Source organism: Zalophus californianus, chromosome 1 (genome assembly GCF_009762305.2).
Source record: "Zalophus californianus isolate mZalCal1 chromosome 1, mZalCal1.pri.v2, whole genome shotgun sequence".
NCBI classification, from domain to species: Eukaryota; Metazoa; Chordata; class Mammalia; order Carnivora; family Otariidae; genus Zalophus; species Zalophus californianus.
Window position 1 is genome coordinate 57,116,682 of NC_045595.1, and position 144,179 is coordinate 57,260,860.

A 144,179-nucleotide genomic window follows, 5' to 3' on the forward strand; every position below is an offset into this window, starting at 1 on the left:
TTGTGAACACTTATTTTTTATTTTGTGTAATAGCCACACTAATGGATGTTGGGTGCTTTGGATTTGCATTTCCTCAGTGACTAATGACATTGAACATCTCTTTCATGTGCTTATTGGCCACCTGTTTATCTTTGGAGAAATGTCTATTCAAGTCCTTTGAACATTTTTGAATTGCATTGTTTGATATTAAGTTGTAGGATTTTTTTATATACTCTGCTATTAATCCCTTATCAGATATATGAATTACTAAAGTTTTTAATCAAGTCCAGCTTATCTATTTTGTTGTTGTCTGTGCCTTAGTGGTCCTATCCAAGAAATCATTGCCAAAGTCACTGCCTTGAAGTGTTCCCCCTATGTTTTCTTTTTTTAAATTTTATGTATTTATTTGACAGAGGGAGAGAGAGTGCATAAGCAGGGCAGAGGGAGAAGCAGACTCCCTTCCTGAGTGGGGAGCCTGACTCGGGGCTCAGTCTCAGGACCACAAGATCATGACCTGAGCTGAAGGCAGATGCCCAACTGATGGAACCACCCAGGCGCCCCTCTATGTTTTTCTCTAAGAGTTATACGGTTTTAGCTATCATTCTTTGCTCCATTTTGAGTTGTGTCTATAGTGTTAGGTAAGGGCCCAACTTCTTTCTTTTGCATGTGTACATCCAGTTTTCCCAGCATGATTTGTTGAAAAGACTGTCCTTTCCCCATTCAATGGTCTTGGCACCATTGTTGAAAATTAACCATATATGTAAGAGTTCTCTCTTTTTTCAACGCCCAACGTGGGGCTTGAACTCACAACCCTGAAATAAAGAGTTGTGTGCTTTACTGACAGCCACCAACCAACCCGAATAAGGGTTCATTTCTGGGCTCTCTATTCTCTTCCACTGGTCTATATGTCTGTTCCTGTGCTAGTACTACATGTTTTGATTAGTTTTTTTTCTTAAGAAGACAAATTTATTGACTATTCTGCAAAGGAGCAGCAGGTAGGACAGCAAAGGAGAGACTGCCTACACTAGTGTTTTCGCCTTTTTTTTAGGGAGGTGGGGGGAGGGCCAGAGGGAGGAGAGAGAGAATTTTAAGCAGGCTCCGTGCCCAGAGTGGAGCCCAACATGGGGCTGCCAACATGGGGCTGGATCTCACCATCCTGAGATCATGACCTGAGCCAAAATCAAAAGTCAGACGCTTAACCAACTGTGCCACCCAGGTGCCCTGATGGGTTTTTCTATTGCTGCAGAAAACATGAGTTTTTTTTTTTTTTAAAGATTTTATTTCACAGAGAGAGCGACCATCCCAAGATTTTGATAAAGACTGCATTGAAGGGCGCCTGGGTGGCTCAGTTAAGCGTCTGCCTTCAGCTCAGGTCATGATCCCAGGGTCCTGGGATCGAGCCCCGTGTCGGGCTCCCTGCTCCACGGGAGGCCGGCTTCTCCCTCTCCTGCTGTCCCTACCCCTGCTTGTGGTCTTTCACTCTCTGTCAAATAAAATCTTAAAAAAAAAAAAAAAAGACTGCATTGACTCCGTATAGTTTTGGGTAGCACTGTTACCTTAATATTAAGCCTTCCAATCCATGAAGATGGGATGTCTTTCCACTTATTTAGGTCTTCAAGTTCTATCAGCAACGTTCTGTACTTTTCAGTGTGTAAGTCTTACACCTACCAGGTTAAGTTTATTTCTTTTTTTTTAAATTTTATTTATTTATTTGAGAGAATGAGAGAGCAAGAGAGAGCATGGGGGGGGGGGTCAGAGGGAGCAGCAGACTCCCTGCTGAGCAGGGAGCCCAATGTGGGACTTGATCCTGGGACTCCAGGATCATGACCTGAGCCAAAGGCAGTCACCTAACCAACTAAGCCACCCAGGCACCCTATTTTTACTTTTTTAAAAGATTTTATTTGAAGCAAGAATGAACAGAGGGGAGGGGAAGAGGGAGAAGCAGGCTCTCCGCTGAGCAAGGAGCCCGACGTGGGACTCGATCTCAGGACCCTGGGATCATGACCTGAGCCAAAGGCGGATGCTTAGCCGACTGAGCCACCCAGGAGCCCTCTTTTGCAACTTTCAAATATGTAATACAGTATTATTAACTATAGTCATCATGCTGCACATCAGTTATTACATCATGGGCTTCTTTATAACTGGAAGTATGTACCTTCTGACCACCTTCACTCATTTCACCCAACCCCCACCCCCTGCCTCTGGCAACCACCAATCTGTTCTCTGTATATGAGTTTGTTTTTTTGTTTTTTAGATTCCACATATAGGTGAGATCATATGGTATTATGTCTTTGTCTGACTTATACTTAGCACAATGCCTTCAAGGTCTAGCTATGTTGTCACGAATGGCAAAATTTCCCTTTTATGGCTGTACACACACACACACACACACACACACACACACACACACACACACACACACACGAATGGCAAAATTTCCCTTTTATGGCTGTACACACACACACACACACACACACACACACACACACACACACACACACACACACACACACACACACACACACCACATCCTATCCATCGACAGACATGTAGGTTGCTTCCATGTCCTGACTATCCTATCATAAATAATGCTGCAGTGAACGCTGGGGTACATATGTCTTTTGACCTTGTATTTTCATTTCCTTTGGATAAATACCCAGAAGTGGGATTAACCCATTATCAGATAGATGATGTGTAAATATTTTCTCCATATTTAAATTCTTGAATATTTTTCAAATGCTTCTTCTACATCAATTGATGGGATCATGTTTTTTTCCCTTGATTCTAAGATTTTTATTTATCAGTGAGTGAGCGAGCACAAGCAGGGGGAGCAGCAGGCAGAGGGAGAAGCAGGCTCCCTGCTGAGCAAGGAGCCCAATGTGGGACTTGATCCCAGGATCCTGGGATCATGACCTGAGCTGAAGGCAGACACTTAACCGACTAAGCCACCCAGGCACCTCCATTTTCCCTCCATTCTATAAATATGGATTATATTGATAGATTTTCATGTTGAAGCATCCTTGCATTCTAGGAATAAACCCCACTTGGCCATGGTGTATAATCCTTTTAATAGGCTACAGCATTTTCCTAGCAGAGAATCAATGACCTAATAGCATTTTGGTACTCTTCAGGATAACCTGAATTAAAGTCAGAGTTGGAGGATCCTATCCCATGGCAAGGAATTGAAAAGACAGCAAGTTTCCTGGTCCTTCCACAACTCCTAGACAAAACAATTCCCAAACAGTCCTTTCTGGTGGAGGGAGCGGGGTACCGGGAAGACCAGAGAGAGCCAGGGTACTTTTTTCGAACTGACAGCCACGCTGGAATTAACAGATACAGATGCAAACCCAACTATCGAATTCACCACTCCAGTTCAGTAGGTCCTCCCAGGTGGCTTTTTCCTTCCTTAAAGCTCGAAATGTATTATGCCTTTACCCCTTCCCCTCCCTGGCCTAAAGAAGGGAGTAATAATTCACCCATGAACTAGACTAAAGCCCAAGTGCTAACAAAATTCCAGCACTTGCTCCCTTCATGTAATTCCAGCAAAATTCCATGTACCCCCGCAAAAGAGGGCATCTTCAGCCTCGCAGGCTGAATGGAGGCGGGGCTTCTGCCAGCTGAAGAGGAGCCAGGAAAGGGAAAGTGGAAGCACAGTGCTCCTCTACTCAAAGGAAAGAGGGAGGCACAGGGTGCACCATGCCAGCACTCAGGTTCTCTTCCAGACATCCGGCATCTCCCAACTGGCCAGGAAGCGAAGGATATGGAGGACTGGCAGTCAGAGAGGGATAGGCAGAGCAGTCTGGCCAGGGCCTCACCACAGCCATAAACCCTGATCTCCTGAAGCAGGTGTTGTCCACTCAATTCTCGGCCAGCACTTGCACAAGGCACTTTATGACCTATGAGCAAGGTAGGCAAGTTTTAAGTGAGGTGGGTCCTCAATTAATGATCATTATGAGGTATTCAGGAATGAGATCACAGCGTTGCATTTTCTTCCAATAGTTTTTAAAATTTATTTTTAGTGTGTTAATTTTAGTGTGCTGGCTTTGCAGGTGCCCTCAACAAATTCTTCTTTTTAAGTAATCTATACACACCCAACGTGGGGTCTGAACTCACGACACGACCCCAAGATCAAGAGTTAGATGCTCTACCAACTGAGCTAGCCAGGTGCCCCTTTCCAAGTTTTTTTTTTTTTTTTTTTAAGATTTTATTTTTTGACAGAGACACAGTGAGAGAGGGAACACAAGCAGGGGGAGTGGGAGAGGGAGAACCAGGCTTCCCGCTGAGCAGGGAGCCCGATGTGGGGCTTGATCCCAGGACCCTGGGATCATGACCTGAGCCGAAGGCAGACACTTAACGACTGAGCCACCCAGGCGCCCCTCTTTCCACGTTTCTAAGAACAGCTAGAAAACTGGATACTGTGTGGTATCTTCCAGTTTAAAAATATCGGTTGGATGTGTGTAGGGAAAGTGGGGTCAAAAATTAATGGGCAGGACTGCAACTTAGTGTGTGTGTGGGGGGGTACAGCTAGAACACACATTTGAGATCTCTTTTTTAAGCCTAAATCCTCTTCTGTCTCTTAGGAACCAACAACGGGCCTTACATGTAATTGTAACTCATAAAACACCTGGGGTAGTATTTTTCACCACTTCAACTCTGGCTGCACATTAGAATCACCTGAAAAGGGCACCTGGGTGGCTCAGTTGGCTAAGTGTCTGCCTTTGGCTCAGGTCATAAACCCAGGGTCCTGGGATAGAGCCCCCATATCAAGCTCCCTGCTCAGCGGGGAGTCTGCTTCTCCCTCACCCGCTGCCCCTTCCCCCAGCTTGTGCTGTCTTTCTCAAATAAATAAGATCTTGAAAAAAGAAAAAAAAATCACCTGGAGAGGTTTTAAAAAACTACCTTGGGGGTACCTGGGTGGCTCAGTTGGTTAAGTGTCTGCCTTTGGCTCAGGTCATGATCCCAGGGTCCTGGGATTGAGCCCCCACATTCGGCTCTCTCCTCAGCAGGGAGTCTGCTTCTCCCTCTCCCTCTGTGCTCGCTCTCTCATATAAATAAATATTAAAAAAAAAAAAAAAAGGCTACCTTGGGGGCACCTGCCTGGCTCAGTTGGTGGAGCACATGACTCAATCTCCAGGTTGTGAGTTTGGGCCCCACGTTGGGTGTAGAGATTACATGAACTCTGGGAAAAAAAAGAAAAAAAAAAAGGCTACCTGGGATACCCCAGCACTGTCAAGTTTAATAAATCAGGTGGGATCCAGGCCTCCAGCTGACTTTTTTTTTTTTTTTAAAGATTTTATTTATTTGACAGAGACAGCGAGAGAGGGAACACAAGCAGAGGGAGAGGGAGAAGCAGGCTTCTTGCCGAGCAGGGAGCCCGATGCGGGGCTCGATCCCAGGACCCTGGGATCATGACCTGAGCCGAAGGCAGACGCTTGACTGAGCCAAAGCAAAAGAGAGAGCACACACAAGTGAGGCGAATGACAGAGGGAGAGAATCTTGAAGCAGACAGACTTCTCGCTGAGCGCAGAGCCCGATGCAGGGCTCAATCTCAGGACCCTGAGACCATGACCTGAGCCAAAGGCAGCCGCTTAACCGACTGAGCCCCCCAGGCGTCCCTCTCAGCCAACTTTAGACAAGTTGTTTTCTCTTAACTGTTTTTTCTCTTTACAGAAGGTAGTTCACAGCTTACAAGGTTTTTTGTTTTGTTTTTGCCTTTAAGATTTTACTTATTTCTTTGAAAGAGAGAAAGCGAGAGAGATCACAGAGGGAGAGGGAGAAGCAGACTCACCGCTGAGAGGAGAGCCCAATGTGGGGCTTGATCCCAGGACTGAGATCATGACCTGAGCCGAAGGCAGACGCTCAACTGAGCCACCCAGGCACCTCCCTTACAAGATTTTTAAGGAAAGGGAAGGGGAAAGTTTTAAGCCAGGAAGGAGAAACCTGGCATGAAGCCAGCTTTAAGAAATAAAGATAAATGAAAAGTTAATGACAGACATAGGAGCTAATACGGAGACAGGATATGTTACCAGCTGAATTGTCTTCTCCCCAATTCATATGGGTCCCAGTACCTCAGAATGTGAAGACAAGTTCTTTAAAGAGGTAGCTGAATTAAAATGAGGTCATATGCGTGGGCCCTAACCCGTTATGACTGGTGTCCTCCTAAGAGATTAGGACACAGACACACTCAGAAGGAAGACCATGTGAAGAAAAAGGGAAAAGATGCCCACCTACAGGCCAATGAGAGGGGCCCCCAAATGGAGCCAATTCTGCTGACACCTTGAACTCGGAACTTCTATCCTCCAAAATGGTGAGAAAATGAAATTGTTAAGTCACCCAGTCTGTGGTATTTGTAACAGTGGTCCTAGTAAACTAATCACACAGGACATACCCAAGAGAAAAGCCAAAGAAAAAGAAAATGGGATCTGTGAGATGACAGTAATTTGGGACACAGGAAAAGGCCTCTAGGACTAGGGGCACATGGTCAGGTTCAGAGCTGGCTTCATGATCAAGTTCAAGGAGCAGCAGGTCAGATCATGATCTGTCAGGATGAAGGTAGGAGGATAAGGATCACCGTTAGTGTTAAGGTCAACTTTAAGGATAATTATCAATTCAGGGTCGCGTGGGTTAAAGTGGGTCTGTCAGTACAGTGGCAGGATCAGTATGAAGGCAATGTCATCTCAAGCTCAAGTTGAGAAAGGTTAAAATGAATGTCAATGTCAAAGTAAGAATCTAGGGCAGGGTCAAGGTCAGGTTCAAAAAGCAAGATACAGTCATGATGATGATCAGGGTCAGAACCAGAGTCAGATTCAAGGAAAAATTCAAATTCAAATTCACTTCAAGGTCATGGTGTCTCAAGGTAAAGGATGGTTGTTGGTGTCAGAAAGAGTTCTAAAGGGGCACCTGGCTGGCTCAGTCAGAAGAGCATGCGACTCTTAATCTTGGGGTTATGTGTTTGAGCCTCACGTTGGCTGTAGAGCTTACTTGTTAAAAAAAAAAAAAAGTCTTAAGAATTTAAGGTCAGTTTCAAGATCCAGTACAAATTTAGGATAAGATACAATCAGAGTACTGGTTTCTATCAGAATAAGGGTCAGGTCAAAGGTCTGAATATTCTGAAGGGCCATGATCAAAGTCATTTTAAGTTCAGGGCAGCTCAAAATCAGGACTATCATCAGTGACATGATGATGGATTCAAGGTCAAGTATAAATTTAGGACATGACACGGCCAGGACAATGATCAGGGTGTTTTAGATTTAGGCTCAAGGTCATGAAAAGCATCAGTGTATTTGGTTCAGTACCACAGGCAAGGTCAGTTTCAAGGACAAAACTGAGAACAAAATATGGTAAGGATGATGGTCAGGGTGAAAACAAGGGTTAGAATTAGGGCCTGGTTCAGGATCACTTTCAAATTTGAAGTCAAATTCATAGTCATTCCAAGTTCAAGAAGGGTTAATATCAGGATGATTGTTAGTGTACAAGGTTGAAGGTCAAGTTCAAGATCAAGCTGAGTGAGCTGTAGTCAGAACATCAGATCAAGGTCAGGTTCCAGGTCAACTTCAAAGTTAATCCAGGTCATTTCAAGGGGATCATTGTCAGGATCATTAGTGTATGGACAAGATTGAGGTCAAGAAGTTCTAGGTTAAAATCAGTGACTCAGTGTAAGACGGCAGGGTGATCAGTGTAAGACGACAGGGTGATCAGGGTCAGGATAAGGGTTAATTTTTCTTTTTTTTAAAGATTTTATTTGAGAGAGAGCGAGCTCAAGCAGGGGGAGCGGCAGAGGGAGAGGGAGAAGCATGCTCCCCGCTAAGCAAGGAGCCCAAGGCAGGACTCGATCCCAGGACCCTGGGATCATGACCTGAGATGAAGGCAGGTGCTTAACTGAGCCACCCTGGCGCCCCAAAGGTAAATTTCAAGGTCACTTCAAGATGATCAAATTTAGGGGCGCCTAGGTGGCTCAGTCGGTTAAGCATCTGCCTTTGGCTCAGGTCATGATCCCGGGGTCCTGGGATTGAGCCCCACATCGGGCTCCCTGCTCGGCGGGAAGCCTGCTTCTCCCTCTCCCACTCCCCCTGCTTGTGTTCCCTCTCTCGCTGTGTCTCTGTCAAATAAATAAATAAAATCTTTAAAAAAAAAAAAAAAAAGATCAAATTTAAGGGTAAGTTCAGCATTGATCTTGGCTAGTTAAGATTTTGAAGTTCAAGTTCATTCCAAGGTTGTGATGAATATTAATATGATATTTAGGGTCAAGTTCAGGTCAAGCTCAAAATGAGGGCAAGAGGAACATGATATCCGAAGGGTGAGAGACTGGATCAGGGTTAGGATCAAGGGCAGTTTCAAGGATAAAGTCAAGTCCAAGATTATTTTTTTTCTTTCTTTTTTTTTAAGATTTTATTTATTTGACAGAGAGAGAGAGACGGCGAGAGAGGGAACACAAGCAGGGGGAGTGGGAGAGGGAGAACCAGCCTTCCCGCTGAGCAGGGAGCCCGATGCAGGGCTCGATCCCAGGACCCTGGGATCATGACCTGAGCTGAAGGCAGACGCTTAACGACTGAGCCACCCAGGCGCCCCAAGTCCAAGATTATTTCATAGGCAGGGTGGGTCGGTCAAGGCTGGGTTCATGGAGAAGATCCAGTTTAGGAGCACCTGGGTTGCCTCAGTTGGGTAAGCGTCTGCCTTTGGCTCAGCTCATGATCTCAGGGTCCCGCGTTCAGCTCCCTTCTCAGTGGAAGCCTGCTTCCCCCTTTCCCTCTGCCGCTCCCCCTGCTTGTGCTCTCTCTCTCTCAGGCCTGCCACTCTGCCTGCTTTTGCTATTTATCTGTCGAATAAATAAATAAAATCTTTAAAAATATATATATATATTTTTTTAGATTTTGTTTGAGAGAGACAGACACACCGAGAGAGAACACAAGCCAGGTGAGTGGGAGAGGGAGAAGCAGGCTTCCTGCTGAGCACGGAGTCCGATGCAGGGCTCAATCCCAGGACCCTGGGATCATGACCTGAGCCAAAGGCAGACACTTAACCGACTGAGCCACCCAGGCGCCCCTCAAATAAAATCTTTCAAAATAAAATAAGGATCCAGTTTCAGGAAAAGTACAAGGTCAAATTACAATTAGGATGAGACATGGTCAGAATGAGTTTCAAGGTCTTTTCAAAGCAAGGAAGGGTCAAGGTCAATGTGAGGTACAGGAAGACTGTCAAGGTCACAATGAAGGTTAAGAGGTTCAATATCAAGGTCATGTTCATGTGCAAGGTCAGGCTGGGGGCAAAAATCACAGGTCTTTGGAGTGTGTCTGGCTTAGCATCAAGGCTTGGGTCAGGATTAGTGAAACAAGATGAACAAAACTCAGCAAAATACATTCACCTCAACAGCCAGCTCTGAGAGTTTGAGCAAATTAAGAGGAGTCTAATTAATGTAAGCATGCTCAGTCTCAATTATTTGATTTACAAAACTCCTAACTGCATGTTAGCATAAACCAAGATGGACAAGAAGTGTACTCCATACGTTCATCTCTCTGGCACATTATTTCTCTGAGGTAGAGTGCATTAGCATGAATCTAATTAGTGCTATTGAAAAGCATCATTTAGTTCAAACGAGCTCAGTCTCAGACATTCTTCCTAAAGCAAAACCTTAATTGCTGGCTAGAATTAACTAATGTGAAAAGGCATATTCTTAAGAAATGGGAGGAATTAGGATCGATATGATTAGGAGTTTGGATAAGAATTCCTGTTAGTGTAAGGCACCAGGGTGGCTCAGGTCATGATCTCCAGGTCTTGGGATCGAGCCCTTCATCAGGCTCCCTGCTCTGTGGGGAGCCCGCTTCTCCCTCTCCCTCTGCCTGCCGCTCCCCCGCTTGTGTGCTCACATGCTCTGTCAAATAAATAAAAAATAAAATCAGGGGCACCTGCCTGGGTGGCTCAGTCGGTTAAGCGTTTGCCTTTAGCTTAGGTCATGATCTCAGAGCCCTGTGATAGAGCCCCATGTCCAGCTCTCAGCTCAGCAGGGAGTCTGCTTCTTCCTCTCCCTCTGCTTCTCCCCCTGCTTGTGTTCTTTCTCTCAAATGAAAAAAAAAAAAAAAAAGAATTCCTATTATTGCAACAAACAGTCCCAGACTCCTTATAGATTGTTGGAGTAAACTGCAAGTAGGCACTGCAATACACATTCATACTGTGAGATAGCGAATTTGGATCAAACTAAGGCATACTATTTATTTATTTAAAATATTTTATTTGTCAGAAAGAGCACAAGCAGGGGGAGCGGCAGGCAGAGGGAGAAGCAGGCTCCCCGCCGAGCAGGGAGCCCGATGTGGGACTTGATCCCAGGACCCCGGGATCATGACCTGAGCTGAAGGCAGTTGCTTAACTGACTGAGCCACTCAGGCTTCCCTAAGGCATACTATTTAAACAAATTTATATTAGTGCAACAAATTCATTTCCATTCTTCTCAAAATTCTTGTTTGAGCAAACTGAGATGAATGGAAACACAGCAACACATGTTGGTCTCAATTCATTTTTTTTTAAAGATTTATTTATTTGGAAGAGAGCAAGAGTAAGAGTGCACAAGCGGGGGGCGGGGGGAGCAGCAGAGGGAGAGGGAGAAGCAGGCCTCCTATTGAGCACAGAGCCCAAAGCAGGGCTCAGTTCCAGGAACCAGAGATCATGACCTGAGCCAAAACCAAGAGTTGGACACTCAACCGACTGCACCACCCAGGCGCCTCTCAGCCATTACCTCTTACTGTAAGTGGTCATCTCAAAATGAAAGAGGTCAACGTCAGGATGGTTATCAGTTTTAGACTGATGGTTGTGATCAGAGGTCAAGGTCCATTTCCATGTCACATTTAAGGTTAGGACCAGAGAATATGATTGAGGAAGAGGAGGCTGGTTTGTAGAAGTGAGCATCACACAGATCCGTAAACTAGAGAAGATCTAGGCCATGAGGCACTAGCCATAGTGGAGCTGTAATTGTGAGCTTCTATTTTTTTTTTTTTTTTGAAGATTTATTTATTTATTTGAGAGAGCGAGCGGGGGAAGGGGCAGAGGGAGAGAATATCCAAGCTGACTCCTGCTGAGCGTACAGCCTGATGCGGGGCTCGATCTCACGGACCCATGAGACTGTGACCTGAGCCAAAACCAAAAGCTGGACATTTAACCCACTGAGCCCCCAGGTGCCCCAGTTGTGAGCTTCTGAAAATGCTATTTGTAACAAACAAACTGAGCCAAGAGCAGGCGCAGGGAAAGGAACCAATTGAGGAACCTGAGAAGTGGAAATGTAGAAAAGTGCAGCGAAGTAGAATCCAAGAGCTTAGTCAATGGGGGCATTTCTAGAAGCAAAACCTACACCAACCCTCTGATTGAAACACTACTATTCTATAAATTTGGTTCTAGGTGGCATATATTCAGTTCCAGCTGGTGACCTATAATATTGGAAAAAGGGCCCCCTGCTGCCACATCTTCTTCTCCTGTGAAAAATCAGAAATCCAGAAATATGATATCTAAGTATTAGCAACTACGCCAACTACAAAACAGAACAAAAGAGCACAAAGGCTAATTAGCTCACACCCGATAGGCTATGCCTGGTCTACAGGCACAAACAGTCTGTAGTTGCTCCTCTACAGGGACAATGTTTGCTCCATTCAGAGGCCCCACACCCCATCACTGATTAAAAAAACCAAAACCAAAAACTAGGGACAGGCACTGTAGGGCTGGACGTGACAAGGCCTTTCTGCCTCAAAGGCACCACATGTGCCCAGTTATGCAGGGCTCTTTGGCTTGATAAAGCATCGGATATGATTAGCTAACATGGTCTCTACTGAGCCAAGGGTCTAGAAGAAGGAAAAAAGACAGGGCAAAGGCAGATGATCTTTGTTCTTGTTACATTTTATTGGCATCACGTTCATCTCTTTACAGAAGAACTTGGCCCACACCCTAGAATGTAGACCTTTGGAAAAAGAGGAAGTGCTCCGTTAAGCAAGCTACAATGCAGGGGCAGATCCTAGGGAGGGGGCAGAACTGCCAGGGTTCCATACCAAAGAAACAGGTTAATGAATAGTGGGCAATACTGGGAGTTGGTGGGGAAAAGGAGAAAAAGGTTTGCTAACCTAAGGATACCACAACCCTGAAAGGAGTGCCTTCTAGAACAAAGGTAAAATCACTAGGACAGATCTGTTAGGATTTTCCTTTTCCTCTTATCAGTAGGATGCTGACCTAATAGGGGAGTTTTGAAGTGTGGAGCGGGGCAGGGGGGGAATGAGAATTTTAATTTCTGAAACAACGGCCATTTATCCATTGCACACGCCACTGTATTATGCAAATCAACCTTTTGGAAAATTTAGACACAGAAGGGAACTAGACAGTTTTCCCCCTGGAGAGATGAAAAGCTTTTTGGCTCTTAAGTCTTTGATAAAAGGCGTACATAATTCTTGTGTCTACTGTACAGAATACTGCCTCTAGCTGGATTTCTGAATTCTGAGTTGCTAACACTCTGCAATCCAGACAGGGTTCAACCCTCCATCTTACACGCCTGCATTACAGGACTTAAACACATAATCCAAGAATTTCTTACACTAATTTATACATTTTTAATTGGTTGCATATATTAACATGTACTATAAGATTCTTTTCTAAGAAGCATTACATAATAAATGGATACTGTAAAAAGATCTGATTAGTTAAAAGTAACAAGCATTAACAGATACATACAAAACTCAGCCTGATCAGACTGGGTGTGAGCCTGTAATGAAGCATGGGGCACCAGCCTTCCCAAGTGGTAGCCTTCACAGGAGGGAGGGGTGGGGGTAGGGGGTAAAAAGACCACAAGACCGTTAAAAAAATCAGGTAACTAATTAGACACAGATAAACTGTAAACAGTTCTCTCTCCCCAGTGGACAAAAAGAATAAGCTTCTGATGCTGACTCCACACCAGAACGATTTCTACAGCTTGCCTGTCGTGCTGTCGTACAAGGGCTGATGTGGTGGGTGGGTAGACCCCGATGCAGTCATCACAGGCCTGGGCTGGAGTCTGTCTGCTTGTATCAGGGGTGTGTGTGTGTGTGTGTGTGTGTGTGTGTGTGTCTGGAGTCTGCTTGTATCAGGGGTGTGTGTGTGTGTGTGTGTGTGTGTGTGTTTTAGGGTGAGTGTGTTGACGGGGGTTTCTTTTGGCAGCTGGATTCGAGAGATGACTTTATGTTTTGTTTGGAAGAGGAGAGGGGCTTGTGTTGGAAGGCCTAAGTGTGTTCTTTGTTTGTGAAGGACTCTGTGCTCTGCTCTCACTGCCCCTTCAGCAACTGCAGCTTTCCGCCGAGGCCTTGGCCCGGTCGTTCTTGTCCAGTTTGATGGGTTCGGGGAATTCATTGTACAGCTCCACCTCTGTTTCCTGGGCAGGGAGAGAGAAAGGTCTGTTACTCAGGGTATGGGGAACTTCCGAGCTCAGCAGTAGCCTCAGCGGTGCTCCTCCATGGCTCTCGGTGGGCAGGGGGCTGGGGTACAGATGCGGCAGGGAAGGGAGGGCTCTGGCAGAAGGTGCTCAACTCTCAAGGGCTGAGCCAGGGGCCGACAGGTTTTGTGACAACCCTGGGACAATGTGAAGAGAGAAACCAAGCAGGAAGAGCTGCAATCGATACTGAGTAGTCAGGACACAGCTGACTCATGCTCTCCATCATCATGATGGAGATCTGGTGGCTCGGGGACCACAGCCAGCTCACAAATGCTTTCTGCGTGCTCCGTATCATCTCATCGCCAATACTTTGGAAGTCAGACTTCAACATGGGCTGGATTTTGGCAGCTCTTAGCACCACTTCCACAAGGCAAGTGTGGGCTGGAGCATGAGTGCTCCCTGCCCTCTCAGTCCCAGAACATTACTCTAGTTCCCTATTTGCCATTCATTTTTCTGGACTGATGGTCCATTTTCTTTTTTTTCCCAAAGATTTAGGAGGGTTTTGCCTCTAAATGCTGCATACTTAGAAACCAGCTATGGATGAATTTTATCACCAACTGTGGTGAGAGGTCATAGGAGATGGACCATGGTCCGTTCAGTGTGACTTTTTGCTGAAGTAACATGTGTCTAGTGAGGAGCAGCTTTCCACTTCCTGGTACAGGAAAACAGTTTGTCACTTCATGTGACAGGCAGTGTTCTATAAAAATAAAAACCTCTAGGAATACACATTAAAAAAAAAAGCTTTACTGAGATATACCACAGAATGTACAATTCAGTGGTTTTTAGTGTATTCACAAAGTTGGGCAACCATCACCACTAATTCCACAAATTTTCTTCACCCCATAGAACCCCTGCACCCATTAGCAGTCATTCCCCAGCCCCACCAGACACCACCCCCAAGCCTTGGCAACCACTGACATCTACTTTCTGTCTTTACAGATTTGCCTATTTTGGATATTTCATTTGATGGGACATTTGTTTTTATTTCTGCTTTTTGGCTATTATGAGTAATGCTATTATGAATATTCATGTACAAGATTTTTGTGGACAGGTTTTTGTTTCTCCTGGCTAACACCTAAGAGTGGAATTGCTGGGTCATATAGTGATGCTTCATGTTTAACTTTTTGAGTAACTGCCAGACTGCTTTCCAAAGTGGGTGCACCATTTTACATTCCCACCAGCACCTAGGAATAGATTTAATATGGAAGGCAAAGGACGTGAAAAGTGATACAGTGTCACTGAAGGATAGCACACAAAACCTAAAATAATAGCTGTTATGGACTGAATGTCTGTGTCTCTCCAAAATTTCTACATCGAAATCCTAATCCCCAGTGTGCTAGTATTAGGATGAAGAAAGTAATGAAGGTGAAATGAGGTCATAAAAGGTGGGGCCCTGATCGGATAGGATCAGTGTGTCCTTGTAAGAAAAGACACCAGACAGTGGGGGTTCCCACCTGCATGCGCCTGCTGTGAGTACAGAGGAAAAGCCATGCACCCGAGGACAGGAGAAAGACGGCAGTCGGCACTCTGCCGACGGGGGAGGTGTGCTGGTGCCTTGATTATAAACCTCTGGCCTCCACGACCAAGAGACGATAAAAGCCTGCTATTTTGCCACCCAGTCTGCAGTATTTTGTAATGGTACCCAAAGCACACTAGTGAGAGCTCTAACACGCAATCCCAATTAGAATCTCAATAAGGTTTTGTATTTGGGAAGGGTGAGGAAGGCAAAAGGTGGAACTGGAATAAAATTCTCAGTCTAAATGGAAAATGCACCAAACAGCAAAAAACAAAACAAAACAAACAAACAAAAAAAACCCAACCCCCCCCCCCCCCAAAAACCCACAAAAAAGTCTTTTTGTCAGTCACTAGTCACTTGTCAGCAGAGGTCAGACTACAATATAAAGGCAGTCAAATCAAGATGGTCCAGGCAAGTAACATGCACGCTGCCAAATAGACTGGGAAGACCCAATTTTGGAAGACCAAAAATAGATCCCAATATACATGAACATTAAATACACAAAGGTAATGCTTCAGTCCACTGGGGAAAGTGGTTTATTTAACAATTTGCTGCTAATAATCGAAACAACTGGCTATCCCTCTAAAAGAAAAAAGGTGAGTCCCTATTTCCTGCCATAAGCCAAAATAAATTTCAATTGAATTAGACAACAAATAATCCAGACACAGGAAACCTAGACATTTAAAATGACACACCTAACAAAAATTACTTTTTTTGATGCCCCAGAAAGACAGCAGCGTTGGAAAAGTCGCTTGCCATACTGGTCAAGTTAATTCCGGTTCACAGAAGGCTCATGGGAAGTGGTGGGCGCCCAGGCCAGTGCCGCGTGCTGGCGGTGTGCAGCAGGGGGGGCCCGACGACTGGCGGCACGGCAGCAGGGCCCCATGCGGTGCTAGCCATTTGGTGCTGAGCAGGAAGAAAAGGACTGAAGTACGACTGCCTTTGAGGAAAGTGATCTGGCACCATCTTTTGAAAGCACAGGTACCTTCCAATCTAACAATCTTACTCCTGAGTGGCTAGCGTGTAGGAACAAAAAAACATTCTAATAAGGCTACAGGGACAGCAATATTCAGAGAGAAAAATTGTTGGTGATGCCAGTTAGCAGGGAGCTGGTGGAAACAACTCCCCAGACCTGTTTAGATTTGCATGCAAGTGTAGGAACACGAGGAAAAGCATCTTCGGTTACTGACCTAGGTGTGAAGGTGAGTTAAAGGAAGGGGGACTGGGGAAGGCAAAGGCCTGGGGCCTGCAGCCTGTTTATCAGTGTTGCTCAGTGGGGGCTCTCCTAGCATTTTGGATGGATTGATTTCTTTCATCACGGAACACTCAGTGCAGCCTCCAGCCCTTGGAACAACCCATTCCAGTCACTTCCCTGCCCACAGGTCCAGATGCCCTGTCCTGCTGAGAACTGGTACCTTCTATAAACCCAGTTTCCTGGAGCTGGCAGAACCTGCTTGCCCTTTACAGCCACCACATGCTTCCTCAAAATGTTCTCCACATATTCTGGTGTGCACCTCACCTGACACTTACCTGCTCCCCAAGTCTGACCATCACAGGTGACTGATGGTGCTTCACGATCTGTCCTAACTCACTAGCCCCCAAAGAGCTGCTGAATCAAAAGAGCCTTCAACTCCCTCATGCCAAGAAGAAGTAACGGTCTCTTTTTCTGGGAACAGTTGAGTTAACAACATAAATCAGAACGAACACCTCACTCAAGGAATACAATTCCCAGAACTTCTGGTTAAGCTTTCCTTCTGGTGATCTGGTGATCAAATATAACCAGTTATGAGAACGCCAAGAGTGAGCCCATCTCATTCCATCCTCACAACCACCCTCCAAATCAAGTATTATTTGACAGAGGAGGGTATGGAAGCTCAGAAATGATTTAAAAACAAACAACAACAAAAAAAACTAGGTCTAATGATGGGTAGCAGACCTGGGATTTGAATTCAAGTTTATCCCCTCCTTCAGTAGAAGGAGCCATCTGACCAAGGGCCTCTTAGTGGTCTCATCTCCTAACAGCATGCAAAGAGAGTAAGAACATACCCAAATAAGGGTGGCCTCAGCCTGTCTTCATTGCCCTTGCATTGTATAGGTTATTCACAAACAAGTGGAATTTCTGGAAGCTTTAGCAGAATGCCTCATTGCCTTCCCAGATAAACACATGGGTTCTGGCTACACAGAAAAAAGAGCTAAGAAAGATTAAGGACAAGAAAACCAGGCACGGGCTAGGTTGATGGTCAGCCACCAGAGGGAGCCAGACAGCTGCAAGAGACCCACCTGTTTAAGTGCATTCCGTGCAATTGTCTGGAACGCCTGCTCCACATTGATGGCCTCCTTGGCACTGGTCTCGAAGTAGGGAATGTTGTTTTTGCTGTAGCACCAGGCCTGTGCCCGCTTTGTGGCCACCTGGAAGAGGAAGAAGGGTGTACGTGTGCTCCTAACAGAGGCAGCTAGCACAAGTGAGGGAGCAGATCAGAGGGTGAGGGTGTGCACGGGTTTGAGGAAGGGGGCTGCACACCTGTCCGAGGTCACGCTGCCGGCTCTGTGTAATACAGCTAGGCCTCAAACCCAAGCGCATTCTACAATCCATAGTTTCTGACCCTTAGCTACACTTACAGGCAGACGATGAACGAGTAAGCAGCTAGCCCAGGAAGTACTGAATTGTTTCTCTTGGGACCTCAGAGGTCCCAGCCCAGGAAATGCCTGGCAGCTCCGTCTAAAGGTTTGCAGTCCCAGCCCTATTACTGCTAGTGTTACATCACCTGTACCACCGAATTCTGCAGCTCTCACCGACACCCCTGCCTCTCCTACCCTAATTCCTTCCCCACCCCTAGCCCACTTCCAGGCATGAGAGGACTGTCACCTAAGAAAGGGAGAAAAAGAGATCAATGGCCAGAAATAAACCAAGCTATAATTAAGAGTCTATGCTCCCAAGAGAAATGCTATTTCAAAGTAAACCAGAGCAATTTTATTCAAAAGCCCAAAGTGCAATCTTCTGCATGCATGGAGATCCAGGCAGGCCCCTGAGGTACAGGAGCACTCGAGAATGACAAAATCTAATTCTCTCCTTTCGAGTACAGAAGGAGAACTGAGGCTCAGAGGGCAAAGACAATGGCCCAAAGTGAGAGCCGGCTGGAGACAGCATGGGGATTTAAACCAGGTCTCGTGGGCCCTGGTCCTCAAAGGGTGCTAACCGGAAGGTAGTTCACATTCCCACAGGTACCTTTCTGGAGCCATTCTGGGCTCTGCATAGAACCCACCAAACCACAAGTCACCTTAGAAGCCAGTGTCTCTCATAGGAGAGGAAAACAGTAACGGGCCAAGTAGAAAGCCACCATTTCCCAAGCTTCTCCTGGGTGCCAGGGCTTTTGGGTACACTGTCATCTGATCCCAGAGTATTCTTGTTATGTAAGTCAAGATTCATACTCCAAGAAATACTCCCAAATTAAAAGTGCATGAGCCAGGCTTTAAATACTAGTCTGCCTTTAAATCCAAAAGACCAAAATGCAGACTGCAACCGGCCTCAAGTCAAATTATTTCATAGGGACCAAAATGATGGCCAGTATAGGTAACTCCACAAAATGGACTTGCTATTCTCTTGGCATAATTTCAAAGGTAATACCACTGCAGACTTTCACTGTCCCTGTTTTGCCACAGGGGAAGCAAAAATGGTATGCCTTTACTGGATTAGGAAGCAAGGCCCGATTCCAAGGACTGGGCAGGTAACTAGTTAGTTATGCCTCCCCTTTACCCCACTGTGGGGGCACACATACACAGAGATCTACTGGGGACTGGTCCTTAAGGCACATGGCTTTTTACCAATCAAAACCAAAAACAGGGGCACCTGGGTGGCTCAGTCGTTGAGTGCCTGCCTTGGGCTCAGGTCATGATCCCAGGGTCCTGGGATCCAGCCCTGTCTGCATCGGGATCCCTGCTTGGCAGAGAGCCTGCTTCTCCCTCTCCCATTCCCCCTGCTTGTGTTCCCTCTCTCACTGTCTCTCTCTCTGTCAAATAAATAAAATCTTAAAAAACACCCACTAAAACCAGTACCTGTCATCTGAAATTTAGCTGCCACTTTTAAAAGGCCCAGGAGCCACGACCTAAATGAGGGCAGGTTCATAAGCCTCCACATTTAGGATTCCCACTATCTTTAGCACTTACTTGTCTGTTTTCGAGGTCAATCTTGTTTCCCAACACAACGAAGGGGAAGTTTTCAGGATCCCGGGGACTGGCCTGGATGAGAAACTCATCTCTCCAGCTATCAAGGGTTTTGAATGTGTTGGGGGCAGTAACGTCAAATACCAGAACGCAGCAGTCTGCACCTCTGTAGAAGGCCACACCAAGTGACTGGAACCGTTCCTGGCCTGCTGTGTCCCAGATCTGCGAGAGACAAAACATTATTCCTTAGGGGGCACAGCACTAGGAGTGGGGGACGCCAGAGGAAACGAGCTGCACTATGGAGCCACTGAGAGAGAAGCGACTTCAGATTTCAGAATTCAGGAAGCAGTGCAGCACCAGAGTATCCCACACAGCCCTGACAGAGAGTATATGTGATTGCATGTTATGCGGAGGGCAGACACCGAGTCTGAAATCTGCTAGAAAATATTTTCATCTTGATCTGGGCGGTGGTTCCATGAATAGATATTTATGTAAAATTCATGATATAAACTTAAGATTTATGTACCCTGGGAACTTTCTGGGGGTGATGGAAATACAGGGACGCTAATTACACACTGAATTGTACACTTAAATCTACATATTGTGTTGTATATAAAGTTTACCTAAAAAAATCAGAATGTTTTCTTTATATTACGACTCAATTAAAAAAGAAAAAGCAAACAAAAACCCCTGAGAGAGAGAGAGAGATGAAGGGAAAGACAACAAGGACATACTTTAGAATAGAGGGGAAAGCCAGCTTTTAATCAAAAGAACACCAGGTACTACTGACTAGCTCAAAGAACTTCCTGTCGTTCATTGCCATGCTAGGTTGAGAGCAGGGGTGGATTTCCTTACTGCCCTAGATCCCTAACAAGGCCACTCTGGTCAGCCTGAGAGATGGTGAGTGTTCTGAGGAATGGTTCCACACCCCCCGGCAAGTCATCTGGTTTAAGACAGTGGGGGTCAGAAGCAGCATACCATTACTTCTAGCTGACATGGGCCTTTAACTGTTGGATTCACTGTTTGCAGGGAACCCACTTAACTTCAGAACAACATAAGAACTTGGACCAACCTTTATAACCCAAATAAATGGCAACTTTATGTCCAAATCACCAGCCAACTACCCCAAAGGCCCACAGTTTGAACCAAAATGCGAGTGTGGGTTGGGTCACTATAGTTTTATCTCCAGAACCAAATTTTGCAGAAGGATGGCTGAGCTCCTTTGTGAAGGCCTTCTCAGGCGGTCAGTCCTGCCTCCCTCCAAGTGATCCAGAACACTTGGGGAACCCGTCAAGTGTCCCTAGGCTATACACAGATTGAGCTCCCAGTTCAGGTAGGAAGAGCACCCTATAAGATGAGGTTATGATGTTTGATTAGAATAAACAGGCACAAGAGAAATAACACAGGACAGGGCAGTAATATGGGATTCACATTTCTTTAACACTACCAACGTAATCAAAGCTCATGATGTTCTATTAAATCCCCTAACACCTCCCAAAATATTCTCTGAAAGGAGTCCTAAAACCTGTGCAAATCCAGACAGTTGATTTATTCTTGGGGACTGGCTCAAATGACACTGCAGCAAACAGGAGCAGAGCCAGAACTTAAATATTGACTGGAGGGCTGGACACAGCGGCATTAGAACCCCCTAAAGAAGGTCCAATAAAGCAATATGACTACACAACTCTAAACGCTGGCCCACAGATTGGCCAAGAATAGCACAGGCCAACAGCATGCTGGAAGGGGGCTACTGTGGTTACCAATGTCAGGGCTGAGCAAAAGTGCGCATTTCAGCTTTCTGTCAATGAACAGTCCCCAAGAGCCTAAGTGTTACTCCTACGAGGAAGACAGTTCTGAGAAACCCGCCTCAGCCTTTTCTTCCAATGCGCATGACCCTCCATACCAGTACATGAAAACATGGCTGACAGGACTCCTGGCCACGACTGTGAGAGCAGAGAGCCCAACCTTGGCAGCCCACTCCATCCCCAGGAAACCCCAACCACTACATAACACTATCTATAAGCACTTCACTCTGGGAAGAATCTTTCTAAAATAGGACATGCCCTAGCAGCCATGGGAGGTGAGCCTGACTGTAGAGTAGAGGCAGGAGGCTGTCATGAATGTCTGTGTGTGGCACAGGAGTGCTCAGGCCACTGGTAAAAGAAGCAGCCACTCAAATAGAACCAGAAGGAAGTGACGATGACTTCGATATAAGGGTGAAGACACACTCAAAGGCAATTATTCTCCCTGCCTCTCATCAGGATGGGGAATTAAATGCAACCCCCACTACAACAAACAAAACACACACATGCAGACAAAATTCGATCTCCGGTGTCAGTGGATAACCAGTAGAAGGACTGCTGGTGACGTCTGCTCTTGTGCTTTTCTGGTTTCCCAATGCCCTACAGTGAATATGTATCTCTGAGTGAAAAAATGAACCCTTTCTCATAACAGGGAGACTGATCGATGGAGGGGGACGCAAGAGCCTGGTCATACAATAAGGAAAGTAGAAACAGACAATTATTTCTATAAAGAGAAAGTAGGAAAAAACCAGAACTTAAATCTAGGCTTGGACAAATTAAAAAAATTTTTTTTCCCATTAGAGAAGTAACACTGTTACTATGTAAACATTTGGGTAAGTAAAGCCAAAGCTAAAAAACCCCCTGGAACACTGGGCACCCTCCCACATGGAGAGCATCTTCATTAGCTCATTTTTTATTCTAGGTATCCAGGCTGTGGGGTTTTACGTAGCTGAAATCTCACACCACGCATCACGCCGCGCCCTCCCCATCACTCCTCTCTGCCCAAGTGACACATCACAGCACTCTCTGACAGGAGCTCCCACCTTTACTGCTGCCCAACAAACTCAGCGAACAATTTCACTCTTGTTTTTTAAAAACATACTGCTGTCAAATTTCCACAATTTTAAGGACCTCAGGAATGAATGTTACCTTACAGAGCCTCTTCTGTATTTCCGACTGCTTGTTTAGGACAGAATCCCAAGAGGAGAATTATGTAAGAACTCTATGACTCTTTTTTTTTTTTTAAAGATTTTATTTATTTGACAGAGAGAGACACAGCGAGAGAGGGAACACAAGCAGGGGAAGTGGGAGAGGGAGAAGCAGGCTTCCTGCTGAGCAGGGAGCTCGATGCGGGGCTCGATCCCAGGACTCTGGGATCATGACCTGAGCCAAAGGCAGATGCTTAACAGCTGAGCCACCCAGGCGCCCCTAAACTCTATGACTCCTGATGGAACCAAACGGGTACTTGGAAGTCAGATACACAGAAGGCAAAGTAAGGCATTAAGAAGTGAAGTTGAAAAACTGTGCAGCTGTTCTTTGCAACTTTAAAAAATTAATTTATCTTCACACCTAGAAACATAAAGTCCTACGACTGTGATCTTTTAAAATTTTTAATATTTTATAGCACACCCATATATCTATTTACCCATTCTCTAATGTGACAAATATTAACACTGCCACAGTAATGTCAGTTTTTCTTTTTTTAAAGAAACAGAGTTAACTCTTCCTCACAGGATTCCCTTTCCTTCCTCCTCAGATGTAAATGGGTCCTTAAGAGTTAACGGTCTACATAAATAGTATGATCCTGTACATCTTTTTGCAACTTGCTTTTTTTCTTTTCCAAAGGTTAACGGCTATATAGCATTCCACTACCTTAATATACATACTCTATTCCCTGGTCATCTCAGCAGCAAGGAGCATTCTTCCTACACTTCTCTTCCTATGCCCAGAGCTAAGTTTCTCTAGGCTCTCTTCCTAGACAGAGAATTGTGCATGCTCAACAATGGAGAGCAAAATGGTACTCTCTACTGAAAAGGGCTGCACTGATACACTCCCACCATCAACTTGAGAATATTCTACTCCCTATATTCCAGCCAAAGCTTGATTTTTGTCAGCCTTTTTTCCCCCCAAATCTGTACATTTATAGCAACATGCTTTATTAACTTTAAAGTAAAATGTAGGGCGCCTGGTGGCTCAGTTGGTTAAATGTCTGCCTTCAGCTCAGGTCATGACTCCGGGATTCTGGGATTGAGCCCAGAGCCAGGCTCCCTGCTCAGTGGGGAGTCTGCTTCTCCCTCTCCTCCTCTCTGCGACCCCACCCCCGCTTGTGTTCTCTCTCTCAACTAAAATCTTTAAAAAAAGATTATCTGTGTTATACATATATGTGTTATACATTTAAATCACTTTAAAGAACCCTATCTACATCAAGAGATATCTACATAAAATGAGGAATATATTAGAATTAAAAGGTTATCTGGGTTTGCATTTTTCTTAAAATGTACATAATTCTCACTTCCAACTCAATTTTAGGATGTCATGTCTGAATATTTACTTTCTACATGAGGGACTCTTTGCTTTTAAAATGTTGTGATATGATCACCTTTTAGTTCTACTGATGATAAATATATCTAAATAATTTCAAATGAGGGGCGCCTGGGTGGCTCAGTCGTTAAACGGCTGCCTTCGGCTCAGGTCATGACCCCAAGGTCCTGGGATCGAGCCCCGCATCGGGCTCCCTGCTCAGCAGGAAGCCTGCTTCTCCCTCTCCCACTCCCCCTGCTTGTGTTCCCTCTCTCGCTGTCTCTCTCTGTCAAATAAATAAAATCTTAAAAAAAAAAAAATTTCAAATGATACTTTATATTGAAATAGGACACTTCCCCCCCCCCCCATATCCATGATTTACTTACTTTATAACCAGAAGTTTGCTCCTCCTAATCCCCTTCACCTATTTCTCCCGTTTCCCACCCCCACCCCTCTGGCCACCACCAGTTTGTTCTCTGTACCGATGAGTCTGTTTTTGTGTTGTTTGTTCATTTGTTTTTTTAGATTCCACATATAAGAGAAACCATATGGTACTTGTCTCTGTCTGAATGATTTCACTGGGCATAATAGTCTCTAGGCCCATCCATGTTGTTGCAAACAGCAAGATCTCACTCTTTTTTATGGTGAGTACCAGATCTTTATCTGTTCACCTGTAGATGCTTCCATTTGAATTAAGACACTTACTGAATATTACTATTTTACTTCAAGTCTAATTTTAGTTCTAGAGAAGGTGGTTCTATCTCAAAGGCTTGGACAAGGTTTACTTTTTCTCTTAGTCCAGGAAGATCACTTAACAGCAAACACTTCAGTTTTCTTAAGTGATGCAGAGCAACGATGCCTCTGTCTGTGATACAACCACATGAAATTATTTCCAACATGCTTTTATGTAAATTTTTAAGTTTACAAAGTCTCTCCAAACAGTCAGGCTCAATATAATGACACTTGCATGACCTTGTTTTTCCAGCATGCTGTTAGCCCTCCATGTGACCAAATCCAATGCTCATGATTTAAGAGCAGTGGTATCAACTGCCTGAATTCTGTTTGTCTAGAGGGCCTGATGAGAGGTTATTATAGTCCTGCCAACTCTCCTGGCCCCGACAGCACACCACAGCCCCACAGCACAGTCACTTGGATGCCGCCAGTCAGGGCTGACATCCACTTTATTCAACCAGCCCCAGAAGTATCTGGAGTCACATGACTATGGGAGTTTCTTTAAGCCACCCAACTGCTGGGAAATTTTTCCAAAGAGCATCTTTTGATAGCATCGAGAGGGAGGGAGGGAGTAATCCCTGTGTCTACAGCAGTGTCACCCTGCCCCGTCACCTTTTTGAATTTGTAATTCCCTGAAATCAAGCCACTGGACATTAAAGGTTTCTTCTGATAGTTGCCTGTTGATGTCTTTTGTCCAGTTATCCACGGGGTTGTTGACTGCACACTATTATGCATTACCAACATTTTTTCTGGTCCGTGGTTTTTATTTGGGAATCTTGTTATTCAAATGTTTAATTTAATGTGGTCTACTATTGATCTTTAATCTTTTATGATTTGTGCTTTCTCTATTTTAAACACCTAAGGTAAAACAATTTATTTTAATCTGTAAAGCTTTCGTTTTGTACTTTTTTCATTCAGGTCTTGAACCCTCTGGTTATTCCCCACCCAAAATAGAAAACCATGGGCCCACTCCATTTACTGCGTAACTCCCCCTTTCCCTACTCTTTTGGAAGCTGCCTCTCTACTCAGTGTCCAGCTAGGTGTGCCCTGCTTGAGTGCCCTCTGTTCCCTTGATCCGCATGTCTCTGACAATATCACACTGTTTAAATTATCATGGCTTCATAGTAAGCTACCTTTAAATTTTTCTCGCATACTTGATTCCATCTAATGTTTAATACTGACGGATTTCTAGCTTCTTCCTGAGCAATATAAGGTATCCACAGCAACCACTAATCTTCCCTAACAGATTAAATTACATAGGTCTAATCCTGGTTTTCTGTGATAGTTTGGAAGTTACATACTCTTACTATTAGGGTCATAATTCTAACAATAAATATATGCATACAATTAAAGTTTATCTCAGTTTATCTTATCTCAGACCTTTCTAAGTGGAATCACTTTCCTTCTGCCTGAAGTACATCTTTTAGAATTTTCACCATGGAACCTAAGGATGTACGCTTTCATTCTTCCAGGATATTTTTAGCAGGGACAGAACACAGTGCTGAAGGTTTCTTTCAGAATATATTCCACCGCCTGTTGATTTCTACTGTTACTGTTGAGAGTCAACTGTCAGTATCATTCCTGTTCCTTTTTAAGGTCATCTTTTTCCTCCAGATGCTTTCGAGTTTGTCTTTTGTTTTTGCAATTTCAATATGGTATGTCGAGATTTCTTTTTTATTTATCCATCTTGGAATTTGGGCTTCCTGAATCTGTAGACTAGTGCCACATCAATCCTGGAAAATTCTCGACAAATACCATCTTTGAAGTCTGACCGATCTACTGAATCCTGTTTGTACCTCTCTTTCCTATCATTCTTCCTTTCAGTCCTCTTCTGGCATGTCCTATCTGCTGCTAAAAACATTCTTGGATTTCCACCTTTTGGTTATTATATTTCATTTTTAGAAATTCTATTAACCTACACCACCTGTTTAGTTCCTTCTCTCCAGATACATAAGAGTGCCTTATTTCTTTAAATATAAAAACCACTCTGAATGATCAGGGAGCTTTCCATTGGTTCCTGCCTTGTTTTCTTATTTGGATTATCTTATTGCACGCTGCTAAAAGCCCGTGAAAAATCTGAGGATTTCTCAAGATCTAGGATGATAATGCCTCTGTCCAGAGATCATGGTTTTCATTTACTTCTAGTCTTTCAAGCTGGCTGCAATAGCATGAGGGCCAGCCTTTTGTTTCAACCTTTCAGAACACGTTCTCTGCCCTGCTGTTTCCAGACTCCAGTGACCTGAGGTTCTCCAGCTGGTGTGCACTCCAGCAGTGCAGCCCTGCAGGATCCCAGCTTAGTAGGGTACATGGGGCTCTACGATAATAGTCCCACACCCAGAAGGAGCTGGGTTCTGACTTTGGAATCAGCCCGCACTGCTGTGAAAGCCATAGCCTGGCTCTATAGCTGTTTCTCCTGGTACAGGAAGCAGCTTTCAGTCTGGCTGGTGCCCATGTAAAATCTGCAGGTAGTACTTTACGCCAGCAGCCTGAAGGCATTCCATTCCCTTCTGCCTCCTGTTGTCCCCGAGAACTCCTCTGTTAACCTTTGTAAGTAATCTTTCTTTTCTCTCTAGTTGCTCTTATAATTTTGCTTTTGGTCTTCTGCAATTTTGAGTCTTCTGGGTAATTTGCTCAGTTTTCAAAGCTTACTGTTTCCTTTAGCTGTGTTTAATCTGCAGGTTAACTGTTCATCTGGTTTATTACAATGACCATGTTTTCACTTCTTCAAGTTCTAAGTTCTCCATATCCTCATTTTTTTATAGTATCCTTTCTCATTATGGTTTCGATTCCTTTTTAAAAAATCTCCAGTCATTGTGAACATTTTTTGTGGTACATTATTTCCTCATGTGGCTATGAGCTCATCTTCTGTCCTGAGGTTGCAAGTCTTCCTATAGAATGGTCCTATCTCTGCTTGTGTCGGGAACGACAGGGATTTATGGGTTTATGTCAACATTCCTGTCCCACGTCGAGTATAAGCTCAGAACGCAGACATGAGCATAGTGGGATTGAGAGTCTCCAACAAGAAAGCAAAGAGGCAAAGCCTCAAGCCTACTTCATACATGAGCTTTGCCACTTCCTTGGGCTGAGAGTATTTGGTCCTGTTTTCACATCTTTCCAAGGTCCTGGGTGAGTGTGAGACTGAGTGAGTGAGTGAGTGAGTGAGTGAGTGTGTGTGTGTGCGCGCGCGCGTGCATGCGCGCGTTTTCCCAAGGGGATTCTCAATTCTAGTTCCCCGACCTTTTGTAGTCACATCTCCTGCCCCTGGCGAGTGATGAAACTCTAGTCCTGGTTATAAACCTGCAAAGCACCATGGCAGAAGCCCCCGAGCTTATCACTAGCTTTTGGTTCCCTCTTCTTTCCTGTAACCTGGAAATTCCTTTTTCTCTCAAGCTTGGTTTATTAAAACTGTAGTCATATTTTGAACATCTCTATGTGTATGCTTGGGGGAGGTGGGAGGCGAAATCCATACTAACTCCATCTTGGACGTGTGAGTCAAGGAAGTGTCAGGAGTCCTTATCCTATGGGAGCATGTCACAGCTTGAGGTCCATGCGTGTAAAAATTTCTACCTGTAATACCTGGATCATTCAAACATTTCGGTGAGCCTGGTGTTTGCTAGGACTACAGTGGGATAAGAATTTTATTTGTCTCTAGAGGCCTAGTCTGCCAGGGACCTGGACCTCATTTAATACAGGAAGGAACAACTACTGTGGGGGTAGGAGTTTCAGAAGACAACATCTGGGCTAAAAGTTGGAGGCTTGGGGATGAAGACAAAGATAGGACAAAGGGGCTGGGATGGAAACAGAGAGGTGCAAGGACAGGTCTGGAAGAGCAGCACATGGTTCAGAAGGACTGGCAAAAGACAAAAAAGTGAAGAATAGTTTGTAACCAGAATGCAAAGGCTTTCAAAAGGTCCTATGAAGGAATGTGTATTTTAGCCTAATTGTTGCAAGGGAAAATCTTAAAAGATTAAGGTGATACACAAAAAAGCTAGGCTAGCTTAACAGAAACACAACTTTGGTGGCTATAGATAAGACAGATTAAAAGAAGCCAGAAAAATAGGGAAACTACATGAAAAGCTACTGTAAGAATCAAGGAGAAACCCAAAGACGTTTTGGCCTAAAATATTATGCAGGGATATTAAGAAAGGAATGAGTTAGATATTTTGGACACACAGCAAAACAGAGAGGCCTGTATGTTGTCAAATTCAACAAAAACAGTAACAAAAAAAACACCCCAAACCAAACCAACAACAAAAAAAAAGGAACTCCAATTAAATTTGAGCTTTGGGGGCGCCTGGGTGGCTCAGTTGGTTAAGCCACTGCCTTCGGCTCAGGTCATGATCCTGGAGTCCCGGGATCGAGTCCCGCATCGGGCTCCCTGCTCGGCAGGGAGTCTGCTTCTCCCTCTGACCCTCTCCCCTCTCATGTGCTCTCTCTCTTTCTTTCTCTCAAATAAATAAATAAAATCTTCAAAAAAAAAAAAATTTGAGCTTTGGAAAAACAATGAAAAATTTCTAGTATGTCTCATGCAATATCTGGGTCATACTTGATGTCCTGTATTTTATCTGGCAATCCTCCTACTTGTGGCCAATTATCCCTGAATATTGTAGTGGGAAATGAAGAACAGGGAGGGAAAATGCCTAGGCATGAACAAAAGGGTTCAGCCCGCTTGACTGGCAAAGCGGAGACACGTGCTTACCTGCATTGTAACTAGTCTGTCATCCACCATCACCTCCTTTGTCAGAAAGTCTGCTCCTATTGTAGCTTTGTACTGATTACTGAATTTCTTGTTCACATACTGGTTCATGAGTGATGTCTTACCAACTCTGAAATTGGAGAAAAACCACAAGTATAGGTCAACTAGGAAGGGATGGAAAACAGATTCTGATCCTTGCAGCTCTGAAGATACCTGCCTATCTTAAAGGAGAACAAGGAACTGTAATCACAACAGAGAGCCGTGCCAGCCAACTGCCCAATGTTACTCATTTGAGGTTGTATTTTCTCCTGGGATAAAAATACGGGGTACAGATATGGGACAGATGTTGAAAAGCTGCTTTTAAGTTTGTACAAGCAAGTCAGATGGTAGAACCTAGTATTATCTTTTTCCTTCCAGAAAGATGTAAGCAAATACTCTCCTTCTAAAAGGAGCTACAGCAATAAGATCACTCCACCATTCCAAAAATAATCTCTGCTGTCTTGGGTGTCTCTCCATTTAGGGGTTGCTATTCAGTCTAAGAAAGTAATGGCACAGGAGGAAGTCAATGGCTGCGAGCAGACATACACACCAGTCAGCCACCTGCTGCTTCAAAGTTTAAAATCTGAAGTGGAGAAAGCATCAATATTCCACCAAATCAGAATCTACTTCAGAGTAAGCTCCTCCAGAGATGTTTTCCAATCAGAAAATTCAGCAAGAGACAATGTGTGGAAATTTTTTGGTGATGAGATTAGCTGGGGCAGGCTGATAATAATACAAAAGGCTTCTTCAAAGTCAACGGGAATGCCTTCCTTTCCCACTGAGAAACAGACTCATTTTCATATGCAGAGGACCTGGTAGTACAGTTATGGCTTAAGGCAGTGTTCTCCAACCCAGGCCACCTGGGTTTTTCAGAGGAGAGGCCAGGAGATACTGTAATCAAATAAAGACTTGGTGATTCTTTCCAGGCAAGTTTGGGCCTAAAACAATACCTTTCAATCCTGACACTACACTAGAGTCACTAGGAGTAAGGGAGGGAAAGGGAGGGACAGAGACAGAGAGACAGAGAGATGTGTGTATTTAAGTACTGCTAACTAGGCCCAACCCGCTGGTATGGAAAAATGCTAACTTTTAAAAGGCTCCTCAGGGGGCGCCCGGGTGGCTCAGTCGTTAGGCGTCTGCCTTCGGCTCAGGTCATGATCCCAGGGTCCTGGGATGGAGCCCCGCATCGGGCTCCCTGCTCCGCAGGAAGCCTGCTTCTCCCTCTCCCACTCCCCCTGCTTGTCGTTCCTGTTCTCGCTATCTCTTTCAAATAAATAAAAATCTTTAAAAAAAAATATACATAGCTTCCAGCTGGTCTAAGGTTTCACAGGTCACTTCAGATGCTGAGTCTGAAAAGCCTCCCACAGAATCATAACAGCTACTAAAGAGCTGGTCACTTACTTAGTGGCAGATCTAGGATCAGAATCCAGGTCTCCAGTCCCAGGTTCTTTTGAATATAGACCGGAATCTGGCACAGTGGTGGGAGGATACCACACAGCACACCCCAAACCCACAATTGGTAGGCATGAGGTCAGTGGCAACAAATCTACATAAATAGAGCTCCCTTGTCTAACCAGTTGGGAAAAAAGGGATTCCATGAAACTATTATTGAGTTTAAATAGCTGCCCCTTCCCCCAAATCATGCCAAAGATCAGGGAACGAAGGGTTACAGAACAAGAGATCATTCAAATTTCTGCTGTGCCCGAAAGAGCAGGAGACCTAGGGCCCTACTGCCACTACTACTAGAGAAGGAACTGCCAAATGTCAGCATGGAGGGCACAGGCTTCAAGGAGGTCACGTTTAATCCAAGCCAACATGTTAGTTCAAATGGTGAGAACCACTTACCCAGAATCTCCCAGAATGATAACCTTCAGCAACACTTTCTTCCTAGAGGTCATCCTTCAAACTAAAAGGAAAAAGAAGAAAGCACTGTGAGTGTGACAGAAATACCAAGGCTAACCACATCCCCCAGTGTAAACATCGAAACAGCCCCAGGAGCACTGAGTCTTGGGCCTTCCTGTTGGCTATTTCCCTGCCATCCAGGGGGACTGGACAGAGAGCAGTATCAGTCATTAGAACTCTGGGCCCAAGCTGGGCAAAATAGTGAGTCAGGCTCATCCTGCCCCTCAGAGTAGTCTAAAAGAACGGATTCTCCCTCTTGGATGTTGGATCAGTGTCGATTAATGCTCCAACTTCCTCAACAGCTCAGTCCTGCTTCCTTCAAGTCTCTGCTCACATTGCACTTCCTCAGAGAGGTGATCATTTTATCTAAAGTAGCACACCCTCTCTCCACCTGCTCTATCCCTTTACATTGCCTTAGTTTTCTTCAGAGCACTTAACCACTACTTGGCATCTGAATCTATTACATTTGTCAGTCTTTTCCCTTTTCTTTTCTTAACCTCCACCCAGACAGTTTTATTCCCCACTACATCTCTAGTGCCAAGTAGAGAATTATTATCAAATATTGGGGTAGTGTGAGAATACTTGACCTATAGCTCTTGGAATCACCCTTTTCTAGAAAACCTTTCAGGCAGTCTTCCCTACCCCTGACCAGACAATATGTAAGATGCCTAATCTTTGCTCATCTCTATTCCAGAACTTGCTCCTATTTACTTTTCAAGACAGGGTTCCCGTTTTTATTATCCCTTAGTCTCCTGAACCTGACTCAGTGACTTTCAGAAAAGCAGGAGTCTTAAACTCTGGACCCCAAAGTTAGCAACTTATCTAAAACTGCTAGACGATCACTCCTCAGACAGCTGGAATCCCCAGCATGAGGCCTGTGTTCTCCAGAACCAGGAATTCAAGACTGAATGTGACAACCCTCGAAAATGACACCTACACCTGAGAGCCCTTAGCTCTGGTCCATTATCCTCAGGAGACTGTGAAACAGCAAGGGCAGGAGACTACAAGTAACAAGGCAAGGGTCAACATCTACCTCCTGCCTTCAGTGGAGCTGGGGGAAATAAGTGTTTACATATAAAAAAGGCAGGTAAGGAAGCGGGTTCAGTAAAGCCTGTTCTTATTCTTCTACAGTTTGGGAGAACAAGGCAGTCAAAACTAGGTCTCAGAAAAGCTATTTTTTAGTTTCATTTTTATTTTTTTTAAAGATTTTTATTCATTTATGTGTCGGGGGGGGGAGTGCACAAGCAGGGGGAGTGGCAGGCAGAGGGAGAAGCAGGCTTCCCACTGAGCAGGGAACCCAATGCAGGGCTCGATTCCAGGACCCTGGACCATGACCTGAGCCAAAGGCAGACGCTTAACCAACTGAGCCACCCAGGTGTCCCTTAGTTTCATTTTTTTTTTAAATTTTTTTAAAAGATTTTATTTATTTATTTGAGGGAGAGAGAATGAGAGATAAAGAGCACGAGAGGGAAGAGGGTCAGAGGGAGAAGCAGACTCCCCGCTGAGCAGGGAGCCCAACGTGGGACTCAATCCCGGGACTCCAGGATCATGACCTGAGCCGAAGGCAGTCGCCCAACCGAGCCACCCAGGCGCCCCCTTAGTTTCATTTTTAACCACGTAGCTTCTAGAAGGCTGAGGCTGGCTACAGTGACTGTGACTTTATCCTTTAGTGCTTGCTTCTGTTACAGTCTTAACATCTAATATTCCTTTGAGTGAATTAAGTGTTTAAATAGCCATTCCTGCCTTTTACTTAATATATCAAAAATCTGGAGAAAGTAATGCTGTAAAGAACATTTTTGAACTTCAGTTTGTGGGATCATTTCTTTGGGACCCAGCAACAGCCATGGGGTGGTGGGGGTTAAGTGGGGTGGGCATGATCTTCTTAGATTCAGACTCACAGGACTATCACAGGCCATACCTGGCACCTGCCTACTGAGGAGGACTGGGGGCACAAGAACACAGCTCGCTGGCTGTTCTTTCAACAATCCACACAGCAGATGGCTCTGGTATAGGGAGACAGTGTGGGTTCAATCCCTGACTTAAAACCCTTATTGTTGAGGGGATCCAATCATCTCTTTTAATAGCTCTGTTGGCTTCTTGTGAGGAACACATCCAGCACAAGAGCCACTGTACTCTGTGAAGCCCAAGCATGGGGCTCCATGGGGGTACTTCACAGCCTCTCCCTGTCCAGATGCAATTACCAAGCAGGAGACATTTTACCACAAGCTACAGTGCCCAGCAACAGAAGGTGACAATCTGCCTTTATGAGGTTCCCCAGAAACAAAGTTAACCAAAGGTCAAATTCTCACACAGGCAAAAGGGTTCTTCTGTTAACTTACAGATATTGTTTAGGAATGGGGTTACTGAATCAAAAGTATAAACATTTTCATGACATTCACTAATTCACTTTTTTGAAGGATTTTCCAAATTTATACTGCAACCATTGTTGCAGTGGTTAGCAGCAGTATAGGACTTAAGTAAGAAAATGACAATCTTACTGAAACAAAGGAAATCTGAATAAATGAAGAGATATCTCCAATAGGAAGACTTAATGCAGAGATGTAAATTCTCCTCTACTGAAACAATCCCAAGGATTTTTTTGGAACTTGAAATAATTCTAATTTTATTCATCAAAATAAATTCACAAGAGTCCCTCCCATTCTTCCCCAAAAGAGTAATGACAAGAGGACAGAGGACTTGACTTAACAGTCTTGGAAAGTATGTTATAAAAATACAGTATTAAAAGTATGGGGCTGGAATAGGACTAAACAGGAAAATAACCCAGAAATGAATAATTTGGACAAATATGCCATTATAAAATTCAGTAACAAAAGGATGAAAAAAAAAATTCACTAAGTGAAGGCAGCCAGAAAAATTCTGAGAATTAAGATCCTTACACTCCATGCTCCAAAACAGATTCCTAAAGGAGTAAAGATTTAAATGTAAAAATGAAGTTGAAAGAATACAATATTAGGTTTTTCCTGGATTGCAGAATTACAAATAGCTTTGTTTTCTTTATACTATCTTATTGTGACCTTTGGAGGAACATATTACCTTAAATTGAAAAAGCTATTTCCATTTTGGAGAAAAACGTTAATCTGCTGATTTTTCAAATAAGTTTTCTCATTACAAAAATAGTCCTTATTCATCATGAAAGATGAACTACACATGAATGAGGATTTTCATCCTCACTTAGGGCCTGTCGAACGTTCAAGGGTTGTTGCAAATGATACTCAACAGTGGATCTGAAGAAACCCAACAAGTGGTTTCACTGGGATGTTGATGGCTTTAAGCTGGCAAAGTTTAGAGCCCTGTTTTTGTACTTACTGTTCTCCAGGATCAAGAACGGGGGACACTTGTTTCTAGAAAAGAGCTAAGAAAAAAACAAAACAAAACAAAACTTGAGCACAACTTTTGCTACAAAAAGCCGACCAAGCTGCAATGTCTTTAAAATCTCCACTCGCGGTTTCTTCTGTTACTGATTTCCATCATCACCTGAAGACTGAAATTACTGAATTTCTGGATTTCTGAAGACTGAAATTACTTTTTGAAATCCTACAAACTAAGGGGATGCCTGGCTGGCTCAGGTGGTAGTGCAAGCAACTCGATCTCAGGGTTGTGAGTTCTAGCCCCAGGCTGGGTGTAGAGTTTACTTAAAAAAAAAAAAAATAGATAGATAGATAGATAGATAGATAGATAGATAGATAAATAAATAAATATCTTACAAACTAGAAACTTCTAACTGGAGAACAGTTTCTAATGCAGAGACCACTCCTTTTACAGGAGAAACTGAAGCAAGCAAAGAGGAAGAAAAGAGTTGTACAAGGTCCCTAGCCACTGTGTTCCTTGGAAATGAATATTTTGGATAACATCTATTAATCCATTTACATATATCTTCTAAAACCTTTTTAGAATAAGGTGTATTCAGAACACATTTCCTTCCTTCTGCTTTCAAACCAAACTTCATTTGTGTGCTCTGGAACGATTTCCTAGGAAGAACAAGCAATACTAACTATTCCATATGCTGAATCAATTCTTTCCCTCAAGTATAATTTTTTCTCACGTAACAAATCAAAAGCTAGAATTTTCCTCTTAGCCTGGAGTTATCATCTTCTTCATCTCTGAAGCAGAGAAACAAACTGGCCATAAAGGCAGACACAACAAAGAAACCCCATGTAGGTAAAAAGGTCAGGAAAATAATATCCAAGGGTCTGGGCTGGGCACAGCCAATGAGGTCAGAAAGGGCCCAATAGAGAATGGTCAGGGGGAGGGCAGTGAGAACAGAGAACTGGTATGGGAAAAACTAGAGGAGCAGGGAAGGGGTAGAAGTTGGTGGTCAGTGGGCCATTGCAAAGTCTGGCCAAGCAACTTTGTGTGGTGATCGCAAACTCAAGATGACTGTGCTCAAGTAGAGGCGAGACTAGGGAGTTGCAGTATCAAGGAGTTGAAAGCAAAGCGTTTGCAAAGCCATCAAGACAACTATAAAACACAGGGAATGAAGGTGAACCAGGTGTTGTATCATGTCCAAGATCACATAGCAATTGAGTGGCAGAGCTGGAATTGTCAGAAGTGTCAGCCCAGGCCCCAATACTCGACCATCGTGCCACTCTGTATTATCAGCTCTCACCGCAAAGAGGATACTGGTTCACCAGGGCTGGGGATCAGTCCTCAATTAGGCATTCTGAAAAGTTCCCTCTGGCAACTGAGGCACACACACCAGGTTTGGAAAATACTGACTTGAGGTCCGTAACTGTTCTGACTTACATGTGTGTCTGATACAGTGATGGCACGAATGTTAGAGGTGCAAGGCAAGGGCAGTTAAACCAACTGGTTTTCTAGAGTCCATTAACACTTTTATTTGCTTGGTGTTGCCAAGTTGCCTACTCTCTAACAGCTAGATCCTAATCAAACAAGTGACTTTTCTGTCTCTCCCCCACCCTCCAATTAAAGTACTGAATTATAGAAAATTTAGAAAGGTACGCACAAGAATGAAGCAAAGACAGAAAGGCACCCACAATTCCAACTCTTAGAAACAATCACTATTAGCACCAGGGTTTAGGTCTTTCTAGTCTTCCTTCAAATGGCTGAGATTATACTGTTGCATCCTGTTTTGTTATGACATTAAGGTTGCATGATACTGCAGCATATGGATAATCCCACTATTATTAAGCATGCAATTATTTTTATTTATTTAAAAGATTTTATTTATTTTTTTGATAGAGACAGCGAGAAAGGGAACACAGGCAGGGGTATGGGAGAGGGAGAAGCAGGCTTCCCGCTGAGCAGGAAGCCCGATGCGGGGCTCGATCCCAGGACTCTGGGATCACAACCTGAGCCGAAGGCAGACGCTTAATGACTGAGCCACCCAGGTGCCCCGCGATTATTTTATTATTTATTTATTTTTAAGATTTTATTTACTTATTTGACAGAGAAAGACACAGTAAGAGAGGGAACACAAGCAGGGGGAGTGGGAGAGGGAGAAGCAGGCTTCCCGCGGAGCAGGGAGCCTGATGCAGGGCTTGATCCCAGGACCTTGGGATCACGACCTGAGCTGAAGGCAGACGCTTAACGACTGAGCCACCCAAGCGCCCCTATTTTAAATTATGTATGTAATCTGATCAGACACACAAATGGGTTATCACTCATCAAAATAGTATGAATATTTTAAAGGCCCTTGAAATATACTGACAAAATCATTTTCCAGAACAGTTTTATTAACACCCACACCATCAGTGAACTTGTATTTCCATTTCGCCATACCCCAGCCATCATTAGCACAAATCATTGTTAATCATATAGCTAGAAAAGAGGGTCAACTGGTTCCATCTGCATCTCTTAGCTCAGCAGAGGTCAAAACATTTCAACCAGGTATCTCTCAGAAGTTGTCTGATGGTCTCTGCCTATTTTACCTACTATAATGTGATTTACTGCATACATAGTCTAAATAAAGTATTGAGAAGGAAGTATCATGGGGACAGAAGTTTAGGCTTCTGAGATTTGAAAGTACCATTCTAAACTACAACCAGCTTGAAATTTCTCCATCCCATTTTCTTCCAAGACTCTGTACCTGACCACTAAAGAAGACCCAGCAGGCGCACCTGGGTGGCTCAGTTGGTTAAGCATCTGCGTTCTACTCAGGTCATGATCCCAGTGTCCTGGGATTGAGCCCCCACGTCCCCCGCGTCTGGCTCCCTGTTGAGCGGAGAGGCCTGCTTCTCCCCTCTCCCTCTGCCCCTCCCCTAGCTTGCACGCACAAGCGCTCTCTCTCAAATAAATTAAATCTCAGAAGAAGAAGATGATGACGATGATGACCCAGCAGTCATTTTGTCCTCAAAACCAATGAATTCAAAGCTCAGAGTGAGGTAGGCAAGCAACATGTGCTGATAAGGTTCTGGAGAAGGTCACAGGGGAGGCACCGGGAAGGCATATACTACCACTGTGCTGGTCACCAAGCTGAACAGTAACGTCCACTGTAGGTAGATTCTTTTGAACTTTCCAAACTGAGGAATCTGATTAGGACCTAACGAGTGAAAGAGCAGAGCCTATGAAAGAGCAAGAAATAAAGACCACTTCCTGAGCACACTCTGTGCCAGGCTCTACACTACAGGTCATGCATTTTTTTTTTAAAGATTTTATTTATTTGACAGAGAAAGACACAGTGAGAGAGGGAACACAAGCAGGGGGAGTGGGAGAGGGAGAAACAGGCTTCCCGCTGAGCAGGAAGCCCGATGTGGGGCTCGATCCCAGGACCCTGGGATCATCACCTGAGTGGAAGGCAGATGCTTAACGACTGAGCCACCCAGGCACCCCTACAGGTCATGCATTTAATCCTCACAATGAGCCCATAAGGTCAAATTCTCATTTAACAGACAAGGCAACAGAAGTTTGTAGGTGGTCACTGAATTTGTAAAAATATTCAGATGTGAGATGGGAGCCCAGGACCAATTACAAAGCGCTTCATATTGGGTTGATCAACAAGATCAAAAAGGCTTGCCATGCTTCAAAATAATCCACAGGGTGAGATGGAGTGCACAGCCAAAACAAGACGGGCTGGTAACAGGCTGAGTGATGGGTGCAGGGGGGTACACAGCACTGTTCACACCTTTTTTTTTTTTAAGATTTTATTTATCTGACAGAAAGAATGAGAGAGAGTGGCAGGGGGCGGAGAGAGAGAAGGAGAAAGCAGACTCCCCACTGAGCACATGGGACTAGATCCCAGGACTCTGAGATCATGACCTGAGCTAAAGGCAGGTGCTTAACGACTGAACCACCCAGTCACCCTGTTTGCACTACTTTTGCATTATTTGAGATTTTCCATAATATAAAATTATAGATGCAATGCACACTTTTAACAAATTAGGAAAAATCAAGAACGTAATAAATTTATTTTCATTAATAAAAATACTGTGACAAACTTTTATGACAAATGTGTCCCAGATTCAGGCTTGAGAATCATCTCTGGTTATCTGTGATAATCAGCCTCTGGTTTGAGGGCAAGCATACTGTTAGTCTTGCCGCAATAGAAATCTTAGGTTAGAAACATCTGGCACATTGGCAACGACATGGATGGAACTAGAGGGTATTATGCTAAGCGAAATAAGTCAATCAGAGAAAGACAATTATCATATGATCTCACTGATATGTGGAATTTGAGAAACAAGGCAGGGGCGCCTGGGTGGCTCAGTTGTTAAGCGTCTGTCGGCTCAGGTCATGATCTCAGAGTCCTGGGATCAAGTCCCACATCGGGCTCCCTGCTTGGTGAGAAGCCTGCTTCTCCCTCTCCCACTCCCGCTGCTTGTGTTCCTGCTCTCGCTGTCTCTGTCAAATAAATAAATAAAATCTTTAAAAAAAAAAAAAAATATATATATATATAACCTTCCCTTCTTAAAAACAATGGAGCAGCGGCCCACCCACAGAGGTGTCTTTAAAAAAAAAAAGAGAGAGAGAGAAACAAGGCAGAGGATCATAGGGGAAGGGAGGGAAAAATGAAACAAGACGAAACCAGAGAGGGACACAAACCATGAGACTCTTAATCTCAGGAAACAAACTGAGCATTGCTGGAGTGGTGGGGGGTGGGAGGGATGGGGTGGCTGGGTGATGGACATTTGGGGAGGGTATGTGCCATGGTGAGCGCTGTGAATTGTGTAAGACTGATGACTCACAGACCTGTAGCCCTGAAACAAGTAATACATTATATGTTAATAAAAAGAAAAGAAATATCTGGCACATACCTTCTTTTAAAAAGGAAGCCTAAATAAAAAACTATGTTATGACTTTTATACTTTTTTTTTTAAAGATTTTATTTATTTATTTGAGAGAGGGAGAGAGAATGAACAGGGGAAAGGACAGAGGGAGAAGGAGACTCCCTGTTGAGCAGGGAGCTTCTCGAGGTGCTAGCTCCCAGGACCCTGAAATCATGACCTGAGGTGAAGGCAGCCACTTAACCGACTGAGCCAGCCAGGCACCCCAAAAGTAACTTGTTTTAAGATCAGTTTGAGAGAGAGAGAAAGGGAGGGGAATAGTATAAATTTGGATTCCCACAACAAAGCTGTTTAAGATGGATAGAGAAAAGTTTGAACAAAATAATTTTTTCTTTTTTTAAGTAAACTCTACCCTGGAACTCACAATCCCAAGATCAAGACTCCCATGCTCTGCTGTCTGAGCCAGCCAGGCACCCCAAGGGCAAAATTTTCAACAAACAGTATCACCCAGCCAATTCCAATTCCAATGGCTAAAAGGCACTACACAAGGGTTCTAGAGTAGCCATAAAAGGTCAATAAATGTAAATATAAAAACAATCCTTAACAGCACCTCTAAGTCAGGAAGTGGAAGGAAGTTCTGCTGATTGCAGAAGGTGGTCTGCTTGATGGGCACAGGAACCACAGATAACAAGTGAAGGAAGACTAGCTACACAAAGGCTTAAGATCAAATGTTAGCAAGTGCATCTCTCGAAAACTCACTATGTGCTTGTCTTCAGGCTAAGCATCTTATCTGTATCATCTCATTTGGACAAGTATAAAGATTAAGATAACTTAGTGTTACTTATGGGACAGTTTAAGGGTGTTCAGTGTGTCCTCTGGGGATGGGAGTTGGAGCGTGACTACTGTAACAATCCCAGGGTTATTAGCAAATCCAGGAAATACTCTACTTTAAAAAAAAAGAGGAAAAAGGACAGGGGCAAACAGATTGCCTGAGTTAAAAATAAAAATGGCTTCAAAATTCTAGGCCCAGAAGAAAGGCAAGAAATAATATCTCGAATGATGTTTTTGAAAGCTCCCAAACTAAAACAAGCCATAATTTCAAATGGTAGCAAAAATGTCCCTCCAATAAGGAAATGAGAAAGATGGAAACTGGAGTTGTTTGGAAAACCCCATGATCAGACGGTGCCCGAACAAGGTGCAGGTACAGGAAATTGAACGGGAGAAGAATGTAGGCCACGGCCACACACTTCCCGGAGGGGATGCAAGGCTCCAGAGAGGAGGAGGCTCCTCCTGGGCAGGGGGTAGGAGTGGGAAGACTGCAAGTCTGGGAAGGAAGAGGGAAAGGGATGAGTGGGGGCCTTTGACCAAAGCCCTTTCTGTGGAATCATGAAGTCACTTTGGGGAAGCTCAGGATAGTGCTGGTGTTCTAGAAACTCAGACAACAGGATCAGGTTGGAAAGAAGACTTTGGCAACTGGTCAGTATGGACAATCACTATCTCCAAATGCACAACAGGCATTTAGGCAAGTAAGCCACCTTTTTACTTTTAACTAGCCTTTCTTGTTTTTATTGAATAAAGTCACTTGCCTGGTCTGGAGCACCTTCCCTGCCCTTCAATTGGCTAAGTTCTAATACCCTTCACTCAACACAAATATATTTCAGAATAATCCTAAAACCTTAAATCTAGGTTCTCTACTTCTAGGGCACCAGAGTTGTAGTGAGTTTTTTCTTTCCCTTTCAGGTCAAATGCTGCCTTCAGCAGGAAGCCTCCTCTAGCCTCCCCAGGGCCCAAGACAGACTTCAGCCTTCCTTCCACCAGTTTCCATTACATCCACCCAGTAAAAGAAGAGATACTGTGGGTAGGACTAAGCTGTGACCAACCTAGAGTGGAATCTGCCCAAAGAGGAAGCCCACACCTGGGACACAGATGGCTGGGCACAGTGGGCAGGGCCTGTGGAATTTCTTCCCGTGTTGAAGCAGTTTGTACTCTGGAAAGTTCAAGAGCCACTGGTTTAACAGAGTCAAGGATCTGGTCAGGAACATGTATTTTCAAGTCTAGGAATAATACAAGCTCAGTTGAATTTTATATTCCTCTTTCCTCCTAAATAGAGGGCCTGGAGTAATCTTGCAGTCAAATCTTTTTTTAAAGTTTTTAAGTAAAGGGACGCCTGGGTGGCTCAGTCGGTTAAGCATCTGCCTCTGGCCAGGGTCATGATCTTGGGGTCCTGGGATCAAGTACATCGGGCCCCTTGCTCGGCAGGGAGCCTGCTTCTCCCTCTGCCTGCCACTCTCCCTGCTTGTGCTCTCTCTGACAAATAAATAAAATCTTTAAAATAAAAAATTTAAGTAAAATCTACCAACGTGGGGCTTGAATTCACAACCCCAAGATCAAGAGTCACGTGCTCTACCGACTGAGCCAGCCAGGCGCCCTTATTTTTTAAAGATACACTGTATTTAGCCATATCTCAAATTTCACTGCTGAGGAATGCTTGTTTGTGCTAGGATTTTATGATTTCAGTCTAGATGCCTGTGCTAAAATGAGAATGTCAGCATTTACCGGACACATAGGGCAGTACAAAGAATAATAATAGATGGCTGGCCTTGCCTTCTCGAGGTTTACTGTCTGGTAGGCAAGAAGACATAATCATTCCACAGGGCAGTATAAATAACAGTACTTTAAGGGAGAGAACGCTATCAGCAGAAATACTGGAACATTTTCAAAAGCAAGACTGAAGAGCTGTACACGCAATGCCTAAGAAGGAGCATCCAATGTGTCAAAACTAATTGGTCAGGGTGTTTTACTTGTTTTCCATCTCTTACAAGCTTCAGAGAAGTTCTCAGGAAGCCCAGTGGGAAATGTTAAAGGCCTGAAATGAGAAAGAGCAAGACTTTGAAGGGGACACGTCTGAAGAGCAGTTGGACCACCAGAGGGATCAAAAAAAGTTGTCTGGGGCCAAGACAGCTGGGATGTCCACAGGGCACGAGAGCATGAATCCACTAGGCTAGAGATGGCACACAAAAGCTAAAGCCCAGCCTGCCATGGGCACCCTAGACCATTCGAGGCAGCTATCTAGTCTAGCCTTGTATTTCTCCAGAACATGCATCACTTCTACTCCCATATGCCCTGTACCTCGAGTGTGCTTGCCACTCCTCCCCCAGGGTCCCACCCCCTTCATGTACCAGAAGCCTGCTTATCTGGGAGCAGGCTACGTCTAAGCAGTCTGGAGAGCCTGTCTTCCTGCACACCACTCCCCAAACTCCACAGCATCTGGGTCCCAGGGCCCCCTTTCATCCTACTGAATCGTGACTTCCTGCATATTTGCCTGCCACCCAAATGGGGACAGAGGAAGAGGAAAGTTCTCCTCGAAGGCAGTCTCTCCTTCATCCCTGAATCCCCGATTCCAACAGTGTGTGCCCCAAAGGAGGGCTTGGTATACAACTACTGCTTGGACAAAGCACATATTCTGGATAGTAGCTACTAAGCACAGGTGGCTATTTAAATCAAACTAAATGAGGTCAAATACAGTTCCTCAGCCACACTAGCCACATTTTAAGTGCTTGACAGCCACCTGTGGCTGGCACCTATCATACTGGAGAGTGCGGATATAGAACATTTCCATTATTACAGAAAGTTTTATTGTATGGTGCTGGTCTAAACAATTCTGGAGCATTTCACTAGGAGTAATATACAGTCCTCAAACATCTCAAATCTCAATTTATGGCCACTCCTTGTTTCATCCCCAGCTTATCTTTTCTTTTTTTTTTTTGAAGATTTTATTTATTTGACAGAGAAAGACACAGTGAGAGAGGGAACACAAGCAGGGGGAGTGGGAGAGGGAGAAGCAGGCCTCCTGCTGAGCAGGGAGCCTGATGCAGGGCTCACCTGAGCTGAAGGCAGATGCTCAACAACTGAGCCACCCAGGCACCCACCCCCCTTTTTAAAAGATTTTATTTACTTATTTGACAGAGAGAGTGAGAGCAGGAACACAAGCAGGGGGAGTGGGAGAGGGAGAAGCAGGCTTCCCACAGAGCAGGGAGCCCAATGTGGGACGTGATCCCAGGACCCTGGGATCACGACCTGAGATGAAGGCAGACACTTAACCGACTAAGCCACCCAGGCACCCCTGTCTTCTCTCATTCTTGACAACACAATAAAAATACTGGTTCTTCAACACCAAACTTTAGATACTACTTAATGTCTGAATTTTTCATTGGAATACGACAGGAGGATAATGCTGCATCATAACCACTTCAAAGTATCTGTAGCCATTTGTCCTGGCAGACCAGGGGTGCGCAAATACTATACTAGGTTCTCTGCAACCCATTAAGGTGGAGGTTCAGTTAATGGTTTCACATTCACTGGCTTACAGGAAAAGAAATGAGTACAGGAGCAAAGAATGTTCAAATCAAAGCATGCGATACTGTCAATAACATAAAGAACACTAAAAAGACCAGAAACTGATGGCACTGATCAACTGGAACAGCTTATAGATTCCTTGCCTGAATAAGGTGAAATTATGAAACATCAATCAAATCTTAAAATCCTTCTCTGAGAAGGTGGTAAACTTTGCCAGTGACAGTTTATTTTTTTATTTTTAGTTTAAGGATTTTATTTATTTATTTGACGGAGAGAGAGAGAGAGAGAGAGACAAGAAGAGAGGGAACACAAGCAGGGGGAGTGAGAGAGGGAGAAGCAGGCTTTCTGGCCAAGCAGGGAGCCCGATGCAGGGCTCGATTCCAGGACCCTGGGATCATGACCTGAGCCAAAGACAGACGCTTAACTGACTGAGCCACCCAGGTGCCCCTGTCAGTGACGGTTTAGATAGTTTCATCAGATCGGAGAAGGTCCTATTAGGAACGCTCGTATACAATTTTGTGAGGCAGTCACACGTATTTTACTCAAATACTTTTATAGAAACCATGGTGAACTGAGGTGTTTCATATGGCTAGATTTATATTCCAAACCAATTTCTTCCTAGCCCCTTCCTGAAACAAGATGTCAAAGTAAAAGAAATCTAGTCTGATAAATGATAAACTGTCTCTACACTGGAACTTTTAAAAAATTAATTTATTATTTCAGAGAGAGAGAGAACACGAATGGGAGGGGTAGAGGGAGAGAGAGAATCCCAGGCAGACTCTGTGCTCAGTGCAGAGCCTGACTCAGGGCTCGATCTCACGACCCTGAACTCACAAACTGAGCTGAAACCAAGAATCGGATGCTTAACCAACTGCGCCACCCAGATGGCCCCACATTGTAATTTTTTAAAGCTCTAAAATGAATATAACAAATAATGTAAATGTAATATCATACCTGTTTAGGTTAGATGCCCAAAAGTTAACTCCCACCATTCACAGGACATACAACCCAGAGGTCCCAAATAGGGAAGCCTAGGCAACATTGTACAGTACTGCCACTAAGAAAGAAGGAAAGAAGTCAGAGAGGCAGGGTGAGTCACATCAGATGGAAAGCAAATGTGTCCTTTTCCCTCCTAGTAGAGGAAGGGTGGAGACTAATGGCAGACAGATTCCACCAGAACTGACCAAGACAAACACTGTTCAAATGAGGGCGAGGTGAGGAGCCTCACTAAAGCCAGGCAGTCTACCAGTCCCCATCTTAACACAAGCTGTGGCCAGAAATCATGGCACACTACACATGTCAAGGCTGCATTAGTACCTTCTCTCTAGCACTTCCTGCTTTTCTCCAATGGACACACCCCAATCAGGGCTCTCCCTGCATGGCAGCCCACTCCTCACACATTTAACTGAAGGGTATAAGGACTCTCAATGGCTGCTGGTCTTCAGGATACCCAAAAGCCCTTTAGTTCCAAAGGTGTTTCAGTTTCTCTGAAAGGGTAAACTTCAATTTCAACTTTTGCATCACCACATCACACCAATCCCACCTCTCCAAAGAATAAGATCTGTTAAAACAAAACAAAACAAAAAAAACAACAGGCACAAAATGAAGTCGCTTATGCTAAGCCCAGCATCACCAAATTGAAACTTAATTACAGTTCTGGCCTCTCCCAGAAATGGAATCTTAAACCAGTCAGTCAGGAATTACCTGCTCAACACTGGTGAGGTAATCTGCCTGACAGACCCCTGCCATCCCCCACAGGAAAGTGATCTTCTCATAACCAATCCACTTATAACTAGTATAACTTCCCTGTCCCACTCTCGTCTACCTATAAAAGTCTTTTCATTTTGTACAGCTCCTTGGAGTTCCCTTCTCTGCTAGATGGGATGTTGCCTTATTCATGACTACTTAAACAAAGCCAATAAGATCTTTAAAATTTATTCAGTTGAATTTTCTTTTTAACAGATCAAAGGAATAAAAAACTGTGGCTATATAGCATTTCTCTCTCTCTCTGATATTAGGAGGAGGGAGGGGAAGATACCTCTAGGGGAAATACAAGTTAGAGCAACATACTCTTACCCAACATTTACGGTTTTACAGACTTCTAAACCCTTGATTCTTTCTTCAAGTCAGATACTAAGAATGCAGGAGTACTCCAAGTCTCATAACTTGTCTGAAGGGCTGAAGCTCAGTGGCTACCATCCTCAGAACAGATACTCAAAAGAGAAAATGGTTTTTAAGTACATGAGCCTTAAGGTGTACCCAGGTGGCTCAGTTGGTTAAGCGTCTGCCTCGGGCTCAGCTCATGACTCCAAGGTCATGGACTCCCTGCTAAGTAGGGAGTCTGCTTCTGCCTCTGCCTCTGCCCCTCCCTCGAGCTCTAATAAATAAATAAAATGTTAAAAAAATTAAAAAACATCATACTTCATATCATGTCTCCAAAACACATGAACAAATTAGATTACCCCTGATACGTAATCACTGGGACTTAGAAAGTCTCATCCTAAACCATTTTTAAACAAGTATTTAAAAACTTGAATATGAAAGAAAAGAAAGTAGAGAAGAGTATTATAGATTCTCATATTCTGTAGGCAAACTTGAAATTAAAAGCAGCATGGGATGTCTCCAGTGGGAAACTATACATTATTTAGACTTTACATTATTTACATAATACTATACATTATTTAGACAAAAGGAAGAGCACTTCCTTTTGTGTCGACTCTAGCCTTCCGCTGCCTGTGACCCAACTGTAAGTTGTAGAGAAGAACCCCTGTGGATACACAAATGAATTCTGCTGGAGAATTCTCTTCCCCTGTGGAAGAGCCAGTTTTGTGTTCATGTGCATGTTCCTTTCAACTTTACTGACTTACATTTAACATCTGTTCTTTGTATTCTTTGGTTGTAACATTTTCCCCATTTTCTTCAATTAATTAAATAAAACCTTTGACGTGTTCATTTCATATTCAGATGACAGTCATGATCTTACCTTTTCTTGAAAAGGATCGTAGATTTAACAGCTAACATTTCTAACAAAGTTTTAAGTATGTTTGGTTTATCTTCAGAAGGAGAGACTACGAGGAGTGATGAGATTCCTAATAATCCAAAGCAGGTCATACAAAGGTTGGTCGGAATGCTATGGCTTCAGGAGTGTGCTCAATACTCTTCCCCAAAAGCAGCTCAGATCTGCTCCTTATTCAGATGCAACACAAACTCTGGGATAATAGACCAACCAAGGGCTTTGAAACTTACTTGGGCAAGTTGAGGTAAATAATCTGTCCTCCTTGGGCCTTTTATAGTGAATTCTATAACATCTGTGGATAGTTTTATCTTTCTGTGCTTCTGTGAAGAATGAGAATGAAGATGTAAAGGAACCAGAGACACCGATGCCTGATACATTACCATTAAGTGGTGTTAAGCTCAGTATCTCCCCCCCTCTGGAATTTCTGGAGCTACTACTGGCTCCTGGTAAAACAACATTCTCCAATTCAGTCCTTCAACCAGTGCAATTACAGAACATATTTTAGTCTTCACTCTTATTTGAGATGAGCCCCATGACTGAGGAAATTTTCCTCAGGAAAATTCTATTCTCAAGAATAGAACTTAAAATTAAAACATATCCCTTCTTGGGGCGCCTGGGTGGCTCAGTTGGTTGAACCTCCAACTTGTGATTTTGGCTCAGGTCATGGTCTCAGGGCCATGGAATTGAGTCCAACATCCAACATCTGGGCTCCACGCTCAGCAGGGAGTCTGCTTGAGATTCCCTCTCCCTCTGCCCCTCCCCCCTCCAGCACACATGCTCTCTCTCTCTCAAGTAAATAAATAAATCTTTTTTTAAAATTTTATGTTTATTTATTTGAAAGAGGGAGAAAGCGAGAGCAGGAACACAAGCAGGGGGAGTGAGAGAGGGAGAAGCAGGCTTCCCGCTGAGCAGAGAGCCCTATGTGGGGCTCGATCCCAGGACCCTGGGATCATGACCTGAACAGAAGGCAGACGCTTAAGACTGCGCCACCCGGGCGCCCTCAAATAAATAAATAAATCTTAACAAAAATATATCCTTTCTTAACATTTAAGGATAAGAAAAACAGCAGCAAGAGTCCAATCAAGAAAGGCGCATCTACAATAAGCAAACACAGCCCTTAGGGATAACGATACGCCTCAGCCAGGACACCTATGCCAAAGTACAATCTACAACAATGGAGCCTAAACAAACTAATGGCCAATAAGAATAGAATAAGTGTTCAACCAAATTTAGGTCTCCTTAGGAATTTAGGAAGTAAGAAAGGAAACATGGCTAAAAAGGGAAGGAAGAAAAACTCAGGCAAAAAGACCTGAAAACTGGGAACATCTACGTGACAGGAGCAGGAACATGAGAGGCTTAAAAAAAAGTGTATGTAGTAGCAATTGGTCAAAAGCTTCCTCATCTCAAGCAAAATAGGATTCCTTCTCTAGCAAAGCAAGGCATGGACCAGAAGGGAATAGAGAGCAATCCTTATACCTTCAGGGTTCTAATGGGCTCTGCAACTACACCTTTTACAAAGGGAGTCCAGCCACACCCAAAGATGGAAAACTCCACAGGGAGAAAAGCCCAGGCTCAGGAAACTCTTCAAAACCACAAAGTTCTTAAATATTTCATGGAAAAGAGGAGTAGTGTAATATTTGCTTTATTTATGTAAAAAAAATACAGTCATTTGTGTACTTGGATTTTTTAGGAAGAGAAAGGGGATTTGCCTTCCAAATTTTACTTTTCTTCAGTTAATGTTGATTCTTTTTCTTTAGGCATTCATTTGACAGCAGAAAGAGCTAGGTTAGAAAACGGGGGGAGATAGATGCGGATGAGGAACCCTGTATCATTTTAGAGCTGGCTAAGTATAGGCATGCTCACATAATGGATGGGTGACTGAGCAACTGACTACTTTGATAACTGGCTTATTTATTACTCCTACAATTTCTGACTCTCCAGCGTATCTGGTGAGGGACACAGATGATAAATGTAAATGCCCCCTGGGCACCTAACTGAGATCCTTCGCTTAGTTTAAAATCTAGTCCTATTTCAAGATTGTCAGAAATGTGGGCTAGGCAGATTTCCTAGGTATCACACCAAAGGCACAATGTGTAGAAGGACTGACTGACAAACTGAACTTCATCAGGATAAACAAATTCTGCTCTTCAAAAGACACTGTTAATACAATGAGAAGACAAATATGGAGAAAATATATGCAATCCACATAGCTGACAACAGACTTAGAACTCTAAAACTCAGTAAGAAAACAAACAACTGGGCGCCTGGGTGGCTCAGTTGGTTTGGGCGACTGCCTTCGGCTCAGGTCATGATCCTGGAATCCCGGGATCGAGTCCCGCATCGGGCTCCCTGCCCAGCAGGGAGTCTGCTTCTCCCTCTGACCCTCTTCCCTCTCGTGCTCTCTCTCATTCTCTCTCTCTCAAATAAATAAATAAAATCTTTAAAAAAAAAAAAAGAAAACAAACAACTCAATAAAATAAATAAGCAAAAGATTAACCAGATACTTCACCGGAAGATGAATAAGCATGTGAAAAGATGAGCAACGTTATTACTAATTATGGAAATGCAAAAACCATGAGATAAAAACTACCAACCTGCTTGAATGGCTAAAAAAAATTTTAATGACCACACCAGGTGTTGGTAAAGATATGGAACAACTGGAGGATGTGGAGCAGTATTGCTGGTGGGAATGTAAGACAGAAAAACCATTTTAAAAATTAAACATATGGGCACCTGGGTGGCTCAGTTGGTTAATCGACTGCCTTAGGCTCAGGTCATGATCCTGAAGTCCCTGGATCGAGTCCCGCATCAGGCTCCCTGCTCGGCAGGGAGTCTGCTTCTCCCTCTGACCCTCCCCCCCCCATGTGCTTTCTCTCTAATAAACAAATAAAATCTTTAAAAAAAAAAAAAAGAAACTGCATTCCCAAAATTGTAAAGAAATAAAAACTTATATATATAGAAAAATAAAATTAAATATAAAAAAAATTAAACATACATTTTGGGGTGATGAAAATATGTTCTGGAATGAAATGTGTTGGTTACACAATCTTGTGAATATACTAAAACATGGGATGCCTGCATGGCTCACTCAGTTAAACATCTGCCTTTGACTCAGGTCATGATCCGGGGATCCTGGGATTAAGTCCCACATCGGGCTCCTTGCTGGGCGGGGAGTCTGCTTCTCCCCGCCTGCTGCTCCCCCTGCTTGTGCTCTCACTCTATCCCTCTCTCCGACAAATAAATCAAATCTTAAAAAAAAAAAATTAAAAATTAAAAAAAACTAAAACGAACCTTGAAAGGATGACTTAACGATTCCCCTCCTAAGTATCTACCCAAGAGAAATGAAAGCTTATGTTTAGACAAAGACTTGTACACACACATGTTCATAACAGGTTTACCTGTAATAGCCAAAAACTGGAAGCAAATGTCCATTACAATTGAAGAATGGAGAATTGTGACCCATCTATATAATGGAATACCATTCAGCTATAAAAAGGAATGAACTATTGATACATTTAACATGGAAGAATCTCAGAATAATGCTGTTGAGTGAAACAAGTCAGACACTTCTCCCCCAAAAGTACATCCACAGTATGTGCATATACATAAAGTACATACACAGATTCCACTTAAATGAAATACCAGAAAATGCAAACTAGAAAGCAAGTCAGTGGTTGCCTGGGGATGGGTAAGGAAGGGGAAGTAGGCAGGAGGGAGGATTTATAAAAGAGCATTAGGAGACTTCTGGGGTAATGGATTTGTTCATCATCTTGACTGTGGTGCAGCTTCACAGACACATGCATACGTCAAAACTCAACCTGTATAGTGTAAATACATACAGTTTACTATATGGCAGTTATACCTCAATTAAGCTATTCTACAAAAAAGAGAAGATAATCAGGGGCTATCTGCAGATATCTGAGGGGATGACATGGAAGAAGCAGTGACCTTGCAACACTTCCCACTTCATTCAGGATGTCAAATCTGGGTTCCGGTTTAGGCTTTTCTTAATTTTCTGCTGCATACACGTTTGTTGTTCTGTTAGCACTAGAGTCACATTACATACAGAAACCTTCCACCCACCCAAATCTGCCCAAGGGGAACATTCTCTCCTGTTCTCAGACTCAAAACTATTTCCTATGTTCCTCTACCCTAACCATTACATCTGCTCTAGTCCTACACATAACTAATCTTCCCCAAACCTCTTTTTTTCATTTGTACAACCCCAGTTTGAATCCTCATTACTTCCTGCCTCTTGTATTTCCTCAGCTTCAGAGTTGCCCTGCTGTATTTAGCCTGTTTTGCTACAAATACATAGTGTTAGCTACCACAGTCAGAGTTCCTCGGGCTAACTCTTCCAGCCCTCCCAGGCTTGGCCCTAGCTCCCTTTCTATTTGCTTAGCACATCCAACTTCCCCTTCTATTGTAACCTGCCTCTCCATACTTTCCTAGTCCCAGCTCCTATAAAGAGCATCTCTGTTGTACTATGACCCAAACCCAGCAACTCCTGATTAGACTAGAGGTAAACAACTGACTGAAAAGAAAGTCAATCCATCGTAGGGGCTGAACCATTCAGACTCACAATGGAATCTGAATGCCAACATGCAGCATGGTCAAGCAGTGCCAAGCACTAGGCACAAAAACTGCAGCAACAGATGGTGTCAGGCAAGTAAAACCCAGGTGAAAGTCGAAAGAAAAGAACCCACTTCATACCCACTAGGATGACTATAATCAGGACAGACAGTAACAAGTGCTGATGAGCATGTGGAGAGACTGGAACCCCACACACTGCTGGGGCAAAGGTGTACTGGTGCAGCCGCTCTGCAAAGGTCTGGCAGTCCCTCAGAAAGTTAAACAGAGAGTCAGCCTATGACCCAGCAATTCCATTCCTAGAGACGAACCCAAGAGAAATGAAATGATACATCCACACAAAAACCTGCACACAAATGTTCACAGCATCATTATTCATAACAGCCAAAAACGAGGAAACCACCTAACTGTGTACCAACATTTGGTGCTGAACAGAGAACAAGCTCTGAGAAAGCAGAATCATTTGGACCCTTAGGGAACCTAAAGAAATCAAAAAGGGAGAGATGAGAACCCATGCAGTGTTCCACAGAGATGACAACCTTCCCCCTCCCATTAAGCTGGGCTGGAAACGAATTCCCTAAGATTCTCTCCAGTATCCTTCTGGTAATTCTTCCCAGCCAGTCCACGTGAGTGATGAGTAGTGCAGAGACAGCCTGGACTGCACACACTGTTCCCATCCCTGGAAAGAAACAGCGCTCTTAGCCACAACTTTCTCACTTTGCCAAACTCAGTCCCTTTCCAGTGCCCTAGACTTTTCTACTTCTGAATCTGCCGGTGACACTGTTTTTAACTGGAATGGCCTTCTTGCCCCTTCTCCCACCTACCCTCCTCCCTAACCCAACTCGGAAAACACAATTAAATAATGCCTCCTAAACTGAACAAATCGCTGTCTTCAGTTGGCCTCTCTACCTACACAAGCAAAAAATTAACGTTAACACTGATGTGCTCCACTGAATCAGACACTCAAAAACAGCAGCCTCAGTAAAGAATAAATAAATGTTTGCCAAATTGCATTACTCCGGAGGACAGAACCTGAACCAGCTGTTTAACAAGAAAGTTTTGAGGGGCTCCTGGGTGGCTCAGTCAGTTGAGTGTCTGACTCCTGATTTTGGCTCAGGTCATGATCTCAGGGTCATGAGTTTGAGCCCCATGATGGGCATGGAGACTTAAAAAAAAGGAATATAGAAGGAATGACTGAAACAGAAAAAAATCATTTTGCAACCTTAATGAAAATGAAAGGTTCAGATCAAGATCATCAATGATTGCTAATGCCATAGGTGAAAGGTGGGTTTAGGGAACTAAAGATCTACATGTCACCAAAACAGCACCTCACAGATCACTTCCTAATCACAGAGGTTGGGAAGGAAGAGCTGTATATAGCTGTGACCATCTTAATATAGTGATTAAACTTATCTTCACTAATAGTGAGACAATCAGACATTATGAAATATTCTCATCAAAAACATATAACCTAAATTTACCCAAGCTTAGATCTACATATCAGGGCTAGAGGAACACATTAAATATCAAATGATACAACCAGCCAAACCCAGAATGTGGAACATTCTATTAAGACAACTGGCTTGATTTTTTCAAAGCTAAAGGTAATGACATAAAAGGAGGGAGAGGGAAGGGACCACATTCTAGATGAAAAGACTTAAGCATTTAGGGGTGAAGTGTCATGATAATATCTAATTTATTTATTTATTTTTAAAGATTTTATTTGAGAGAGCAAGCGCACATGTGCGGATGAGCAGGGGTGAGGGGTAGATGGAGGCAGACTCCCCACTAAGCAAGGAGCCCAATGTGGGCGGAAGACAGATGCTTAACTGACTGAGCCACCCAGGCACCCCTCTAATTTACTTTGTATTAGTTCAACCAAATACAGTTGACTCTGAACAACACAGGTCTGAACTGTGTGGGTCCACTTATATGTTGACTTTTTACAGTACAGTACTGTAAATGTATTTTCTTTTCCCTAGCTTACTTTATTGTAAAAACACTCACGTATATAATATATATAAAAATATATATTTAAATATATATATGTAACATACAAGTGTTAATCGACTCTTTATCGGTGAGGCTTCTGTCAACTGTAGTCTATTACTACTTAAGTTTTTGGAGAGTCAGAAGTTATACTAGAATTTGACCCACATGCAGGGTTGGTACCCTTAAGCCCTGCATTGTTCAAGGGTCAACTGCTGAAATTAGGTAGGAATGTGTGTGTTCGTGTATTTTAAAAAGAGACGGCTACTCCACATTAGAGGAAGGGTAGCTTCCTGAAGCAGTGCTGTTGGAGCATGATCTCTGATCAGATCACAATCTGGTTAAAGAGTAATCCCCAGGATCCCCCAACTTCACAGGGGCTGGTTAGACCTGCCAGGGAATGTCAACATGCAGAAATGCCTCAAACCAAGCCAAGGTGTGCTTAACCAGTTGTCAGTCCCCCTCTCCAGGCAAGAAGGCCCTGACTACTAATTCAGATTTAAGTAATCCTTCACATCATTCTATTATTCCTGCCTGTTTTTGTTTGTGTGTTTTAGATGGCTGCAGCTGTAATAACAGAAGTGGGTGAGAGGTTTGTAATAAAGAATACATAACATGGTTTAGTTTATTATGTTGGGGAAGAAGGGCCTGAAAGGGAATGAATACTGGTAAACATGGGAAGGGTGAGCAAAACCCTTAAGTTTCCATCTTCTCCCCTTCCCTTATCCTTCACCCTTACCGTTTTTCATCTTTAATCTTCACACAACAAAACCTACCTGTAGCCTAGAACAAACTGACCTGTCCTTTTTAGCTCAATATTGCCAGAAGTAACCTCACCCCAAGAGGTTTTCAAATTTTCTAGCATAAAGCTATAGAAAGCATTCTTACTGTATTATAACTTATATTATGATTTACTGTGGTAAAATATGCATAACATAAAATTTACCATTTTAACCTCCTTAGCTTTATAAACAAATTCTCACATCTACAACTCAATTTTCTTCCTCACTTGTAAGAGAGCCTTCCTGACCACCTCTTAGGGTTGTAGGGAGGATTCCATGTGCAAATACAGGTGAAGCAGCTTTGTAAACAATAAAACACTTTACATAGATACACAAGTTACCTGAAGTCAGTACGGGACTGACATAGGGAATGACATGATTTTGCCTTGCTCCCCCGCACCCCCACAAAGAGGATTAGATTTAAAAAGATTTCAATTACCATTAGTCTGAAATGTTTTTGAATCCATTAACCTAGAGACTAAGGGTTTTCCTGTAGCTCTCACTCACCCAAAAGCGACCCATTCTTTCATTTCTACATCTCACTTCTGTTATGGTTGGTGGATGAACTTCCTCACTTTTACTCAAAGGCTTAACCATCAAAAGCCTGCTGGTTAGGTGACTCAACTGACTTTCTGCCAGAGTATTTCCGGCTGTTCACAAACCAGACACTAGTTCTCTGAATTGTAACAAGTATCTGAGAAACATGGGACACCTGGGTGGCTCAGTCGGTTAAGTGTCTGCCTTCAGCTCAGGTACTGGGCTCCCTGCTCAGTGGGGAGTCTGCTTCTCCCTCTGCCTTCCACTCTCCCTGCTTGTGCGTTCTTTCTCTGACAAGTAAGTAAAATCTTAAAAAAAAAAAAAAAAAGTATCTGACAGGGCGCCTGAGTGGCTCAGTTGTTTAGCAACTGCCTTTGGCTCAGGTCATGGTCCCAGGGTCCTGGGATCAAGCCCCGCATCGGGCTCCCTGCTCTGCGGGAAGCCTGCTTCTCCCTCTCCCACTCCCCCTGCTTGTGTTCCCTCTCTCGCTGTGTCTCTCTGTCAAATAAATAAATAAAATTTAAAAAAAAAGTATCTGAGAAACAGAGGTATGTAAAGGATCAGTATAAGGATGCTCTGGGACCTGTCCTTAAAAGAGTGACTCTATTATTAATGTCAAGTTTATTAGTCAGGGTTGTCCAAAGAAACAGAACCAACAGAACCACCAAGATGGAGAAAGAGAACCTAATGGCTCTGCTGGCAACATATATATAAGGTCATATTTTGCCAATTACCTTCAAGTGAGATTTAAAATATATTGTTAAAAATAAACTTCATATACCAGGGCGCCTGGGTGGCTCAGGTTAAGCGTCTGCCTTCGGCTCGGGTCATGATCCCAGGGTCCTGGGATCGAGCCCCTGCATAGGGCTCCCTGCTCGGCTGGGGGCCTGCTTCTCCCTCTCCCTCTGTCCCTGCTTGTGTTCCCTCTCTCACTGTGTCTCTGTCAAATAAATAAATAAAATCTTTTAAAAAAATAAACTTCATGTATATGATTTACATATGTAACAATGTATAAGATCACATAAATACATACAGGATTATATATATACATATATAAAGTTTATATAAGTGACATTTATTACAAGTAAGTAGCTCACACAATTATGGAGGCCAAGGAGTCCCGAGATCTGCAATCTGAGGGCCTGACAACCAGGAGATCCAGTCTGAGTCTGAAGGCACAAGAAAACCTTCAAATAGAGTGAACTTTCTCTTGTTCACGCTTTTTGTTCTATTCAGGACTCTAACAACTGGGATGAGGGCAATCTGCTTTGCACAGTCTACAGATTCAAATATTAATCTCTTCCAGAAAGACCCTCACAGATAGATCCAGAGTAATGCTTTAACCAAATAACTGGGCATCCCTGCCCCAGTCAAGCTGCCACATAAAATTAACCAGTCGGCCAGGGTTAGATATGAAAAGCTAACAGAAGCTCACCCATTTGAGGTTTCAGGTAAAAAAATGGGGAACCGTAATGCTCAAGCACAGGCCCAACTCTTTAGGCTGAAAAGGAAATGCTACAGAACAGAAATGTCAAAAGTTTCAAAACACTTTCCTTCTATTTCTAAAGTTATTGAAGAGAAGGTTTAAAAGGACTGAAACTGTGCTAGTTAAGATTTTGGCAAAATAAAGACTGCCTGCCAAACTGGATCACCAATGCACAGCTTGTTTCGGACCACATTTTAGAAACATCATTGCTAAATACTAATTCAAGGTGGAAACACAAAACTACCATGACAAAAAGGAAAAGGGATGAACATTCCATATTCCATAACTACACATGCTTTTCCACCACATCACACTGCACAGCTGAGCACACTGTGAGGTGGTAATACATAATTTATGAAATCACATTTCAAGGTCAGAGATCCGTCAGTTAAGATGCAGTCTGGCTTTATTTGAGAGGAAGAGTCTGTATGAAGAGAAGGTACTGATCTTAATTTCATTTGTAAGAACATCACACTGTGGTGCAACATCACCATCTATTTCCAGAACTTTTTTCATCACGGCAAACAGAAACTCCATACAGATTAAGCAATGATTATGCAGGTCCTGCTCCCCTAGCCCTTAATAATCTCTATTCTACTTTCTGTCTATGAATTTTCCTTTTTTAAATAGCTCATGGAAGTGGGTATCTGTCCTCATGTATGGCGTATCTCAGCATGATGTTTTCAATTTCATCTACACTGTAGCATGCATCAGAACTTCATTCTTTTATATGGTGAATAATACGCCATTGCAAGTAAATACATCTTGCTTATCCTTTTTTATTTATTTTATTTAAATTCAAGTTAGTTAACATAAAATGTGTTTTATTTATTCTTTTATCTGCTGATGATGCGGGTTGTTTCTACTTTTTGACTCTCTTGAATAATTCTGCTATGAACAACAGTATATCAGTATCTGTTTTGAGATCCTGTTTTCAAATCTTTTGGGTATATACCTAAAAGTGGGTTTGCCAAGACATACAGTAACTCTGTTTAAACTTTTAAGGAACAACCAAACAGCTTTCCATAGCGCCAGCACCGTTTCAATTTCTTAGCAGCAATAGACAAAAGTCCCAATTTCTCCAGATCCTCACCAACACGTGTTTTATTTATGTATTTATTTATTTATTTGAGAGAGAGAGAAAGAGCATGAGAAAGCACAAGCAGGGGGAGTGGCAGAGGAAGAAGCAGACTCCCCAGTGAGCAAGGAGCCCGAGCCAATGCGGGGCTCAATCCCAGAACCCTGGGATCATGATTTGAGCCAGAAGCAGACACAGATGCTAACGCTTAACTGACTGAGCCACCCAGGTGTCCCCCCCCCACCTTAAATAACAGCCATCACCAACAGGCACATGAAAAAGTGCTCAACATCACTTGGCATCAAAGACATACAAATCAAAACCACAACGAGATACCAGCTCACACCAGTCAGAATGGCTAAAATTAACAAGTCAGGAAATGACAGATGTTGGCGAGGATGCGGAGAAAGGGGAACCCTCCTACACTGTTGGTGGGAATGCAAGCTGGTGCAGCCACTCTGGAAAAGAATATGGAAGTTCCTCAAAAAGTTGAAAAGAGAGCTACCCTACGACCCAGCAATTGCACTACTGGGTATTTACCCCAAAGATACAAATGTAGTAATCCAAAGGGGCACGGGCACCCCAATGTTTATAGCAGCAATGTACACAAAAGCCAAACTATGGAAAGAACCCAGATGTCCATCTACAGATGAATGGATAAAGAAGATGTGGCATATACATATACAATGGGATATTATGCAGGCATCAAAAAATTGAAATCTTACCATTTGCAACGACATGGATGGAACTAGAGGGTATTATGCTAAGCGAAATAAGTCAATCAGAGAAAGACAATTATCAAATGATCTCACTGATACATGGAATTTGAGAAAGCAGAGGATCATAGGGGAAGAGAGGAAAAAATGAAACAAGAAGAAACCAGAGAGGGAGACAAACCATAGGAGACTCTTAATCTCAGGAAACAAACTGAGGGTTGCTGGAGTGGAGGGGGGCAGGAGGGATGGGGTGGCTGGGTGATGGACACTGGGGAGGGTATGTGTTGTGGTGAGTGCTGTGAATTGTGTAAGATTAATGAATCACAGACCTGTACCCCTGAAACAAAAATACATGTTAATTAAAAAATAAAAAATAAAATAAATGCCATCATAGCCAGTGTGAAGTGGTATCTCATTGTAGGTTTAATTTGTATTTCCCTAATGACTAGTGATATGCATTTTTGTGGTGTGAATTAGCCATTTGCATATCTTCTTTGAAGAAATGTCTATCCAGGTCTTGTGCCCCTTTTGAATCGTGCTTTGTTATTGAGTTGGAGTTCTTAAATATTCTGAATATGAACTCCTTATCAGATATATGATTTACAGATATTTTCTCATTCTGGGGATTGTCTTTTTACTCTTGATAGTGTCCTTTGAAGCACAGTTTTTAATTTTGATAAAGTCCAATTTACCTGTTTTTCCTGTTGTTGCCTGTGCTTTCAGTGTCATAGCCACAAAATCACTGTCAAATCCAAAGTCATAATTTTTCCCCTAAGTTTTCTTCTAAGAATTTTATACTTTTTTAAAAAAGATTTTATTTATTTATTTGAGAGAGAGAATGAGAGAGAGAGCACAAGAGGGAAGAGGGTCAGAGGGAGAAGCAGACTCCCTGCTGAGCAGTGAGCCCGATGCGGGACTCGATCCTGGGACTCCAGGAGCATGACCTGGGCCGAAGGCAGTCGCTTAACCAACTGAGCCACCCAGGCGCCCCAAGAATTTTATACTTTTAACTCTTTGGTTTTGATCTAATTTTTGCACATGGTGATAGGTAAGGGTTAAGCTCTTCTTTTGCAGGTAGATGTTTCCCCAGTACCATTACCATTTGTTGAAGACACTGTCCTTTTACCACTAAATGGGACTTTTCGTACCTTTGTGGAAGTTCAACTGATCCTGTACGTGAAAGTCAATTTCTGGGCTCTATATTCCATTGATCTACACATGTATCCTTATGCCAGTACCACAATGTTTTATTATAGCTTTGCAGAAAGTTTTGAAGTCATGAAGTGGGAAGACTTCAACTTTGTTTTGAGCTTTTAAGATTGTTTTCACTATTCAGGGTCCCATGATTTTCTTTATGAATTTTAGGATGCATTTTTCTATTTCTGTGAAAAACAAGTCACTGAAATTTTAATAAAGATTGAACTGAATTTGTAGAAGGCTTTGGGAGTATTGTCATCCTAATAAAATTAAGTTTTCTAACCCAAAAACGTGACATGTCTTTTTATATCTTGTTTAATTTTTTCCAGCAATTTTACAGTTTTCAGTTTATAGGTCTTTCACACACCAAGTTAATTTTTAAAATTCAGTTTTCAAAAATTTTTAATTCCAGTATAGTTAACATGCAGTGTTGTATTAGTTTCGGGTGTACAATATAGTGACTCATCACTTCCATACATCATCCAGTGCTTATCACAAGTGCACCCCTTAATCCCCATCACCAATTTCACCCATCCCCCCCCCACCCACCTCCCCTCTGGTAATCATCAGTGTGTTCTCTATAGTTAACAGTCTGTTTCTTGGTTTGTCTCTCTTTGTTTTAGCCTTTGCTCATTTGTTTTATTTCCTAGATGCCATATATGAATGAAATCAGATGGTATCCGTCTTTCCTACCAAGCTAATTTTACTTTTTTTGATGCTATTTTAAGGGGAACTGTTTTCCTGGTTTCCTCTTTGGATAGTTCATTGTTAGTATATAGAAATGCAACTGGTTTTTGTGTTCTCACTTTCCATCCTGCAACTTTGATTAATTAGTTTATTAGCTCTAACAGGTTTTTATTTTTTAGTATGAAATCTTCAGATATTCTACATATATAAGATCATGTCACCTGCAACAGAGATAATTTTACTCCTTCCTTTCCCATTTGGATGTCTTTTATTTCCTTTTCTTGCCAAACTGCTCTGGTTAGAACCTCTAGTACTATTATGAATAGAAGTGGAGGCAGTGGGCATCCTTGCCTTTTCCCTGAACTAAATCAGAGTCTTTTACTACTATGATGTTCACTGGGTGCTTTTCATATATGGCTTTTATTATACTGAAGTGATCATCTTCTATTCCTAGTGTTTTGAGTCACGGAAGGCTGAATTTTGTCAAAGGCTTTTTCTGCATCAATTGAGATGATCATGTGTTTTTCTTGTTCCTTTCACTTTGTTAATGTGGTGTACTATATTGATCACTTTTTCAATGTGCAATCATCCTAGCATTCCAGGAACAAATCCCACTTGCTCATGGTGTATAAATCCTTTTAACAGGCGGCTTAATATTTAGTTTGCTGGTATTTTACTCAAGATCTTTGAGTCATTGTTTATAAGGGCTACTGACCTGTAGTTTAACTTTTTTTGTAGCCTTTGCCTGGTCCTGGTATCAGAGCAATGTTGGCTCACAGAATGATTTAGTAAGTGTTCCTCCCTCTTTGATTTCTGGGAAGAATGTGAGGATTGGTGTTAGTTCTTTAAATGTTAGCATTCACCAGTGAATACATCAGGTCCAGGGCTTTTCTTTGTTGGTAGGTTTTGGGTAACTGATTTGATCTCTTTTTTTTTTCTATTTAAAGATTTTATTTATTTGAGAGAGAGAGAGCACATGAGAGGGGGGAGGGTCAGAGGGCAAAGCAGACTCGCTGGCGAGCAGGGAGCCCGATGCGGGGACTCGATCTAGGGACTCCAGGATCATGACCTGAGCCGAAGGCAGTCAGTCGCCCAACCAACTGAGCCACCCAGGCGCCCCCTGATTTGATCTCTTTACTTGACAAGTATGATTTTTATTGAGTTGGTTTTGGTAGTTTGTGTTTCCAGGACCTTATTAATTTCATCCAGGTTATTAAATCTGTTGGTGTACAAGTGTTCATAGGACTCTCTTATAATCCTTTTTTTCCCCTGTAGAACTGGTAGTAACATCCCCACAGAGTTAATTTCTGATTTTAGAAATAGGAGGGTTTTTTTTTTCTCAGTCAATCCAGCCGGAAATCTGTCTGCTCTAATCTTTATTATTTCCTTTCCTTCTATTAGCTTTGGGTTTGTTCTTTTTCTAATTCCACAGGAAGTAAAGTTAGGTTGCTGATTAGAGGATGCTTCTTCTTGGGTGGCTCAGTTGGTTAAGCATCTGACTCTTGGTTTCGGCTCAGCTCATAATTCTCAGGGTTGTGAGACTGAGCCCTGAATGGGGCTCTGTGCTCAGTCCGGGGTCTGCTGGCGATTCTCTCCCACTCCTCCCCCTCTGCGAACCACCACCCCCCACCCCCGCGCCTGTGTGTGCTCCTTCTCAAATACATAACTAAAATCTTAAAAGAGAGGTTTCCTTTTTTCTTTTTTTAATGTTAGCATGTATCACTATGAATTTCCCCCTTAGCACTGCTTTGCTGTGTCGCATAAGTTTTAGTATATTGTGTTTTCGTTTTATTCATCTCTTAAGTATTTAAAAATTTCCCTTGTGATTTCATCTTTGGCCCACTGGTTCTTTAAGAGTGTGCTGTTTTACATCCACAGATTTGTGAATTTTCCAGTTTTCCTCCTGTTACTGATTTCCAACTTCATCTCACTGTGGTCAGAAGAGAAATTTTTATGGTATCTGTCTTGCCACCAACCTTTAAATTGTGGCCTAACACCAGGTGTGTCCTAGAGAAGGTCCCATGTGCACCTGAGAAGAATGCATGCGCTGTTGTTGAGTGGGGTCCTATGTGTGTCTGTTAGATCTGGCTGGGTTACTGTTGTTCAAGTTCTCTATTTCCTCACTTCTCTGTTCTCTGGTTCTACCCACTCTTGAATATCATTGTGAAATTACCTATTTCTCCCTTCAGTTCTGTCAATTTTTGCTTCATATAATTTTTTTTCATTTTAACAGTTTTTATTTTTTTAAAAAGATTTTATTTACTTGACGGACAGAGAGAGAGCATAAGCAGGGGGAGCAGCAGAAAGAGAGGGAGAAGCAGGCTCCCAGGACCCTGGAATCATGACCCAAGCCAGAGGCAGACGCTTAACCGACTCAGCCACCCAGGCGCCCCTGTAACAGTTTTTATTTAAAGTTGCATATAAGATTACTCCTGTCATCTTCTCAATTCTTTCTTCCTTATATCTGCCCTTTTCTTTTCCTACTTGGCAAGATTTGGCTTCATGTTCAAGGATCTTTTGGCAGTCTTTGTCCAGTTTTAGTCTAGTGATAACCACCTTGCTAAAGTCAATATCCACATGGACAGTTGTGCCATTTGCCTTTTCTCGCTGTACTCATTCAATGTAGATAACATACTTCTTCCTGTAAACCTGGGCTACTTTGCCAATTTGCTGACCTTTGTAGTGTCCTCGCACAACCTGCACTTCATCATCCTTTCGGACGGGCACGGACTGAACGTTTTACTTCTGTCCCAGCTCTTTGGAAAGAGGCGAAGACATGCTCCTCCTGCAAATTTTTTGGGAAGGTGCACTGAAATGCCGTTTATGATTCTTGCTCCAGTCAGAAGTCACAAAGGGATTGAACTTCATTTTGGCCACTGGCGCTTCAGTGATGGCCACAAAAGGGAAGGGCTGCGTCATATAATTTGATGACCTATCATTAGATGTAACAAATGTTTACCATTATTTTAACTTCTTGCTGTACTGAACCTTTTATTAACATATGTTCTTCTTTGTCTCTCGTAAATTTTTTTTATTTAAAATCTATCTTGAGGGGCACCTGGGTGGGCTCAGTCAGTTAAGCATCTGTCTGCCTTCGGCTCAGGTCATGATCTTGGGGTCCTGGGATCCAGCCCCGCATCAGACTCCCTGCTCAGCGGGGAGTCTGCTTCTCCCTCTCCCTCTGTTCCCCTTGCTTGTGCTCTCTTTCTGACAAATAAATAAAATCTTTAAAAATTTATCTTGACTCATTTCAGTACAGCTGAAATAAAACCAGCTCTCTTTTGGTTACTATTTATGTGAATTATCTTTTCCCACTCTTTCATATTCAAATTTTGTGTGTCTTTGGATCTAAACTGAGTCTCTTGTAAATAAATAGTTGGATCAGGTTTTTCTATCCAATCTGCCAATCTGTCTTTTCAGAGTTTAATGCATTTATATTTAAAGAAATTACTGATAAGGAAGGACTTATTTCTGTCACTTTGGTGTTTGTGTTCTATAGGCCTTATAGCTTTTTGATTATTCTGCATGACTATCTTCTTTTGTGTTCAGCTGATTTTTTTTTGTAGTAAAACATTTTAACTCCCTTCTCATTTCCTTTTGTGTGTATTCTATAGCTATTTTCCTTGTCATTACCCCTCAGTTTTACAGATATTAATAACGTACCTTATTGTGTCGTATGCAACAAAACCCTTTCCTATAGTACTGTGATGCTAACAGAGTTGTATCATCATTTTGGGACCAGAGTTTAAGCAAAATGAAACGAGTATTTTCAGTGTAAACACTGAGGTCTTTAAAGCCAGAAATTATTACAGATTTCCAAACAAGAAAGAAAAAGCCCACTGAAGCACCACACGTTTTAATTTTCAATAAAGTAAACATTACTCTCTAATAATGATCCACCTAAACAAAAAGCTCTTTGGAATCCTTTAAGGGGAAAAAAAAACCCTGACTGGGTGGCTCTGTCAGTTAAGCATCTGACTCTTGATTTCAGCTCAGGTCATGATCTCAGGGCTGTGAGACTGAGCCCTGCACTGGGCACCCTGCTCAGCAGGGAGTCTGCTTCAGATTCTCTTCTCTCCCTCTCTCTCAAATAAATAAATCTTAAAAAAAAAAAAAAAAGGTCAAGACCAAAAAGAAAGAAAACCATTGTAGATTATCCCCAGCCATTATCAGCCCATTTCTTGCCCTGCACCACTGTGATGGAATTACAAAGACCCATTTGGGCCCCTGTCTAGGCCTAGGTTTTTGGTCCTTATAGCTCAGAAAGCTGATTTCTGGTGACCTGATGGACTTTAGTAACCTGACAGGTTGTTTACTCCTTTTTTTCTTTCCATCTTATTTTTCTTTGTTCTACTTTCTTATTTTTCATTGTCTTTTCTCATTTCTATTCTTTTGTTAGCATAGTCTAAGTGTAATTATTATTTTATATCATTAGTATTAGTGTTGTTAGCACAATTAGTATCACCAGTTAGTACAGTTAGCAGATCACCATGCAGCACGGCCTTACAGCCATCTCTGCTAACAAATTACCCATATCTAAAATTATGAGCTCCTCGAGATCACTGGCCAGGGTAACTGCCAATGGTGAGGTTGGCCCAGCACATCTTGACTGGGACAGAGGCTGTGAAGGTCATTAAGAACAGTCAGCAGAGAGTGAAATAAGTCAGTCAGAGAAAGACATGTACCATATGACTTCACTGATATGAGGAATTCTTAATCTCAGGAAACAAACTGAGGGTTGCTGGAGTGGTCGGGGGTGGGAGGGAGGGGATGGCTGGGTGATAGACATTGGGGAGGGTATGTGCTATGGTGAGCGCTGTGAATTGTGCAAGACTGTTGAATCACAGATCTGTACCTCTCAAACAAATAATGCAATATATGTTAAGAGAAAAAAAGAAGAAGATAGCAGGAGGGGAAGAATGAAGGGGAGTAAGTCGGAGGGGGAGACGAACCATGAGAGAGGATGGACTCTGAAAACCAAACTGAGGGTTCTAGAGGGGAGGGGGGGTGGGGGGATGGGTTAGCCTGGTGATGGGTATTAAAGAGGGCACATTCTGTGTGGAGCACTGGGTGTTATGCACAAACAATGAATCATGGAACACTACATCAAAAACTAATGATGTAATGTATGGTGATTAACATAACAATAAAAAATTTTTTAAAAAAAGTCAGCAGAGCACCCCCAGTTTCCAGGGACTTTTCTAAGACGCACACAGCACAAAGGCCTTGAATCACACCAATATTGTAAAGCTGAGGTGACTGACACTGAGCAAGCACTATTCCTTGTCTTGGAGTACGTTAGTGGAGGAGACATGTTTATTTACAATGGACCACAGCCACATGACAAAGAAAGAGGCCAGAGGCAAATTCCAGCAGCTAGTATCCACTGTGCAGTACTGCCACCAGAATGGTATAATTCACAGGAACCTGAAACCAGAGAACCTTCTTTGTGACACTCAGCTGAATGTAAAAATTGCAGACTTTGGCCTCAGCAGTGAGTTCACCACTGGCCATAAGCAGAACACCAACTGTAACAGCCTCCCTTATACTACCCCAGAACCCTTCCTGTGACAAAAGTACAATGATCCAAGGTCACTTGGGCAGCTCAGATAGTTAAGTGCCCAACTCTTGATTTCGGCTCAGGTCATGATCTCAGGGCTTGAGCCCCACATCGCCCAGCATGGAGCCTGCTTAAGATTCTCTTTCTCTCTCCCACTGCCCCCACCCCCCCAAATCCACTATGGTGGATGTGTGAAGCATGGTAATCATTCTGTCACCATGGTTACTGGTGTCCCTGCCTTTTGTGGGAGAGGACTTCAGGGAGCTACGGAAGCAGATCCTGAGGGGGCAATACCACATTCCAATGTTCTTTATCTCTTGAATGTGAAAACCTCGAGAAAACTGATGACCCTCAACTGCAGTGATAGAGGAACGTTAGAAAATATTATGAGGGATCCAAGGATAAATATGGGCCAGGAAGAGAAACTCAGATCTTACAGAGTGCCTCATGACAACAAGGACCCCTGGGGTGACAAAAGTGATGATGAACATGGGCTATGGGTGGGACCAGATCCAGGACTCATGAACAGCACAGAGGTATGAGAGTGCGATGGCCACCTAAGTGATCCCAAGCTCAAGAAACCCAAGGTAAAGGGCCACTCCCATCACAATAAGCCCCTCCTCCCCTTCTGCTAACCCTAACAGTTGCATTCTTTCCCCAACCTAGAAGGTTTAGCAGGTGTCTTGACGATGCAGTAAAAAATACTTGCAGCAAGCCTGCTATCCCCACCTGGGAGCACCAGAACTCAGAGCAGAAGGCCACAGTGCCTGCCAGTCCCCCACACCCCGTGTGGAGTCAAGGACCACCAGCCCCAGCTCAGCCCCCTAGCAGTGGCCCTGGGGCCTCCTCCAACCCCAGCACCAGCAGCAGTAGCACAACACCAGAGGGAACCAACAGTCCTCAATGTGTGTCTTTAAAAGAAAACCCTCTGCAAACCAGGCAGCCTGATGGTACAACCCAAACCCCTCCTTCAGGTCACAGCCAGGGCCAATGGTGACGGCTGGCAGGTTCCTCAACTTTATTCTAAGACAGTTCTGTTTTAGGCTGCCCAGCAAGAATCAGAAAGGCAAACAAAATAGAGTGAAGCCAATTTAATCTCTCATGGTGAATGGCCAAGGCAGAAATCAAATCAAAGACCGTGGGGGAGGTCGAGGTGTGCTTCCTGAATTTTAAATGAAGAGAAAGAAGATGCTGAGCTCCAGCAAGCCTGACAACACAGGAGAGGTCAGCTAGAGACTAGGCATAAACAGCTGCAGATGGGAGCAACGTAAGAAGTACATGCTGTGTCTGCAAGATATTTGGGGAAGAGGACTTGGTTATTATTGATAAGGAAAGATTTACTTCCGCCATGTACCATTCATTTTCTGTATATTTATTTTTCCATTGTTCAGTTCTTCATTTACCGATATTTTTTGTATTTAGTTGAATTTTTTTTTTAAGATTTTATTTATTCATTTGAGACACAGATCCAGAGGGAGAGGGCGAAGCAGGCTCCCTTCTGAGCCAGGAGCCAGACATGGGGCTTGATCCCAGGACCCTGGAATCATGACCCGAGCTGAAGGCAGATGATCAACCATCTGAGCCACCCAGGCGTCCCTGTATTTAGTTGAATTTTTAATGTAATTTTTTAAAAAAGATTTTATCTGAGAAAAAGCGTGCAAGCGGGCAGAGGAGCAGAGGGAGAGGGAGAAGCAGACTCCCTGCTAAGCAAGGAGCTGGACATAGGACTCGATCCCAGGACCCCGAGATCATGACCTGAGCCAACAGCAGATGCTTCATTGTCTGAGCCACCCAGGCGCCCCTAATGTAATTTTTATGTATCATTTTGGTTCCCTCTTCTTTCCTCTTCTGTATATTTATTATTTTCTTAGTGGTTACCTTGCGGATTACAATTAACATCTTAAATTTATAATAACCTAATTTAAATAATATCAATTTAGTTTCAATAGTTTACACTCTGTTCTAATCTGTCCCTTCTCCTTTACATTGTTATTATCACAGATTACATCTATATACATTGTGTGCCTGTTATGACAACTTTCATGTTTCTGTCATTTATTTTAAAAAGATTTTACTTATTTATTTAAGCGGGGGGGAGGAACAAATGGTGGGGAGGGGCAGATGTAGAGGAAGAAGCAGATTCCTCACTGAGCAGGGAGCCCCGGTACAGGGCTCGATCCCAGGACTCTGAGATCATGACCTGAGCCAGTAGGGAGACACTTAACCAACTGAGCCACCAAGGGGCCCACATGTTTCTGTATTTTAAATCATATATTTCAAAAAAAGGATAAAACAAAAGAGAATACTGGCTTTTATAGTTACCTACACCAGTATTCTTCTTACGGCTTTGAGTTAGTGTCTAGTGTCTTTTCACTTCAGACTGAAGAACTCCCTTTAGCATTTCCCGTGGGGCAGGAGTACCGGTAATGATTGCCCTCAACTTTTGTTCATCTGGAAATACCTTAATTTCTCCTTCATTCTCGAAGGATAGTTCTGCCAGATATAGAATTCTTAACTGGTAAGGTTTTTTTTTCCCCTTTCAGGACTTTAAAAAACATCATTTTTACTGTCTTCTGGCATCCATGATTTCTTTCTTTTTTTAAAAAAGATTTTATTTATTTGAGAGAGAGAGAGAGAGAGAGAGAGACAGCCTGAGTGGGGTGGAGGGGCAGAGGGAGAGGGAGAAGCAGACTCCCCACTGAACAGGGAGCCCAACATGGGCCTCGATCCCAGGACCCCAGGATCATGACCTGAACCAAAGGCAGACACCACATGACTGAGCCACCTAGGTGCCCCTGGCATCCATGATTTCTGATGAGAAATCAACTGTTAAAATCTTATTTAGAATCCCTTATATATGACAAGTTGATTATCTTGCTTTCAAGTTCTTGTTGCTTTGCAAATTCAAGCTACAACTTGACTGTAATGTGTCTTGGCGTAGATTTCTTGAGTTTATCCTCCTTGGAGATCATTAAGCTTCTTAGATGTGTAAATTCATTAAATTCTGGAAGTTTCTGGACATCAGATTTTCACAATTGTTCCTCTCTATATATTCTCCTTCTGGAGCTCCTATGAAGTGTATTTGGCATGCTTGATGATGTCCTACAGGTCCCTCAGGCTGTGTTCATTTTTCATAATTTTCTCTTTCTGTTCCTCAGGCTGAATAATTTTGATGGTCTTACCTTCAGCTTGCTGATCTTTTCTTCTGTCTGCTCACATCTGCTGCTAAACCCTTCTAATAAATTTCATTTCAGGGGTGCCTGGGTGGCTCAGTCGGTTGTGTGCCTGACTCTTGATTTTGGCTCAGGTCATGATCTCAGGGTTGTGAGATGGAACCCTGTGTCAGGGAGTCTGCTTGAGATTCTCTCTCCCTCTCTAAAATAAATAAATAAATCTTAAAAAAAATTTTTCATTTCAGTTACTGTACTTTTTTTTCTGCTCCAGAATTTGTTCCCTTTTTATAATTTCTTTCTTGATGGTCTCATTTTGTGCAGACATTGTATTCTCAATTACCTTTATTTCCTTGTCCATGATGTCCTTTAGCTCACTGAATATATTTAACACAGTTGACTTAATGTCCTTTTTTTTTTTTAAACAAGGTTTATTTATTTTATAAATGAGAGAGAGAGAAAGCACGGGCAAGCAGGGAGAGGATAAGGGAGAGAGAGAAGCAGACTCCTTGCTGAGTACAGAGCCCAAAATAGGTCTCGATCCCACAACCCAGGATAATGACCTGAGCCGAAATCAAGAGTTGGATGCTCAGCCACCCAGGTGCCCTGATTTAATGTCTTTAACTTATAATTCCAATGGCTAAGCTTCCTCTGAGATGGTTTCTGTCCAATTCCTTTTTTTCCTGTGAATGGGCCACACTTTCCTGTTTCTTTATGTTTCATATTTTTTTCTTGTGTGAGAAATGAACATTCTGAGTATTATAATGTGGTATCCTGGAAATCTCACTGTCCTGTACCTCAAGGATTGCAGATTGTTGTTTGCTGAGAGCAGGAATTGTCCATTTGTGAGCACAGCAATCACTTATGAAAGATCAGGAGTCTATCCCTTCATGAAGCACACCTCCACCCAATCAGGTTCCAGAGTTCCAAGATAGTTGACTCCAAATACTCTTTCGAGGTCAATGGCTGACTTGGTAGAGGGACTGACCTCTAAAGCTTCCCACTCAATCATTTTGTGTGACATCACTGCAGTCTATAGTCTTTTAATTTAAATTATCAGTGAACCAGTCCAATTTTCAGACCTTGACCAAACTCATTCAAGCTCTTGAATCACTGCTAATTCTCTCAGCAGAAAATGCCAGGTACATGCATATTTTTTTGACATAAGTATGATTTGTTTTCTAGATTTGGTAAAGGATCAGGATGAGTCATTCCTTCCTTAAATGTAACATCTTTCTTATATCTCTTGTGACCACAGAGGACCATCACAGGAAAGGAACCGATATGTGGCAGGAGACAAAGATAATCTAATAGCACAGACTTAAAATATCAAACTAGTGGCTCCTGGGTTTAAGTACTGTTCAAAATACCAGAAGTGATATGTAGTATTATGAGGTGGCTGATGGGAGCACGGCATAGAATTTACTTCAAAAGTCTTTATTCTAGGTACAACTGTCCAGTGCTCTGAAGGTACAGCTGGAGTTAGTACTTCTAACTCTGTGCTCAGAACACATTAGGGACTTGAATATTTGCTAAAATATTTAGCTTCCTTTGTCTTAATAGAAGCATCTTTCTGGAAGCACATGTAAGAAAGGATACAAAGAATGTTCCATACAGCTAAAGTACTTAGCTCTCACTCCAGAAGCCTTCTCTCCCTAAAATATGCCTTTTTTTGGGGGGGTGCCTGGGTAGCTCAGTCAGCTGGGCATCCGACTCTTTTTTTTTTTAAGATTTTATTTATACATTTGAGAGAGAGGGGGAGGGGACAAGCAAGGGGAGTGGCAGGCAGAGGGAGAAGGAGAAGCAGGCTCCCTGCTGAGCAGGGAGCCAGATGGGATGTGGGGCTGGAGCCAGATGTGGGGCTAGATCCCAGGGTCCTGGGATCATGACCTGAACCCCTGAGCCGAAGGCAGACACTTAACCAACTGAGCCACCCAGGCGCCCCGGGCGTCTGACTCTTGATTTCAGCCCAGGTCATGATCTCAGGCCCCATGTTGGGCTCCACGCTCAGCACAGAGTCTGCTTGTTCCTCTCCCACCGCTCTTCTCCCTGCTCTCTCTCTCCAATAAATAAAAATTTTTAAAAAAATGCCTTTTTGAAGCAATAAATTTGTATCAGTAGGATAAGGAGTTATAATGTCTGGGAAATTAATGTCTAACAGTCAGTAATTCCCACCAAATTCTCCCTCCAAAAACAGCCAAACTACCTCACAATTAACCTGTCGATAGCTGTGAATATGAATGAGTTCACTATGAATATAATCATTGGTTAGGAGCAATAGGGGAAGTTGGGAACTTATATTCAGTATCACCAGAAATGGATACAAATCGGTACCACACCATGCCAGCACTGCCCATGCATCTTTGGTTAATGGTTAATCCCATTTTTTCAGGAGCAGTTAGCTCTATTTCCTTTTTCACCATCGCTGCTGTGCTTGCCCATGCCTACCCTATCTGTGCAAAACCTGTCAAATAGGTGTCCCTGCTTTTAGAGCCACAGTCACCATCTTAGACCAGGCTTGCGCATATCCTACCCATGCTATTTTATTTTATTATTTTTTTAAGATGTTATTTACTTATTTGACAGAGAGACAGCGAGAGAGGGAACAGAAGCAAGGGGAGGGGGAGAGGGAGAAGCAGGCTTCCTGCCGAGCAGGGAGCCCGATGCGGGGCTCAAACCCAGGACCCTGAGATTATGACCTGAGCTGAAGGCAGGCACTTAACGACTGAGCCACCCAGGTGCCTCTACCCACGCTATTTTAGTTGTAAATCCTTGCAACTAAAATAATGTCCCACATATTTCGTCATTTTCTTTTCAAATATGTAAATATGGGCAGATTATGAAATGTGGTTAATATGAAAATGAGAGTACCACAAATCTGTTTGTCTGTAGCCACATCATAGTACTTCCTACCTGGGCTCTTGAATAGTAACATACCCAGAAAACACAAAGCCTGCCACACGGAGTAGTAGTGTATACCACGCCAGCTTCCTTACTGTATTCAGTCCCAATCTTTCCTCCTCATTTTCGAGGCCTACCATCCTCTCAAATCTATCAACTCAAATCAATTGCTGCCAAGAATCTAGACGCCCTACTTCCAGGTTCGGCCACATTAACATACTGGGAAGGTCATGGGTCCACTTCTCTCCTTTCCTTGATGCATCTCTCGCAGCCAAGAAAACCCAAGTGGTGAAAAGAATTCTGTCCCTGCTTCACAATGTATATTCAAAACACATAAACGCACACAGGCAGACTTACATGTATTATGAGTGAACATTCTAAAATGTAGTTAGTTTTTAAGGTAGGGTACAGAACAAGATATGCTCCCATTTCTGTTTATTAGGTTGAAACCTATGAAAATGTCATTTCTGTAGGTCAAAACCAAGCAACTTTACAGGGTTCACTGTCTAAAGTAGGAGGGATTAAGGTAGGAAAATATTTGTTTTCAAGGTTTCCTTCTGTACAATTAGATGTATGAAGTTTATCATTACCTCTTCACATCCAAAAACTGAACACCTGTCCAGAAGCCTACTATCAAGTGTTTTTCACACTTCATTATCCCCTTTTGTGGGTGGCTCCTCATGTGTCACATAGTCAAAAAGAAAAATTCCTCCAGGACAGGAACTATCTTACTCCTTTGGTATTTCCCTAGCATAGCACCCGGTACAAAGCATCCTTTGGATGCTTGCATGTCTGAACGACTACATTCCACTTTCCCTGTCACCAAAGGTGGAACCTGTTCTCTACCACAGCAGTGGGAAGCAGAAAAACCAACTCCTCAGATTCTGACATGCACTGTTTGATTTTGGCCCATGAACAACCAGAGGTGAAGTTATTCACTAACTGTATACACCATCTGTCTAGGGAGGGGGTACATTACAAGGCTGACCAACATGAGCTCCTCCTCACTCCCCTCCCACCCCCCCTCCCAAACTCACAAGGGGAATCTTGCTACTGCCTCACCTCTCCAGTGGGCTAAGTCTGGCCACAAGGTTCCACCCTTCACAGAAACAGCAGGCCTTTCTCTCCCCCAAGTAGATCACGGATGCTCTTTATCTCCAGATTACTTTATGGGCACACAGACCTGCAAGCCACAGAAGACAGCAATTTGGCAGGGGCAGGTGGCAGGTGAAATCCCGTCACATGTAGACAGGATTTCATGTTGTTGTCATGCAGAAATGATTAGCTACAACTTTAGAAGATGATAAGCAAGGGGAAAAAAAGTAAGAACCCGCTGACCAAGTGTACTTTTTTCCTGTCTAAAACACAATCGTTTCTCCCAATTCAAACTGCTAACATTTTTTCAACAGCTCTGGAAATAAAGACTGGCCCGATGGTGTCCTCTTTATCTGTAAAAATTAATTAACTCCCCTCCCTTTTTTTAAAAAAAGAATTTATTTATTTGACAGAGAGAGATACAGCTAGAGAGGGAACACAAGCAGGGGGAGTGGGAGAGGGAGAAGCATACTCCCCGCTGAGCAGGGAGGCCGATGCGGGGCTCGATCCCAGGGATCAGGACCTGAGCCGAAGGCAGACGCTTAATGACTGAGCCACCCAGGCGCCCCAACTCCCTTATTTGTTACAATTAATTAGTAAAAAGAAAAAAAAACACATTTTTAGCTGATGCCAAGTCTGGGACACTCGTGTGGAATCTGCTATTACAACCCTCCAATAGGAGTGACAAAGAAATCTAATTTGTCAAAGTTAAACAAGAAAAGTTGGTTAAAAAAAAAAATCCATCTAGAGTGTGGATTATGAACTGTGTGTGTTCAAATACTGCAAGAAATGACCATAGAAGACAAAACATGAAATGCATAAGAACTTCATGAACATAATTTAAAACCTAATACTTGCTTTCCAAAGTCTTTTTTCAATCCATCACCTAAGGCAGTTGGGTTACAAGGACTGAAAGATATGTACCACTGCCCTACCAAACCCAAGGCTCCTTGGGGGTCAGAAACCAGGTTTTCTACTGTTTGTAGAGCTACTACCTTGCACAAGGCTTGGGATGTGATGGTGCTCAATAAAACCTACTGACTATATGAGATATTGCACAGTATTTGTCCCAGACATAGGGGAGAGAATTTAGCTGCCTCTCTCTGCCAGGGCACCTTAGAAAAAGCTTCTTATAAATTTCTTGATGAATGAAACTGCCAAACTGATTAAAGGACCAGGACAAGGGAGTAGAAAGAAAACCAATTTAATCAGAAGCAAACATATTTTGAGCCTAACTCTGACAGAGTTCTATGAAAGATGGAAAACTGCTAAACTTATCAAAATATATTATGAAGCAGAAGCAAGTAAGACAGTGGTACTGTCCCAGAGACAAAGAATGGATCAGAAGAATTAAAAAAGATACATGTAGGTGGGTAATTAGTGTGTGATAAAAAGATTTCTAGTCAGTGAGAAAAGGATGACAATATAACAAAATACTGGCACAACTGTATATTTGGAAAGATTCTGATGTCATATTGCATCATACATAAGAATTCCAATGTGCGGGGCACCCTGGGTGGCTCAGTCGTTAAGCATCTGCCTTCGGCTCGGGACATGATCCCAGGGTCCTGGGATCGAGCCCCACATTGGGCTCCCTGCTCAGTGGGGAGTCTGCTTCTCCCTCTCCCACTCCCCCTGCTTGTGTTCCCCTCTCTCGCTGTCTGTCAAATAAATAAAATAATAATTAAAAAAAAAAAAAGAATTCCAATGTGCTAAGTACTAGGGAAAAACAGTTTTTATTACCCTTAGGATAGGGAAGGCCTAATATGATAACATGAAACCCCAAAACCAAAGCAAATCGACGATGTTGACCACAGGAAAGTTTCTTTTTTTTTTAAATTTTTAAAAATTTTTATTGTTACGTTAATCATTATATTACATCATTAGTTTTTGATGCACAGGAAAGTTTCTTTACTACAAAAACACACCATTAACCAAACCAAGCCATGAGAAACAAGCCTGGAATGTTTACAACATGAAAAAGGGTCAATATTCTTGCTATATAAAAAGTTTAGGTTAAAACAACCAACCTGCCTCACTTGGGCATTAGAGAAAACAATCAATTCACAGAAGAAAAATAAATGGCTAATATTTTTTTAAAAAAACTTAATCTACTCATCAATAAAATGGAAATGAGGTATCAAGGTATCATTTAAATTTTTCCAACTAGTTAAACTGGCAACCATTAAGAAAACTGACAATCGGCAACTATATAAATAGAATTCTCAAGCTACAAATGTTAAGTAGACAAATTTTTGGAGGCAGTAAGGTAATGAATACCAAATTTTAAGTATGAATAACAACTATACTTTAAGGAAGTGATCAAACAAGTGGATGAAGATAACTATTAAATAAATATCTTTAAAAAATTTATTTTTAAGTAATCTCTAGACCCAATGTGGGGCTCTAACTCACAACCCCGAGATCAAGAGTCACATGCTCCACTGACTGAGCCAGCCAGAAGCCCCTTAAATAATTTTCTTAAAGAGAAAAGCTGGAAGTAACTGAAACACTCATTTAGAAGATGGTTAAACTTGGTAAATGCAATATTATACAGCTATTAAAAAGAGTATGTACTGGGGGCGCCTGGGTGGCGCAGTTGGTTAAGCATCTGACTCTTGGTTTTGGCTCAGGTCATGATCTTAGGGTCATCAGATCAAGCCTTGCATTGGGCTCTGTGCTCAGTGCAGAGTCCGCTTGAGATTCTCTCTCCCTCTCCCTCTGCCCACCCCCCTACACACAGTTGCACACGCACGCACATGATCTCTCTCTCTCATATAAATAAATCTTTAAAAAAAAAAGTATGTACTGACAAGGAAAGGTGTGCAGTACATACAGAAAAATTTTATTTTTTTAAATTTGTTTTTAAAGATTTTTATTTATTTAACAGAGAGAGAGAGAACACAAGTATATATATTTTTAAGATAAATAAAATCTTAAAAAAATATATATAAACATGTAAGTCTGGAAGTATAGTCACCAAATCATCCAGAAGTGTGATAGAGAACTATTCACTTGCTTCTGTCATTTAGAAACAAGTCCATTCTAGAAAAAATCTAACCACCTAGAGATTTCTGGGTGGCTCAGTTGGTTAAGCATCTGCCTTCGGCTCAGGTCATGATCCCAGGGTCCTGGGATCGAGTCCGGCATTGGGCTCCTTGGCTCAGCAGGGAGCCTGCTTCTCCCTCTGCCTGTCATCTCCCTACTTGTGCTTGTGCTCACGCTGACAAATAAATTCTAAAAAATATCTTAAAAAAAAAAAAAGAAAAATCTAACCACCTATGGTGAGGTTACTTTTGCCCCTCATAAAGAAGTGAATGAGCAGGGCTCCTTGTGGGTGATAGCTTTTGAAATGGCTTAAAGGGTCTTCAAAGTTTCTGATGGTGTCATCTTGACAGTTGGGATATTGCAAAAGCCACTGCAGTATGATCAAGAGCCAAAGAAAGCCAAAACATGAAAGGACCTTGAGGACAGCCAATCCGCTACTCTCATCTTTCAGAAGTGGAAACGGAAGCTTAGGTAACTTACTTAAAAGTCATACTGTGACCCTGCTTAAGGAACTCTCCCAAATCCTACAGCTTCTGGCCTACTGATTTCAAACAATGTGAAGAATTTACAGGTATTTCTTTTTTTCAGCCAGAAAACACAACAGATGAGAACATACACATACATACACCAAAAACCACCTGGAGAATATATTTTCAGTTCTTCCTTCCAAATGATTAGGGAAAACAGATAAATTAGTTTAGTATCTACCCTGAAGCCCCTCTCCTAGAGTAGGCAAGGCACATATATAAAGTGTGTGTAAGACACATATATGAAATACCAGTCATAGGCATTCAGTGAAAACTGACAATAGTATGGGCTGAAGTGGCCACAAACAACTTTAAAAATGGAGCTGGTAGTACCTGAGCCAGGCAGGATACCAAAAGACAGAACCCAGAAATGAAGGGAAGTGGCAGGAACCAAGCTTAAGGAAACAGGGAACAAAGTGTGGTATAGAACGGGTAAGTAAAACCACTTAGGGTTAAGTAAAACAATACAGGGTGTGCATCAGAGAAAGGACAAAACCAGGAAGACAAACCAGAGGCGGTGTGTGGAGGGACATAACCAAGGGCAATGGAAAACCAAGGGTTCTGCAGGCAGGGGAGGAAGAGGACCTAAGGAGTATTTTTAAGACTACCTGATTGCACCTTATAAGGGGGACAGGAGGTGGGAGGGTGAGAAATCAGTTAAAAGACATCTAGTAAGTCTATAGGTTTCCAACACTGAAAACACAGAAGGCAAAGGAACGCTCACTCAGACTCAAATTGTTTCTTTCACACCTACTTCTGCAAAGGGTACTTGGAGGCACTTAAATTGACATTATCACACATTGTTTAAAATAAACAGATTTCTACAAAAAAGAAAGAAAGATTTCTTAGGATAGAAAGGTGATCTTGTGAGTAAGGCAATTTGGTATCCTTTTTGGCATTTAAACTGCCAGTTGATGGGAACAACAATCTACAAGTGAGCCATTCGTTCCCCAACAGCTATTACTGCAGCAAGCCACTGTAAAACTGGTACTTTTTCCCAAATATTTCCAACTCTGTGCTTTCCAGGTCCACGGGAGAATCACATCCTTAGTTTCTTCTATGGTGTGACTCATTCTGGCCAGTGTGAGCTGTAAGCCAAAGTGACGTGTCATCCCGGGCTGGAACATTTAACTGCAGGAGCAAGACCCTCCAATAGTTCTTTTTCACTGTGCCAAGACACCCAGCAATATTCCATATCGTGGCTGCTCCTTCAACTGAAGTAGGAATGATGCAGAGCCCCTGGAAAACTCACGCTACACATGCTGCATGAGCAGAAAATAAACCTATGTTGCTTTCAACCATTTTGAGGTTATTTGTTGCTGCAGAGTAACCTAGCCTATTCAGTCTCATATTGCTGGAAAACTGACTACCTGAAAACTCATTATTTCAAAAGAAACAGAATAATCAAAACATCTTTCATTTTTTAATTTTTATTTTAAAGATTTTATTTATTTGTTTGAGAGAGAGAGATAGCAAGTGAGAGCACAAGCAGGGGCGGGGTGGAAGAGGGAAGCAGGCTCCCACTGAGCAGGAAGCCCGATGTGGGGCTCGATCCCAGGACCCCGGGATCATGACCTAAGCCGATGGCAGATGCTTAACCAACTGAGCCACCCAAGCGCCCCAAAGCAGCCTTCTTTAAAAAAAAAAAACTCTTTTTAAGTAAAACTGAACAATAAAATTTACATAGGCTTGGGGCACCTGGGTGGCGATCCCGGGGTCCTGGGACTGAGCCCCACATCGGGCTCCCTGCTTGGCGGGAAGCCTGCTTCTCCCTCTCCCACTCCCCCTGCTGTGTTCCCTCTCTCGCTGTCTCTCTGTCAAATAAATAAATAAAATCTTTAAAAAAAAATTTACATAGGCTGATCTTCCAGATAAGATGTTATTTTTCTCACCACTATTAGGGTTAAAGAAACATCTGATAACTTGGAATATGGAGCGCCAGTTCCAATCCCACTACTGGCTTCCACGATACTGAGCACTTCCTTTTGGTCATTTCCTTATCTGGAAAGAGACAGTCACAACTCATCTGCTGCTTGGATTGAACTCTGAAGTGAAGCTTAAACAAGGTAACAGCTGATCTCCACAAGAGACTGATTATATATACACTTTGTTCCATGTATCAGTCATGGTGGGGGGAACTAAAGCAACTTTTACAAAGAAGCAAGTTCCTGGGAAAGCAATTCCTGTTGAGGACTTTGCAGTCCAACCCAATAGATGCTTTTTTTTTTTTTAAGATTTTATTTATTTGACAGAGACATAGCAAGAGAGGGAACACAAGCAGGGGGAGTAGGAGAGGGAGAAGCAGGCTTCCCGCCGAGCAGGGAGCCCGATGCAGGGCTCGATCCCAGGACCCCGGGATCACAACCTAAGCCGAAGGCAGACGCTTAGCGACTGAGCCACCCAGGTGCCCCAACCCAATAGACTCTTGACTATGATGCACCCCACTGCTCTCAAGCTTTCTAAAGGCAGGTACCAAACCAAGAGCTGAGTCTTTAGCTAGGGACCTGGATGATGGTGACTTTTTTTTTTCTTTTTTGGTAAAACAGACTGGAAAGCAGATAGCTAGTGTAACAGTTACACAGAACTATTCTCAATAGCTCAAAGCTTTTGCTAGCAACCCTAAGTTATCTCAGGCATTTACCCAGTAAAATAGATTGTCCATAAAGTGATAAGAGGAGCCCACAATGGGCTGGCTAGCTAAAGAGTAAAACCATAAACTGTTCTTTCTCCATCCCATCCCTCCCAAGCCAACTCCTTTTAACCCATGTTAAAGACACTTCTGAGGAAGGACCTCTTTGAAGGCTTAAACACATCTGTATTTGAGTCCTAGCCCCACTAATCTCTCAATATCTGTTTCTCTAGGTAAATTATAACATCAAAGTCATTCCTTATTCATAACTGGGGTACCACCTGCCTTACTCAATAGGGTCGTGAGGTTCAAGTGAGACGATTATGTCCTATCTTAGCTTTATCTAGTGAAGTATCACTTTGTTAAACATAAACCCTTCAAGAAGGCACTGGAGTGCCTCCCCTCCCCCACTCCATCTGGCCCCCATACATATATGATCATTCCCAATTTGGAGATACTGCAGCTACTCCATTTGCCTTAGCATTTCCCTACCTCCATTCATTTGCTTATGCCATTCCCTCCAATTATAATGGGTTTCCCAAGTCTTGCCTCCACACCAAAACTCCACTCCACACGGACTTAACCCAGCCATTTGAACACCTCTAGCATCTTCTTTAAGCTGTTTTTATGACTCTCATCCGCCTTGTTTTCACAATTATACCTAAACCTGGGACGCCTGGGTGGCTCAGTCGGTTAAGCGGCTGCCTTCGGCCCGGGTCATGATCCCAGTCCCACATCAGGATCCTTGCTCAGCAGGGAGCCTGCTTCTCCCTCTCTCTCCTCTGCTTGTGCTCTCTCTGTCAAATAAATAAAATCTTAAAAAAAACACAATTATTCCTAAACCTCCAGTGATCTTTATTTTATGCTCCCCACAGCTGCCAGCAGTATTTTCTTATACCAGACAATAAAAATCTGTCAAATGAACACCGAACAGTTTAGCATTCAGGAAAGCTCTACATATTAATCACTGGCCCAGAAGCATAACTTACATGCTACAAATAGTAACTTACTGTGCAAAGTTAGAACTGGAAAAAAAAATTTTAAGTTTACTGAGTAATATCTCAAGATCCATCCTAGAAGGATTCATCCCTGCCCTCCAGGAGTTTAGAGTGGGGGAGGGGTAAAATCATGTAAAATTATTCCAACCAAACTAAGGTCTAGAGCAGATGTACAAAAAAGCTCAAGATCACTCAGCCAGAAAGCTGTTGGGTCAAACACCAGTATCTAAATGGACAGTCAGACCATGCAAACAGGCCTATTTCTAACATGTGTATGAAGGAATCCAATATTTTAAGAACTCAAGTGCAGATCAAAGAAAAGTTTGAATGAAAGCACTGTTTATTATGGCTAGATTTATATCCCACAGATGATACTTTTAGGCCAATTCCACCACCAGGAATGGATCCAGATTATAAACGCAAAAACTAATCCACAAGGGCAACTATGGAGGACTACCCACTCACTAGACTGAAACCATTCTGCTTTTCTAACCCTAATGGATTTACAAAACATTTACAAGATGTCTCAAACTATAACACACTCAGCTCCAGAAACAACTTCTCTACTCCCTCAAGGACTACCTACACTGGTACTGAATGGGGCCATAAAAAAACAGGTTCCTACCAGAGGGGCAAAAAAATGAAAAAGAAGACAAGTGTTAGCAAGATGTGGAATATCTGGAACCCTCAAATACTGCTGGTGGGAGTGTTAGCTGGTACAACAACTGGATAACTGACAGTATCTACCAAAGTGTAACAGATACTGGTATGGGATGAAGTGTATCCCCACGAAATTCATATATTCAAGTCCTAACCCCCAAAACCTCAAATGTGACGATCTTTGGAAACAGGGTCTTCAAAGATGTGACTGAGGTTAAATGAGGTCATGAGGGTGAGCTTTAATCAATATGACTGATGTCCTTATAAGGAGAGATTAGGACCCAGACAGGTATAGAGGAAAGACCATGTGAAGACACCGGAAGACACCCATCTACAAGCTAAGAAGTCTCTAAACAAGGGGCGCGTGGGTGGCTTAGTCAGTTAAGCATCTGCCTTCGGCTCAGGTCGTGGTCCCAGGGTCCTGGGATCGAGCCCCACATCGGGCTCTGCTCGTCAGGGAGCCTGCTTCTCCCTCTCCCTGCCGCTCCCCCTGCTGTACTCTCTGTCAAATAAATAAAATCTTAAAAAAAAAAGTCTCTAAAAAAAATCAACCCTACCAACACCTTGATCTTGAGCTTCTAGCTTCCAGAATTACAGGAAAATAAATTTATTTTGGTTAAGCCACTCAGTCTGTGGTATTTGTTACAGCAGCCCTAGCAAAAGAATACAAATACATACCCTAAAACTCAAACTTTCCACTCCTCGGTATTAACATAATAGAAATGTGTACATATATTAGTCAGAGGCAGACACAAGAACATTCATACAGCATTATTTGTAAGAGCCATAAATTATAAGCTACCGAAATAAACATCAATAAATACATGATGGTATACCACATAATGGAATACTTCTCAGCAATGAAAATAGTTTACAACTGCACTCAACACAAAATCTCATAAACAATAATGGATCAAAGAAACCAGACACAGAAGAGTACACAGCGTATAACTCCATTTATACAAAGTCCAATCCAGCAAAATCACACTACAGTGTTAAAAAATCAGCACTCTTTACCCTAGGAGGAGGGGAGGATAATGACTTGAAGGAGGCACAAGGGGGCTTCTAAGTTTATAAAAATTCTCCAAGTTCACTTATTTGTGTGCATTTCTGTATGTTCTCCTTCAAAGTTTACTTATAGAAATGAAAAAGTATTTAAAAATAAGGGCAACACTCAGGGCACCTGGGTGGCTCAGTCGTTAAGCGTCTGCCTTCCGCTCAGGTCATAATCCCAGGGTCCTGGGATCGAGCCCCGAATCGGGTTCCCTGCTCCGTGGGGAAGACTGCTTCTCCCTCTCCTACTTCCCTTGCTTGTGTTCCCTCTCTCACTGTGTCTTTGTCAAATAAATAAATAAATAAATAAATAAATAAATAAATAAATAAAATCTTTTAAAAAATAAAAATAAGGGCAACACTTTACTTATCCAGTGTCACCATGCCAAATAACTTTATTCTTGAACTGAATGCATCAGGTTCTGCACCTGTTATCATTAAATATCTGAAAGACACAGCTAGTCTCATGATCCCCAGCTTCCCATCTCTGAGTGTTTTTCAGGAGAGATCCCACAGGTCAAAGATCCAAAGGTGTTCACACCCCCCCCATAGTTAAATTCCCACACTATATTTTATTCAATTTCCTAAAAGAAAGATATTAAAGTATACATTCACAGGAAGAAAATAACACTGCGGTCTTCCTCTGGGATTTTTTTTTCTTTTTACTTCTGTATTTCCCTAGTTTTTTTTTTTTTTTCCCTTAAAAAGAACTGACGTGGGGGCGCCTGGGTGGCTCAGTTGGTTAAGCGACTGCCTTCGGCTCAGGTCATGATCCTGGAGTGCCGGGATCGAGTCCCACATCGGACTCCCTGCTCGGCGGGGAGTCTGCTTCTCCTTCTGACCCTCTTCCCTCTCATGCTCTCTATCTCTCATTCTCTCTCTCTCTCAAATAAATAAATAAAATCTTAAAAAAAAAAAAAAAAAAAAGAACTGACGTGGGCGCCTGGGTGGCTCAGTTGGTTAAGCGAATGCCTTCGGCTCAGGTTATGATCCTGGAGTCCCGGGATCGAGTCCCACATCGGGCTCCCTGCTCAGCAGGGAATCTGCTTCTCCCTCTGACCCTCCTCCCTCTTGTGCTCTCATTCTCTCTCTCAAATAAATAAATAAAATCTTTAAAAAAAAACAAAAAAAAACCCATAGCTTAAAAAAAAAAGAACTGACGTTTAATAACCAACAAAAGATAAATGTCATTTTATTTTTTTTTAAGATTTTTTATTGAGAGAGAGGAAGCGAGCGCATGCATGTGGGGCAAGCAGGAGGAGTGGAGAGGAAGAAAATCCTAGAGCAGACTCCCTAAGCGAGGAGCCCGAAATGGGGCTCTATCCCAGGACCCCAAAATCATGACCTGAGCCGGAAATCAAGAATCGGCCGCTTAACCGAATGAGCGACCCAGGTGCTCTGAGAAATGTCATTTTAAATAAAAAGGGGGGGGGGGTCTGGCTGGCTCAGTTGGAAGAGCACGTGACTCTTGATCTTGGGGTTGGGAGGTTGAGCCCCATGTTCCGCGTAGAGATAAAACAAAAAACAAAACTTTAAAATAAATAAACGGTAGTGGAAGAAAAATACATTTTTTTTTACAAGGAGTCAAACGCTGAGATCTTTAAGGCATCATGTACAATCAGAAAGGGTGGTGCATCAGAAATAGCTATGTATTGGGGCGCCTGGGTGGCTCAGTCATTAAGCGTCTGCCTTCGGCTCAGGTCATGATCCCAGGGTCCTGGGATCAAGCCCCGCATCAGGCTCCCTGCTCCGCAGGAAGCCTGCTTCTCCCTCTCCCACTCTCCCTGCTTGTGTTCCCTCTCTCGCTATGTCTCTCTTTTAAATAAATAAATAAAATCTTAAAAAACAAAACAAAACACCTATGTGTTTCAGCAGACATAGATTAATATTCTGGCAGCTGGACCACCTGAGGACCCAGAACTATCTCATGCAGAAAAACAGAAAAGGCTACCCTCTCAGCATACAGAGATGTTGGGAAGACCAAATGAAATCCTATGTAAATGGTAAGCACTATACAAACACTAAAAAGTATTTAAAGACAAATATCATGTAAGAAGGTTTCTACAAAATGTTAATACTCTTTAGCAACCGTCAACTGAATGGCAGAGGTCACAGGATTTAAGAGTGGCTGTGAACCTGTGGGCAGTCCGGATGACCCAGAGTTATTTCTGGGGTCCTCAGATCTCTTAAGTACATAGAGCACTGTTGGTAGACTGACTAAATACTATAGGTAAGAGGCACTACTTTTTATAAAGTCTGTGCTATTACAACTGGGTTTTTAAAAAGGTTAATTCGGGGGCGCCTGGGTGCCTCAGTTGTTAAGCGTCTGCCTTCGGCTCAGGTCATGATCCCAGGGTCCTGGGATCGAGCCCCACATCGGGCTCCCTGCTCGGGGGGAAGCCTGCTTCTCCCTCTCCCCCTTCTTGTGCCCCCTCTCTTGCTCTCTCTGTGTCAAATAGATAAATAAAATAAATAAAATAAAAATAAAAAAGTTAATTCGTACTGGCTTTATCACGCATTCTCAATTACCCAAATTAAAAGTTCATCAAATGGAAATAAACTTTTAGTTAAAACTGCATGCAAAAATTAGAAACCAACGATGTAACTATTTAGATCACAATGTAATTTTTAAAGGATTACTGAACTGAGCTAGGTAACTCCAGGAAAGCCAGTAAGCAACTAGCACAAGCCATCTTGAAGGGTCAGAGAGAACAGAGAAGCTCCTTCACCGTGTCTGACAGCAGTCACACAAGCAAGTTCATTTGAGAGCCAAGTGAAGTTACAGAATTCCTAACACTGACCAGGTCCCCAGGCCTCCCTTAATTGCTTCCTCAGATTTGCTCTGCCCCAACGCAAGCAGTCCAAGTCGACCAGGAAATGGACAACAAAAACTTATCTCCACGGCAGTGATGACGTCACCAAAACAGACAGCCCAGGAGAGGCTTGAGGTCCCCTGCACTAAGTACTGCATCCTCAGGCAAATGAGCAAGGCCAACACTGTATGTCACCACTGGAACTAACTCCCAAGCTTTCTTCCTCCCCCACAGAGACATTTTGCAAGTAGCTATTCTTAAATTTGTTTTTGAAATCACAGCCTGAGTACTAAAATTGAAACTAGTCAGAGGCACTGCTAAAAAGCCTGTTCTGATTTCATCCACCACACATCACTTTTACCTTTGATTCACAAATCACACTGACCACGATCACCATTAAGAAGTTTTAAAACATTAATGCAAACTATTTTTCTGTGTTTAGGAAAAGGCAGAAATAGAAGATGTGAGAACAAATAACTGAAGAAATCAACACATTAGAACAAATAACTGAAGAGATCAACACGTTGTAAAATGTGTCTGCAGCAAACTGCAGACATAGAAGCACAGAGATCTATTAGATGGCATTAACAGATAAATGTTTGGTGACACAGGAATGGATGACAGAGAATACAATGGCAACCTTACATGGGAGATAAGAGTCAGCAGAAAGCCAGCAGCCGCAGGCGTTTGGGGAGGGTGGTGCTCATTTCTAGGGCTTCAGTCTCCTTCGGAGGATGACAGCAGTACCAAGGGAAACCACCGTTTAGCCTTACTCAGGAGGACTCCTCCTCCTTACTTCCCCAGGAAACCTTGCCTGTGGTAACTCCTAGTCTAATATCTAGTCAAATCCTTGGCCTTATTTGTTGAATTGCACAGATGCAGAGTTAAACAATTTTACCATAGGAATAATAGTACATATTTATGTCAAATCTCAGAAAGGAGCAGTGCATAGAAGACTATCACAAGAGTGTGGTCTGGGTTTGCTACACCTTTGCACAGAAAGGCTAATACCAATATAAGGGTAGAAATGATATTAGCGCAATTCTCTTTGGAGATTTATTAGAAGCTAATCAAACAACCAAAACCTTTTTGCTTCACTTGGCGGTGGGGTCAGGAATCAGATTCAAAGCCATACATTATTATAAAGCAATGCTCTTTTTATGGGATTTGGGGGCTTAGGCCTGGTAGGCACAAACAAAACATAATAAAACAATCAAATGCCCAAGTGATCACTAACAATTACCTGGAGATATATACTAACAAAACTATTTTTAGAGTGCTTTCTCCTACATTCCACCCTTCTGTTTGTTTACTCATGCAGTTCTACCACAAACACAAAACTCACATTTCCTTTTTTTTTTTTTAAAGATTTTATTTATTTGAGAGAGAGAGAATGAGAGAGAGAGAGCACGAAAGGGAAGAGGGTCAGAGGGAGAAGCAGACTCCCTGCTGAGCAGGGAGCCCCATGTGGGACTCGATCCCGGGACTCCAGGATCATGACCTGACCTGAAGGCAGTCGCTTAACCAACTGAGCCACCCAGGTGCCCCTCACATTTCCTTTTAAAGAAGGGGAGCCAGGGCGGTTGCAGGAGATGGGGTGGCATAGGGCTTTATTTAGTAAACTGTAACTGGTGGGCACTATATTAAACTTTCTTCATCAGCTAAAGAAAAAAAAAATCCAGCATGCCAAATGTGCCTTTGCTCAAAGAGCAGTGCAACAGCAAACATTTGCAGTATCAAATAGCAATGACATGAACTCCCTCAAGTGAATAACAAAATGCCACTAGAGCAAAAGGAAAAACAAGTTTAGTGTTGAAGGCTTCTCTTCCAAAGACATGATCAATTTGAAACTGTAACATTATCTTCTATACTCTCAAGAGCAAACCATACAAATGCTGTTATGATTAACAAAGGCTTCAAGTTGGCCAGAATACCAGACTGCCTACTATGGATTCACTTGCAGAGATGACAAACAACTCCTCTTTCCAAAAGCCTCAGGTTCTACCACCAAGCCATTTCCACAACAGAATTCCTGGCCATGATCACACATCATTTTTAAATTCCTTTAGGTAGGGCAATAACCACACCGATCTCCCTGAGTCAATAACCAGTAATGCCTAATACTCAAAACATCTCAATGAATGAAAAGGTGCTCATCATTACTCTCTAAATTTAAACATTATTTAATTTAAGACTACCATACTTATTACTCACTTAAATACATCATATTTTTAGGTAGCAGAGTTAAAAAAAATAGAATACAACAGGGTTGGGAGGACTAAGCTTTGGCTTGGACAGTATCTTCAGAAGTACTCACAATTCACCTTCCAGTTCTTAAGACTCAAATCTGAGCAAACTCTCCAAAGTCTGAAGAGAAACACACTAATAGACTCTATTAATCCATGGATGAGAAGTCATGCGGCTAATCAGCTGCTTAAGTCACAAGGAAGAGACAAGAGCCTGTTCTTTTGGAATCCAAAGAGAAGACAGTATTTTCAACAGGAAAGAACCAACTGGCTAGATACCCATGTACTAAGGTTTTAAGGTTCACATGGCAGGATTGCCAGAATTAATTCGTTCGACAAAACATTTACATAACAAAATTTTTCAGACCCCATTTAAGCACTTTGCTAAAACTGTAGAGCTTCTAATACTGGCACTACACTACAAAAACCTGTGTTAAAAGTCACAACCGCAAATGGAGTATCTTACGATTTTAGGGTAGAACTAAGGTAGCTGTAAGGTAGAACCAGAAGAGGCTTTCAAATGGCATCACTAGAAACAAAGGAGGCAGAGAGAGGGAGATACCAGGTGGCAAAAGATAGATCACAAACTTCAGGAGCATCGGAAAGCAGTAAAACCCAGAGACTGAGTACAGTCCTTTGGAGTCTGATTGCCTGGGCTTGAATCTTCGCTCCTTAACTTACTAGCTGTGTGACCCTGGACAAACAACTTAACCTCTCCGTTCTTTGACAATAATGGTACATGAGGGCTGTTCTGAGCATTAAACATAAAAATCTGTGCAAAAGTTTTTGCCGCGCTGCCCAGAACACAACCAGCGCTCAAATGTTTGCTATTATTATTCTCAATTTTCCACTTTTACGAACCACTAGGCATCAAGCTTTGATTTAAGGTCGTAAGAGGTCCCCGACGCGGTGGAGTCCAAACACAGCTCTACAGCCAACCACCAACTTTCCCCCAACAAGTCTGAAAACTTCCTTCGGGATTTACCACAACATACTTAGGACAAAAAGCTCCCCGTCTCCCAGAGCCAGAAGCGTCTCAAGTGTATACAAGTGCTTGGGGCGAGCCCAATGCACGTGACCTGACTCACTGCCTTGACTCAGTTGCCGTCAGGAAACCTCTCTCACTTAACAGGGTCAGGCTGTTCAACTGAAGACACAGATGGGAACGTGGCTCAGCCGTGGGAGCCTGTTAGCAAGGCCCGCGCGGTCGGCGGCGCCCGGGACAGCGTCCTCAGACAAGGCAGCGGGCGCGGTCGGCTCCGACACACTCCGGCTCGCTGCTCCAAAGGCACTCAGCCCAATAGCGCGTCCCGTCGCGGCGCAGGCCCCCAGTGTCCAGAGACCACCCAAATCAGGAGACACTCCGGGTCTCGATGCTACCAGGAAGCACGGCGTCTGGGATCGCCCGCCCGAGGTCGGCAACCCGGCCAGAGCTCACACCCGGCGACCTCTGACCTCCCCCCAATCTCCCGGCCGGGTGCGGTCCGGGCCTGCTCTTGGGCGCTGAGCGACGCTGGGTTTCCCCGCGAGGCCTGCGCTGGGCCCAGAGCCTGCCCAAGGTACGGACGACGCGAGGCCCAGGCGAACGAGGAGCTGAGGAGGGGGATGGGGCCAGGCCACCGGCCAGGCTGGGCCCGCTGCTTACCGCGGCCGCTCCGCTGGGGGCTCCGGGCCGGACGCGTCGCTAGGGCTCCCACCGAGAAGGAAGTACAAGGGAGGACAGGGGCTGAGGAGAAGTTCAAGTTACGGCTCCAGCTGACTCCTCGGCACTCCCCAAGCCTTCAACGCCGCCGCTGCCGCCGCCTCGGGCTTTATGGCCAAGACTCCGGCTCCGCTCCCACTTCCGCCACCGCCGCCGCCCCGAGCGGAAGTACCTGTCACGAGACTCTAGACGCCAAGAGTGCGGGGGAGGAGCCCCGCCTCAATCTTGCGACACGTTCCGGCCGCTTCTGGGCTGAGCCTAGATCACGTGGTACAAACATGTCTGCCCCCAATTGGTTGTTGCCATCTTTGAGGCTCGTACAATGAGAAGGACGGCGCCATGTTGAATCCGCAAACCGCTGTCTCAGCCATCACCCCCACTTCCCCCGCTCCCGCGTTCTCCCCGGAATGAGGAATGACAGGGAAGAGAGGACGAGAGTAAACTGGCTCTTCCAGTAGTGTCCCTCTGCAGAAGGCACTGATCAGTCAACTAAGTAGCCCTACTGTGTGCTCTGAGCTCTTCAGGATCAACAAAGCATGCATGCTCTAGAAACAGGCTTTCTCAGGGAGAGGTCTCTGAGTAGTGGGAGCTAAAAGAGTGGTTATTTGACAGACTTACATTGTGTTGAGGAAGGGTACCCATATTTATTGAGCGCCTACCATGCCCTTGTACTACACCTTTGGATCATCTCCATTTGTCCTTACTTTAATCACTTAAGGAAAGATTATTTTCACCATTTTGGGAACAGGGAACAGAGACCTGCTACAGGTGAGTTTGACCTAGCTCACACAGTAAGTAGTAGAGTGAGATGTGAACCAAGGGAGGTTGGACGTCAATGTGCATGATTTAGTCGACTGAAAATAGATGTACCAATTGTGTAACAGAGTGATAGACATTACCAGGATGGATTTCTTCTGGTCCAAGAAAATGGAAAACCAGTGTAACCCAACTAACATGAGGTCGCTCCTTAGTGAGTCACAGGTGCACCAGGTGGAGTTGCCTCACAAAGTAAACTTTATTTGCCAGCAAATAAGGAGATCGCTGGGAATAACTTCCAAATCCGTGGCTCACGGAGCAAAGGCAAATGGATTCCTTTTATTTAGGGTTAGGATGAATATTTAGATAAGGGAGCCTTGTCATCTTATGTAGAGGTGAGCAAAAGGAGGTGCATGTGCCTTAAGGAAACATGCCTATACATACACTCTATGTTATGTATATGAGGCTTGTGCTCTTCCTTGGGTGGAGATTTTACAGTTACAATGAGGTAAAGGTAAGTCTGGGTCACTCTGTGGGCCACTCCATGGTCCATCTGCATAGGTGTGAGTAGGGGGTTAAGTTCAAACTGGTCTGGGTGGTCTGGGCAGTTGTTATTGCTTGAGGAGTATTGTTTGTTTGTTTGTTTTTTAGAGATTGTATTTATTTGACAGAGAGAGAGTGCACACAAGTTGGCAGAGTGGCAGGCAGAGGGAGAGGGATAAGCAGGGCTCCCAGCTGAGCAGACAGCCCGATGCAGCTCTATCCCAGGACCCTGAGATCATGACCTGGGCCGAACGCAGACGCTTAACTAACTGAGCCACCCAGGTGCCCCGATTGAGGGGTATTTTGGTTTCCATCAGGGAATGTTATGCCCCTCAGGTCTTTTGCCTGAGTTAAAAGATAAGCTAGAAAGAAGAGCCTAAGGAAAATTGTGGGACGAAGGTCAATGAGTACAACAAGCAGGTAGGCATAAAGGTCAGGCTTTGGAGTCCAGCTGGTGAGAACAGCTCAAGACTCCCTGAGCTTACTGTCAAAGGTGAGGCAATAAAGTTGCACACTGTAAAGCTCTTAAGAGGGTGGGACACCCTATCAAAGACCCGCCCCATCTAAACACATTAAGATCAACTTGGAACTTTATCTCCATCTTCAACAACATGCTCTTCTCATAGTCTTTTCATGTCTTGGTTCATGAAAACTTCACTCTTTCAGTTGCTCACTTCAAAAAACTTTGGAATCATTCTTGTCTCCTGTAGTGGGTTGAATAGTGACTGGCAAAAAGATAAGCCTACATCCTGGACCCTGTGGATGTGACCTGATTTGGAAAAAGGGTATTTGCAAATGTAATTAAGGATCTTGAGATGAGAGCATCCTGGATTATCCAGGTGGGTCCTACATCCAATGACAAGTGTCTTTAGAAGATACACACAGAGTCACAGAGTACAAACACACAGAGAAAGGAAGTCCCTGTGAAGATGGAGTCAGAGATTTGAGTGAGTAGCCACAAACCAAAGAATGCTGACAGACACCAGAAGCTTAAAAAGACTAAAAAGGGGGGGGGGGTTGATTTTGAATTTTCTATTTGAGTTGTACGAGAGACTACATTTCTGTTGTTTTAAGCCTGTGGCGATGTGTTACAGCAGTCCTGGAAAATGAATTTAACTCCCCTCTCTCTTGTGCCCCTCATCCATAGCCTTCAAAAGATATTCAGAATGTGACTACCTCTTACTATCTCTACCATTACCACCTGGTCTGAACCTCCATCATTTCTCCCCTGGAGTAGTGCAAAAAAATCTTGGTTTCCTGCTCCCACGTCTCTCCTTATCATTTCTTAACACAGCAGCCAGAGTAATTCTATCAAAATGTCAAACCGTCATTCTCCTGCTCAGACTCTTCCCATAAATCAGACTAAAACTAAAAGCTTTGACTCCCAAATACCTCTCTGACCTCATCTCATTCTAATATCCCCTCAGATCAGTCTGCTCAAACTATACCAGTTTATGAAAAGAGAAGGCACAAATTTAACTCAGGCCTTTACAGTTGCATTTCTTTCTGTCTGGAAAGTTCTTTCCCCAGATACCTGTATGACCACTCCCTCACTTTCTCAGGTTTTGACTTAAATGTCATCTTCTCAGTGAGAATGGCCTTTCTTATTTAAAATGAAAGTTCCTTTTCCTATCAACACTTAGTCACAAAACACCACTTGCTATTTTCCTTACTGCCTTTTTTTTTTTTAAGATTTATTTATTTGAGAGAGAGAGAGAGAGAAAGAGAGTGAGGGGAAGGGCAGAGGGAGAGAATCTTCAAGCAGACTCCCCACTGAGCGTGAAGCCGGATGCCGGGCTTGATCCTATAACCACGAGATCATGACCTGAGCTGAAACCAGGAGTCAGAAGCTTAACTGACTGAGCCACTCAGGCATTTTTTTTTGTTTCTTTATATTGTTTACTTTTATTGCCTGTCTCTCCCACTAGAATGGCAGTTCCATAAGGACAGGCATTTTTGTCTATTTCACTCATTGCTGTATCCCTGATCCCTAGAACAGTGCTGGGGCACAATAGGTGCTCAGTGAGTACCATGTGCAGAGTATTGAGGGGAATGGAAATTGGAAATAGTCTCAAAGGTGATTAATTATGGAAATTCCACCCCATTCTGCAGCCATACAAAATGCTAGGTTTGAAGATAAAGAAGCAATTAGAGAACACCTGAAAAGGCAAAGCCCCTGCCTTCTAAGAAGTTGACTGAGAAGGCTATTCAGATGTAAACATGGGCCATTTATTTTTTTTTAAGTATTTTATTTATTTGAGAGAGAGAGAGAGAGAGAGAGAGAGAGCTCAAGCAGGGGGGAGGGGCAGAGGGAGAAGCAGACTCCCCGCTGAGCAGGGAGCCTGACTCAGGGCTCAATCCCAGGAGCTTGGGATCATGACCTGACCTGAAGATAGACAACCAACGGAGCCACCCAGGTGCCCCAACATGGGCTGTTTCTTATGGAAAAGAAAGGATGACTTAGAAGAAACCAATGAGCCAAGAGGGTAGAATCAAGAGCTACAGAGAATCATTCCCAGGGAGCAGGATTGTACCCTAATCAAAGAGCTGGCAATGTGTGCCTAACTGGATTTCAGAATTGCTATGGCCCAGTGGTAGCTATGTGACTCCTGTTTTTGCCTTTTTTGAACAGAAGTGTCTGCTCTGGGGGCACCTGGGTGGTGCAGTTGGTTAAGCATCTGACTCTTGGTTTCAGCTCAGGTTGTGCTCTCAGGGTTGTGAGATCGGGCCCCTCAGCAGGAAGTTGGCTTGGGACTCTCTCTCCCTGTCTCCCTCTGCTCTTCCCCAACTTCAAATAAATAAATAAGTTTAAAAAGGAAAAATAAAAGGTGTCTGCTTTGGTTATCTCAAGCCTGTCAACTCTGTTGGTTTCTGGAGAGCAGAAAACCTGTCTATAGCTTACAGGTCTTCAGATAAAGAAGAATAGTACTCAAGAAACTCTTCTTGAGGAATCATGCCTACTCTGTACCTGGACCCGATTTATATGATAAGATCCATTATGAGCCAGTGATGTTTTGGGATGAGACTTTAAGGGTCCTTGGGAGGAGGTGAATATATTTTGCACATGGAAGGAATGTAAATAATTTGTGTCCAGAAGGTGGACTACAGTAGATTAAAGATGGTGGTAAATTCTTTACTCCTCCTTTGAGATGTGGAATCTACTTCCCTTCCTTTTGAATTTGGGTTGAACTTCCTGACTTATTTGGCCAGTAGGATGTAGCAGAAGTGATCATAAGAAGCTTTATAGTTTTCACCCAGAAGTCTTGAAATGCTCAGGCAGTAGAAGCTTCTCCTCAGAAAGCAGGCTTCACACTTTGAGAAGCCTAAACCATTACAGGTGTTCTTATCAACCGCCCCACCTGAGCCCCCAGTAAGCAGTCAGCATTAATTGCCAGCCATGTAACTGCACCATTTGGGATGTCCAGCCATGTTAAATTTCAAATGACTGTAGCCCCAACTAAAAGTTTACTGTAGTCATACAAGAGACTCCAAGTGAGACCTGCCCAGTTGAGCCCAGCCAACCTACAGAACCAAGAGATGCTAATAAATTCTTGTTTTAAGCTGCTATGTTTTGGGCTGCTTTGTTATACAGCAATAGATAACCAGAATAGGGCCTATAGAAAATGAAGGGGAAGGGAACAGTTATACAAAAAACCTTTGGTACAACAGGTTTGGGTTGGGGAAGACAGATTTCAGAGTTGTTGGTTAAGGGAATGACATGATGACAGCTGTTTTAAGAGTCTCCCACTAAATTGGTGTCCTGCTGCAAACAAGAGAGGAGAAAGTCCAAGCTGGGACTGCATGTGAGGCTGGGTGGGCAGGGAATGTCTGGAATTGTGACTTACTGATCTGTGCAGAAAACTCACTTGAGGGAGTTTGTCACATCAGTGGGACATGGATGGGACCTGATACTATCTGATTGAGCTCGTGAGGTCAGAGGGAGAGAGAGAAGATTGGAGCCTGGAAGGTTCAAAGGAGGTTAAAGTGAGGTTAGGAGTGAGGAGTTCAGTTTCAGAAATACTGACTCAGAGGACCTCTGTGGGACACGTAATTGGAGATGTGGAGGAGGTTGAGGCAGAGAGGGGGCAGTTAGCAATCTGGTTCCCTCAACGTAGCCTGGGCTGACAATAAAGATTGGAGAGTAGTGATGGGTGTGAACAAGATAACCCATGAAAAAAGTCTAGGAGTGTTTCATTCTTTCAATAAGCTATTTACTGAGACTCTCTTATGTGCTAAGCATTGTTACATGCTAAGAACATGAGAAAAGCAAGGCCTCTCAAGATCTTTACTACTTTGTGTGGTAAACAACACATAAGTAGCATGCCCCCACAAACAAGCACACACAAAATTTCACTTAAATTTCCATCAAAGGGGAACTGGTTAAATAAGCTACAATACATCCAGTCAAAGGAATACTATGCAACTATAAAAAAGAATGAGAGAATTCTCCATATATTGATACGGAAATATCTCGAAGAGATATTATTAAGTGACAAAGCAAGATACAGAATTGTATATACCATATGTTCCTTTTTTGGAGAGGGGGGAAGAGTGAAGGTAGAAAAATAACATACTTCAGCAAATAAAAAATGTGATTAACTGGTATATCAATTAAGATTTAATCAGAGCAGTTAGAATAAGAAGTTAACGGTAGGAATTAGACCTACACAATTTGTTGGAGTTGTTAAAAAAGTTTACACAGGCTATCATTTCTGAGTTCAGTGTTGGACCCAGCATTGGTCACCATAGGTCAGGTAGACCAGCAATCAGGAAGAAAAGCTAGATGTGGAGGAGGACAATGGCACACTGGACCCCATGAAGATAACTAGAATACACAAACCAAATGGAAGCCATGTTTGTCTTTTCTCACATCTAACTTCAGTGCCATGTGTGGGTGACCTGCAGCAGAACCTGGTGTCTTTCACCACAAAGCTGCACACATGCCTGGCCCAGGATTCAAAAAAGCTGAAGGGGGAGATTTGATGGGGGCTGGAGGAGGTGTGGGTCTGGGAGTTGCCTCAAGCCAACAAGACCAGCAGACCGGTGACACCAGGAGCTGCCCCAGTGGCAGGTGCCCTGCATGATTTTCAGAGTATAAACAGTATAACTGCTCTTTCATTTTTGCCTTCCAAATCTCATGCAAATGTCTCTTCTGACCAATGTGAATACAGATCCATATAGAGAAGAAGATTCTGGGAAATCTAGTTCCAGCTTAGTTGTACTACAAAGCCACCATACCTCATGAATGGGATAAAGGTGAGAACTAGATTTTCAGTGCATGTCCTTTATATTATCTTTAAGTTTTAATCATGAGATTATATTATCTATCAGATATTTAAATTAAAAAAAAGAAATCCATAAAGTGATGAATGGGATGCAGATGATAAGATGGTATATGGAGCAGAGATGGAAGTTGGAGGAAAGGTGATATTAGACACAGGTGGTAAGAAAGACTCCCTGAGGAGGTGACATTTGGGCAGACTCCTGTTGACAAGGTGGGAGCCCGCCTCTTGACATTACCTGAGCAGAAAATGTCATAGGTAGATGGAACGGAAAGGGAAAAAGCTTTGTGAAGAAACAAGGTATCCTGCTCAAGGAACAGAAAAAAGGCCAGTGTGGTTGGAGCAGAGTAAGGAAGGGAGAACGTGCAAAGAAGTGAGGTGGGAGAAATGGGCAGAGCAAGTCATATGGGGTTTCATGGTTCATGGTAAGACCTTTGAAATATATACTATGTGTGATGAAGCCCATGGAATTTTAGGCAGAAAGTGTGTGCATGTGTGTGTCTATGTGTGAGATGTGTCTCCCTTCACAGGTCACTTGCACTGCAGGGCCTTTTCTGGCCATCACTCTCTTTTCTCCTGTTCCCACAGGAAAGCCATGGCCCTGGTAGGCCCCTGTCACAGCCCCACGACACTGCTTACTTGAGGTCTGCTTCTCCCTCTGCTCCTCATCTAGACTGGGCGGCTCCTCAAGGGCCAGCACTTGTTCTGATCTGCCTAATTGTCCCCAGCACCCCAATAGGCATTGCCAAACCTCACCACACAACTGAACCATTCAAAACAGAGTGAACTGTTGCATTATTCTCTCTAATACAGCTTTGCATGATTTTTGAAGTACTCTGGGGTTTGCTATTTAAACATGGCCAGTTTTGCTCAGGGGTTCCTTCCTTGGCAGTTTTTACTAATCCAGGAGTCACTGGCTGGCTGTCCCTCCATGCCCACTCTAGTCTTCCCTTCTCGGTACTCCCCCAGTCTAAGCTCCTGCGCCTTTGAGCAACTCACTTGAGCAATCTAGGCCTCAATTTCTTCATTCTAAAATGGTGTTAATAACCCCAACTCTGAGATATCGTGAGAATCAGATGTGAAAGTGATTTATCAAGTGCTCTATCATATGCAGGAGAAAGACTGAAGGTGCATATCAGTTGCTGGGTGATATAAATCTGGGGTGGTAGCTTCAGGCATTTTTCTGCTAGATATGGTGAAGAAAACAAAGATCCATTCATTCATTCATTGATTCATCCCAAACAAATCAGTCCTCAGTTTCCAGGACAACCCTAGGGACACAGAGATGAACCAGCCACAGTTCCTGTGCTCCATGAGGTCCCAGTTGTGTGTGTCTATATGTAGGCAGGGGTGCACCCACAAAAAGACAACTCACATCATACTAAGTCCTCTTCCTCTTCCCATAACTAGCCATGGGCTGCATTCCAGAGCCTTCCTACTCACAAGGCTATACTGCAGCTCTCTGCCCACAGTAACCCTTTCAGGGACAGGCACTCAACCAGTTCCAGGGCAATCAAGGCCAGTAACTCTCAAGTCTGGTTCTTTTTTAGGGTGGAGGAAGACAGCTATATTGGGAGAAAGAAGACCTTTTCTCTGTGGAGAAAGAATAAGACATGTCTAGAATTGCTGGGGGGACTTCTTGTCACCTTGAGGGCAAAGCCTACCCAAGAGTAAAGCTAAATAAAAAACAGAGGAAAACAGGGGCGCCTGGCTGGCTCAGTCAGTAGAGCATGCAACTCTTGATCTCGGGGTTGTGAGTTTGAGCCCCATGTTGGGTGTAGAGCCTACTTAAAAAATAAACAAATAAAAAATAAAAGCAGAGGAAAACAAAGAGATGGTGAGGGACACAACTTAGGGTTAAAATCTGGGCACTTGTATCCAGTGATGCTTGAATCCACCTGCCCCTGTCCCTCCCCCATTTCCCTAACCCCATCCCCACTCCACCCTCCAGCCTTCACCACTTGCTTAAGGGAAAGGTCACAGCTGCACCAGGGGCTGGTCTCAGCAGGAGCTGCGGCAGCTTCTGGTCCCAAGTCCTGTTTAAATGGACTCACAGAGGCTTTGGTGACTCTTCTAGTGACTGCTCAGAAAAGTCTGGGAATACAGCCCAGAGATGTGGGGGAGTGAACATCCCCAATGAGACTCAGAATTTGAGGAGGAGCTGAGAAGTCAAGTCTCTGCTTTTACCTTTCCCCAGTGGACGGTTCCAAATCCCTTTCTGGAGATATCTCATGGGACTAAAGTTGTCAGAATTAGCAAATAAAAACACTTGGCCTAAAACATTGTTTGTGTTCATCTGGAATTCAAATTTACCTGGGTGTCCTATATGGGTCTAGCAGCCCTGGATGAGACCCAGCAACAAGCTGTGTCTGCTGAGACTGTGACCAGTGTGATAATAGTGTGACAACCTCGTGTTTCTTTTCTCTTCCCCCTGTCTTTTCCTCACCTCTCTTTTTCACTCTTGCTGCCTGGGTACTGAACTCCATAATAAAGTGACAGCATGTTAGGCTTGGTCTCAGGCACCGCTTTCTAAGAGCCAAGCCAAGATAAGGCAGTTTAAGTTAGATTTCTGTCACTTACATCCAAGAGTCCTGAGGAAAACTCAGCCTGTTTCCTCTTCTGTGGAATGAGGTAAGAGTTCCCACCCCACTGACAGCCTAGGATGGACGAGAAGGTCAAAAGACCTTATAAAGGGCAAAGTGGTAATGCCAGAGCCAGTGGGTCGCCGCAGTCACCCCAGAAGACAGGAGGTTGAGTCCCAGGGTTGGCCCCTGCCTCACTGAGTTAAGGGCACTGGGAGACAGGGCTGCTATCTCCTCATGGTTGCTGGCTCCATCTGTGTTCTTTCATGTGGGCAATGTCTCCCCTGGCTCCACTTCACTGGACCACCTGCCCCTGACTGTTTCAGGCTTTGCACTTCAGATGAACTAGCCCCACAGGGACCAGGGAGCCCTGCTTCCACCCAGTCAATCAATCTTTCTACAGTGTGGATTGACGCCCTCCAACTCCATCCTGACAGTGCTGTGAGTGCTTTGTCCTGTCTTTACCAACACATGTCCATCCCTATGGGTGCCTCTGGTCCCCTTTGCCTGGAATGGCCCTACTACCGTGGTCTTCGTGGCCCTACATCATTTGGTCTTTGTCTCTTTTTCATGGATTTATTCATGCAACAAGCCTAGGTTTGAGAGCTTACTGTGTGGCAGGCACTGTTCTGAGCCCTGGAGAGAGAGCAGTGAACAAATTAGACAAAATCCCTGCCCTCGTGGAACTTATGTTCTAATGGCAGCCCCAGAAAATAAATCATATAAATAAGTGAAATATGTAGTGTATTAGATGGAGTATGTGTGATGGAGAAAAACAAAGCAAGGAAGCAGGGTGGCAAAGGACCCTGCCCCCAGCCAGTCTCCCTTTTTCGCCTGATCAGTCAGTCCACTCCTGCCACACTGGCCTTCTTGCTGTTCTCAAATACATCAGACTTGCTCCACCATTGCCCTTCTTAGTTCCTCTGTCTCAAGAGCTCCCCCTCTCCCCCATTCTGACGATCTTGACACAGCTGGATCCTTCCTGCCATGAGTCTCAACTCAGGCCCTCTTGGATCACCGTGTCAAATGTTATTTCCCAGTTATTCTTTATCTTCTAACCTTGTGACCTTGTAACATTTCCTCCATATCATCTCTAGATGCAAGAGGAGTGAGAAATGAGGGACCCGAGAGGCGCCTGGGTGGCTCAGTGGTTAAGTGTCTGCCTTCGGCTCAGGTCGTGATCCTGGGGTCCTGGGATCGAGCCCCACATCGGGCTCCCTGCTCCATGGGAAGCCTGCTTCTCCCTCTCCCACTCCCCCTGCTCGTGTTCCCTCTCTCACTGTCTCTCTCTCTCTCTCTATGTCAAATAAATAAATAAAATCTTTAAAAAAAGAAAAAAGAAATGAGGGACCCGGGTTAGGCAGTTGCCTTCCAGCAACAGCTGTTTGCTATAGAAGTGGAAGAATAAACTGCGGTGGACAGCTTTCTGCCCCTGCCACAAATACAGCACGATAAACACTACATAAAGGAAGCAAAGGCGTGAAGATGGCCCAGGAGAGAAGACACCTGATGTAGCCTGGGAGAGAGAGTGGTCATGGGTCCCAGAGGAGGCAGTGCTGAGGTGACTCATGAAGGGTAAGAAAGAATCTGCTGGGCAAAGGTAGAAGGAGGTTACTGCCAACAGAGGGACGACTATGTGCGAAGGTATGGAGAAAAGAGAGAGCATGTCATAACTCATTCCAGAAACTGCTGATGGTTCAGTGTTCCTAGAGAACAGAGTTAGAGGGAAGGAAGCAGGAGCAGGAAGGGAACCTAAGAAGAAGGAGCGCGTCATGATAGGTGTGAATGCCTTTGATCTAGATGTTGAGGGGGCCTTTTCCTGTTTTCCTGGTATTGACAATCGAGATACAAGATTGAGGACAGAGTTGAGGATCTCACATTTAAGGATGATTAAGATTGTCTCCTAAGACTGGGGCAAGAACAGGCACTGCCCCAGAAGTATACAGAGAAGTGGCAGGACTGGCCTGACCACAGTCACTCACCCTCCTCCCCCACCCCCAATGAACAAAAGTGTGGGAAGAGGTGAGACAGGGAATCCTCATTGGCCCAGGGTCCACTGGGGAGAACTGGGCTTTTCCCCTTCCCCACCATTGCCAAGGTGAGGGGGTTCTATGATACTTACTCTTAAAGCTGGGGTGGGGGGCTAAAAGCAAGATTGATGAGCATCTCATTTCCCAGTGGAACCCCTCATTAGATAGCAGATATACTGATCCTCCCCTCTGTCTCCCTGGACAGGGAAAGGAGAGGGACCTAAGAACAAGAGGAGGTTGCAGGAGAGCTGCCAAGGAATCCTCGTGGGTCGGGCTAATGTGCAGGAGTTTCCCAGAGTCAAGGGTTTGGTCCCGAAGGGCTTCAGGCTTGAACCACTGTGTTAGCTACCTATTGCTGCAAAACTTAGTGCCATGAACCAATAGTGATTTATCATCTCATGATTTCCAGGGACGAGGAATTCAAATGGAGCACAGCGTGCATGATTTATCTCTACTCCATGATGTCTTGGACCTCAGCTTAAAGACACAAAACTAGATGCTAGAATCAACTGAAGTCTTGCATGGGGCTAGAGAATCCGCTTCTAACGTGGTTCACTCACATGGTGGGCAAACTGGTACTTGACAAATTGGGTTTCGTTCCACATGGGCCATTCCATAGGGCTGTTTGATTGTCCTTATGACATGGCAGCTGACCCCTTCCTGAAAAAACAACCCAAAGGACCAAGGTAGAAGCTGTAATGTGTGATATGTCCAAGCTTCAGAAGTCATACACCATCACCTCTACAGAATTCTACTAGCCATACAGTTCAGCTTTGATTCAGTGTGAGAGGAAACTACAGAAGGAAATGAACACCAGGAGGTAAAGATTATTGGGCCCAGTGTCGAGACTGGAGACCACACCCCTTTTTTGGCTCCTCACCCAGGAAAGTTAGTGAAGGAAGGGGGGATCCTTAAGAGGATTGGGGGTATTTCCTCAGCAGAGCTGAGGGGTAGAAATAGTTCAAGCCTGAGTCAGATCTCCCTTATGGTTTTGAGCTATGGGAAGGCCCCACAGGGTTCTGCACATAACTCACATGTGCCCTGTATGGAAATGCAGGCCCCACAGATGATGTCCGGAGTCAGTGAGCATAGCCAAAAAAGCAGCCATGACCCTATTAAAAAGACCTTCTTGGGATGCCTGGGTGGCTCAGTCAGTTGGGCGGCTGACTCTTGGTTTCGGCTCAGGTCGTGATCTTACGGTCCTGAGGGGATTGAGCCCCATGTTGGGCTCTTCGCTCAGCGAGGAGTCCGCTTCAGGATTCTCTCTTTCTCTCCCTCTGCCCCTCCCCCGCTGCTCTCTCTCTAAAATAAATAAATAAATCTTTATTAAAAAAAAAGACCAGGGCGCCTGGGTGGCTCAGTGTGTTAAGCGACTGCCTTCGGCTCAGGTCATGATCCTGGAGTCCCGGGATCGAGTCCCGCATTGGGCTTCCTGCTCGGCGGGGAGTCTGCTTCTCCCTCTGAACCTATTCCCTCTCGTGCTCTCTATCTCTCATTCTCTCTCTCAAATAAATAAATAAAATCTTTAAAAAAAAAGAGACCATATTTCCCCACTGCTCTCATATTTCCCCACCTTTCTCATAAATCAGATGACTGTATATTTATGGGTTTATTTCTAGACTCTATCCTGTTCCACTGATCTGTTTGCCTATCTTTATGCCAATACTACATTGTATTAATTACTATACTTACATTATAAGTTCTGATATCTGGTAGTATAAGTCCTCCAACTTTCTTCTTCCTCTCCTGAATTGTCTTGGCTATTGCTGGCCCTTTGGATCTCCACATAAATTTTAGAATCAACTTGTCAATTTCTATAAAAAATTCTGCTAAAATATTGACTGGAATTGCATGGCATTAGTAGATCCCTTTGAAGAGAATTTCTTTTTTTTTTTAAGGTTTTACTTATTTATTTCAGTTAGAGAGAAAGGAAGAGAGCAAGAGCAGGGGGCAGAGGGAGAAGGAGAAATAGACACCCTGCTGAGCTGGGAGCTTGATGCGGGGGGGGGGGGGGGGTGCTCAAATTCCATTGTCTGCATACCACCTTCATTATTTTTGACAGTCCGCACTATCAATACTGCTCTTTACAGAAAGGGAGCTGATTTTAAAATTTTTTAAACTTTTTTTTTTTAAAGATTATTTATTTATTTATTTATTTGAGAGAGAGAATGAGACAGAGAGAGAGCATGAGAGGGGAGAGGGTCAGAGGGAGAAGCAGACTCCCTGCTGAGCAGGGAGCCCGATGTGGGACTCGATCCCGGGACTCCAGGATCATGACCTGAGCCGAAGGCAGTCGCTTAACCAACTGAGCCACCCAGGCGCCCCTAAACTTATTTTTTAAAGGAAAACTTTCTATCACCATTATAAGGTGAAAATGAGTCTCTCTTAACATGTAAAGATAACTCTCAAAATAAGCATAATTAAACGTTGTTGAGTTATAACTAGGTATTGTCTGCCGAAGACTTTGAGAATGAAGCCTGCTCTTTGTTCAAAAGGGATATTTGCAAGTGTCAGAGAAGTGTAAATGACACATTGCTATCATATTTATAATTTCTACTTTAGGTAATCAGAAAGATTGGAAAGTAACTGAAAAAGAATAATTTTATCATTTATTTTGCTGTGAATTGTAGATTCACATGCAGTTATAAGGAATAATACAGAGAGATGACTTGTATACTTTGCTCAATTTTCCTCAATGGTGACATTTTGCAAAGCTGTAGTAAATTACTTTGAGGATGCAGACGTCGATCTTATCCAAAGTTCCTCGGTTTTACTTGTATTCATTTGGGTGTATGTATGTGTGTGTACCAAGTTCCATACAATTTGATCCCCTGTCTAGGTTTGTGTATCCACCACTACAGACTCTGTGTGTTTTTTAATGGTATGTCTTGCCCCAACTTGTCCTCATTTAGGAACCGGGGTGATGGAGCCAGCCTCTACCTCCTGGCATATCACGTGTTGCTATGTCATGATATGGAAACTATGGAAACTATGCTCTGCCCCCCACCCAGATGTGAAATATTTTGCTTCCATTCGTGTTTTCTTAGACAAAGTCTGTCACATGGCCATGCCCTAACTTCAATGAGACCAGGAAGCATGATCTCACTATGTCCCTGAAAGGAGGAGAATTTGAATACTAATGACCACTATCACACTATTTATATATTCTTCTCCCACTGTGTGCATTGGTGAATATCCTGAAAGGGCCAGGTCTCTAATCCACTCTTGGGGGAAACGAGGCAAATAGAACACAAACAATTATGTAGAGCTTTCAAATAACCTGATATTAATAACACTGGCACTGTGAGAGAGTAGATCAATTTCCCTTCTCAGGGGTCTTTGGAAACTATGTCTAGTGTGGGACAATTATTTTGGTCATGTCTCTGCCTCCTGTTAACCAGGCACCAGGGTCTACCCATCTGGCCTCCTATTCTTCTCTTGGGTTCATCCTTCCTTCTACTCTAACCTCTGACCTCTGCATCCCATACAGAACCACCATTTCACTCTCCTCCCAGGGCCTAGCCTCTACTCTGCTTCTCCAAGGTCTGCCAAGGTCATTTTTCTTCATTTTCAATGTTCCAGCCAAGTGGAACTCAATAATGAAACATAGTAATAACAATTAATTTGATATTCAAAGGGAGATTCCAAAGAATTAACTGTTGCTTTATTTTTTTTTAAGTAGGCCCAATGTGGGGCTCAAACTCATGACCCCAAGATCAAGTTACATGCTTTACCAACTGAGCCAGCCAGGCACCCCTAGGATTAACTGTTTTGAGTTTTCCTTTCCAGTCCTTATCCAAATACAAAAGGAATTTTTATGTAATAATAGTAATATAGTATACATATAATTTTTATATTATTTATTTTACCTAATATTGTCTTTTTTTTTTTTTAAAGATTTATTTGTTTTGAGAGACAGAGAGAGAGCATGAGAGGGGGGAAGGTCAGAGGGAGAAGCAGACTCCCTGCTGAGCAGGGAGCCCGATGCGGGACTCGATCCTGGAACTCCAGGATCATGACCTGAGCCGAAGGCAGTTGCTTAACCAACTGAGCCACCCAGGCGCCCTTACCTAATATTGTCTTAAATGCATTTTATATGTTATCAAATAGTCCCTAGGCATACTTAAAGTAGCTATCACTTTTCTTTTCTCCCCTCATTATGTAAATAATATGTTCATTATTGAATATTTAAAAAAAAACTAGGAATCTGTGAATAGGAAAATAAGGCATCAAAAATCACACTACCTAGAGATAACCAGCAATATAATATATGGTATACATCATTTATGGTTTTTTGTCTATGTTTGATATAACATACTGTATTAGTTAACTTTAGAAAATATCAAAATTACCTCAAAACTCAGCAGCTAAAACAAGAATTTATTATTTCACAGTTTCTGTGGGTCAGAAATCCAGGAATAATCTAGTTGGGTACATCTGGCTCAGATGCTCTCAAAAGGCTGCAGTTGATGGGATGGCTGAAACTGTAGCCATCTCAAGGCTTGACTTGGGTGGGCGTGTCCTCTTTGAAGCTGACTTTCCGGCTGTTGGCAGGCCCTGGATTTGCATTGGCTTCTGTCTGCAGTCATTAGTTCCTCACTACATGGGATCTCCATAGCGCTGTTCATGATATGGCAGCTGGCTTCTCCAGAGTGAGGAATGAAGTGAGAGGAAGAGAGCTGGAGAGTCTCCGGTATGGAAGACACAATCTTTTTATAATGTAATATGAAAAGTGACATTCCACCATTTCAGCTATGTTGTTTGTTACCGGTGAGTCACTAAATCTGGCCTACACAAAAGGGAAGGGATTATACAAGGGCGTCAATTCCAGATGAGAATCACTGGGGGTTGTTGGGGCACCTGGGTGGCTCCATCGTTAAGCGTCTGCCTTCGGCTCAGGTCATGATCCCGGGGTCCTGGGATCGAGCCCCGCATCGGACTCCCTGCTCCGCGGGAAGCCTGCTTTGCCCTCTCCCACTCCCCCTGCTTGTGTTCCCTCTCTCACTGTCTCTCTCTGTCAAAAAAAAAAAAAAAAACCTTTTTTTTTTTTAAATTTTTTATTTATTTATTTGAGAGAGAGAATGAGATAGAGAGAGAGAGCATGAGAAGGGGGAGGGTCCGAGGGAGAAGCAGACTCGCCGCTGAGCAGGGAGCCCAATATGGGACTCGATCCCGGAACTCCAGGATCATGACCTGAGCCGAAGGCAGCTGCTCAACCAACTGAGCCACCCAGGCGCCCAAAAAAAAAAAAACCTTTAAAAAATAAAAAAAAGAGGCTGCCTACTTACCGCTTATACAAAACATTATTTTGTAACCTACTTGTTTTTCGTTTATTTGAGATATAATTCATATACCACAAAATTTACCATGCACCAGTTTTAGAGTATACAATTCAGTGGTTTCTGGTATATTCACAAGGTTGTGGAAACACTACCACTTTTTTTTTTAAGATTTTATTTATTTATTTGACAGAGAGAGACGCAGCGAGAGAGGGAACACAAGCAGGGGGAGTGGGAGAGGGAGAAGCAGGCTTTCTGTGGAGCAGGGAGCTGGACGCGGGGCTCGATCCCAGGACCCTGGGATCATGACCTGAGCCAAAGGCAGACGTTTAATGCCTGAGCCACCCAGGTGCCCTGAAACACTACTACTTCTTCCAAAACATTTTCATCACACGATAAAGAAACTCTATGCCCATTAACACTCTCCAGTCCCCTCATCCCCAGCTCCCCAAAACCATTAATTTACTCTCTGTCCCTATGGATTTGCCTATTGTGGATACTACATATAAATGAATATATGCACTATCTGGATATTACATACATGTATGCATATGAATTGCATACATTATGTGACCTTTTGTCTTTGGCTTCTTAGCAATAATGTTCTCAAGGTTCATCCGTGCTGTAGCGTGTATCTGTGCTCCTTCTCTTCCTTCCTTCCTTCCTTCCTTCTTTCCTTCCTTCCTTCCTTCCTTCCTTCCTTCCTTCCTTCCTTCCTTCCTTCCTTCCTTCCTTCCTCTTTCTTTCTTTCTGTAGGCTCCACGCTTAGTGCAGAGCCCAACATAGGGCTTGAACTCACAAACCTGAGATCAAGACCTGAGCTGAGATCAAGAGTCAGACACTTAACTGACTGAGCCACTCGGACACCCCTGAACTCATTCTTTCTTACAGCTAAAAAAGATTCCACTGTATGGATATAACACATTTTGTTTATCTACTTTTTTTTAAAAGATTTTATTTATTCATTTGACAGAGAGAGAGACAACGAGAGTGGGAACACAAGCAGGGGGAGTGGGAGAGGGAGAAGCAGGCTTCCCGCAGAGCAGGGAGTCTGATGAGGGACTCGATCCCAGGACCCTGAGATCATGACCTGAGCCGAAGGCAGCAGCTTAATGACTGAGCCACCCAGGCGCCCCTCATTTTGTTTATCTACTGATCAGTTGATGGAAATTTGGGGTTTTTTGTTGTTTTGTTTTTTAATTTTTTAACTGTTATAAATCATGCTGCTATCAACATTTTTTTTTCCATTTTATTTTATCAACATTCATGTGCTAGTTTTGTGAATGTATGTTATCAATTCTTTTGGTTATGAAACTGGCTGGTCATATGGTAACTCTTAAGTTTAAGGGTTTTAAAAAATTTTTTTAAGGATTTTATTTATTTGAGAGAGAGAGAGAGAGAGAGAGAGCACATGAGTGGGGGTGGGGGGCAGAGGAAGAAGGAGAAGCATGCTTCCTGCTGAGCAAGGAGCCTGATGTGGGACTCCATCCCAGCACCCCGGGATCATGACCTGAGCCGAAGGTGGCTTAACCAACTGACCACCCAGGCCCCACTTTTTTTAAAGATTTTATTTATTTTACAGAGAGAGAGAGAGAGAGCACACAAGCAGGGAGAGGGGAAGAGGGGCAGAAGGGGAGGGAGAGAGAAAAGGAGAGAATCTCAAGCAGACTCCATGCTGAGCATGGAGCTAGAGCAGGGCTCAGTCTCACGACTCTAAGACCATGACCTGAGCCAAAACCAAGTTGGATGCTCAACTGACTAAGCCACCCAGGTACCCCAAACTTTTTGAGGAACTGCCAAACTATTTCCCAAAACTGATGCATAATTTTACATTTCCACCAGCAATGTATGAGAGTTCTGATTTTTTGATGTCCTGGGCAACACTTGTTATTGTCCTTTTTTTCCTTTCTTTTTTAAAAACTGTAGTCATCCTAGTAGTGGTTTTTCTTTGTGCTTTTGTTTTGCATTTTCCTAATAACTAATGAAGTTGATTATCTCTTCATGTGCTTATTATCCTCTTGTATACCTTCTTTGGAGAAATGTCTGTTCAAATATGTTGTCCATTTTTAGATTGGGTTGTCTTTTTATTATTGAGTCATGTGTGTTTATATATTTTGGGTAATAGATTCTTAGTGAATGTATGAATTGAAAATACTTTCTTTGATTCTATGAATTGTCTTTTCACTTTCTTGACAGTGTTCTTTGACACATAAAAGTTTTAAATTTTGATGAAATCCAATTTATTTTTTCCTTGGTTGCTTGTGACTAAAGAAACCACTGTGTAATCCAAGGTCATAAAAATTTACATCTATGTTCTCTTTTTATAGTTCCAGAACTTACATTAAAGTTTGATCAATTTTAATTTTTGTATATGGTATGATGTAATGATCCAACTTTATTCTTTTGCTGTGGTCCAAGTACCATTTTTTGAAGACTATTCTGTCCCCATTTAATGGGCTTGGTACACTTGTTGAAATCAATCGATTATAGATGTTTGGATTTATTTCTGGACTCTCTAATCTAGTCCATCAATCTGTATGTCTATCCTGATGGCATTACTACATTGTCTTGATTACTCTTGTTTTGTACTACATTTTGAAATCACAAAGTGTGAGGTTCTCCAACTTTGTCCTTTTCCAAGATTTTTTTTTTTGGCTATTCTGGATCCCTTGCATTTCCATATATTAGAAGTCTGCAAAAATCCCCACCCCAAACAAAAAAGGACAGCTGGATTTTTTTTTCTTAGAGAGATTGAGAGAGTGTGCACAAGCATGGTGGGGAAGGGGCAGAGGGATAGAGAGAATGTCCAGCAGACTCCCCACTGAACACAGATTCCCAACACAGGGCTTGATCCCATAGCCTGAGCCAAAACCAAGAGTCAGACGCTTAACTGATTGAGCCACCCAGGTGCCCCAATACAGTTGGATTTTGATAGAGATTTCATTGTATCTGTGTATCAATTTGGAGAGGATTGTCATCTTAACAATATTATGCCTCTCAATCTATAAACACAGGGTGTCTGCCCATTTATTGAAGTGTTCTTTAATTTCTTTCAACCATGTTTTTAACTTTTCAGTGTATAAATTTTGCACTTCTTTTGTTAAGTTATTCCTAAGTATTTTATCCTTTTTTAATCTATTATAAATGGAATTTTCTAAATTTCATTTCAGATTCTTCATCATTAGTGTATACACTACCATTTTTTTGTATATGTATCTTGTTTCTTGCAACCTTGCTAAGCTTGTTTATTTGCTTTAATTGCGTGTGTTGTATGTGTGTGCATTTATTCCTTAGGAGTCTCTATATGCAAGATCATGTCATCTTTCTTTCCAATCTGAATGCCTTTTATTTCCTTTTCTTGCCTAACTGCCTTGGCAAGAACTTCCAGAACAATGTTGAATGGAAGTAATGATGTCTTTGTCTTGTTCTTGATCTTAGGAGAAACTCTCATTTGGTATGATGTTAGCCGTGGGTTGTTCTTCGATGTCCTTTATCAAGTTCAGGGAGTTCTCCTCTATTCTTAAAATACAAAAGTTTTTTTTTTTTTAAATCATAGAGGGTATTGGATTTTGTCAAATGCTTTTTCTACATTTATAGAGATGATCATGTGTTTTTTTTCCATTTTATTTTATTAATATGATGTATTACCTTAATTGACTTTCATATGTTGAATCAACTTTGCATTCCTGGGATAAATCCCAGTTGGTCATGGTATATTATCCTTTTTATATGCTACTGAATTCAGTCTGCTACTATTTTGTTGTGGGTTTTTATATCTATAATCACAAAAGATGCTGGTCTGTAATTCCTTTTTTTTCTTGTGATGTCTTCTCTCTATCTCTTTTTTTTAAGATTTTATTTATTTATTTGACAGAGAGAGAGACAGTGAGAGAGGGAACACAAGCAGGGGGAGGGGAGAGGGAGAAGCAGGCCTCCCACTGAGCAGGGAGCCTGATGTGGGGCTCGATCCCAGGACCCCGGAACCATGACCCGAGCTGAAGGCAGACACTTAATGACTGAGCCACCCAGGCACCCCTCTTTCTCTGGTTTTGTGTCAGGGTAATACTAGCCTCATAGAATGAGTTGGGAAGTGTTTTCGTATTTTCTTGTTGAAAACTGGACATTTTAAAGATTTTATTTATTTATTTGACAGAGACAGAGACAGCAAGAGCAGGGACACAAGCAGCGGGAGTGGGAGAGGGAGAGCAGGCTTCCTGCCGAGGAGGGAGCCCGATGTGGGACTCGATCCCAGGACCCTGGGATCATAACCTGAGCCGAAGACAGACGCTTAACGACTGAGGCACCCAGGCGCCCGAAAACTGGACATTTTAAATAACTGACCGTGCAACTCTAGAAATCACATTCTCTCCCTCCTCAAGGTCTTTTGTCGTTACTGCTTCTTGTGGTAGTTGTCTGTTAAGTGACCATCCTGAACTATAGTTTCTGTTTTCTTTGTCATATAAGGCCACTGACGTCTACTCAGCTTAGTGGTCAGCTAAAGATGGGACAGAGATTTCTATAAATGCCTGGAATCAATAAATCTCCTAGTTTGCCAAGGGGCTCTGAGTGTTTATTAGGACATGCTTTCAATGTGCAGGCAAGCAGTTACAACTCCACCTTAGCATTCATTTGCGCAGTGCTTCAAGGGCAACCAAAAGGTGAGAGGTTAGGGTTTTTTTTTGTTATTATTTCTTCCTGAGCATGTGCATCCCTGGGCACACAGACCTATGCATGTGAATGAACTTCTAGATTTCCTAGAATATGTCGAAGATTTCAAAGCCCCTATGGACATCTATTCCCTAACTTTTCCTTTTTCAGCCTTTTTTCCCAACTATTGTGTGACCCAACTCTTACAAACTGCCTCTAGCAATCACAAAGTTAAAACACTTGCCTGTACTTGTTTTTTTTTTTAAGATTTTATTTATTTGGGCGCCTGGGTGGCTCAGTCGTTAAGCATCTGCCTTTGGCTCAGGTCATGATCCCAGGATCCTGGGATCAAGCCCCGCATCAGGATCCCTGTTCGACAGGAAGCCTGCTTCTCCCTCTCCCACTCCCCCTGCTTGTGTTCCCTCTCCCGCTATGTCTCTGTCAAATAAATAAATAAATAAATAAATAAATAAATAAATAAATAAATAAATAAATAAATAAAATCTTTAAAAAAATAAAAAAAGGTTTTATTTATTTGACAGAGAAAGACACAGCAAGAGAGGGAACACAAGCAGGGGGAGTGGGAGAGGGAGAAGAAGGCTTCCCGCGGAGCAGGGAGCCCGATGTGGGGCTCGATCCCAGGACCCTGGGATCATGACCTGAGCCAAAAGCAGACGCTTAACGACTGAGCCACCCAGGCGCCCTAGTTGCCTATACTTGTTTTTTTTTTTTTTAAGATTTTATTTATTTATTTGACAGAGAGAGAGACAGCGAGAGAGGGAACACAAGCAGGGGGAGTGGGAGAGGGAGAAGCAGGCTTCCCGCAGAGCAGGGAGCCCGATAAGGGGCTCTATCCCAGGACCCTGAGATCATGACCTGAGCCAAAGGCAGATGCTTAATGACTGAGCCACCCAGGCGCCCCGCCTGTACTTGTTTTTAAAAAATCATCCCTTAGGGGCGCCTGGGTAGCTCAGTTGGTTCAGCGTCCCATTCTTGATTTCAGCCCAGGTCATGATCTCGAGATCATGATTTCAGGGTCATGAGATGGAGCCCTGTGTCGGGGGAGGGGGGGGTCCAAGCTCGGTGGGGAGTCTGCTTGAGATTCTCTCTCTCCCTCTCCCTCTGCCCCTCCCCCCTTGCTCTCTCCCTCTGTAAAATAAATAAATCTTAAAATTAACTAAGCATAAAAATAAATAAAATTCCCTAAAGAGAAAAGTTTCCACACTGGGTGAGCTGCAAGTGGGGCCAAATACAGTCTTGACCTGAAGTCTTTTAGAGAACCACCAGACAAGTCAAATAATGAAAATCATTTGGAAATGTATCTTTTAAAGAATTTTAGCTCCATTCCTCTTCCTCTGGTAGCTGCCACAGTATAACAGGACTGCAGATTGTTTTTTTTTTTTTTAAGATTTATTTATTTTTTTTTTTTGAGAGAGAGAGAGTGCAGTGGGGAGGAGCAGAAGGAGAGGCAGACAGAATCTCAAGCAGAGTCCCTGCTGAATGCAGAGCCCATTGCAGGGCTCAATCACACGACCCTGCGATCACAACCTGAGCCGAAATCAAGAGTTGGACACTCAACCGACTGAGCCACCCAGGCACCCCACAGATTGTTATTTTTGAAGGCTACTGTTGACCTGGAGAACAGGAGATGGGTCTAGGGCAAGTTAAAATGTCATAAAACTCACTGTTCTTACTGACACTCACCTTTATTCTTGAATAAGTGTTCTTCAGTTTGTTCCAAGCCTTTGATTAATTTCCACACTCCTCAAAAAATTGATTCTGATCAGTTTTGGCATTTTCTGGTTGATTTTATGGAGGAGATGATTTTTTGAGTCCTTACATTGCCATTTTCACTGACCTCACTCACACGTGCTTGTTTTTTAAACTTGAAAATGAACCTTGAAATTTTCAAGTAAGACTAATTATTCTGAAGTATGATATTCTCATGACTGAATTGCATTCCATTCCATGAATAAATTATTGTTTCTTTAAGAACCACCTCCCAACTGTTAGATGTTAGGAGGTGGAAATCTCCAGGGTTATGCTGGAGCCAGTGTGCACTGACTCTCAAGACCCACTTGCATATATCTCTTCCCAATTCTCTGTTCAGTGTTCATTGGTAGCTTGAAATCAGCCATGGTGGAAATGCTTACATCACAGAAACTGGCAAAAATACAAAATGTTTCTTTCCACCCCCAACTGATAGGTGGCTGTTAAACATTTAACTGCACATCACTGGGTGCCAGTACCATAACAGAAAGCCACATTAGGACCACATTTTATTCATTTGTGTATCCTTAAGACTCAGCAGAAGGCCAAGCACACTGTAAATGATCATGATTTTTTGTTCTTTTTGTGTACATGCTTCTTAACAGAGTCAGATTTCCAATTTGAGTATACTATTTTATAATCTTTCTTAATTCAGCAAAACTTCAAAGCTTATTATACATTGACACATATTTGTCATTATTTTAATGGCTGCAATTTTCCTTTGAATGAATGAATCATGATTTCTTTAATCCCTCCGATGTTGATTTATTATTAGGTTATTTCCAATGTTTCACAGTGATGGACATCTTTGTGTAATGGCCCTTTTATATCTTGTTACAACTTCTTTAAATCTGGGAACAGGTTATCTTGTTAAAAACACAACACAAGCTTTTGGCTTTCAGCTTGGGGAGGCAAAGGTGCAACTTTCTTCGGTCGTCCCGATTCCGGGTTCATCCAACACCAGCCACCTCCGCCATGCTGCCTAAGTTCGACCCCAATGAGATCAAAGTCGTGTACCTGAGGTGCACCGGTGGCGAAGTCGGTGCCACGTCTGCCCTGGCCCCGAAGATAGGCCCACTGGGTCTATCTCCGGGTCTGTCTCCAAAAAAGGTTGGTGATGACATCGCCAAGGCAACCAGTGATTGGAAGGGTCTAAGGATTACGGTGAAACTGACCATTCAGAACAGACAGGCCCAGATTGAAGTGGTACCTTCTGCCTCTGCCCTGATTATCAAAGCCCTCAAGGAACCACCAAGAGACAGAAAGAAGCAGAAAAACATTAAGCACAGTGGAAATATCACTTTTGATGAGATTGTCAATATTGCCCGACAGATGCGACACCGATCTTTAGCGAGAGCTCTCTCTGGAACCATTAAAGAGATCCTGGGGACTGCCCAGTCTGTGGGCTGCAATGTAGATGGCCGCCACCCTCATGACATCATAGATGACATCAACAGTGGTACGCTGGAATGCCCGGCTAGTTAACTACAAAGGAAAATGTTTCAATAAAGGATCATTTGACAACCAAAAAAAAAAAACCAACACAACACAAAACAAAATACCTGAAGGGTGCCTAGGTGGCTCAGTTGATTAAGTGTCCAGCTCCTGATTTTGATTCAGGTCATGACCTCAGGGTTATGGTATTGAGCCCGTGTCAGGCTCCACGCTCAGCATGGAGTCTGCTTGTCCCTCTCCTTCTGCTTCTCCCCCCACTCGTGCTCTCTCTCTAATAAATAAATAAAATCTTTAAAATAAAAACACCTAAGATAGAGTAAAAAAACACATATGACCTCCTAGATCATTAATTCTTTTATATACTGAGTGTCTTTTCTAGGCCTAAGTTTAACACCTGTTACAGGGACTCAGTAATAACATTGGCCTGGGTCTTACATTTACGAACAGGTCCTACATTTAGAATTTTACTGATGTGATGTCTCCAAAGGAAATTATACCTGCAAAACAGTGGTACTCATCATATATTTCCATTCTGAATCAGGTTCTGGTTCTGAACCAGGAATAATCAGGGTGTACTTTCAGTTGCTCTAATAGAGAACCTAAATACTTGCACATTAGAGAGACAGAAGTTTCTTCTTCATCTATTAATAGTCCTGCTTTGCAGTATCAGGGAGCGAGCCTCCAAATATATCATTGCTTAACTATCCCTAGGCATGCCCCAGTCTGCTCAGCCCAATGTGGCTTACTGCCTATTGGAAGTAAGAAAATATCTTTTCCCTTTTAGAGCCCCTGAAGTTGTGTATATCACTTGCTCCCACATTCTATAGGCCAGACTTAATTATATGGCCACATGTAGCTGCAAGAGAGTCTGGGAAATGTAGTATTTGACCTGGTTGACCATAAATACAGTTAAAAATTGAGGATCATGTTGGGCGCCTGGGTGGCTCAGTTGGTTAAGCGACTGCCTTTGGCTCAGGTCATGATCCTGGAGTCCCGGGATCGAGTCCCGCATCAGGCTCCCTGCTCGGCAGGGAGTCTGTTTCTCCCTCTGACCCTCTTCCCTCTCGTGCTCTCTATCTCTCATTCTATCTCAAATAAATAAATAAAATCTTTAAAAAAAAATTGAGGATCATGTTAACATAAAAAGTAGAGAACTCATTTGGAGTAAAATTAACATTTTCTCCTATAGTTTCTAATACCTTTTAAAATGAATTAATACTTTTTATGTTCTACAAATATATAAATTAAAATTTTTCTGAATTCATTTTGAAAATATTCCAGTTACACCGCATCATTTTTATGTTAAAAGCATTAAGTTGGTAAACTTAAGCCTTTAAATTGTACCAGCAATTCTGTTACCCTGTTTCAGTCTTCTTTCACTTTTTTATATGCCAGGAGCTAAAAGGAATTGGTTCCAACCTTGCTCAGCTGTGTAAACAGACAGGTGAGACCTAGTCTCTGTCCTCTTGGACTAGAATGGGCGACAAACACATAAATAAATCATTAGAGAAGGTATGCATATAGAAGCCTAGAATAAGATTTTTCCCCAGGAGGTAAGAGAAAGCTTCTAAGAAGAGGCAATCCAGGGGCAGGACCTGGCTGGCTTAGTCAGGTAGAGCATGTGACTCTTGATCTCAGAGTTGTGAGTTCAGGCCTCACACTGGGCATAGAGCCTACTTACAAAAAAAAAAAATAGAAGAGGCAATCCAAATTCATCTGGTAGGCAAAGTAAGAGTGTTACAGACAAAGCGCTCATCTTGAGCAAAGACACTTGAGTGTTGGAGGTACCCCAGCAATTCAATTGAACACAGGGTGGGTGGGTTGGATAGGGGCTGGAGATGAGGCTGGGAAGGTCAGCTGGGCCCAGGTATTGGAGATGCTTCATTTGTTTGACTGTGGTAGGTATGATAAACTGACTCCCATTATCCATTCCAATCTCTTAATGTGCCTGCACATGCTCCAGAGGCTAGAAAGCCAAAAATTTCACTGCCTTCCTTGCAGGTAGAATTCTGGATAAGAGTTAGCTCCACCAGTTAAACACATCGATGCAGCTAGGAGTGAGGTAGAGGCCATCATTTTGCTTCTCTGGTTGTAATTGCTGGCTGGCATGGACTGGGAGATACTGGGTTTCAGCAGCAGTTCAGCTTTGCGGGAGCTAAGAGACTGAGAGTTGCAGCAGTGGCAAAGGCTTCCTTATATCCGGTGGATTACAGTCCAGGTGACAACCTCCTGACTCCCCTGCCTCCTGTGGGAGAGACTGCAGCTCCTCTGGTAGGCCAGTTCTGCTGTGTCATTCTGGGTGCTGGCTTAGAGGCCCAGCAAAGCCATTCCTCTAGGCCCTCCAATGATTTTGTAAGCATCTGATCCTCTGTATTAAATCCCCTTCTGATTAAAATTGCTAGAATGGTTTCTGCTTCTCATAATTGAACTCTGATTAATGCAGAGGATATGCAGTTGGAACTGACTATCCAGCTTCATTCCACCTAAAATGTGGCCCCAGTTCAGCCTCTGGCTTATGTTCTGGAAAGCCTGTAGCTGATATGTCCAGGCGGCAATGTGGTCACCCCCTACCAGAAAGCTCCCATGGCATGGCCTGCTGTAAGTGGAGAATAGGCCACTTCTGAGAGTGAGTTAGGGTAAGTGTAAACACAGCCTTCTCTGCAGAGATCCTGCTTCTGACATATCAGTGGTAGGGGTGGGAAAAATTTCCCTTCTTCCCTTCTAGGTTCTTTGGCTGATCTAATAATCAAACTGACGTGTGACAGATTAACAGGAGAAAAACAAATTTACTTTCATACATACATAAGGGAGCCCGAAAGATAGGAGACCCAAAGGCAAGTCAGGCAATTAAGGCTTATGTGCCATCCTGAGCTAAGGAATGGGATGGGGGTCTGGGGCTTCAAAGGGGAGGAGGGTAATTTAAAGGACAATAAGAAGAGCAGATGTTTGGTAATTAGGTGTTTGCCCTGCCATACAGATAAGTCTTTCAGCCAAAAACTTATCTCTGGTAAGAGCCCTCTTTCTCAGCCAGGCTTCCCCTATCTAGATTATTTTAGGTAGTTAAGGGAGAGGTAGAAGATTTTTTGAGGCTACTGGGTCTTGATTGCCTTCAGCTCAAAATAATCCATATGCCAAAGTGGCTGGCATATTTTGGGGTGACATAGTCTGCTCTCTCTCATGGTCCTCCCTTCCGCACCCAAATCCTGGTCATGACTCAGGCCACTTGAGTCTCTGCAAAAACATACTGAATGGGTTAAAATACCTATCACTGCAGTCATTTGGGGCCCCTTTCATTTCCATACAAACAAAGCCATGGACATTAAATCAGAGACTGGGGGGGAGGGGAGGGGAGAGGTATTGGTGGTAGTGCATACACAGAGGGGAGGGAGGGATCACTCTGCATCCATTACCCCACTGTGGTACACACATTAACCCTTTATTTGCTTTATTTTTTAATTTTAATTTTTTTTGTCTATTTCAAGTTTTTATTTTAATTCTCATATGAACACTTTTAAGTTTAATCATTGTTCATTTCTTCTAAGGTAGAGTAGAAAAATAAAATATGTGAAATAAAGCCAATTTCATGAACAGTATTTCTTCAGGACATGTTTATTTTATTTTATTTTTTTAAAGATTTTATTTATTTATTCGACAGAGAGAGAGAGCGAGAGAGGGAACACAAGCAGGGGGAGTGAAAGAGGGAGAAGCAGGCTTCCCGCTGAGCAGGGAGCCCGATGTAGGGCTTGATCCCAGGACCCTGGGATCATGAACTGAGCCAAAGGCAGACGCTTAATGACTGTGCCACCCAGGTGCCCCAGGACATGTTTAAAAGGCAAACCAATTAGGGGGAATTATTAGGTAAGTAATAGTAGAGCTGGCACGAAGACATGGCCCAAACCATGCCGGTAGCATGGCATTTCCTAAGATCTGGAAAGCCCACTGCAGGATCACAGTGAGTCCTCCTGACAACTGTAGGAGTTGCTTATTTTTTGCCCCCACTTTAGAATGGAAAGTGAGGGTCAGGAAATAGAAATGACCTGTCAGGGTCACATGGCTGCAGTGGTCAGTGACAAAGTTGAGATTCATTCCTGGCCAATGTTTTCTTCACCCCTCTCCCACCTCCACTTTATTTGTCATATACAGACTCTGAAAGCCACCAGTAGGGATAACTTTGGAGAAGTGAAAATTCTTCCAGCCCACTTCCTCCTGGTGGCTGTGGTTATCCACCAGATTCCAGTTCCCCTCTGATGGGGGTGGTCTGTTGGAGAGAATGCTCAGGAGATCTGTCAGGTTTGGGGCCTGGACATCTAACTTGGCTGCCTCCTCCAGCATGCCAGCCTGGAAGGTTCAAGCCAGAGGGTTAGGAGGGGCCTGTCTGGGTCTCTGCTCCTTCTCCTTGCCCTTGTCTCTGGACTACAGTCTATATTTTAGGAAGATAAAAGGGAAAGGACAGTGGGGATGGCTTAGGGGGTTGGGATGTTGCCTGAGCACAGGCTGAGTTCCTTCTCCAAAGTCAATGACTCATGTGGCCCCAGAATTCAAGGTCAGAGCTGTTTGAGGCAGCAAATGGAAGAGGGGGTAAGATCCAAGCCAGCCTTCCCAAGGTTTCCGGGGGCCATCAGAGTGCCTCCTGGGACAGAAGTTTCGATGCTGTCTTAGGCTGCAGGCTGGGGGGCCCTGAGACCCAACGAGCAGGGAAGGAGAAGGTCTTTTTGGGCAAGGCTGCAGCCCATTGCTCTTTCTCTAACCCAAACAGCTTCTGTTTTATGTCTTAGATTCTAAAAACAGTTTGAGAACCATTGCCCTAGCATCTTCTAGGCTTCAGGTTTAAAGAAATGCTCAAAAGGCCTCATTCAGCCACTGGCTCTGAAGATATCCAAGGCAGAAATGGATGAGTTAGAGGAGGAGAGCAATGGCAAGTGGTGACAGAGGAACCTGGAGAACCAGGTGAGCAGAAAGGATACTGGGTCCCAGAAGCTAGCCTTTACCAAACCCTCTTCTGAAGTGCCTCCTGTCATTCCCCTAACTAGCTTAGGGGAAAAAAATACACATTCGTCTCAAAGTATCTCCCCATGATAACTTCCTGATTAGAAAACACTGAATTTCCAGGGGAAAAACCTGGTGGACGTCTACTTTAATCAAAAGGATCACACTTAACATCAGCAATATTGAGATAAAGTAACATCAGGGACCTCCTGATGAGGTGAACTGAGACAGTTCACATACAGCATTTCTGCCAAAAATGTAAAGCCTGGATCTGTCTAACAAGAAGGAAACATCAGGCAGGCCCAAACTGAGGGACAGTCTATAGAATAACTGGCTTATGCTCTTAAAAAATATCTAGGTCAGAAAAGACAAAGAAAGGCTAAGAAATTGTTCCAGATTAAAAGAAACTGAAGAGACATGAAAACAAAATGCAGTGCCTGGTCCTGAATTTGATCTTGGGCTGGAGAAAAAAAAAAAAAAGCCATAAAGAACATAACTAGGACAATGGAAAAACATGAATATGGGCTGTGAAGTAAATAACAGTATTGTATCAATGTGAAATTTCTGTTTTTGATAACTGTACTCTGGTTTTGTAAAAGAATGCTTTTTTTCTTAGGAAATAAACCCTGAAGGTAGGGGTAAGTATAAAGCTCTTTTCAATGTATCCCCAAGTGGTTAAGAGAGAGGGAATGATAAAGGAAAAAACTTACATAAATAACACATACTTGGGGCACCTAGCTGGCCCAGTCTGAAGAGCATGCAACTCTTGATCTCAAGGCTGGGAGTTCTGACCCCCACATGGGGTGTAGACATTACTTAAATAAATAAATTCTATTTATTTATTTTATAAATAAAACTAAAAAGAAATACATATTCAAGTCAAACAACAGAGAGTATAAAGGAAAGGTAAGAATGTCTCCCATCTTACGGCCTCCCAGACATAAGCACTATTTTTGATCTTGAAAGTCATTTTTAACATTTTTTATTTACTATTATTAAAGCAATATACACATTTGGTTAAGAAATAATAGTACTCAAAGGTCTTTAATAAAAGCTAATGCCCCACCACTTCTTGATCTTGATGCTGCTCCACAGAGCAATCACTCTTTTTTTTTTTAAGATTTTATTTATTTATTTGACAGATAGAGATACAGCGAGAGAGGGAACACAAGCAGGGGGAGTGGGAGAGGGAGAAGCAGGCTTCCCGCAGAGCAGGGAGCCCGATGCGGGGCTCGATCCCAGGAGCCTCGGATCATGACTTGAGCCAAAGCCACCCAGGTACCCCCGAAGCAATCACTCTGAACTATTTGCTTTTCTGGTAGTTAACTTCTATAGCTCTAAATAATCTATTCATGGAATATATGAATGATGTTATCAATATCCTGCTCTGTGTGAGGACTTAAGTCATTTGTACCCTGCCATCCCCCACTCTTAGAGTTTTTTGTCACTATTTTTAGTCCTTGTAACTTTAGGTTTTATGTTTTGTTCTGTCAAATCTAGACAGATACCTAAGTTCCAAGTTTGTCAGATATGGCTACTCTGGCACCTACTCTCCCCTTTGCCTCATTCTCCTACCTCCCTACTTCCCTGATCTGTGATTTTAGTTTTGTTTTTTTTTAAAGATTTTATTTATTCATTTGAGACACAGAGATACAGAGAGAGAGAGAGGGAGAAAGCATGAGCAGGGAGAGAGGCAGAGGAAAGGGAGAAGCAGGCTCCTCGCCGAGCCAGGAGCCCGATGCGGGGCTCCATCCCAGGACCCTGGGATCATGACCTGAGCCGAAGGTAGACGCTTAACCATCTGAGCCACCCAGGCGCCCCTCTGTGATTTTAGTTTTACACCATCAAACTGGATAGTGCTTATGTTTTGTTCTGTAACCACAAGGGTTGTCCTTGCTGAGTCTGTAGGTTGGTTTTCAAAGTTGAAAAGTCAATAAATATTGCTCATATGATTAGGACTATATAAACATTTTTACCTGCACAACCAAGCAGTATACTGTGGTTATATTTCCTTTCTTGGGCAGCCTTTGACTTTTCTTGTATTCAACTACTTTCAGGGGCTCCTGCCCGGCTCAGTCAGTGGAGCGTGTGACTCTTGATCTCGGGGTCATGAGTGTGAGCCCCATGTTGTGAGTAGAGTTTACTTAAAAAATAAAATAAAATAGGGGCGCCTGTGTGGCTCAGTTGGTTAAGCATCTGACTCTTGAATTCAGCTCAGGTCATGATTCAGCTAGGGTCGTGGGATTGAGCCCCGCATTGGGCTCCGTGCCCAGCATGGAGTCTGCTTGAGATTCTCTCTCTCCTTCTCCCTCCACCCCCACCCCTGCTTGCACTCTCTCTCTCTCTCAAATAAATAAATAAAATCTTTAAAAAAAATAGAAAAAAGGAAATAAAAATCAACTATTTTTACTTAACAGTGTCTGAAAGGTCTTCCATTTTTTACAATGACCATATGGTAATTCGAGTCTGTAGACTTAAATTTTTTTAATTAAATTAAAATTTTTATTGTGGTGAAGTACATATAACATAACATTTGCCATATTGACCATTTCTAAGTTGTTTAATTCAGTAGCATTAAGTACATTCATACTGTTCTGCAACCATCACCATGCACCCAGAGAACTTTTTCATCATTCCGTACAAAACTCTCTACCTATTAACAAATAACTTGCCATTCACTTCTCCCCAGCCCTTGGTAACTACAGTTCCACTCACTCTATGAATCTATTTCAGGAACCTCATATAAATGGGATCATACGAGAGGGAGCAAAATACATGATCCCAAAATATGTCACTTTGGCATGTGGATTATTTTGAGCTGAAGGCAATCAAGACCCAGCAGCCTCAAGAAAAACTTCTACCTTTCCCTAAACTATTTAAAGGAATTTAGACAGTGGTCCTGGCCTAGAAAGAGAGCTATTGCCAAAGGCAACTTTTTATTGAAAGATTTATCTGTATAGCAGGGCAAACACCTAATTACCTAATATCTGCTTTTCTCATCGTCCTGTGAATCACCCTCCTCCCCTCTGAAGCCCCAGGTCCTCCCCGCCCCCGCTGCTCCATCCCATTCCTTAGCTTAGGATGGCATGTAAGCCTCAACTGAATGACTTGTCTTTGGAATCTAATGGTCTTTGTGGGGCCCCCATATGTATGTAATTAAATGTTTTTCTCCTGTTAATCTGTCTTATATTAATTTACCAGCCAAGGGTAGAGGAAAAATTTTTTCTCCCCAACAGTTGGCACAGTCGGCAGGATGAACCACTAGCTGGACACTTCTTGCTTTGAGGCTCTGCTGCAGCAGAGAGAGCCTGGGATCTCTGATAAGCATCAGCAGAAGGAAAGAATTCTTACCACTTCAGTCTCCCAGACCTCTGCCTGAAGGAACTGGTGGAAGTGAGAGTGGTGGTTTTTTCTCCCCCCTTTTTTCCTTTTTTAAATTTAGGTAAGTGGGATAAAATATTTGTGCAACTGGTTCCTTGGATTTATTGACTTTGCTGAAGAATTGTTAGTACTCTTGATTTTTGTTGATCCTTTTCCTCCCAGAGATGGTCACTTGTTTTCCTTTGTCTCTGTTGTGTCATTTGTCACGAGGAAGAAAACCATAGGGAAGAAGGCAGGCGTTGGCTTGTAAGCCTGCTGTTTGACCTGGCCTCACAGCACAGTGAGTTCATGGTTCTCACAGACCAGCATTCATTTAGACAAACTTTGCCATGGGTTAATGTGCACATGAGGTAAAGGCTATTGCTAAGGAACATTTTGGAAGCCAAAGCCACAAAACTGGGGGGCATGGGTCTAGCACTTTAAAGCTATTAAGAGTGAGTGCCACCTAACTCAAAGACTCATGTGTTAGGATAAGTTGGTCACAGAAGAGGTTAGACTGACCATAGGTTACCTGTTAACCTCAAAAAAATTTCTGTGTAATGAGGCACTTTGTAAACCACCACAAAATCCCCAACCCTGGGGCACATCCCTCCTACATATTAGTTTGGCTCTGAAACCCAAGGCTTAGCTAAAGCTAAGAAAGCTAAAGAAAGCTAAAGCTATTCTCTCTGGTCTCTGCCAACTGGGGTACGCATATACTGGTGTATCTGGTGCATAGCCATATGCTGTGGATCTGATAAGCATAATTTTCTTTGTCCAACTGTACCAGCTTTCAGGGGAATTTGTCATAAGGGGTCCTGGTCCATAAGGGGCCTTTGTTGTCTCAACATCTGTTGTCACTAATTTTGCTGGACAGAAATGTGAGTGTACTCCATTTGCCGCTAGATCTTTTTTCAGGCTAACTTTGGGAGTGAACTTTTTGGAATTATTAAGGCTGCATTTTTTGTACTCTCCTTTGGAAACACCTCTTGAGTTCATGGTTAGGTCATAAAAAGGTTTATTGGTTTGAGTTGCTATTGAAATTAATTTAATTTAAGATCCTACTTGTCAATAGACAGATGATGGAGCCTCTGAATTGGCTATATTTAAAAGAAAAAAAAAATTGGTTTAGAGAGCTCTCATCCTAAACAATTATCTTATTGGTACCTATACAAAGACCAAATTAAAAAGAGGACACACAAAAAATTATAATGGTTAGCCTTAGGGACTCCCTTAACAAGATGAAAGAACACAAATTAGACTTAAAACAAAAATTAAATCCAATGTGAATTCCTCTTCTTAAAATCTGGCCCAGTCTGCCTATTTTAACTTCCTTTTTCCTATAAGATTTACAGAGAGCACTCTGGCCTGATCTCCAGGCCCATGATGTATAGGTTACTCACGTAACTGCTGAAAGTCAGGAAGTGAATTTAGCAGAAGCACCTGGGACAGGGAATAGGGCTTGGTTTGCCGGGCTCCACAATCAGGCTCTGCCAGCATCAGGCTTTCTTACCAATGTCCTTTGCGGGTATATTCTAGAATCGCATCCAAAGAATTCATGTTCCCAAGATGGCAGAAAATAAAATTTCACGTTATCCCTTCCTTTGCAAATCCAGACCTGTTCAGTTTTTGATCCTTTCACCCCAGGGATAATTATTGCATTCTTGCTTGCCTAGTTTTGTGTCCTAAGAACTTGGTTTGGCTTTCTGCCTGCCTGCGACATACAGGTTTTTGGTTCTTTCTTTTGGCTTCCTTTGGGAGTGACCCTGGATCTTGGGAAGGTAATATCCTTTGCACCCTCTTTGGGGGCCCCTCTTACATCCAAGGCGGGGATTTGTTTAATACTGCCAGAAATATTTACTGTTTGTTCTGGCTGAAAACTGACACGATACAGGCATACCTTGGAGATATTGCAGGTTTGATTCCAGACCGCCACAATAAACAAATATCACAATACGTCAGTCAAATGAATTTTTTCGCTTCCCAGTGAATGTAAAAGTTATGTTTACACTATACTTCAGTATATTAAATGTGCATTATGTCTAAAAAAAAAACAGTGTAATACCTAATTAAAAATATTTTATTGCTAAAAAATGTTAACCATCATCTGAGCTTTCGGGGAGTCATAATCTTATTGTTGGTGAACGGTCTTGACTCGATGTTGATGGCTACTGACTGATCAGGGTGGTGGTTGTCCAAGGCTGAGGGGGCTGTGGCAACTTCTTAAAATAAGACAACAATGAAGTCTGCCACATTGATTGACTCTCCCTTTCACAAGCCATTTTTCTGTAGCATGAGATGCTGTTTGGTAACATTTTACCCACAGTAGAAATTCAAAACCATAGTTAATCAACTCAAACCCTGACACTGCCTTATCAACTAAGTTTATGTCATATTCTAAATCCTTTGTTGTTATTTCAACAATCTTCACAGCATCTCCACCAGGAGCAGATTTCACAAAACCACTTTCTTTGTCATCCATAAGAAGCAACTCCTCATCCGTTCAACTTTTATCAGGAGATCACAGCAATTCAGTCTCGTCTTCAGGCTCTGATTCTCTTGCTATTTCCACCACATCTGCAGTTACTTCCTCCCCTGAAGTCTTGAGCCCTCGAGGTCATGAGGATTGCAGTCAGCTTCTTCCAAACTCCAGTTCATATTGATATTTTAACTGCTTCCCATGAATCACAAACGTTCTTTTTTTTTTTTAAGATTTTATTTATTTATTTGACAGAGAGAGAGAGAGAGCACACGAGCAGGGGGATCAGGAGAGGGAGAAGCAGTGGGGAACCTCATGTGGGGCTCGATCCCAAGACCCCAGAATCATGACCTGAGCCAAAGGCCTATGCTTAATCAACTGAGCCACCCAGGCACCCCAAGAATCACAAAATTTTTTTTTTAAGATTTTTATTTATTTGACAGAGAGAAAGACAGCCAGAGAGGGAACACAAGCAGAGCAGGGAGCCCGATGTGGGGCTCGATCCCAGGACCCTGGGATCATGACCTGAGCCAAAGGCATATGTTTAACGACTGAGTCACCCAGGCGCCCCACAAATGTTCTTAATGGCATCTAGAATGGTGAATCCTTTCCAGGAAGTTTTCAGTTGACTTTGCCCAGCTCCACCAGGTCCACTATCTATAGCAGCTGTATCTTTACACCGTGTATTTCTTAAATAAGAAGACTTGAAAGTTGAAATCACTCCCTGATCCCTGAGCTGCAGAATGGATGTTGTGGTAGCAGGCATGAAAACAACATTAATTTCATACAGCTCCATCGGAGCTCTTGGATGACCAGGTACATTATCAACGAGTGGTAATATTTTGAAAGGAATCTTTTTTTTCTGAGCAGCAGGTCTCAACAGTGGGCTTAAAATATTCAGTAAACTATGTTGTAAACAGATGTGCTTTCATTTGGGCCTTGTTGTTCCATTTATAAAGCACAGGCAGAGTTGATTTAGCATAATTCTTAAGGGCCCTAGGATTTTCTGCATGGTAAATGTTCAACTTAACATCATTAAGCTGCATTAGCCCCTAACAAGAGAGTCAGCCTGTCCTTTGAAGCTTTGAAGCCAGGCACTGACTTCTCTTTTCTAAGCTATGAAAGTCCTAGATGGCATCTTCCACTAGAAGGCTGTTTCATCTGCATTGAAAATCTGTTGTTTAGTGTAACCACCTTCATTAATGATCTCCACGCGATCTCCTGGATAACATGCTGCAGCTTCTATGTCAACACTTGCTGCTTCCGTTTGCTCCTTTATGTTATGGAGACGGCTTCTTTCCTTCATCCTCATGAGCCACCTCTGCTAGCTTCACACTTCTCTTCTGCAGCTTGCTCACCTCTCTCCGCCTTCTCAGAATTACAGAGAGTTAGGGCCTTGCCCTCCATTAGGTTTTGGCTTAAGAGAATGTTGTGGTGGTTTGATCTTTTATCCAGAATACTAAAACTTTCTCTATATCAAAATAAGGCTGTTTTGCTTTCTTATCATTCACAGATTTATTGGAGTAGCACTTTTACTTTCCTTCAGGAAATTTTCTTTTGCATTCACAACTCTGGCTGTTTAGCATAAGAGGCCTAGTTTCCAGCCTCTATCTCAGCTTTCGACAGGCCATAATCATTAAGCTTAATCATTTCTAGCTTTTGATTTAAAATGAGAGGCATGTGACTCTTTCTCACTTGAACACTTAGAAGCCATTGTAGTTTTATTAATTGGCCTAATTTCAGTTCTGTTGTGCCTCAAGGAATAGGGTGAGCTGAGGAGAGGGAGAAAGAGATGGGGGGAAATGGCTGGTTGGTGGAACAGTCAGGAACACACATAACACTTGTCAGTCAAATTTGCTGCCTTATGTGGGCGCATTTTGTGGTGCTCTAAAACAATTACAATAGTAACGTCATAGATCGCCGATCACAGATCACCGTAACAAATATACTAATAATGAGACAGTTTGACATATTTTAAGAATTACCAAAATAGGCGCCTGGGTGGCTCAGTCGGTTAAGCGACTGCCTTCAGCTCAGGTCGTGATCCTGGAGTCTCGGGATCGAGTCCCACATCGGGCTCCCTGCTCAGCGAGGAGCCTGCTTCTCCCTCTAACCCTCCCCCCTCTCATGTACTCTCTCTCATTCTCACTCTCTCAAAATAAATAAACAAATCTTTAAAAAAAAAAAAAAGAATTACCAAAATGGGACACAGAGACATGAAGGGGCATGGTGCCAATAGATTTGCTCAATGCCGGGGTGGCCACAAATCTCCAACTCGTAAAAATCACAGTATCTGCAAAGTATAATAAAGTGAAGCATGATAAATGAGGCATGCCTATATTTAAGGAGGAATTTATTTTTTATTTTTTATTTTTTTTAGGCCTTCTCTCCTAAGATAGAATAAAACTATGTACCCAGAGGGAAAGAAAAACATTCTAATATAGGTGTATGGGTGTGTCAGTCTTTTATTAGCCAGGCTACAAACCAATTCTTTGAGGAATTAAGGATGACTGTCTTTATCTTACAAATCTTTGCAAAGCTAGAAATACAGCTCCAGAGGCCATTTCAAACTCCACCTATTCCTTTTTACCAGTTCAGAAATCTAAGTACTACAAGAATTCTTCCCTTAGGAAACCAAAGTTCTTGAAAGAACTTGCATTAAGATTATTTGTCAAGAACAAATACAAATCTTAAGTGTCTTCTAAAAGGCTTTAGCCATCTGAGCAGAGATATTCCAATTGTTCTTTTATAACCTGAAGTTTACATTATCATACCTATTTCATGGCTAAAATTTTAAAATGAAACTATAAGGTTTCTGTGTCTGTCTGTATTTTTATATGTGTCCATATATATATATATTGTAGATATGTGGCATTTTATCCCTGTGGATGGTATTACCAAAATTAACCTGTAAAAGAACTTTATTTAATTGGCTTAGAGAAAATGAAGTGCTTATATAATTGAGTTCTCGGAAATAGAAAGTAACCCAAATACTTTTTAGGTTCAAGTGATCTGGAAAAATATTTAGTATTAAAGCTAGTTTAAATTTGTTGGCTTAATTAAAATAGGCATATCTTCAGAGTTATCAGCATAAAATACACTTCTACTCTACCTAGGTTTACCAAAAGTCAAATAAGCTCATGCCATCTCCATTACAGAATTTGTCAGCAAGAAAGATAATTTAAGATGATGGTTAGCTTTCTAATGTCTCATGAAATTTTCCTAACTAATCTAAGCATAACTGTTAAGAACAACTGAATTAAATAGATGTAAGATAACAGCTTATAAATCAACTTTCCAGGAATATTTATGTGTTATGGTATGTCTATTTAAATAGTTTCCCCAAATCTTTTTGGTAACTTAAAACTTTAGAGTTTTGCTAAGTTAACTTAAATGATGTATAGTCATTAAATATCTAGATCATTTCTAAATAAGATAAAATATTGAATATATTTTTTTAAAGATTTTATTTATTTATTTATTTGACAAAGAGAGAGAGCACAAGCAGGGGGAGCAGCAGGGAGAGGGAGAGAGCGAGAAGCAGGCTCCCCACTGAGCAGGGAGCTTGATGCGGGGCTGGATCCCAGGACCCTGGGATCATGACCTGAGGCGAAGGCAGATGCTTAACCAACTGAGCTGCCCTGGCACCCCGAAATATAGAATATTAATTATTGTCTCTTCTGCCTATAAAAGCCTTTTTTTAAAAAAAGATTGATTTTGGAGAGAGAGTGCATGCACAAGGGAGGGGTAGAGGGAGAGAGAGAGAATCCCAAGCAGACTCCCCCCTGAGCATGGAGACTGATGTGGGGCTCCATCCCACAACACTGAGATCATGACCCGAGCTGAAATCAAGAGTTGGACGCCCAACTAACTGAGCCACCCAGGTGCCCCAAAAGCCTTTCATTTTGTATAGCTCCTTGGATACTGTTCTATTCATGAATCTTGCCAATCAGATGTTCAAATTTTACTCAGCTGAATTTTTTAAAATGGAATTAAAGATATTTGGGTCTTTTGGTAAACATGTCTTGTGTCATGTTGAAAGATTATACTGTGAAGCATATGTTTCTAGAACTTATGAAATGTATTCATAAACTTGCCAATCTAAAGAATACTGGTATAATATAATTCAAAATTGCTTATTCTTAGTTTTCACTAGAAATTAAGATTTCTAAGGGTTAAGAATTCTAATTAATATATGTAATTAAAGTTACAAGAAATAATAAGGGAAATATCTCCATATGTAAAGAAAGTAGGATGTATGTGTTTGGTAAAAGAAGGTATGAGGAAAGGAAATGAATTTTTGTTGAAGGAAAAGAAAGTTGTAGAAATTTGTAGGAAAACAAATCTTTGGAAAGAAATTTTAATGTTTGGTCAAACTTGCTAACATTAGAATAAATTTAATTGAGTTGAATTTTATTTTATTTTTTATTTTTTTAAAGATTTATTTATTTTAGAAAGAGAAAGGGGAGGGAGAGAATGTGCATGTGAGCAGTGGGGGAGGGGCAGAGAGAGAGAATCCCAAACTGACTTCCTGCTCAGTGCAGAGCCCAACAGGGGCTCAATCTCATGACCCTGAGATCACTACCTGAGCCAAAACCAAGAGTCTACCACTTAACTGACTGAGCCACCTAGGTGCCCCAGTTAAGTGAGTTTTAGTATAAATAATAAGCTGGTGCAAAATGAGAATTGTTTTTCTTTCTTAAAAGGACAAAGTTTTCTTGGACTTTTGGTTTGCTGTTGGTAACAGACTGCAAAAGAACTTTACCTTTTAAATAATCTGCCTAGAAAGCAGAGATTCTTTGTTTTTTTTTTTTTTTTTAAGATTTTATTTTATTTTGACAGAGAGAGACACACAGCAAGAGAGGAAACACAAGCAGGGGGAGTGGGAGAGGAAGAAGCAGGCTTCCCGCTGAGCAGGGAGCCTGATGCAGGGCTCAATCCCAGGACCCTGGGATCATGACTTGAGCCGAAGGCAGACGCTTAACGACTGAGCCCCCCAGGCGCCCCGAGATTCTTTGTTTTATCAAAATAATTTTCTGTGCTTTATTTAGTCTTTCACTGGTTTTGCTCAAAACTATGTAACATTTTGTATTTGCCTTTAAAATCTTTTGTCATTTTGCTTCAATGGATAATTATTGTTTCATAGTGATCTGTGATCCTATTTGGTCAAGTGTCCAAACCATTTGATATTTTTGACAGTTTCCAGAATCAAATTCTCAGTAAAATCTTTTTTGACCTCAGGGGCACCTGGGTGGCACAGTTGGTTGGACATCCAACTCTTGGTTTCAGCTCAGTTCGTGATCTTGGGGTCATGGGATTGAGCCCTGCATTGGGCTCCCAGCTCAGTGTGGAGTCTGCTAGAGATTCTCTCTCCTCTCCCTCTGCCTCACCCACTCATGCTTTCTCTCTTTCTCTAAAATAAATAAATAAATCTTTAAAAAATATATATATTTTTTACCTCAAGCTAAGTTTTGAGAATTTCCAGAGGGTCCCTGGAATATCTCAAAAGATTTGTATTCTCTCCTTATAAAAAGATAGCTGTTAATACCAATTGGGCTTATTTGGTATGTTAAATTACAGGGGAAGGATTATCAAATAATTCTGATAAACCTTCTTAGATTATATTGTATGTTATTGATATTATTAATATAATTATTCTAGAAATTGTATGAAATTCCTAACATTCTGATATGTACCCGTATAATGTTATCAGTCATAATTCTAGTTACTACCTTAAAATATTGTATGTCATAGAAATAAGCACATTTATGTGTTAATTCCACTATAATGAGCTCTCATCAGATCTTTAACAATGGGCATTTAAAATGTTTTTGTCATTTATAGAGAGTCATTTTAGTCTGATTCTCTGCAAAGTGTTCTTGCAAAAGTACTCCTTCTTCAAGGAGATTCAAGAGAAGAACTTTTGACAAGTTTAGGTTTCTGGTAATTTGAGATTATAAAACTGGGTTGGGTAATGGGGGCGTCTCTCTGGCTCACTTGGTAGAGCATGTAACTCTTTAAAAAATTTTTTTTTAATTTTTGAAAAAAATTATTTATTTGAGAGAGAGAGGGAGAGAAAGAGAGCACGAGCAGGGGGAGGGGCAGAGGGAGAGGGAGAAGCAGGCTGCCCGCTGAGCAGAGCGCCCGACATGGGGACTTGATCCCAGGACCCTGGGATCACGGCCTGAGCCAAAGGCTTAACTGCCTGAGCCACCCAGGGACCCCTTTTTAAAAAAATTTTTTTTGGGGGCGCCTGGGTGGCTCAGTCATTAAGTGTCGGCCTTCAGCTCAGGTCATGATCCCAGGGTCCTGGGTTCAAGCCCCACATTGGGCTCCCTGCTCAGCATGAAGCCTGCTTCTCCCTCTCCCACTTCCCCTGTTTGTGTTCCCTCTCTCACTGTGTCTCTCTCTGTCAAATAAATAAATAAAATCTTAAAAAAATTTTTTTTTAATTTATTTCCTTGAGGGAGGGAGAGAGAGCATGAGCAGGGTTTTTTTTTTATTTTTAAAAATTGTTTAAAATTTATTTATTTGAGAGAGAGAGGGAGAGAGAGGGTAGAGCATCTAACTCGTGATCTCAGGGTTGTGAATTCAATCTCCATCTTGGGCGTGGAGCCTACTTTAAAATAAAATAAAATAAAATAAAATCAGATAAAATAAAATAAAACATTTACCAAAAAACTGCTGGGTAAGAATTTCCAGAGCCAATGGAAAAACTGGATTCAGGTGGAACAAGTATTAATTATTTGGAAATGATGGGAATGCAAGCTGGTGCAGCCACTCTGGAAAACAGTATGAAGTTTCCTCGAAAAGTTGAAAACAGAGCTACCCTATGACCCAGCAATTGCACTACTGGGTATTTACCCCAAAGATACAAATGTAGTGATCTGAAGGGGCACCTGTACCCAATGTTTATAGCAATGTCCACAATAGCCAAACTATGGAAAGAGCCTAGATGTCCACCTACAGACGAATAGATAAATAAGATGTGGTATACACACACACACACACACACACACACACACACAGGAATATTATGCAGCCATCAAAAAATGAAATCTTGCCATTTGCAACAACCTGGATGGAACTAGAGGGTATTATGCTAAGCGAAATAAGTCAATCAGAGAAAGACAATTATCATATGATCTCATTGATATGTGGAATTTAAGAAACAAGGCAGAGGATCACAGGGGAAGAGAGGTAAAAATGAAACAAGACGAAACCAGAGAGGGAGAAAAACCATAAGAGACTCTTAATCTCAGGAAATAAACTGAAGGTTGATGGAGGGGAGGGGAGGTAGGGGATGGTGTAATGGGGTGATGGACATTGGGGAGGGTATGTGTTGTAATGAACACTGGGTATTATATAAGACTGCTGAATCACAGGGGCTCCTGGGTGGCTCAGTCGTTAAGCGTCTACCTTCGGCTCAGGTCATGATCCCAGGGTCCTGGGATCGAGCCCTGCATCGGGCTCCCTGCTTGGCGGGGAGCCTTCTTCTCCCTCTCCCACTCCCCCTGCTTGTGTTCCCTCTCTCGCTGTGTCTGTCTCTATCAAATAAATAAATAAAATCTTAAAAAAAAAAAAAGACTGCTGAATCACAGACCTGTATGCCTGAAACAAATAATACATTATATGTTAATTAATTGAATTTAAATTAAAAAAATAAAAAATAAAAGGAATTTGAAATGAAAAATAACTAAAATGGAATTGATCGAAACTAAAAAAATTTTTTTGGAAATGAATTATTATCATTTTTATGACTTTTGGGAAACATTTTACGGCTTTTTGTTTCTCCAGATTTAAGGAAACCTTTTTCTCTTTTCTCTTAAGTTATCAACAATTTGGTAAGATATACCTTTGCATAACAATTTCTCTCCCTACCTGATCCCTCTAGAATTTGGTAATTCCTAGTGAGTGAATATTCTTATTTTCATGGCAATAGAATTATTTGCATAAGGTCAATAAGAATCTGTTCTTGTAACAGGACACAATTGAAACATAGGTTATATTACCAAGGCTTTGACTGGAATGTCGCATTTGAGAGAGATGTATATAGACTCAGATATAACCAGAGAGCTTTTTAAAAACTTTTTTTTTTTAAGTGATCTCTATGCTAAACATGGGGCTTGAACTCACAACCCTGAGATCAAGAATCAGATGCTCCTCTGACTGAGCCAGCCAGGTGCCCCCATGACCAGACAGCTTTAAGGAACTAATACTGACTTTATGGAGCCAATAAAGCCCCATGGAAAAATTGGCCTGGTACCTTGCTTACAGGGTTCCCAGGAGCCTTACCAGGTGACTAAGGAGGGTCACATCCTGGCAGGTGCAGGACCTTAGGATATTTTGAAGACCTCAAAAAAAGAGGAATTCACCCAAATCTGTAGGTATTGCAGGCACAATCTGATGCTAGTCCTTAGTATGGCTTGTTAACCTCGAGAAGCTTTTAAAAGTTCAATCTGAGGGGCGCCTGGGTGGCTCAGTCAGTCGGGTGTCTGCCTTCAGCTCAGGTCATGATCCCAGGTCATGTCTCCCTGCTGAGCAGGGAAACTGATTCTCCCCCTCCCTCTGCCATTCCCCCCACTTGTGTTCGCTGGCTCTCTCTCTCTGTCAAATAAATAAATAAAATCTTTAAAAAAATAAATAAAAGTTCAATCTGAGATTCCTTATGAAAAGTTCCAGCAAAGTAGATTTAAAAGAGCCTATATGGTCAATCACTATTCTTGCTGCACTTATGTAAATGATCAGGCCAAGTTGATTAAAACTAGACTTTGTTTGCAGATGCTTTAGTCCTGCTGTGGTTATCTTTGATAAAAATGGGGGTGATTGTAGAGAGAAAAATTATGTTTCACTAACACACTTTGGGGATATCAAATTCTAGTGCTGTTAATTGTCTTTGAGATTTTGTTTTCTACCTGTAAAGTGGACTAGATCCTGAATTTTTCTTTTCTTTTTTTAAAGATTTTATTTATTTATTTGACAGAGAGAGACACGAGGAGAGAGGGAACGCAAACAGGGAGAGTGGGAGAGGGAGAAGCAGGCTTCCCGTGGAGCAGGGAGCCCGATGCGGGGCTTGATCCCAGAATCCTGGGACCATGACCTGAGCCGAAAGCAGACACTTAACAACTGAGCCATCCAGGCGCCCCCAAAGAAATAGTCCGTTTCATCTAGGTTGTCAAACTTATTAGCATAAACTTGTTCATAATATTTCTTTATACTCCTTTTTTTTTTAAGATTTAATTTATTTATTTGACAGAGACACAGCGATAGAGGGAACACAAACAGGGAGAGTGGGAGAGGGAGAAGCAGGCTTCCTGCGGAGCAGGGAGCCCGATGTGGGGCTCAGTCCCAGGACCCTGAGATCATGACCTGAGCCGAAGGCAGACGCTTAACGACTGAGCCACCCAGGCGCCCGGATCCTGAATTTTTCTAGTTTCCTCCAATATTTGGCTCAACTCTCCAAACTAATGTTTCCATTTTTCCTCCCACCCTCTGACAAGGAATCCTTGAGAACTAAAACTGCCATTTTTCTGAAGCCATGCAAGCTATAGTTGGACAACTTGATACAAACATTAGAGAAATCACCACAACAGCTCATGTATAGACCATCAGGCCTCCAATGACATTCAAACTACAAACCAGAAAAATCTGCCGGATTGCCTCTGCCTGAAGATACTTTGAGCCGACATCTAGAAATCTTCCTGTCTCACTGCCTTCGGAACTCAGAAACAGGGATTTTCTTTTAAAGATTTTATTTATTTATTTGAGAGAGAGAGAATGAGAGAGAGAGAGAGAGAGAGTACATGAGAGGGGGTAGGGTTAGGGGGAGAAGCAGGCTCCCCGCTGAGCAGGGAGCCCGATGTGGGACTCGATCCCGAGACTCCGGGATCATGACCTGAGCCGAAGGCAGGCGCTTAACCGACTGAGCCACCCAGGCGCCCAGAAACAGGGATTATAATCTGCTCCAATCCTTAATCCTTGTTTTTCTTTTGTTTCCATAGAAATGCCTCTTGTACCATAGCCCTAACTTTGGGAGCCCACCTGAATCACCACCTCCTGAAATGAGATACAACTGTTTAACTGAATTGACCTATTCTCAGTATTAAGAGACTGGTTCAATGTGAAAAGGAGCAATCTACCAACTCAATTTCAGGATTGTGAAACTTCTTGGAGAAGTTTCCAAGGTGGGACTGAGGGGAGGGGCAAACTATGTGACTCCAAAATATGCCATTTTGGCTTGTGGGTTATTTTGAGTTGAAGGTAGACTCAAGAAAAACTTTTATTTCCCCCAAATCACCTAAAAGAATTTAGATAGGCGAGCTGGCCCAGAAAGAGAGCCATAACCAGAGATCAACTTCTATTTGAAAGACCTGTCTATATGGCAGGGCAAACATCTAACTACCAAACATTTATTCTTCTTACTGTCCCGTCACCCTCCTTCCCTTTGAAGTCTCAGGCCCCTATCACATTCCTTAGTTCAGGATGGCATAAAAACCTCAACTGATGGGCTTGTCTTTGGGTCTCAAATTCTGATGGGACTTCTGTATGTATGTAATTGAATGTTTTTCTCCTGTTAATCTGTCTTTTTTTTAAGGATTTTATTTATTTGATAGAGAGAGAGAGATCACAAGTAGGCAGACAGGCAGGCAGAGGGAGAGGGAGAAGCAGGCTCCCCGCTGAGCACGGAGCCCAATGCGGGACTCAATCCCAGCGCCCTGGGGTCACGACCTGAGCTGAAGGCAGATGCTTAACCCACTGAGCCACCCAGGTGCCCCTCCTGTCAATCTTTTATATCAATTTACCGGCCAAAGAACCTAGAAGGGTAGAATATAAATTCTTCCTCCCAACACATGCAATATTTGTTCGTTCATCCTTTTGGCTTATTTTGCTTAGTGTACTTCCCTCAAGGTTCATCAGTGTTGTAGCATGTGTTAGAATTTCCTTCCTTTTTAAGGATGAGTTATATTCTATAATATTGTATGCATACACTAAATTTTGTTTATCTATTCATTCACTGATGGACATTTGGGTCCATCATTTGGGACACCTTTTGGCTCTTGTGAATAATACTGCTATGAACATTGGTGTACAAAGAAGTGTTTGAATACCTGCATTCAATTCTTCGGAAATATATCCATAAGTGGAATTGCTGAATCATATGGTAATTCGATGTTTAAATTTTGATGAGGTCCCATCATTTGTTGTCTATGCCTTTTGTTTCATATCCACAAAATCATCATTGAATCCATTGCTAAAACCTTTTGCACTGCTTTCTCTTAAAAGTTTTATCGTTTTACCTCTTATATTTAAGTCTTTGATCCACAGTATGTAGATTTTATAACTTGTTAAATTAGCGATCTTCAAAAAATATAAACCCAGGGGCGCCTGGGTGGCTCAGTTAAGCGTCTGCCTTCGGCTCAGGTCATGACCCCAGGGTCCTGGGATGGAGTCCCGCATCGGGCTCCCTGCTCAGCGGGGAGCCTGCTTCTCCCTCTCCCTCTGCCGCTCTCCTTGCTTGTGCTCTCTCACCCTCTCTCTCAAATAAATAAATAAAATCTTTCAAAAAAAAAAATACCCTAGCCTGTAGGGCTCTACATGATCTGGTTTACACTTTTCTGATTTCAACAAATTCTAGGACCCTGCCCACACCATGCTATTTCTCAAACATGCCAAACACATTCCCAACTCAAAGCATTTATACTTGCTATTCCTTCTTTCAGAAGCACACTGCCTTCATATCTCTGATTATTCATCCCCTTCTCAATGAGGTCTTTCCTGAGCACCTTATCTAAAGTGCCATCTTCATCTCTATCCCATTACCCTGCTTTTTTTTCTTATTAGCATTTGTCATTGCCTAACATGTTATTTGTTTTTTCCTCGTGTCCCCCAAAGAGAATATAAACTTTAGGAAGGCAAAGATCTTGGCCTCCCTCTTACTGTAACAGGATCCTCAAATTTTTACCTGAATACACAGATGCTCAGAATAAAGGCACTCAGTGGTGGCCAATGGGTGAAAAACTTCTAGGTCATATCCTTAAGTATAAGGAGCTCCTTTTCTCTCTCCCCACTTTCCACTGGCTAGAATTGGATGTGGTGGCAACCAGTTTTAGACTATTTAGATGATGACAACTCCTTAGAGATGACAAAGCACTAAGACTGATGGAACCTAGGTACCTCTTGATTTCTTGAATCAAAGCTGTTAAAAGGGGCACCTGGGTTGCTAGTCGGTTGGGCATCTGCCTTCTGCTCAGGTCATGATCTCTGGGTCCTGGGATCGAGCCCCACATCGGGCTTCCTGCTCGGCAGAGAGTCTGCTTCTCTCTTTCCCTCTTTCTCCCTCTGCCCCTCCCACTGCGTGTTCTCTGTCTCTCTGCCTCTCAAATAAATAAAATAAAACTTTCAAAAAAAAAAAAAGCTGTTGGAAAAGCTTGGACTTTTCCTTTTCTGAGAAAGAGCACACTTTATTTGAAAGAGAGCATTGCACATGACCAAAAGATGAAGGCAGCCCAAAGGGCATTCTCCACATCATGTTCTAAAATATACAAAGGATGATAGGTATGAGGATTAAGAGTACACTTAATATGATGAGCACTGAGTAATGTATAGAATTATTGAATCACTATATCATAGTCCTAAAACTAATATAACACTGTATGTTAATTATACTTGAATAAAAAACATTTTTAAAGATACATAGGATGTTTTGCTAAGAAAGGTCAACTGGAATATGTATTCCTTTGGGACATCTCCCCAGTCACATCTCTCTGAGGCGCTGGGACACTCCTAACCAGTTCTTTGAAGGCAACTGTAGTTCACTAAAGACAGAGCCACTCAAGGGTGCCTTCTTGTTTTTCATAAAAACATTTTTAGATTTTTTTTTGAAGTCCTCATTTGTTACTTTCATTCTACGTTCTCTCAAGGTCATCAGACTAGCTTCTGTACAGGTTGCCTTGATGTCAACACCATGGAGGTCATCTTTAGCCATGATCAAATCATTTGGGTTACAGCAGCAGCAGCCAGCATCATCTTGCTTGCATGAATCAGACTTCTTTGTCCTTTCACTGGGCAGGGGGACCTTACTCTCCCTGTCCATGTGGCCTGATCTGATAAGTGCTGGATCCAAACTTCTTACTTGGTTTGTGGCCATGCTAACTTGCACATCTTCCCTTGAATTAAATCCATTCAACTGCTTCCACAGTTCTAATATTGTTTGCTGAATTTCTCTCTCACCACCAAGATTTGAGTAATATTTTTTGTCCCAATAGCATCAATTTCATCAGTAAAAATGATGAATGATAGATGTTCTTCAGCAACTTGAAACAATTCCTGTACAAGTTTGGGCCAATCACCTAGGTACTTCTAAATAATTCAGAGCCAGCTATTCTCAAGAAAGTGGCTGAGGTTTGGTTTGCTATTGCTTTGGCTAGTAAGGTTTTACCTGTGCCAAGTGGGCCATAAAGAATGATTCCTTTGGGGGCTTCATACCCATTTTTCCCCATAATATTCAGAATGAGCAAGAAGAAACCCACAGTTTCCTTAATTCCCTGATTTGGATGTCCGATCCCCCAATTACAGCACAGATCTCCTGGAGGGACTTTTCAACTTCATCGCTGTGACCAGGGGATCCATGTCACTCCTATCACAGCACGCAACTTGTGGGTGAGCAGGACTGAGCAGCCGGGCTCCAGCAGATTTTTGTCTACAAATGAAAAGAATGCTGATGTGATGTTCTGAGCCCACAGATGTAGACACAGTGGCATGTCTTTGATCATCAATGACCTCTTCCAAGGTTCCTACCAACATTGGGTAGGAACTGGCTCCCCTCCAGATCATTCACCTTTGATCTTTTCTCCCCTTGCTTGTCTCCTACAGGCTTCATCTATTCCTGATTTCTAATGAATTCTTCCTCTTCTAACTTCAGTAATTTTAACTGGCACCGAATGAGAGGGTCACCAGTGGCAGTTTGCTGGCAGTATCTGATCCCTTTGTTTCCTTCTTTTCCCCACTCTAGTTGGTACACAAGGCTCATATTTCTTTTTCTTGTCCTCGTCATCCTTCTTGCTACCTCCAGGACCATGACCACCACTACTCTGACTTTGACCCATCTTGCTTTGGCCACTGGAGTCAAGAGTGGACTTTCATGGGCACCTGGGTGGCTCAGTTGGTTAAGCGACTGCCTTCGGCTCAGGTCATGATCCTGGAGTCCCAGGATCGAGCCCCACATCGGGCTCCCTGCTCAGCAGGGAGTCTGCTTCTCCCTCTGACCCTCTCCCCTCTCATGCTCTCTCTCTATCTCATTCTCTCTCTCAAATAAATATATAAAATCTTTAAAAAAAAGATTGGACTTTCATGTGGAGACACATTTTCATCTTTTTTTAAAGATTTTATTTATTTATTTGAGATAGAGAGAGAGAGAGAGCAAGAGAGCACACACAAGCAGGGGGAGTGGCAGGCAGAGGGAGAGGGAGAAGCAGGCTCCCTGCATGTGTAGGGCTCGATCCCAGCACCCTGGGATCATGACCTGAGCCAAAGGCAGACACATAATCGAATGAGCCACCCAGGTGCCCTAACACATTTTCATCTTAATAAAGTAACTATTATTTTGCATCTCTGTCATAGTAGCCGTATTTATTTCTTAACTCTGAGCTTTCTAACCATTGTGCCTCAGCCAAAAGAAAGGAGGAATATCAACCAACAGAGCCTACCGTAGTGACCAAAAAGTTTCCTCTTGTATTAATCTCAGTGTATTCTTAGTCTTAGAATGGGGAATAGAAAGAAAAAAAACAAACAAACCCAAACATCATTCTTGCTGCTGCATATATATATATATATGTATATATATACACGCATATTATCTCAATATTTATAAAAATACATATACCCATGCATACAAAAAAACACTAGAAGAAAATACTTCAAAATGTTAAGCAGAGGGGCGCCTGAGTGGTTCATTTGGTTAGGCATCTGCCTTCAGCTCAGGTCATGATCCCTAGGTCCTGGGATCTCTCCCGCTCCCTCTGCTGCTCCCTCTGCCGCTCTCCCTGCTTGTGCTCTCTCACTCTCTCACTCTTATGCGCTCTAAATAAATAAAATCTTTAAAAAAATGTTAAGGGTGAAGATTCAATTGCAAGAGTTCAGGGAAGAAAACTAAGTACTGTGAAAGAGAAAAAATGCTGAAAATGACCAGAAGCTTTTTGGATTGGGAAATGGAAAGAATAATGATGCAATTTTCATGAAAGTCACTAAATCTGTCATTCTTATTACATTATAGTAACATAAATACCTTAATAAATCCACCCTGAGTTCAGATAAAATTTTTCTTTGAAAGCATTGGAGAGAGACTGTGCTTGTTCCCTGCTTCCTGAAACATGCACCATGAAACAGTATTCCTTAGACATGACCATTGCAAAAAGAGTTTTTTCTGTGGATGCGTACAGTATCTCTCCCTGGATTTTTTTTTTTTTTTTTTTATTCATGAGAGACAGAGGGAGAGAGAGAGAAGCAGAGGGAGAAGCAGGCTCCCAAGGAGCAGGGAGCCCGATGTGGGACTCGATCCCAGGACCCTGGGATCATGACCTGAGCTGAAGGCAGACGCTTAACCATCTGAGCCACCCAAGCGCACCTCTCCCTGGAATTTTAAAGGCTCTGAGAAATCCTGCAGTTAGGAAACATGATTCATGTTGCTCAATGAAGCTCTACTGTGACAGACATTACTATTCACATCTATATTCTCCTCTTTGTTCTTACAACCCTGGTTTGTTCAGAGCAACAACATGCTCAGCTAAAGAACCACGTTTTTCAGCATTCCCTGTAGCTAGAGATGGCCGGGTGACATGGTTCTAGGCAATGAGGTGGAAATGGCAGTCGCTGAGTGAAGCTTCCTGAATAGTTCATAAAAGAAAGACCAACTGAGCTGGCAAGTATGGTTGCCATTTTCTCTTCCTGTTCACCTTGGCCGAAACATGGATGTGACAGAGGAGCCAAACCTCTGAAGATGAAAGACACAGGATACGAATAACTGACCAGAAGTATAAAAGTAGCTTCAGCCTCTGATGCTATCATGGGTTGACTGACCTTCTCAGAACTTCTCAATCCAGGAGAAAAAGGAAATCTCTGTTTGGCTAAGGTACTATGGGTTTCCTGTCAAAACACAAAAGGAGTCTGGGTCCTTGTTGGCACCACGGGGTAGCTGCATTTGCTTAAATCTAAACTTCTTGTACAAAAGAGAAAAAGCAAGCCGTCATTTGTTTCGTACTTGTACCAGAGACAAATGGCAATGTGCACTGTGCTTGGGTTCTGGATAAGGAAGAAGGAGAGAACAGTCCATGCTTTGGAAATGCTGAGTCTGAGATACTTGTGGGATAGCCACATGTGGAGAACCAGGAGAGTGTGGGATGTGTAGGTCACGAGCTTGGACAAAAGATCTGGGCTAGGAAAAAACAGGTCATAAGAGTTCAGGGTAGATACTTTAAAGTCCCTTACTGCTTATCATGGATTGGGCACAAACACATTCTGTGCATCCCTGAGGAACAGAGTAAGGGATCAAATTTGGCTCCAAATGAATGAATACTTTCCCATAGCCAGACCTCTCTAAAAATGGAACAGGTCCCCTGAGTTAGAGAGCATCCTGCTCCTTGAGCAATGCAGGCAGAAACTGGGTACTCAAGTGGTGGGCAAGATGTCCAGAGCACTGGGAAATTAGATTTGATGACTGTTAAATATTTTTCAAACCGGGGCGCCTGGGTGGCTCAGTCGTTAAGCGTCTGCCTTCAGCTCGGGTCATGATCTCAGGGTCCTGGGAATCAAGCCCCACATCGGGCTCCCTGCTCGGCACAAGGCCTGCTTCTCCCTCTCCCACTCCCCCTGCTTGTGTTCCCTCTCTCGCTGTGTCTCTCTCTGTCAAATAAATAATCTTTTAAAAATATCTTTTTTTAAGATTAAAATCTTTTAAAAAATATCTTTTTTTTAAAAGATTTTATTTATTCATTTGACAGAGAGAGACACAGCAAGAGAGGGAACACAAGCAGGGGGAATGGGAGAGGGAGAAGCAGTCCCCCCGCGGAGCAGGGAGCCCGATGTGGGCCTCGATCCCAGGACCCCGGGATCATGACCTGAGCCAACGGCAGACACTCAACCAGCTGAGCCACCCAGGCGCCCCTTAAAAAAAAATATCTTTCAAACCTTGAGCAGCTAATATTCTAAGCATCTAATGTGGTTCTGAAGTGTGACGTTGTCAACCTTGTGAAAAGGATTCAACCAACTATGAGCCCACTAACCTTCACTGCTGTTGTACCCATCCTTGCTCTAAACTGTACACTTAAAAACAGTTAAGATAGGAAATTTCATGTGCACTTTTCCACAATTAAAAATTCTCAAATAATTAAGCATATGCAATAGGCACTTCATAACAAACACTAGAGTATGAGGAATGAGCCTCAGAAATAGTTGCTGGTGCCTCTTAGAGGCATTGTAAATACTCCGAAGAGGTGACTGTGAGCTGGGACAGCACAGGTGGCTGTTGGCAAAGAGGCATCTTTGCAAACGGCCCGCAGATCATATCTGCTTGGGGTGGAGACCTTGCAATTTTTCCAATGGAGGCAGGAAGCCTGAGGCACCGAAGCCAGTGGATCTGCCATCCCTCCAACTTCTCCTTGTAGCTTCCTGTGGTAACTGTCACCCTGTGGCTGCCTGCTTCTGTCTCTTGACCAGAGAAGTTCTCTTGCCTCTCAGTGCAGTATTAGTTCCTTACCTCTGATGTTGAAATACTACAGAATTAGAGACCACTAATTGAGTGCCTACTATGCCTTGCATAAAGTCCTTTACATATTGTTATTCTATTATTTTCTATTCTATTTCTATTCTATTATTCTATTATAGTCTATTATTTTCACAGGGACTCTATGAAAAAGGTTAAGTCACTTACTCAAACATGCACAATAAGGAGCTAAATTCTTTCCATCATACCATGTGGCCTCTATAATGATAATAATAAATCCCTATAGCAACTGGGATATTTTTAAAGCCCCCATAAGGTCTCAGAGGCAAAAATGCACTGTAAGCAACTTGGGGTTGCCACGAAATAGTAATTGCTAATATTTATTGAGCATTTAGTACAGATTAGGTACTTGGTGAAACACCGATTACATTACCATATTTAATATATCCAATAACCCTGAGTAGTATGTGTAAAGGTGCCCATATGTCCAGTGCTTAGCACATTGGCAAAAGCTCAGGAATGGTCAAGTATTTCAGGACAGAGGATTGATCCTTCTTTCACATTGAAATATGTGATTCCCAAGATCAATGCCAATTCTGGAACTGCTACTACTTTATTTTTTGAGTGTTGGAAACACATTTCTGGATGATTTTAAGGAAGAACTTGGTTTGAATGCTAGTTCAATGCTGCCATTGTTTCCACGATAACCCTAAAAACAGGAAGATATACCAGAAGATGTCACTAAGAATATGTGTTTATAGTAGAAAGGCATGCATGCATGCATTCATTCATTCAACAAATAGGTCTTGAGTGTTTTGTTTGCCAGGCCACACCTCCTGTTCCCCCTCCTCCCCTCAAAAAACAGACAAAAACAAAAACCCTTCAAAAAAACAATACAAAACCCCAAATCAAAAAAGCAACACCCCTCCCCCCCATATAACTAGCTTTCAAGAGGGCTCAGGTAGTCACATGGGTATAGAACAGAGCTGTTGCAACAAGTACTGTAATATTGACCTTGAAAATTTTATCCTTGCACATTGAATACCATGACCACCCGCACACAAAGACCGAGCGTGCAAGGCCCATCCCACCTGCGGCGGGGGCGGGGCCGGTCCCCCACCCCGACGCACGTATGCACGCTCCCATTTTTCCGGCTGTCTCCGCGTTCACAGTGGGAGCCGCCATCTTGAGCTTTGGGTCACCTACCCCGTTAAGACAGACACCTGGAAACTCCGCGGCAGCCATCTTTTACGAGAAGCCTGCGTTGCGTTCCCTGCGCTCAGATCATCGCGTTTCTCAAAACGGGAAAAACTCTGTGTTCCGTACAACCCACAAAGGAAGCAGCCATCTTGTACGGCAAACCCCTCCATTTCCGGACTGGCTCGCTGACGTGACAGGGGAGGCATGAGCCAACATAGGCGACTCTCGCGCCCCCTGGTGCTGGTGCCCTAGCAGTGACTCCAGCTTTAACCTGCTGGGGATTCTGCTTCCGGGTCTGCTCGGGCGGGGCCTTGACGTCGCCTGGCCCCGCCGCGAACGCCGAGCTGGGGCAACGCTGGCGTGGAATCTGAGACTGCGCGTTGAGCGATCGGGGGGCGTGACGTGGCGTGGCGTGGCGTGGCGTGGCGTGACGTGGCGTGGCGTGGCGTGCGGAATTTGGGGAGGAAATATTCACGTTTGTTTAGGGTCCTCCTGTGTTGTGTTAATCCACCACGACCGTGTGAGAAATGTACCATTTCCAGATGAAGAAACGCTCGTCACCCTTGCTCACTCTGCGAGGCCCTGATAGAGCCAGGATTAGGCATTCCCCTCACCGTTTCTGCAAAATGGGGTAACTAACCTGTGGGATCGTTGTGAAGATTGAGTATCGAGATTCAGTGGTTTTTAATTTATATCAAGTTCCTCTCCGTTGGCAGCAGTAATAACATAGTATCAACAAGCACTTGCCAGGCAGACTTTTATCTTCACTTACACTACAACTCTGTGAGGTAGGTAGTATCAGCATTACCATTTTTTTTTTTTAAGATTTTATTTATTTGACAGAGACACAGTGAGAGCGGGAACGTAAGCAGGGGGAGTGGGAGAGGGAAAAGCCGACTTCCCACGGAGCAGGGACCCTGATGCGGGGCTCCAGCCCAGGACCCTGGGTTCATGACCTGAGCCGAAGGCAGGGGCTTAACGACTGAGCCACCCGGGCACCCCGAGCATTACCATTTTGCAAATGAAGACAGGAGAGCAAAAATAATTGGACGGAGTTCGAGAATTAGCTAGTAGCAATGCCCAGGTATATTGGGGTGGGATTGGTCTTAACTGCTATACGTACCCTCTGGTAACAGGACCTTGTTGGAGTATGTGCTAAAAAGGCAATATAGAAATGGACACATTATCCTTGTTCTTGTAACCTTGTGACAGAGGAGTGGGGCTTCTAAGGACAGGCTTATCTGAGAGGGGAGAGAAGAGGGTGGGAGGTAGAGAAGGACTGACCAGAGGGAATGGGCAAGAGAGGATAGAACATTTTTGTCTTGTGTGCACCAGAAGTGAAAAAAATGGCTTCCAGCTTGTGGAATGGGAAGTCAGGATGATAATAATAATTGCTATGACTCATTTAGTAGTTACCATGTCTACTCTTAGAAGGTGTTAATCCAGCCCTAGGAGGCTGAAGTTGGAAAAGCAGGTCCCTCATCCTTGGCCATGTTTAATTACCTATAACACTGAGGTAATAGGAATCCCTGTCCCAGCCACCTAGCCAGATTGAGTTTTGGTGTCCCACACTGTCATTTGGTGTGGTTTTTAATGGGACCCTGTGTTGGCAAGGCTGGGGAAAGTGGGCACTGTGATACCTACTGGTGGAGGGAATGTACATTTTTACAGCCTCCTTAGAAGCCAAGCTGGGAATGTCTTAACATAGATATAATTCTTTCCATGACTCATTTGATCAACCACTTAAAGGCTTAGGAAATTATTTTATAGGTGTGTTCCAAATGTGCACAGACACAGATAACAAACCAGCATTGTCTGAATAGTGAAAGCCTGGAAACAACCTAATTGTTCATCAACAGGGGACTGGTTTGGTTTAAAAAATATAACACATTGGGGAGCCTGGGTGGCTCAGTTGATTAAGCGTCTGTCTTTGGCTCAGGTCGTGAGCTCAGGATCCTGGCATTGACCCCACATTGGGCTCCCACATCGGATTCTGCTTCTTCCTCTTCCTCTGCCCCTCCCTGTGCTCATGCACACACTCTCTCTCAAATGAATAAATAAAATCTTTAAAAAAAATGACACCTCTATGTGACAGTACTAACAGCTCTTTTTTTTTTTTTTTTTTAATTTTAGAGAGACAAGGAGAGACACACAGAGAGAGTGCACAAGCTGGAGAGGGGCAGAGGGAGAGAGAGGGAGGGAATGTCGAGCAGACTCTCCGCTGAGCACTGGAGCCTGACACAGGGCTCAGTCCCATGACCCTGAGGTCATGACCTGAGCT

The 144,179-nt window shown here is 42.9% G+C and overlaps 2 protein-coding genes and 3 pseudogenes across 2 annotated transcripts; 1 reads left to right on the plus strand and 4 right to left on the minus strand.

Annotated features, from left to right (window-relative positions):
* Positions 1-11,832: 11,832 nt before the first annotated feature.
* Positions 11,833-87,976, minus strand: RAB7A (RAB7A, member RAS oncogene family). The gene is made up of 6 exons (XM_027586201.2): positions 87,757-87,976; positions 30,720-30,780; positions 28,839-28,965; positions 19,089-19,307; positions 17,205-17,333; positions 11,833-13,348 (listed from the first exon to the last, which is right to left on the minus strand). The coding sequence occupies exons 2-6, from the start codon at positions 30,770-30,772 to the stop codon at positions 13,253-13,255; spliced, it is 624 nt and encodes a 207-aa protein (XP_027442002.1). The 5' UTR covers positions 30,773-30,780; positions 87,757-87,976; the 3' UTR covers positions 11,833-13,252.
* LOC113918047 lies at positions 24,127-24,680 on the minus strand (annotated as a pseudogene).
* LOC113916035 lies at positions 47,430-62,413 on the minus strand (annotated as a pseudogene).
* Positions 87,977-111,662: 23,686 nt separating the features above from the next.
* Positions 111,663-112,187, plus strand: LOC118356113 (60S ribosomal protein L12-like). The gene has a single exon (XM_035723116.1). It carries the CDS (start codon positions 111,678-111,680, stop codon positions 112,185-112,187), a length of 510 nt encoding a protein of 169 aa, XP_035579009.1. The 5' UTR covers positions 111,663-111,677.
* A 23,246-nt stretch (positions 112,188-135,433) lies between these two features.
* Positions 135,434-137,087, minus strand: LOC113917638 (annotated as a pseudogene).
* Between the last annotated feature and the right edge of the window lie 7,092 nt (positions 137,088-144,179).

Bases quoted from the DNA above. Each gene is read 5' to 3' on its own strand.
- LOC118356113 (XM_035723116.1), top strand. From the start codon at position 111,678: ATGCTGCCTAAGTTCGACCCCAATGAGATCAAAGTCGTGTACCTGAGG.
- RAB7A (XM_027586201.2), bottom strand. From the start codon at position 30,772: ATGACCTCTAGGAAGAAAGTGTTGCTGAAGGTTATCATTCTGGGAGAT. The intron at 28,966-30,719 runs GTAAGTGGTTCT...CTCCAATTTCAG, and splicing joins ATCATTCTGGGAGATTCTGG to AGTTGGTAAGACATCACTCA. The intron at 13,349-17,204 runs GTGGGTCTCTTG...CTCCCTGCCCAG, and splicing joins CACGGAATGCACTTAAACAG to GAAACAGAGGTGGAGCTGTA.